At 47.7% G+C, this 121,364-nt stretch overlaps 16 protein-coding genes across 18 annotated transcripts; 10 read left to right on the top strand and 6 right to left on the bottom strand.

The window, feature by feature from the left end:
• The first annotated feature begins 19,858 nt into the window (after positions 1 to 19,858).
• Positions 19,859 to 26,549, top strand: LOC128724645 (radial spoke head protein 3 homolog). The gene is made up of 7 exons (XM_053818368.1): positions 19,859 to 20,314; positions 20,967 to 21,325; positions 23,850 to 23,970; positions 24,490 to 24,564; positions 25,418 to 25,576; positions 25,656 to 26,232; positions 26,305 to 26,549. Exons 1-7 carry the CDS (start codon positions 19,859 to 19,861, stop codon positions 26,547 to 26,549), a joined length of 1,992 nt encoding a protein of 663 aa, XP_053674343.1.
• Positions 26,550 to 27,775: 1,226 nt separating this feature from the next.
• LOC128724644 (uncharacterized) lies at positions 27,776 to 36,125 on the bottom strand. Its single transcript, XM_053818366.1, has 9 exons — positions 35,531 to 36,125; positions 32,142 to 35,437; positions 31,957 to 32,047; positions 30,951 to 31,063; positions 30,658 to 30,865; positions 29,612 to 30,548; positions 29,315 to 29,540; positions 29,053 to 29,221; positions 27,776 to 28,973 (listed from the first exon to the last, which is right to left on the bottom strand). Exons 1-9 carry the CDS (start codon positions 36,123 to 36,125, stop codon positions 28,519 to 28,521), a joined length of 6,090 nt encoding a protein of 2,029 aa, XP_053674341.1. The 3' UTR covers positions 27,776 to 28,518.
• A 2,085-nt stretch (positions 36,126 to 38,210) lies between these two features.
• On the bottom strand, positions 38,211 to 39,833 carry LOC128723682 (IST1 homolog). The gene is made up of 3 exons (XM_053817444.1): positions 39,039 to 39,833; positions 38,776 to 38,973; positions 38,211 to 38,596 (listed from the first exon to the last, which is right to left on the bottom strand). Exons 1-3 carry the CDS (start codon positions 39,831 to 39,833, stop codon positions 38,411 to 38,413), a joined length of 1,179 nt encoding a protein of 392 aa, XP_053673419.1. The 3' UTR covers positions 38,211 to 38,410.
• Positions 39,834 to 40,424: 591 nt separating this feature from the next.
• On the top strand, positions 40,425 to 43,399 carry LOC128723604 (coiled-coil domain-containing protein 6). Its single transcript, XM_053817362.1, has 5 exons — positions 40,425 to 40,813; positions 41,692 to 41,816; positions 41,932 to 42,022; positions 42,228 to 42,661; positions 42,742 to 43,399. The coding sequence occupies exons 2-5, from the start codon at positions 41,701 to 41,703 to the stop codon at positions 43,397 to 43,399; spliced, it is 1,299 nt and encodes a 432-aa protein (XP_053673337.1). The 5' UTR covers positions 40,425 to 40,813; positions 41,692 to 41,700.
• A 6,255-nt stretch (positions 43,400 to 49,654) lies between these two features.
• On the top strand, positions 49,655 to 55,910 carry LOC128725326 (ceramide phosphoethanolamine synthase-like). Its single transcript, XM_053819059.1, has 6 exons — positions 49,655 to 50,300; positions 54,135 to 54,339; positions 54,459 to 54,599; positions 54,741 to 54,898; positions 54,992 to 55,158; positions 55,227 to 55,910. Exons 1-6 carry the CDS (start codon positions 49,655 to 49,657, stop codon positions 55,854 to 55,856), a joined length of 1,947 nt encoding a protein of 648 aa, XP_053675034.1. The 3' UTR covers positions 55,857 to 55,910.
• A 3,737-nt stretch (positions 55,911 to 59,647) lies between these two features.
• On the top strand, positions 59,648 to 70,306 carry LOC128725143 (uncharacterized). Its single transcript, XM_053818865.1, has 6 exons — positions 59,648 to 59,724; positions 65,887 to 66,106; positions 66,182 to 67,276; positions 67,359 to 67,552; positions 67,627 to 69,949; positions 70,100 to 70,306. Exons 1-6 carry the CDS (start codon positions 59,648 to 59,650, stop codon positions 70,304 to 70,306), a joined length of 4,116 nt encoding a protein of 1,371 aa, XP_053674840.1.
• An 879-nt stretch (positions 70,307 to 71,185) lies between these two features.
• Positions 71,186 to 71,865, bottom strand: LOC128724643 (uncharacterized). The gene is made up of 2 exons (XM_053818365.1): positions 71,369 to 71,865; positions 71,186 to 71,297 (listed from the first exon to the last, which is right to left on the bottom strand). Exons 1-2 carry the CDS (start codon positions 71,863 to 71,865, stop codon positions 71,186 to 71,188), a joined length of 609 nt encoding a protein of 202 aa, XP_053674340.1.
• A 784-nt stretch (positions 71,866 to 72,649) lies between these two features.
• LOC128724642 (uncharacterized) lies at positions 72,650 to 75,043 on the top strand. Its single transcript, XM_053818364.1, has 2 exons — positions 72,650 to 72,667; positions 74,363 to 75,043. The coding sequence occupies exons 1-2, from the start codon at positions 72,650 to 72,652 to the stop codon at positions 74,915 to 74,917; spliced, it is 573 nt and encodes a 190-aa protein (XP_053674339.1). The 3' UTR covers positions 74,918 to 75,043.
• Positions 75,044 to 75,864: 821 nt separating this feature from the next.
• Positions 75,865 to 76,652, top strand: LOC128726132 (probable zinc transporter protein DDB_G0282067). The gene is made up of 3 exons (XM_053819921.1): positions 75,865 to 75,956; positions 76,075 to 76,126; positions 76,210 to 76,652. The coding sequence occupies exons 1-3, from the start codon at positions 75,942 to 75,944 to the stop codon at positions 76,548 to 76,550; spliced, it is 408 nt and encodes a 135-aa protein (XP_053675896.1). The 5' UTR covers positions 75,865 to 75,941; the 3' UTR covers positions 76,551 to 76,652.
• Positions 76,653 to 77,634: 982 nt separating this feature from the next.
• Positions 77,635 to 78,484, top strand: LOC128726639 (uncharacterized). The gene is made up of 3 exons (XM_053820456.1): positions 77,635 to 77,738; positions 77,818 to 77,872; positions 78,204 to 78,484. Exons 1-3 carry the CDS (start codon positions 77,724 to 77,726, stop codon positions 78,443 to 78,445), a joined length of 312 nt encoding a protein of 103 aa, XP_053676431.1. The 5' UTR covers positions 77,635 to 77,723; the 3' UTR covers positions 78,446 to 78,484.
• Positions 78,485 to 79,785: 1,301 nt separating this feature from the next.
• LOC128726506 (spidroin-2-like) lies at positions 79,786 to 80,559 on the top strand. Its single transcript, XM_053820320.1, has 2 exons — positions 79,786 to 79,887; positions 80,034 to 80,559. Exons 1-2 carry the CDS (start codon positions 79,873 to 79,875, stop codon positions 80,508 to 80,510), a joined length of 492 nt encoding a protein of 163 aa, XP_053676295.1. The 5' UTR covers positions 79,786 to 79,872; the 3' UTR covers positions 80,511 to 80,559.
• Positions 80,560 to 81,117: 558 nt separating this feature from the next.
• Positions 81,118 to 81,816, bottom strand: LOC128725276 (bifunctional endo-1,4-beta-xylanase XylA-like). 2 transcript variants are annotated; one of them, XM_053819006.1, is made up of 2 exons: positions 81,472 to 81,816; positions 81,118 to 81,408 (listed from the first exon to the last, which is right to left on the bottom strand). In XM_053819006.1, exons 1-2 carry the CDS (start codon positions 81,746 to 81,748, stop codon positions 81,254 to 81,256), a joined length of 432 nt encoding a protein of 143 aa, XP_053674981.1. In that variant the 5' UTR covers positions 81,749 to 81,816; the 3' UTR covers positions 81,118 to 81,253. The 2 variants fall into 2 exon arrangements, with proteins under 2 accessions (XP_053674981.1, XP_053674982.1); XM_053819007.1 differs by having other exon boundaries at positions 81,499 to 81,816.
• Positions 81,817 to 91,360: 9,544 nt separating this feature from the next.
• Positions 91,361 to 98,346, top strand: LOC128727747 (coronin-1C-A). Its single transcript, XM_053821685.1, has 5 exons — positions 91,361 to 91,558; positions 94,779 to 94,901; positions 95,273 to 96,124; positions 96,387 to 96,650; positions 96,728 to 98,346. The coding sequence occupies exons 1-5, from the start codon at positions 91,361 to 91,363 to the stop codon at positions 97,037 to 97,039; spliced, it is 1,749 nt and encodes a 582-aa protein (XP_053677660.1). The 3' UTR covers positions 97,040 to 98,346.
• A 6,453-nt stretch (positions 98,347 to 104,799) lies between these two features.
• Positions 104,800 to 108,760, bottom strand: LOC128722547 (transportin-1). Of its 2 annotated transcripts, none has more exons than XM_053816217.1 (7): positions 108,662 to 108,760; positions 106,585 to 108,573; positions 106,339 to 106,510; positions 106,172 to 106,267; positions 105,441 to 105,516; positions 104,972 to 105,146; positions 104,800 to 104,907 (listed from the first exon to the last, which is right to left on the bottom strand). In XM_053816217.1, the coding sequence occupies exons 1-7, from the start codon at positions 108,758 to 108,760 to the stop codon at positions 104,800 to 104,802; spliced, it is 2,715 nt and encodes a 904-aa protein (XP_053672192.1). The 2 variants fall into 2 exon arrangements, with proteins under 2 accessions (XP_053672192.1, XP_053672193.1); XM_053816218.1 differs by having other exon boundaries at positions 106,585 to 108,510.
• Positions 108,761 to 109,855: 1,095 nt separating this feature from the next.
• Positions 109,856 to 110,929, top strand: LOC128726009 (vesicle transport protein USE1). The gene is made up of 5 exons (XM_053819788.1): positions 109,856 to 109,998; positions 110,066 to 110,390; positions 110,463 to 110,525; positions 110,593 to 110,734; positions 110,809 to 110,929. Exons 1-5 carry the CDS (start codon positions 109,856 to 109,858, stop codon positions 110,850 to 110,852), a joined length of 717 nt encoding a protein of 238 aa, XP_053675763.1. The 3' UTR covers positions 110,853 to 110,929.
• A 68-nt stretch (positions 110,930 to 110,997) lies between these two features.
• LOC128722639 (electron transfer flavoprotein-ubiquinone oxidoreductase, mitochondrial) lies at positions 110,998 to 113,693 on the bottom strand. The gene is made up of 5 exons (XM_053816315.1): positions 113,556 to 113,693; positions 113,345 to 113,501; positions 113,072 to 113,191; positions 111,868 to 113,002; positions 110,998 to 111,792 (listed from the first exon to the last, which is right to left on the bottom strand). The coding sequence occupies exons 2-5, from the start codon at positions 113,373 to 113,375 to the stop codon at positions 111,255 to 111,257; spliced, it is 1,824 nt and encodes a 607-aa protein (XP_053672290.1). The 5' UTR covers positions 113,376 to 113,501; positions 113,556 to 113,693; the 3' UTR covers positions 110,998 to 111,254.
• Positions 113,694 to 121,364: the final 7,671 nt, after the last annotated feature.

Below are 121,364 nucleotides of genomic sequence, written 5' to 3'. Positions count from 1 at the left end.
CATCATCTCGGACGGGGTGTTTTTGCCCTTCATTCGCCCTTCTAACGGTAGCATTCTCTTCCATCGGTCGGTTTACTAATTCCCGAATTTCCCAAACCTGCTTGGAAAAATCCCAAACCCTTCGCGTTGCGCGTTTGGAGATTGGCACATTGTTTCCTAATAAACTCGAACCCCAAAAAGGGTCCCCCTGCAGGCATTGTGCGGCAATTCCGGTTCCTCTCCGACGGTCCATTTGATTGACAGCCCTCAAGCGAGGACGACGGGCCCTTTTTTTCTCCAGACGGTGACGACGATGACGAGCGGAAGCTTCGATAAATCCGCATACGAAACAATACGAAATTACTGATCCCTTACCAGCGTCGGTGCACACTCCGGTGGTGGATGTATGAAAATACAAAAAAAAAAACGCCAATAAAACAATCTCCCCCCCAAAAAAAAAAAAAAAACGATCGGAATTTCAATTTACATCCCGCGAACACGCGATCCACAGTGGAAACCCGGGGTTCCTGAACATGTTCATTCAGCCACACACGCGCACAATTACCGCACCAATTGGAATTGGGATTCACCCGTTCCGATTCCGATTCCGTTCTTTTTTTTCCAGCTCTCGTGCAAGCTCCGTGCTCGCTTCCAAAACTCGGGACGCATTTCGGCGAAAGAGTTAATTAGTGATTACGGTAGACACACTTTAAGCGCAGTGACCAGCCTTCGAATCCTTGAATGCAACCCGCTAGCAGTGGTGTGGTGGGGTGGAACGGATGCTCGAGGATCCCCACCCCCCCCTCCTTCTCCACCACCCCCACAGCACCCTCGTGCACCGGCTGCACGTGCGATTCCTTGCCAACACGGCATGACAACGGCGACGGAGACGACATCACGACTCTTCGACTTGACGGGCCTGACACGATCTTCTTCCGCAACGGGGTTGCTGCTCGATCGTCGATCCGCCAGGGACCCCAAGGGACGGTGAAGCTTTCGGACCATCGCTGACAGCTCGCCAAATGATCCGGCATTTCGGTGGATACTCGCAAGGTATCGCGAGGACGCGCTCTACCGCACGCAGGAATCCGCTTCGCGATCGCATAACAAAAGAATTTTTTATCGAGCATCTTCAATTGTTTCAATATCCTTCGCGTTGCCCCCTTTTTTTTCCGAGCCCAGTCCATGTGTTGTGTGCTGTGTGTGTGTGTTTTTTTTTTGTTTGTTTATTTCTTCCTCACTCTCTTATATTTGTTTGTTCGTTCTGGTGGTTCTCGTTTGCTGCGGTTTTTTTTGCTTGCTTGCTTGCTTGTTTGTTTGCTCTCCGCTGTTCCGCTTCGAGCTCGCCTTCGGCCAAACCCAACGGGCGATGCAACACGTCCCACTCCCTCCTCACAGACTCCCGATCAGAAGCGGAGCTGGCTGGCAAAATCCGAAAAGGCCACTCTCCACTCGAGCCCGGGCAGCCGGGTATTTTGGGGGACCCGCGCGCCGGATCCGGAATTCGTCAACGTCTCGTCAATCGGTGCGATCCTTGCCAAGGCTCCCGGAGCCACGATCAGGGGGCTCATCAATCTTAGTTTTGATTTTTGCCAATTTTTGCTTTCCGCTCCGATCCCGAGAGCGACCGTCCGTCAGTGTCAGCGATCCGTTTCGGCAGCGTCGGGGCAACGGCGAAACAAGCGAACGAAACAAACTAAAACAAAAAAAAAGACGAGCCACACTCGCCCCAAAATGTCACCAAAAGCGACCAAAGCGATCCTGGGGCTGAAGGATTTAGTCGAGGTTTGGGGGGAGGGAGAATAAAAATGAAAGAAATGTGCTTGTTTTGTCAACAGCGCTCGATAACGAATAAACATGTTACGGAACCCGGATGGGGTAGCCCCGTAACTCCCGTTAGGCTGTCCCTTTTGGTTGCACCGGCGACACCGGCTGACCATTGTAAGGGTGGCGAACCTTCTGCCCGAAAATCCTCTTGTGCGCGGAAACTGCGGAAACTGTCAATCAAGCTGACCTGAAGCGGCTCGCTGATTGCAGCCAACGAAACCGGTGGAGGCCCTCTCGAACACGGGTGAGATGCATCCTGTTTTACACCGTCTTTCACCGTCCGTAAGCGCAGGACTCGACTGGCGACAGCCGACCGGACCTTCGATTAGATTAAGCGTCCCTTTTTGTTTTTCTTTCTCTCGCCTCTTGATCGGATCTGTTTGGCTAAACGACGGTGGCTTTCGTTCGGTGTTCGAAGAAGGTCCGGAAAATAGATTTATTTAGACATGCTTCTCAGGATGCTTTCGGTAGGCACTGTCAATGTGAAATGAGCCACCTTGGAGGGGACAATTTCGATCGATTGCTGGTAAGTGAAAACTTCCTCACTTGAGTTTTCCCGAACAGTAAATTGCGTTCATGTTCCTTCCTTCCTTCCCCACACGAAGACTATTGAAATCAGATAAGCGTGAGCGTTACAGGACCCATTCCAGCTCACCGACGGCACAGGACCTCCTCTAGAATCCGCAGCGCATCCGAGCGGAGTGAATAAATAAAATCCTTATCAAAAGCTCCGCTCGACGGTAAATCCTTTCGCCGGGCTCGCAAAACCCAAGCCCCGGAAGAACTCCGAGCCGGAGTCGGAGTTGATTTAGGATATGCTGCGAAACATGAAATATGAGCGCATCTCTCCCCCACGCCCACGACAGAACAATCATCGGGCCGAAACAAAACCCAACTGTCTCGCATTGTGACAAACTCATTGGCTCGGATTAATTGCTTCGGCTTGCTGTCAGAAGCGGGCTTGCCGTGGCTTCGTGGCTCCGGAGTCATCCCTTTTCCGCTTTGGCCATTTGCATGCATGCGTGCGTGCTCATGTGTGTGTGTGGGTGTATGCCGGGGTGGGCTTTATGGTCGTCTTGAAGAAGCCACCCACAAGCAAGAAGCGACCGCCCGAGTGTTATGCAAACGAATCGGAATCGGAAAATCTTCGCCCACCTGAGAAGGCAAGCGACTCGACGGTCGACGGAGACACGGTTTGCATAAGCCCAGAAGAAAATCCGAAAACTAACTGCTCCATCCTGCTGGGTCCCGGGAAATGGTTGTGCGAGTCGTTAGATGACTCCCGCGTGCCCCAAAAACCCATCCACCCGACGCCGAATGCGAAAGTTCGCCCTTCGCCAAACAAAGTTAGCAAACGGCTGGATGCGGCGGAATTTCGTGCTCCAGCGGAACACAATATCCTCACCCGGGTGGAATAGTGGCGAACTAAGCCTTCCGAACGGTGGCACACGTGCGCCGGAGCCGAGCGAGCCGGGAATCATTGTGCGGGAATCGTATTATATGTCATAATTGTATTAATTAATTCCATCGCAAACCGAGGCGCACCGTCTTGAAAATATATCTATAAATTCGGCTGGTGCACCAACCATCGCTGGCAGCCCTCCCGGCTGGGAAATCTTCTCGAGTCAACGCCTGCTTTGGTGAGCCACTGGAATGGGGTGAACGTGTAACCTAGCGACGGTGTTGCACGATGGATGAATAGAACGTGAGGTGATGTTGATTGAAATTTTGCTCAAATCTGTTCTCAAGCATTGAGCTTTGAGTTGATCGTTGGAGGCGTGCTTAAGGAGCTTTTGAGCACAATAATTTCTTGTAACATGTCTATTTTATGTTTAGAGAAACACCCCATGCTGGATATTCTCCCAATATCCAGCTAATACAGCATTCACCACCGAGCATTGTCCTACCGAGCTTAATCGCACAAGATGACGCTCGCTGACGCTGGGCGGCAGTATTTGCATCTTGCCGTGGCAGGAAGTACCGTTACTGACTTCCGACCGTAGCTCGAAGCCACCCGGATGCACCCCGGGGCGGGGGTGGATTTGTAATCTGCGGATGTACGAATCGTACTCGGGGGCGCACCATTGTTATTGCCCCAATGAGGCACTCCTTAAGCAGCACCGGCATCATCTCGATTCCGGGTGGAAATCCGGATTTCTGCTACCGCATTTGCTACACTCGAGTTGCCTCGGTTCAAGGATTTGCGGTGCGTTTTTGGGGTGGTGTGGGTGGTCTGCAAATGGGCTGCTTTTCTGAAGCGTTCTGGGAAGGGTTTTGGTGCGTAGATGCATCCCGGACGTCAACGTCAAGTCGTAATCCTTCGCAGTAAGCATGTTGATCGATTTCTGTTTACACTCGTACGTGGTTTTAATCCTTGCTACCTTCTCGGAAGTCCGTACCGCCGGTTGGGCTGCGTGCTGATATCGATTACTCATCGATTTAAGGGTCCTGTTGGACACGTGTCCTAGCTCATCGAACATCACCACACTTTGGGGATCTGATCGATAGGAGCTGCGAGCATCACACCAACCATTAATGCTCAATCAGCTCCTTAATCAATCGCCCGTGTTCGGTTGGGCACAAGAGAAGAGTTAAGCAGCAAAGTTCGGTCCCCCGAAAGCTCGTCCAGTGTCTCTGGCGTCTACTGCGGGAAAGGTGGTACTTCCTGGCGCTTCCGAGAAGTACCCCCGGTATCCGCAATTAACATTCGACAGTTAATAAAACAGCTACGGAGGGCAAATGTGACAAACCGAGCAAGGGTCATAAAAACTGTACCCACCACCTGAGCCGATAACGATCTTCCAAAGGGAAGATGTCCCGTGGCGTATGGGCTGTGACGATCAGAACCCGGTCCGGGCATGAATGAATCCGTGGCCTATTCAAACAGCCGGACGAGAGCGCATAAAACTATTGCCGTGCGAGCGGGATTGTGTTGTTCGGTGAATTTATGGCTTGTTGACGTGCCTTACGCTCGAGCGGAAACCACACGTGATGGAAGATAAGAACATTGAACGCTGGGCCCTTGGCCAGGTAGGCAACCGAAAATGCTCAGCAAAAGAACTCCATCTCATTGCAGCTCGATTTATGAATGAACAAATCGTAATGAAATTGAAAAGGCTCAGAAAAAGTGCAGACGAATTTGACGCAATTTTTCTTCCATTTGCATCCTCCTGCTTGGGGTTGTTTTATTTTGTAAATGAAAAAAAATGCACCTTCCCCTTTGTCCGAAGTTTTTCTCCATCTCCCACCCACTCCGCCCTGAACGCTTGGATATTAAAAAAGTGTTCAGGCTCAATTTCAAACCTTGAACCCGGCACTCGCACTCACACCACATCTCCACCGACCGGCGGACCATAATAATCGTCATAAGCATCACGTTTATCAACATTTATCATCTCCAGACGGGGGTCCTTTGGGCCGTCTGCGGTCCGTCGGCCGATTTCTTTTTGATCGATTTTCATTTCCCCGTCCCCGTCCCCCCTCCTGGACCCACTCCCCGGAGCCAGTGAGATGGGATCGCGGTTGTTTTTACTTTTTCTCTGTGTTCGTCGTCGATCATGTTTTGCGTATCGCCAGAAGCCAGAACATAATTATCGACCGATCATTTCATACGATCGGCCGGGGCGTCGGGATGTTGGCGAATCCAGCGAACCACCATGCACCGTTCTTGGCCAACGCGTTGGTTGAAGGATGGGGAGAGCATCATAAAGCATCGGTCGCCCGTTTCCGATCGATCGATTTTAATTAAAACATGTCTCGCGGTGATTGGGGTAGGTGTTCCGAAGGGTCTCCCAGCGAACGATCGCCTTCGAAGGCCGGTGGTATAGCCGTTCCCGCAGGGTCCCCTTACGCAGGATGGTGCCCGTCATTATGTTACACCTATGCTCCGTTTGATGATGGCAATAAGTGGCGCGGATATCGGGACGCATTCTTGCACGTTTCCTCGCTTGATACCAGCATCGAACGCGCGCGCTCGCGCCTAATGCGGGAATGGATCGAACAAACGAAAGCGATCCGGGTTGCGCAAGGTGCGCGATGCAGAAGTACATTTTATTTGGAAAAATGAGGGTTGAAGGGAAACATAACCTCCCGTCACGGAACTAAATTGGCAATTTTTATTGAGCTTGGGCGCGAAATGAAATCGATCACTTCGCAGAAGGAATGTTAAACTGGCCCAATCGATCGCAGAGTGCCGCGATCTGCCGTCACCATTGGAGACGGGTAATGGCGTAGCATATGCATTGCGCGATTAGCATAAACATGGTGTTCTTCGTGCACGTGTGTGTGTGCGTGCGTGTGTGCTTTCGTCTCGTTTGAATTTCATCACCCTCTCTCGGGTCTAGGGTGATGTGGAGCAACAATCAATCAACTCGAAGGAGATTTGTAGGATGAGTGTCTTTCTCTTTATCTGTCCTCCACCTCTCTCTCTCTCTCTCTCTCTCTCTCTCTCTCTCTCTCTCTCTCTCTCGCTTCCCTGTGTCCTGCGACAAATATTTAAATCAGTACCGCACCGGCGAGAAGACAGTTCGTCCCGTCGGATGCGTTATTCATCTGCACCCGTCCGGAAGATGAATATTTAAGGCGACCGCCTGCCCGCCTGCTAATCGCTCCCGATCGCGATCGATCATGCCCCGGAAAAGGCGCACAGAGAGCTGAGACGAGGGTTGGGGTCGCATTAAGGAAACGGCTCGGGATCGGTTAATTTGCGCCCACCGTTTCTGCGCCCGATTGATGCTGTACGGGTCGCTTTTGTTTCGCTTTTTTTTTTTGTTTGGTTGCTGTTGTTGTTTTGCTTCTTGTCTTCTTTTGTCTACCCTCGACGTAGGCCTCGACGTTTGAACAAATTTATTGATTAACCCCTTTCGCGCCACGTCCCGGGGCTCAATTATTCCGATCCCGCGGTGCCGGCGGCGCTCGATCCGAATAATCGAATCATATAAAAGTATGTTAATCACTTTATGCATAATGTATCCAGTGGAGAAGCGAGAGAGAGAGAGAGAGAAAGGAGGTGGAGAAAAGCAAGAGACCTCAGAGATCTGTTTGGTGGATGAGACACCGAGGTGATCATTCACCGGACGAAGGGAACGAAAATACGGTAGCAAATATTTTAAACGATTTTTTATGCCACTGTTTAAAAGATGGTTTTTTTTTCGGCTCCTTTTTCTCTCTCTCTCTCTCTCTCTCTCTACCCAAACCCGCCCAATAGAACTTGGGCGATAGTTCTATTGAACTCGAGCTCTTTCCCAATTTGTGTTCTTTATTTCGTCTTCTCAGCTGGCGTGCATCCGTTTCCAGCACCGTTTCGGCTCATTTTATGCATGAATGTTCCATATTTATACGCCACCGTCGGTTTTTCCCCGGAACGTATTATTTAAAATTTTTATTAGCCACCCATCGCTTTGGCTGCGAACGGGCTCGCTTTGGGAGGGAGCTTTCGTGTGTGTGTGCTTTTTTTTGTTGCTTTTATTTCATCTGCCTCTCAAAGGACATTGTTTTGTCGCCATTTGGGACCGTTTTATCTATTGTTTATGGGGTATGTTTTAACGCCCCAATCGCCACTGCGCGTTTAGTCTAGCTCTCACGCATGCCTAATGGGCAACGGATCGATTCGATTGAAGCTGCCTAATGGTGTGTCAACACTTCACACAATCGGTGGGTCTTTTTTATTTATGTGCGAACGCAGGATATTCTTCTGGCAGGCATACATTTGCGCAGCGAACGAGCATATGCTGATCCTGGGCATGAGATGGAGTTCTTTGGCGTTGGCATTTGGGTTCCAATGAATTTGATTACACTCCGCGGTTGGTTTGTCATTGGAAAGGAGAAAAGCAAGTTGCCGTAGCGGGTTCCTTAGCCTTTGCTAATGATGTTGTTTTAGAGTTTATTTAGTAGCCCATGTCGACGTTTGGTTTGAGAGTAACTCGAGCATAACCAGGGCCGTCTGTGGAGTAAGTGGAATAAAAACCCCCAAAACACAAATACCCAGGATGGCTCATCCTTCAACAGCGTTCGGAGATGGATCCGAGAACCTTTCGTGTTGCGCCATCCATCCGATGCGCCCCCAGCAGGATACACGTGGCTTACATTAACCGAACGGATGCATTTTTTTTTCAAGAATTTCGTCCCTACCTTCCCAGAAGGAGCCACGTTCGAGCCACGGTTTGGAAGCCTGTGCGACAAGCTGTGCGCTGGCTTCACGTTTTCCACCTTCCCAGCACGGGCCGCCTGGAATGTTAACACGGCAGCGGAATAAAACATCGGCGCGCGGTTTAAGTGAAACATTAATCAGCATTCATTTTCCCAATTTGAATTACCGATACCAGGCCGCCTGCCGGAAAGGATGCCTGAGCCTGGACGGATCGCGTCATATGTCACTCAACTCGGGAGCTCTCGCATCGATTACGAAACCATTTATCGGTGCACGATCCGAGCGATACGCATTAGCGAGAAAAGGGATTTTATTTGTCGAGGAACGCGCTGCATTAGAAAAAAATGTAAATAAGCTGGCTCCCCCTGACTGGCTCCCGAGCGGAACCGAAAAGGACACTGGCACCGGCTAGGTGACCCACGCTTGGAAGGACAATTTATGCCACCGAGATGCTTGTTTTGCTTACAAAATATTGCCACTCATCCCGTCGGAAGGGCTGCCTTTTTTCGTTTCAGGGAACCGGTGGTGCTTACGCATGTTTTTTTTTTTTGATAATTTTTTCATCCTCCCCACGAGCTTCTTCGGAAGCGGGGCTCAGCGTCCAAGAAAAAAACCGTACGTACGGAGGATTTACAAAACACCCCCGATAAGATGAAATGTGACAAAACGGTAGCAGCCTGGCGAGCCTGGCCACCCTCCACGTAAGAAACGCGACCTCAAAGGGTCCTATCAGCCGGCACCATCTTCCGCAATCCTCGGCTATGCGCGTACCAGCTCTCGGCACAATTAAGGCAAACAACCGACGTGCAAGCGCACCCGATGCGGTGGTGAGATTTAACCGCAAACCGCAGCTCGGCTCAAAACGGACGCACCCAGGACGGTGGAATCTCCGGAAAGGCTGCGAAACGCACAAGACCGCGGAGAGAGAACCCAACGCCAAGAATGTAGCTAAATATGTAGATAAATGTCACCGGCAGAAAGAAGCGTTTAATCAAAATTCATAATCTCCGAGGGCGACGGCTCGCGACGGAGTTCGTCCCTTTTCGCGCGACCTCCCTCCTTCCAGCACCGAGCCTTTCTGGTCGTGGCAGGAGAAGGGCCCCTGGGTACGTGGTACACCGGTTATTTCGCTTTATCCACGGTGCGCATCATTATTGCATCCGCGATGACGACAACGACGACGGAAAACCCTGCGGACGGAGTTGATCTCTCTCTCGCTCTCGCTCTGTTTCGCTGTCACGTCGCGTAAGGACATCGCCTGGGGCGCCGAGGGTGGACATTGCGAAGAGCCGCGACCCGGGTGAGCCTGTTTTCGACCACTCCACGGACCGGCAGGGCTGCCCTCGTTATGGGGAGTGCAATTGGCAAGTGCCCCCCCTATCGGGCTGAAGCAGCTCGAGAGCGATGATAGGCCGAACGCGATATGCTAATGCTCGCTGCTACTGTTTGCGGTCGCAATCTGGTGGCGCAAAAAAACAGGAAAAAAAGGCACGAAAGAAAAGCAAGAAAGCTGGCGGTTTTTTTTTTTCTCCACACACCTTGAGGCTCACGCTGGACGGGAGAACAGAAGGAAAGAAAGCCTCGTCCGGGCGTCATTTATCATCCGGTTCTCGCAGGCTGGAAAGATTCTGGAGCGGATAGTCTGCGTGTCTCGGGTTCGTTCGGTCGTCGAATCTGCTGCCGCTGAGATTGATGCAGTCTGCGGGACACCTGACGTGTGGGGAGAGTGAGGAGAGCTTCCGTGGGGTCGCCACCTCGTGGGGGTTTTGCAATCGATGCACAACCAGGGCGTCCGATGATCAGCGGCGTGAGATCAGATACGAGATACGGGTGCGATAAGCGATGTGGCTGGGGAGGTCCTTTTGTACAATGGTTTAGTTTAATATGAAAGCTTATTTTTGATTACTTTTTCTTTCAAACTCAAACACCTTTAGGTACTTGTCATCCATGCGAGCGTTGAAGGCTAGATGTAGCTCCAAACTCACTTCGTCCTCGAAAGCAGCCTACTATGCAGGTTAGATCCTGCCCTTCGCTTGCTGAGATAACCGTAAAGCTGGCTCCTGTTCCGGAACCCAGCGAACGATTAATGCTATCATGCCCTTCACGGTTGGTTTGCACTTTCGCATTCGTGCCATCGCCGGTACCGCATCAGCAACAAAAAAAAGGGCAGCCACCACCGTGACCCTGTTTGCGGTGGGACAACATAATTAAAATCAAAAAATCGTGTTAATTACCCGCTATCACACGCCCGCGATCCAACCGAACCACCACGGAGACACGGCACCGTCACGAGCCCTAGGGAGTCCAGGGAAACAAAAAAAAAGCACCGATCGGAGCCTCCCGATACCACAAATCTAACGTGAACGTGTGTTTCGAAACACACGGGGGCGAACGTTCCACCATAGAACACGCGCGCGCGGCTAATGGCAGCGACAACCGAAATCACGCTTCCCGTCCACGACCTTGGCGCGCAAAATGGCGGCGATCCTTGGTGAGTGCGAAACCGTGCCGCGCCGGTGCTGAAATCTGATAAATTACTTGGGTACCCGTTCCCGGAGCGGCGGCCCGGTTCACGAAATGCGCCCGCAAATCATCGGGCAACATCTTAATTTCCGACTGGACCGAATGCGGTTGACCGTTTTTGGAACGATACCCCCACGGGTGCCGGCCAGCGAAACCGTCTTCGTCCTGGTGGCGTGTTGTTGCGGCAAGCTTTCAGCACGGTCAGCGCGCGATCAGCGCGAGATGATCAGCGGAACGTTGGAGCGCACGCGCGAGATCGCGCTTTTAAGCTTACGAAGCGCCTTTACGATGATCATCCCGTGGCTTTTGGGGTTTTGTCGTTTGGTCGTTTCGATTTGCGCGGCGTGCAGCCACCGTAATGAATCGGGACAGTTTCGTGTAATTAGTACTACTTACGGGTTTCGTTTGCGCTGCTCGTGGGACGGGCATTTTCGCCTTCCGAGCGTGGAGCTGGTCGGGTGGAAACATTTCTGTAACGTGGCAGTGTCGTTTTTTTTTTTCATTACCTTTAAGCATAACACGAACGTCCTGCCGTTTGCAGGCGACTGGGAAATTAGTGTGGCTTTGTTATTCGCGATTGTTGCAGCTTGTTTTTTTTCTTAATGTGACTTGCAAAAAGCTAAACGAGCTGAGTGAAAGCGCCATTTTTTTATTATGGGCATCTACTCCCATCAGCCATACGGATTGCACCTTATCCCGGGTGTTCTCGGTTAATTTATCTATGATATTTCTCTCTCCTTCAGAGGATCCTTTCGAATTGCTGGTCTTGTTGTTTAACATTAGCGCCATTTAACAACTTTAGAAATTGTTAAATCATATGATCATGAAAACTGGTTTAGTGAACTGATTTGACTCTATTGGAGGAGATAATTAAAAGATTAGGAAATTTAATGATTTCATGATGAATCTCAGAATAAAGCTTACAAAACAAGGATCTTAACGAAATAAAAAATGCAACGAGGACCTTCAAGTGGTCCCGACTAATCCTTGCAGCAGTGAATGTTCTCCACCAAACCCAAACCGGGATTCGAACTCGCAACCCATTGTTAACACATTCGAACTTTTTCCTTAAACCTCCTCCCCCCCCCTCCCCACCCTCTCCCTTCCCTCCCCCAGGCATCCCAAAAGCTTGGTCACTCGCAAATACCACCTCCGCGTTGCTCTACTTCCAGCGATTCGCTACCACCTTTACGCCACCTGGACGCCACGCTCCTACGGGACCTCTCTTCGTGGACCTCGGCGCGGCACAAACCATGCAAAGTCGTGACCGAAAAATCCCTCCCGTAAACCCTTCCCATTGACATAACTCTCTTCCCTCGATTTCGTCCTTCCGCGGCCGAAAGCGAGCAAACTGCGGCTCGCAAGCATTTAAAACCGATCCACTTCGCTCCATCATTACACCCAAAGGGGAGGTCGGAATCGTCCGCCCATGTGGGCCGTACGGGTTTTGACCCGCGGACACGAAACGCCCGCCACAGACGGCGACAATCGTATTCATATTTGGATACTTGTCGACTATTATAAATGTGCTACCGGTATTTTTTGCGGCCCGGTGTTCTTGCGATAATGTTTCACGAAATAGCACTGCGTGACCTGGGCACCCGGTCCGAATGTCGTCGTCGACGTCGTCGTCGTGCCGGGACGTGGAGGACGAGCTGCTACACATTATTGTTGCTGACCACCAACGGTACGGTGGACTCGGACCCTACGGTCCTAAACCGCGAGGCCAACCGTCATCCGGATGCTCGGTGCGTTTTCTCTTTGCTCTGCGCGCGTTGCGTTGCGTTTTTTTTTGCGCTGTCCGGCATTCTGAACGTGGGCTATTGATAATGGCAACTGGACACACGGGAGCTGAGCCATTGAGCCGCTATCAACAGTGTGTGCCAGAGGTTTCGCAGGTGATCCTTCTTTGGAATAGCCATGAATGCTTTTATGGGGTAATTTCATTACGTCTTATTATTTGAGGGATTGGCTCCCAATTCTCTCGAATGCAATTTGCCACCAAGGAATCATTTTGACGCATTTTGAGGCCTTTTTTGTGCAACACTATTCCACTCCCATGCAGGCTCATCACACACATATGACTCACCCCACGGGCACACAATAGAACCGGACCCTTTATGGAAGGTCAGCCGTGGTGCTGCGCCACGATCGACACCAGTTCCTTTTCGCTACCACCCTGCGAAATGGCCGAAAACAATCAATTCTTCGTACGGGCCCTTTCCGACCCGAGATCGCGGAGAGGTGGCCCTCTCTTGCGGTGGCAGGGGAAAATAATCGTAGCAATTGTTTCTTGCTACCGAATTACAATATCATGTGTTTTATGTCGTTCGTGGCGTGGCGTTCGTTCCGTTTTCATCCTCTGCCAGGCTCCACGAGCCACTAAGCCCGCTGTTCCTAATGTTGCCAGCTCGATCGGTTCCTTCGGCTGCACGCAGGCGACGGACGGACAATGTTTAATTCTTATTTGGATTTCGTGCCCGTGTAGCATGTTTTGCGCCAAACGAACGGCTTACGGTGGCGGTTGAAGCAACAACAACAACAAAAAAAGCACGAAAAATCTTCCCGCTCTCGGTGGCGCACGCTGAATATGATATTTTCGAGAGGAACCGCTTTCCAAAGCGCCCTCAGCGATGGCGTGCAGTGGAAAGTCATGATTCCTTGTGGCCAGGGTGGCCGGGACCGAGCGGAACGCCGAGTTCACGATTGATCTAAAAAGTCACACGTCGTTAAGGCGACATTGGGGCTCTGGTTTCGGTTGCGGATGCTAACCCTTGTGGGTCTAAGGTGCGGAGGTTAATGGGGAAAAGGTCATCCGGCAGGCGGAGATTTGATTTGGTGCCTTGTGAATCGGCATGGCGTGCTAAGTGGCTAAACAACATCGTCACCTTAAATGCGAACAGCAGTCCTGTTGCTATGGCGGGAAAGGATGCCAGAGCGATCCCATCACGATCGAAATAGATCATATTGATCATCGTTAACATCTACCGATTGCTATATTGTTTGCATTGATGCGAGGAAATTCATTATGAATATGGAAGATGAAAGTCATGAGAGCTGCATGGAAAGCATTTGTTATACCCATTTTAGCTGTATGCAAATGTATAGTCCTTATAAATCGAAAGTCCTTATTAACCGAAAAGAAATAGTTTTCCCTTTGTTGGGGATAAACATTTAAAGTTCAGTGATTTTTAACATATATGAATTGGAGATATTTCTTTGAAATGACTGACCTTTAAAAAATAAATCAAACTAGCGCCTGATAATTTTTTAAATGTTGGCATGCTAGAAAAAAGAACAGCATACAATTTATATGACGATGTAAATATAAATCATAATTGAATAATTTTAAAAATACTGAATATTCAAAATTAAAACAATCAGTACTAGCTCATTTTTGTCAATTTGTTTTATTAAAATTAACATATGTAATATTAATTATATTATATTACGTAAGCATATTCATTTCATTCTTTTCGCCCAGTGTTCTTATGTGCTGTTTCTTTCTCTCCATCATATTGTTTGTGTTTCTTTCTTGCTTTAATTAAGCGTTTCTAAAATGAACTCACAAGTGCTTGAAGGGCCTCTGAAGCGTTTTTCCCTTCAATGAGCAAGAAAGCGCGAGCTATCTAACAAAACAGGAGAACGCGAGATGACAGTATATGTCTCAGCTTTGGCTTGCACAGTGGGAACTACACGTGGACAACTGAAAAACGCTTCAAATTTGAATTAAATTCATTCATAGTAAGCCAGCCAAGCTTTGAATTCTATTACAATTTATGTAGACCTAACTATAATTAAAAATAACAGGTTTTGTATCGTGCAAATTCATATGAAAACAATACAATATTCTTTATATAGCTGACCTAATAAACCACACAAACAACGCTTTTTTTTTCGCTATACCATTATCAAATGTTGTACGGTGTATTCTGCTTCTAACGATAAGTAAACGATTGATAAAATATTCGACCTTATCATATCTGCTTACGAAACACTTCAAATTAATTCCATAGCGTGCCCCACGTTGATATTTTCGCGGTAATTCTATCACATTAGCGCATCGGTGAATTCCAAAGGTGAACTCATTATGCGATGCCTCCAAACCATTCCTTGGGAATTGGGTGTATCAAGATAAAGGAACCCGTCTATTCCCACTACCGGTACAGCCGAGGGTTTTGTTGAAAAAAGGCGCGAACACTAAACAAGCTCCCTTCGCGGCACCCCACGGACGAACCCAATCCTGACCACGCACCATGCCGCCGTCTCGTTACCATGGCGGCCGGTCAAAGGAAGCATAAACAGTTTACAAACAAAATCGCTGAAAAGAGCTGAAAATCGCACACCGAAAACGACGCATTGGCAGAACAGTAGTGTGTTCGCAGTTTACGAATTTGGCGCGGAAAATTTTTCTCAAATGTGCAGTTAAAGTGCCTCCCGTTGTGTGTGTATCTCTGCGATTGCTCGAACACATTCGTGGCACGTTCGAAAGTTGTTGCAAAATTAAGTGAAATCCCTCCGGTTTGTGACCGATTCTCAGGTATGACAGTGGTGTCGGAGTGAAAATTGCACGCCACCGCGAATGGCATTCTTTTGTGCCTCGCAAAAAAGGGACGAAAGGCCCCGTAAATGTGCTGTGTTTGTTCAGGCATTCGCCCTAACCCGGGCCCTTTACTGCGATAAGTAATTTGCATGTGCCCCACGCGACGTCCCGCATAGTTTTCAAGTGTAACAATTATTTATGGTGCCCCCCAAATGCCCCACCGGGAAAACGTTACTCCCTGGCCGTGGAGGGTAGAAAATGGCGAGGTCCTCGGTGCAGTGTTCACTCCTCGGTCAGCGAGTGTGTTTGCGAACGCAGCCTACTAGACGGGTGTACTTTGTTCGACGATGAGTCGCAACTTTTGCAGTAATGTCACCGTTTCCTTCGAGGACGCCCAGCCGCGTTTGACCCTGGCCAAACACACAGAAACCAGGGGGAACCTTTGGGAAAACTTCCGGACTGTGCCACTGTTGTATGTTCCCGTGTATTCTTCGTTCCCATCCACAGACGTTTGAACTCGAAGCTAGTGAAGTAGCTGTGCGCCAGTTTTTTGTCGTAGTTTTCCCGTAGTCCTTTTCCTGCGCCCCACGTACCGGGCGAAAAACCGAAGTGAAAACCGAACACAAACACCCTCGCTGTGGGTCTCGAGGGCTCCGTGACCATGCCAACGTGTAACGCGTCGCTGGTGGCGCAGAAAAAGGGCAGCTGCCCACCGAACGGAATCGGGAAGCAGGAAGTCACCCAGCTGCTTGAGCCAAACTTTCCCGATCACCAGCAGCGTGGGGTGGCCAACGCACCGAAGCAGGACGCTAAATGGGGTAAAAGCTCGCGTCCTTTGCCGCACGAACAGCACCAGCAGCAGGGGCGCAACATCTACACGTGGATCAGCGCGCCACGTGCCATCTACAACAACAAAAGACTGATGCGAATGGGCACTGACCGTCGGGGGTGAGTTTTTTTTTAATTATCATACATTTTTTAGTGGGTGGAAAAGCCCTTTTATCTACTCAACGATTCATTTTGGATGGTCACAAATTCAAACGGAATTACGATCACCATCTGTTGCGTGTTGGAATATGTTAAATCAGGTCCTTCCAGCTCCGTGAGCTAAAATAACATATATCTCGTGATCGTAAGCTACTTCGATATTCTGAGGTGCTGTTTTTTTAACATCTCTACTCACGCGTTTCTAACGAAATGATGCCCTAATAGCCATAACAAAACGAACCCGGACCATAATAATCGCGGTCAATAATTCATCCGGTGCGGGAGCGAAAAGAACGAAAGCCTCCCAAACTAATTGCGGAACGCCATAAAGGCGGCATAAATTACGGGCTTCGTACATTGACCCACCGAATCCTGTGTATAGGCTTCGCGCACATCTTCGATCTAGAATCAATATCTCGAGCTTTCATTTCACCCACGCGTGGTCACATCCAGGGGTGCCCTTTAGCCCTAACACCATAGTGGTTTGCGTCCTTATTTTCCTTCCTTCGCGCTCTCTCTCCAATTGAAAGCGAGGTAGATAACTTTCCAATGTCGACGTAAGTGAAAGCACGCGTCCTTAAATAACCCAAGCCCAACAATAGAAAGCGGCACACGCAGGAAATAAACCTGGCCCGTGGAAAGCGAAAATGTCACGCGGCGACTCAGAAGCCAGAAGCTCCATTCCAGAACGGCAGCATGGACATTAGAATTTAACCTTTCGCGGTTAAAAATTGCACCGATTTCAAGAACTTGGTCCTTTCTATCGAGCCACCCGCGCGAGTCGGAAATGTTTATGTATGCGCCTATTTCTAGTGCTTGAGAAATGTCACCCCGTGCGCCGGAAGGGCAACATTTGTAAAGCGGACACGCGGTTTTTCGTGCTTTACAGGGATGCCCCTGAAAACCTGCCCCGTTGGGTTGCAAATTTCCCTCGCTCGAGGTGACCCACTGGGGTGTGCTCGTTGAAATGGCCACCTTCCGGGTGCTTTCGATCACGAGGCAAGGAAAGAGTTGCCAGCAGACCTTCACCAAGCAGTGGCCTGGAAGAAAAAGTTTGTTTGGGACATGTTTTTATCTTCATTGTCTGTTTCATTTTTTTGTTTGCGTGAAGAACGACATTGTAGCAACATTCTTGCTAATTGCACATTTCGCATGTCGGCTATAAAGCCGTTCACGCCAACACTCGTAATGAATTTGCACTAACGCCGGACGGGCGTTATGGCGCCCATTATTCATCGCTTTGCACACGCGGCGAAAGTCCTACCAAAGGACCTCAGACCAAGGTGTTGGAAACCGATGGAAGATATAAATAACTAACGGAGCGAAATGAATTACATGACAACCCAGCAACATTCCACCCAGCCTGGCGGAAGCCAAGAATCCACGCGGACGCCCATTTCACAGCGTGTCCTTTGAAGGTCAAGGGTTTATTCCACCAAAAGGCAGATTTGACCAGCACTTGCCCAAGAAGGCACGTCCCTTTTTCTGTTTTGAGAACCCCCTTTTCGATCATGGCGCGAGTTCAAAGGACTTTCCGGTTGCGCAGGAAAAGCCCGTCGTCCACCGGCAACGTTATCGGTAGGCGGGCCAGGTCCATTTCCATTTTCGTGGCGCCGGATGAATCATCCACTCCCACTTTCAGCTCGCCGGTTAAGTGGTTGCCGACCCAGCGGTCATTTGCGGTCATCCATCCGTGCCACGAGGCGCCATTTCAGACGCCAGACCGGGCCAGGTTAAACGACCCATGCGACCCGTGTCGTGGCTAACCTTGAAATTAATGATATCCTGCCGTGAGATAGCCGGCTTCTCGCGCGAAAACAAAAAAGAAAACAACAAACCGGCGCACGAAAATCGTGAACGAAAAGCGATTCTCACACTCCGCGAGACGGATTTATCGGATTTGCCGAATCCATTACGACCGTGGGGTGGCGTTTTTTTTTCGAAAACAGGGTGGCTTTCCGGTTTTTCCCCCCATACTCCCGGGTGCACCCGGCGGTGGTCTTGAACTTGAAAGTTACTCGCGATCCTGGCATGTCCTCACCGACGATCTTCACACGCACCGTGGTCAAACGAGTTGTGGCAATTAAAATCCTTCCGTCCGGCAAAGCGTCCTGCGGATCTCCAGGGGACCGTCACCAGGAACGAACGTTGCGTGTCCATCCGCAACTGCACGCATGCTGACGCGACGAATTTATAATGCTCCCCCTTTTCGGTGGCCAACTTGCCGGCGAAACGGTCTTACGACTCATTTCCGTTTCCCTTGTCCCGGCGTGTCCGGTGGCGGAGAATTGATGCGGATCCGGAGTGTCGTCGACGTCCTCGCCAGAAATGAAGAGCGACGTTGTTTAATCAGCGAGTGGGGCTCCGATATATTTCGTGTAGGTGCACCATTAGATCCGGTGAATTGGCTTTATACGTGTCCAGTAATTAACCGCACATAGAGACACGAGTCTTGTTACATCGTCGGCAGTAAGACGATACAAAGCGTGATGTAATAAGGGCACATTTTTAGGTGTGATGGAATTCATCGAAACGCCTGACTTTAAACCATACCGCACCAATTACCGGACCGGGGTGATGATATTAATAACTTTTATATGACACCACCCAAGCACTTCCCATCCTGTAGAGGACGAGTGACAATGGATAGCGTGAGTTCGTGAAAAAGGAAACTAACCACGGGACATAAACATTCGTTTGCCGCTAGAAAACGCCGGTCCCCATGCCAGCCAACGCTCACGTCCGGTCTGAGGACCTGAGGACCTGAGGAGATGAAGTGAGAGAGAGAGAGCGAGAGAACGTCCACTGGGGGTCCAACGTTGGTCTGTCAAATACGTCACGCGAACTTGCCATCGGAGAGGAGCGACGTCGGTTTTTCATCGCCCTCCCGAATGCTTCCCCCCTATCACACACTAATACACGCGAGCCACGAGTCCTAATGGACCCACGTCGTGTTTTCCACCATCCACGAGGGTAACGTAGCCTGCGCCTGGCTCGCCAAGGAGCCGCACGTTACTTTCCCCTACACACTCTCACAAGCTGCTCTTCTTTCCCGGCGTGCCGATGAAAAGCGAAAGCTAGTGGAGTGGAGAGCAGAAAAACCTGCCCAGCTCGTGGAAAACTCACGCAATGGGGGAACCGGAAGCCGCGGATGGGTGGGAGAGTTTTTCCAGAAGGTTGTTATGTACGTTGACCACATAACGGCCAGGGCCCAGGCCGCGGGTTCGAGCGCTGGTCATTCGTACTCGAATCGTTGGCCAGTGTGGTTGCATTCAGTGGCGGGAAATGTAGAGCCCGCTGGAAAAGTGGCCAGTGCCAGGTGTGCCAGTGAATGCAGTGGTGTTACCTTGTGTATCCTTGTCGATGTGGCAATGGTGGATAGTGACGTACTTTAGGTTTGCCCTCGAGCCGCGTGGCGCGAGTCCTTGCGGTTGCAGTGGTTTAGGTGTTTAGTTTTTCTCAGTGATCAATTATTTAAACCGCGCGAGGACTCGCCCCATCGAGCTGGCGGAAGGAACTGAATTTGGGTCACTGTCGCTACGCCGCCGCGAGTCCTTGCCGTTCCTGTGTGCGGGATTGGAATAATTGGCCGGCAGAGTTAATCCACGATTCGTCGAACGACCGCGCTGTTTACGTACCTAAGTACGACGTACTCAAATTTCGCGCGCTTGCTGAATAATAAAATACGCCCGTGGGCCGTGAGGGCGTAACCTCCAGCGTCGAGGGTTGTTGAAATATTCACCGGTGAGCCAATAAATCATGGAGCTAGTGCGAGGTGAAACGGGACGCTAATTGGCCACACTCCAGCTACGAATTTTCCCCACAATCGAGCACCAACGGTCGGCCTCAAAATGCCCACACTTTCGGCACGCCAGCAGCCCGAACAGCAGGAGCTGCTAGAGCTGGAAAGTCCGGCTTTCGCGATCATCCCCAGCGAGCAGACGTACCGATCGAGCAGCCTGGGCAAACCGAACGCGATCGTACGCCCGCTACGGCACGCTCGCGAACACCGCGAAGTGATCGAGGGCCAACACATCGTGAACCTGCATCCGGACTACAAACTGCTGCACGAAATCGAGACCCAGCTCGTGCGCGGTACCATCCGCGTGAAGGACGATCGAAGGGATCGCGGTGAGCAGCCGACCAACGCGGATCAACTGCTGCAGCGCTTGAGCTACGGGTCAGATACGCAAACCTTGGGACCGGGTGAAAAGCCACCCAATACCCGACAGCACGAGTTCAGCCGCGAGCTGGACGCTAAACTGCGAAAGCTGCAGAGTGACTCCTCCAAGCGGTCGTCTAAAAATGTAGGTTACCCACCAGGGCTTTTGGAGGCTTGAGCCTCTCAAAAGGAGAGTGAATTGATCATCGACACCAGCACGGGGCCGAGGACACGCGTGTGGCGTTTGAGTTGATGTCTTTTGTGACAACAAAAAAACCCCCAACCTGGGCAACCTGGGCATTAGGACGTAGCGAATCTACGAGCCTGTTGTTGGTGTTTCAAGGACTCCCGTCGCTTCGGGTAAGCGCCCATTAGTCATGGGTGCCATTTCAAGGACTGCTGGCGGTTGAGCGCAGATAGTGGTGCGACTTATCACCGCGCCCATCGCGGGCTAATGGTTAGGGGGCGTTTTGTTGTTACGCAAACAGGAAGTCGATATTTTGTTGGGGGCACCTACGGGGGGCGCTTAGCTTTCCACGAAAGCTCCCGTAAATGCTTCGCGAGCGCTTGCAGTTGCTGTGACCCACTGACCGAAAGGGGCACTTGGGAAATGGCTTGCATGCCGCTAATTGCAGAGACGCGGATTTTTAATAGCCCTGTTTTTTTTTAACAACGGGTTACGATAGACCGCCTCACTTGTCACCTGAGTCTTGTGGCCCGTGTACCGTGCACTCCATTGCACCCGTGGGGAGAGATCTCGTGGGCAGCTTCCTGAACGATCGCTTACCCATTCACAGGGCAGCACGCAGGAGGTGAACGTCAGAAAGCGTCCTCTTTTCATCACGACCGTGCCGAAGGGTGTTTTTCTGCAACCGACCAAGGAGCTGCCTGTGGGCACCAGTCAACGCCGGTTGTATGCGTTCGAGAGCCGTCCAAGGATCCTGACAGCGCCCAGCCTCAGCAACAACAACAACAACAACAACAACAATGACATCAACCATCCGAATCACAACCACCCGGGCGAGTACGTCTGCAAGCATGGCAGCCATCATTACGGGAAACCGTCTGCTCCAAGGATACAGGCCGAGGAGGTCGTGCGGAAGGCCGTACCAGTGACGGAACTGCAATCGATCGCCCATCGGACCCGCCCGGCAAGGTAAACCTGCTGCCAACTGACCCTAGAGGGTGTAGGTGCGTGCGTGTGTGTACGCCTCAAGGTTAACCGACCCCCGGAGGAGAGCCGTTAATGATTTAAGCAACGGAATTTTTTTTGTGATATATTTCCTCGAGAAAACTTTTCATCCTCGTCCTTTGGCGTGTCACTCGTGATTCGCCCATTCACGTCGAATGGCGTGCTGCAGTTGGGGTTTAAAATTTGCATACATTTTAATACACGCTGCAAAGTAACGCTGGACATCATTGGCGGTGGAGATGGCGTGACGTTTGACCAGCGAGCCTTCGACGCACTACGTCCTGTTGGCGTACGATTGGGCGGCCATTTTATGAGCCGTGTACTATTTTCGAACCGTGTACTCATACATAATGTATCACCCGTTGCTTTTGCGCCACCAGCTGGGAGGTTTTGCCGAGGTGTTGTAGAGAGATTTGTGCCGAGAGACACACACCTTGCTGGGAGTCCTGTTCTTTGTGGTGGGCAGCCTTGGATTCCCAAAGTAAAATATTCAAATCCAGAGCATCGATTACCGCATCCCGAATAACTACAGCGCTTAGCTAACCTTGGGTAGGCCTTGTTCGAGTGGAGAGGGAGAACATTCTTGAGAGCATTCTTGCTCAAGGAGGCTTGAGGAATGCGCCCAAAATAGGTCAGCTATCCTGGTGCGACTGTGCCGCGTGCGGACGAGTATTAACCGATCGCGTTTCCGGTCGATAGTTGATTAGATGTCAATAATTAATCTCCCGTTCGGTGGCTAATGCGGCCCCACGGTGTCTGGATCGATTTATTGCCTGTCGATGTTTTGTTTTTTGTTTTTTTGCTAGATTCTCGAAAGCTCAGAGATAAAAATGGACCGTGTAAGCTTTTAGACCACGTTAAGCGAACCTCCACCGGCTAATGGAGGCGCCTGGTTGCTGGTACCGTAGCGATCGTGAGTGAAACTTTACGTTCGCTTTTCTGCTCGCGAGATTGCCAACGGAAGATACAGTAATGACAACGATAAACCTTCGAACGCGCGTTTTGAACTCCCATTCACAGGAAACCAGCTTTTCTCAGGCCGTTTGGAGCGTTCGATTGGAAGTTTGAGCGTGAGCGCGACTTTCTAGGTCACGAGTACGATGAAGCAGGCTCATTTACCCGAATATCGGGCCTTTTTTTCTGTAAAACCCGGGTTGCTGCATGCAAACGAGGTCCCGCACCGTAATGGAACCGGGATTCCGTGTCCAACAGCGAACACAATTCGAATGCGGCAACTCTTCCGTGCGGCACTGCAATGCTCCTGCTGGATGAAAGATAGCTCGTTGACGATGGTCCTTCCGCGGTGTCTGGGGTGTCGATTGTTACTGGGTCAGCTGGCTACGAGTGGTCTGTACCCGGTCTGTACGAAATCCAGGCCACCTGGCAGCTAATGGCCGTTGAATGTTACGTACGCTTGTACACGCTCCTAACCATGCCCTAATCGGAATGATACGCATTAACGGAAAATTGTGAGGCTCGAAAAAACACACATAGGCTTTCATGCCGAACGTTACTCACCCCCATTGGGTGGATGGGCCCACGCATCAAATCAATGCGTTATGAGGTGTTGCAATTAAAAAGGAATTTACCGTCGTTGCCAACAAACGGAGGACTTCCACGTTTGGCGTCTAATTGACGTAACAAAACGACCGCTTTCCATGGAAATTGAAGAATGAAGTAGAGGGGGTCGGTTTTGTTTGGACGTAATTGTACATCCGCCGTTTGTAACTGGCTTTTGATGCAAAATAGTACACCCGCTAATTGCCAGCTGCTCGAGGGCTGTTTGCCAGTAAGCACGCGTGCTTTGTATTCTAAGGACTCTCGTTTAACCCGAGCCCCCGTGCGGGTGTAGTTCTTTCTCCGTTAATCACCATCATTTTCTAATTCAATTCAACTTTGTGTGATATTTGTTCGGAAAAAGGCTCCACAAAGCTCGAAACTCCACCGCATCTCGGGCTCCTCGTATCGATCCACGACGACTTGGGAAGGCAAATTAAAGAAACTAATCGAGACCCGTCAACACCGGGACAATCGCGTGTCCGTGTGGGGTGTGCGCGCACAAACACACTCACACACGTGTCAGAAAACTCCCCAAATGGCGAAAAGCTCCACCATCGGTGGCCAGTATTGCGTTATATGCTAATGAAAACGGACGCTGGCACGCTCCTTCTCGTCCGTTTTCGGGAGGGCGCAAACAAGGATGGGCCGGTTGTGATTGTGACCCCAGCTCTTTTTCTCTACCTGGCTCTCTCTCTCTCTCTCTCTCCCCCCGAGTGGTCAGGATAATTGACCGGTACATAAGAGGGCCTGGGTTTGAGATCGTTCACCTTTCTGTTATGGTTTGCGTAGGCGCGCGCTAACGTGATGCGTAATCGTTTGCGTAATCGGTGAAGGCAAAGGACCCACCGGTGGTCAGTATGTAAAGAAACGATTTTGATTACCTTCTTCCATCTTTTTTTCCGCCCCCGTGCTTCTTCGTCTTCTTCAGAGACCAACAGCAGCAGCAGCAACTCCAGCAGCAGAGTGGAGGTATAACTTACCAGAATGTGATGCACGATCGGCGAGTCGTCCGGGGCAGTAATTATACCTCAACGAGCAACCTCCAAGTGGTAAGTCTTGTGTCCGAGGAGTGAAGCTTTATTTTCTTGCTGCGGAAAAGCGCCGTGCCTTTTTATTTGCCCCCACTTCCTCGAAACGAACCGCAAGTTATGGAATTTTGTGTTATTCTTTCGTTTTTTTTCGTTCAGCGAGCTTTTCCGTTCGTTGGATTGCGTTTATGTTTCGCTTTTCTCATAAGTTTTCCGCCCCCCCTTGGAAGCTAAAGGACGCTTCTTATTCCTTGGGAAATAGTTGAACATTTGGATTCCTGCCAAATTCACTTCTCTTTCCTTCTTTCTCTCACGCTCTGTCCGAATCGTTCTCGCTCTTTTTCTCCACCACGTGTCGTTATGTTTTTGTATCGCTGATCCTTCGTCTTCTTCGTCCATCCTAGCGAAAACGGTTGTTTGTTCCTTTTCTATTCGATCCCAAATTAACCCCGTGATTCGATCTGAAATATGCGCAATAATTCACGCTTTCCTCCCTTCCCGATCGCTCCCAATCAAATCTTCTAATCCAACCAAATCCAGGGCCATGTTAGCGACACCCCTAACATGCCCCGGTGGAACCCGTACTTCGGTTACGCTGGTCTTCTATCAGGAAAGGTGAGTGTTGATCGCGATCGCCACCATCATCCTGGCGAACCGCGAAATCAATCGCCCGGGCTTTCTTTTCGCTCTCTTCTTCTTCTTTCTCTCACATTCGCCCCAAGCAAGCAAGCAAGCAAGCAAGACAAAGCCGGAGCCACGTTTGCTCGAGTTTTTTTCGCTTTTTTCCCCTACATGTCTAGCTCATGTCGCATTAGCTCCATTGTCATCCTTGCTTTGTTTGATCGTACCGCCCACGATTGCCAGCCTGCTGCCTGATACAAGCGTTAGCCGCTGCTTGTTTTGTTGTGTTGATCGTTTTGCGCTCATCTGTCTGCCTTTGTCATGCCCTTGCAATGTACATACTGTACAGCATCGTGTTCCTTTGAAGCGCCTCGAAGATCCTTCCCACACCAGTTGCGTCATTTCCTGATCTAATTCTTGTTTTTTTTTGTTTGGTTTTACGTTATGTCAACCAGCGCCAGCGAGTTTAAGAAGCGCTAGTGTACCGAGTGCTTTTGTAAATAGGCATTTCATAACTCATTATGCCGGTACGTTTTCGTTGCTCATGCATCCTGGAACAGCTTCGATCCGCCATCGATCTTTTTCCTCTTTCAACTGTATGATATCCTAGCTTTACTACACGCTCTTCATCTTCAGCTACTGCCATCGCCATCGTTCATTTGCGATCACATTCGATGTATCCTATATCCTTTATCTAATGCTTCACTTCTGCCTTATCCAAACATCTTATCCGCCTCATACGTCACGTGTCTATTCACACTAAATCGAGTCGTGTGTATATGTGTTTTGTGTGCACGTCTGTGGTACCCCTCTAATGGTGCAATTGCATTACAATTCCCATTTGCAGGGCGATGGTGACGGTGCACAGAAAGAGGCGGAAGCCCGGCGACGTCAGATGCTGCGCAAGAAGTACGTCTCACGAAACCAACGTGGCATCATCGGAACACCGCCTCCTGTTCGAGGACGGCGCCACGAGACGGTACAGACGGAGAAATACCTGGAAGAGGTGAGTCCTTGCCGTGGGAGTACTCGCGCAATGTCCTTTAACCTATGCCCTCTCGGTGTTTCTTTCTTTCGCTTTCTAGCTTTTCCTACACCCTCCAGAGCTGGATGCCGGCTGTCAGACAGATTTGTTCCTACACCGGCCACCCTCGCCACCGTACGTCCCGGCCAAAACCGGCTGTGACGCGGCCACAGAGATCCTGGACGGTGAGCTGTTCGATTTCGACACCGAGGTGCAGCCAATCATCGAGGTGCTCGTTAGTCGCACGCTCGAGCAAGCCCTGGTCGAGGTGCTGCACGAGGAAGAGATCGCCGAGATGAAGCAACAGCAGCAGAAGATCCTGGCCCTGCGTGAAGCCGAACTTGTGGAGTTGCATCGGTTGGAGCAGGAGGAGCGAAAGCGGCAGGCCGAACGGGAGCGACGCTTCCTGCAGGATAAGATCGCGCGTGATCTCGATCTAGAGATGCAGAAGCGGATTACAGCGGCGAAACTGCTGCAGGGTCGGCTAGACGAGATCGTCCCCGAGGTCCTGGCGACTGTTGACAAGATCGAAACGGAAAAGGACCGGGCTGAGTTCGAGCGACAGATCACACCCTGGCTGGCTAAGGAGGTGGCCCAGGAAATTGGCCAGTGGATCGATTCGAACGAACTGCTGGAAGGTGCGTCGTCTGCGGTGGATCTCGACCCAGCGACTGTTTCGATAAACGATTTCCTTTTTTACGTCTTCGTAGATATCATACGCGAGATTTTGGTGCATAAAAAGAAAATGCTGGAAGCGCAAGCGGACGACACTGCCGAGGACGCCGAGGACCAGTACGACGAAATCGATCCGGACGAAACCGAGGAGGAACGTGAGGCAGCTGACGAGGTGGCTTTGGAGGAGACGCAGCAACAGGAACCAGCGCAGGATCCGGTGGCTTCTGAAGCTGACGCGCCCGAGGCACCGGCCACTGAAGCCGCCCCAAACGGCGAGTGATTCCGAGAAAGCATGATGTGATATGTTACGACGAGTGACGACGAGGGTCCAGGGCAAGGGGGACCGAAGGGACCGCTCACGGTGGGGACGAACATATGGTTGCGTAAACATTTTACTGTAAAATAGTGTGTCCACGGGTTGCATGTATTAAAATACGATTTGAGCCATCTATGAAACTGTGGATTTTGCTTTTTCTCTGGCTTTGTTTTTAATCACACCCCTAATGATGAGCATATAAAATCCTCAGCTCGCGCCATGTATTTCGATGTTTTATGCTCGAAAACGCCGCCTGCCAAATGTCACTTCGTTTGGCTTTCTCTTCCCTCTGTCGTTCGTTCGTCCATTCCCTATCTTGACAGCCATAGGCTTTGGTAGGCCTTTTACGTGATCCATGACGTCACCAGCCGCTTACATGCCATGTATGAACACGGAACGGAACAGTGGTGAACCGCTTGGTCGGAGGGGTGCTGAGGGCTAAGGGTCGCTGCCATGACACAAATCTTCCATGTATGAAGAATTCCGTGCATGCATGGATGAAGTTCGGAGGAGTTAGCGTGGAAAAAAAATATACATATTTTTTATTCTAAAACAAGGTTAGAGAGTGAAATATGTTTGGGTTTGCATGGTGTTCTATTGCATGCTTCAGAACATGATTCATGATAATTGTGTTGTTTATTTTAGAACAAAAAAATATTTAAATCATTACATTCAATGTGTACGAAATTACGTCTTTTATTTGTTTTGTTTTGAAAACAGATAAGTTCCGTTTGATGTAAGTAACAATAACATCGCAACAGCATCAACCTGTTGATCATACTTCACTCAACACAACGAAGCTTTCGAACATGCCATGTATAACATTGCGTTTCCACACGTTGCCCGTGCCATGTATGATGCTTAATTGGAGAATCTACCTATGTTACATGCTTGAGGAACCGGTTTTGATTCATACATGGCTCGTAACGGGTTTGATGCTATAACGGAATGCAACTTAAACCCAGCAAAACCGTAAGACGTTCAGCCGTCTGTCGGGGAATGTTTTATGTTCAACATATAACTCCGTATTTTCAATCTGCGGCACGCACGTGGCATTTTTTCTCAATGTTTCAAGAAACCGGGTACACGGAAAAGCTAGGTTATGCTTCCCAATACCATGTATTGAGACGGATCGGATTTCAAGGACAAATTTGTTTACACCATTTGCTTCAATGTAGTAGTGAGTTTATTATCAACAAAATAGGCTTAATTCTTCCGCAGATCTAGAATTATAAGTCGATGGAAAGTTTAATGAAAAGGCTAAAGAAAATTCATATTGTAATAATGTAATATCGCATAAAACAGTCTAACTAAATGGTAGTAGGAAACACATGCAGGATGTTCCGGCGTGAGAGCGGGTTGAAGTACGCCCGGCTAAATCTAAGGTTACGCACATGTATGACGCCTAAACGGATTTCATCCTATTCCATGTATCGCGCGCCGCAGCCTCTTAACCTCAATGAAGTGCTAGCTAACCTGACATCTGCCAGAAACTACCGCAACTAAAACCCCTACGCAGTGTGAACGAAGCGATCACAACAAATGCCAAAATATCATCATATATGGCAAGGTCAATCCTTCCATCAACAGCTGATTGCTGGGTGCTAATGTCAGGCAGTTTATCAATCGTATCCTTGAAGGATCTGTCGAAAGCCAACCATGCTTTCGGTAACACGAAACGTGCGCGTTAGAAGCACAACCACTTGCAATCGGTCAACAATATACTCAGTAATCAATCGAACGTATTATGCGTGGCTTCGAAGCCAGCAGAAAACCTGCATTCCAGCCCCATGTTGGGTTTTAACGAGACGGAAGCCTTTCCAAAATGCCGTCCGCCCTTCGGCAGTGGAATGGATGAAAGGAATTGGCAAAACATACTGCGCTTCCGTCCAAGCGGTATTAAAATTTATTCCATCATCCAACGTGGTGCGTGTTATATTTGCGTCGTTACCACCTTGCTATTTTGGCAATCGCCGCTGAGGCGCGCCACCTTCACTCGCACGCAATCTTGCTGCGGGCTCGATTTGCCTGTACCGGCGATGCTCCCATCGAGAGCCCGCTTGCTGGAAGGGTTGCTGCTGGGCGTGCTTTCGGACGCTGACGAGTTATCGAGCAGGTTTCCGCTGCTAGACGATTGATTGAATAAGGAGTTCCCCCCTACGCGTTTGATTTTGAACGTTCTTTTCGAGCCGATCGGTTTGATTAGGCTGCTACCACTGAGGGGCGTGGTTTCAAGCATCGACTCGGTGCCAGCACTGGACGAGGACTGCCGTTCCTCGCTGTCGGGCGTCAGCTCGTACCGACTCACATAATCTTCATCACCCATGTCGTCTTCTTCTTCGAATTCGGCGTCGTTCAGACTGTCATCTGGATCGATTATTAATTTACCTGCAATAAACGGTAAAACGGTGAAAGTTCAAGCAATGCTTCATACACGCTCGAGCCGACAATCGAACGCAGCTCTTACCGTTCAATGTAGGTAATTCGATAGCTGGCAGAGGTAGCACACTGTCATCGTGCTTTTCGATCAGCTCCTTAATTAAATTCGAAATGTCTTCTCGCTTCTTCGTCACCGTGATTGTTTCAAACCAATGCTGTAGCTGCTTTATCGGTAAATGATAATCTATGATCGGTTCCTGTGAGGGGCAATTTCAACAAAAAAAAACCATCGCTTGAATCCTTCCCATTGCTTCGCCGTTCCGTTTCATTGGAGATAAAATTACACTTACCAGGAAAAAGTGCTCGACATACTGCAACAGATACAGCCCGCAGTCGGTGTAGTTATTCTGTTGCGGCACCTTCACGCAGTGACCGGGCATGTTGAGCTTGTTGAATACTTTGGGCGGCTTACTCGGCACCTTCACCCGGTACTCGCATGTCAGGTAGTCGCGCAACGTTGCGACCACGCGGCTCCGGGACGCGCCCGTCAGCGAATCGAAAATTAAGATGCAAGGTCTGAAAAGAGGATGAAACCCATTAGCCAAATCTTCACTAATAGGACAATGGCAAGTGCAGCCGCGACTTACTGCTTGATCGGTTGCCGATCGTCTTCCGTTGGTTCATCGTCGGTTTCTTCAGTCTCACTCGCCAGTTCACTTTCGTCACCCTCGGCTTCGTCGCGCTCGCACAACTCATCCTCGCCGAGGTTGATCGACTCTATCTCCCGCTTGGAGACGGGCGTGATTGTAGTGCTTCCAATCTGCATCGATAGGTTTGGCTTCGACCGGGACGATCCTTTTGCTTTCGACTTGGTAACGGACACATTCGAAGTGGGCGTGTTGTTGCTCATCGTCACCGGTACGTCCAGACCCGGGAAGCAAATGATTGCAAGGAACCAGTGCGACTGCTCATTGATTGGAATGACGATAAACTTTTTCTCGAATATGTTCTCCTTCTTCGTCCAACTGGCTACGCGTGCGTGTCGCTTCTGGGCTGCCGTCTGCTTCATGTCCTTATCACTGCCCGATGCTCCGCTGCCACGTTGCTGCCGCGTCGACAACTTCGTAAGCCGGTTGTAAAAGAATGTGCTGAAGATGTGAACGCTTTGTCGTTCCTCCTCTTCCAGCATCTCCAGTTTCAAATAGTTTAGATAAAAGTCAATAATTATGTCGTTTAAATATTGATCCTTCGCCAGACACATGTAGTCTTCGGTGTTGATGGAGATGCCACCTTTGCCCGGTGGGTAAATCAATAACTTGCGAATTTCTGTCGCATCCAGGCCATCACTCGAGCCGGAACCATTGCCATCGGCAGCGCAGGATGCAGAGGAAGACGCATTCAGCGAGCGGCTTGGAGAGGAACGCATGAGCAGCTCGTTAGCGTCACGGATGCAAATCTCCTCCATGCACCCATGCCGGAATATGTTTTTGATGATCGCCTTCGCCTCTTCACTGACGCGATCCATAACTAGCGTGATCCGCCGCAGCGAATCATTTGCGAGGCTCTCCGGGCGGAAACAGGGAACTAACATGACAAGCAAACAAAACCACCCTCATATCCGATTAGTTTCGTTTAGTTTTTCACCTCAGAACCGCGTTGACGGTCAGCAAGCAAATGACGTTGAGCAACTTACGTTTCTCCGAGCTAAGGTCCATCTCGAGGTGTTTCCGGACGTAGGCCCCGCAGGACGCCGTCGTGTATACAAATATAACATTGATTCCTTTTGAAAAATTCACCAAAACCTTAGATATCTCGAGCATTTGCAGATCCAGGCTCACAAATTCCGCCGGACGCTTCACATTCGGTGCCACGATCCGGAGCCCTTTCGTTGATATTGTCACCTGATGATGGGGACGGAAACCGGCACAGTTAGCACAACACCGACGAGCAGACAAAGCAAAACTATACCGAAATGTAAGTTCTTACCTTTTCATTAGCTTCATACTTCAGTGAACCCACGCGTATGGTTATGCAGTCGAGCTGTGTAATTTGTCCGTCCGGAAGGTTCTTCACATCCGTAATATCTAAACGTGGCCTATCTGCAAATGCAACCGTAGAAGGATAAAAGCAATACCAAATCAATGCAGCTCTTTTTGCCAGAACCAATCACAATCAAACTACGCGAGAGGGTACGGCGTTCTTGAACACGATAGGGAAAAGGAAACAAAAAAAAAGCTACTTATAACGCTCAAGCTTACATCGGTCAACCATTGCGATCCAGTGTGATGTGTCTTAACGATTTAATCGAGCAACAGCAGTACTGGATGGATTCCACTGCTACCAGGTAGTTTTACCAGGCGTGTTTGGCTGCCTATAGAAGTATACGCCTTGGCGTGCGTGCCAACACGCTACTACTTTGTGCAAACGATCACTGCACGAACAATGATAACCGTTCAAGATAGAAACTGACCCAATTGCTTGCGTTTCATGGGTGCGTTGGGATTACACACGATACTTTTAGTAAATTTCCTCTTCAATGATGTCTGTCTCGATGCGAAATGTCATCGGTGGATACGCCATTACGGCTTTCTTTTGGCACGTTCTGTCATTTTGAGGACCACACTTGACAGCCCCGAGCGAAGCGAAATGTGATTCGCTTGAGTGTGTGTGCCCAAGCATGCTGGATGTACTGTTTCGCACACTCTCCGCCAGAGGGCCGAACCATCTTTTGCTCAACCCTTTGCTTGCGATAAAAATGTAAAAATATTCTTCCAAATCCTTCCCACCAGTCCACAATAATTACGTTTCAAAAGTTACATCTTCGCACGTGTTCTGTACTGTGAAATGAGGAATACTAATCTTCCAACAAAACGTTCTTGAACGAGCGCGTGCTCATGCAACAATCAGAACCCTTGACGAAACGTGGCAGATGCACGTTTTCAAATGTAGCGCATTTTAAAGTACAAAATTGATTGCATTTGGCTGAACTTACCGTTTGTGACAACACTAGTGTCCATTTCGCTGATAATCGGTTCGCAAGGAAGCGGCTCGCGCTTAATGGGCTGCGTAGAAGACACATTAGTCTGCCGAAGACAAAGATGAGTATTTTTAAAATTTTTAAAATTAAACCGTTAATTTGGATTTGGGTTTTCGTCTGCTGTCACTCGTCCAACTCACCTTGGAGGAATTATTCGCGGATGATTTATTGGTGGTCTTTGTGCCATCGTTGGTGGATGTGTCCTCGTCGTCACTGCTGAGCGTAAATACCACCGGTTCGATGTCCTGATATTTCGTGACCACGTTCGCGCGTCCCCTGCCGCGTCCTGAACGCACCGAGCAGCCTCGGCCCCCTCGCAAGGCCATCATAGCAGTCATCGCTTGCTTCTTGCCGTAGATATCGAACTTGCGCACCGCTCCTATCATCGGGGTCGAGGTCGCTGTTGGCACGAGTGGTGGAGGGTTCGATGACAACGATTGCGGCGACGAGGTAAGCGACTTGTCCGGCTCGGGAATGCGCCGCGGCGGTTCCGTGAATACCCTCCGACAACGCTGGCATTTGGCGTGATCGAGCCCAGTATAACCACAGGACGCGCAGACGGCAAGGTACCCTTTCACCAGCTTGGTACCCCGTTTCGGGTCCGATGCATCCTGTGGTATCTGCAGATAGGTCTCCATCACTGTCGCCGGCGCGATCGATACAGGCGTTCCGTCCAGCGAAATTGTCTGCCGAAACGTGTCGGAAAATCGGGTTATCACATTTTGCAGCTGCTGTGGATGTTGCTGCACAGTAAGCGTCATCGCATGTGGCGGTTGCATCACGCACGTCTGCTGTATCATGTTTGTCTGGGACTGCAGTATTTGCGGTTGCAGCTGGTGGTGCTGCAGCTGTATCGACTGGCCACGGAGCGTGAGCTCCGCCTGGCGGATGATTTCGGACGTTTCGGCCGTACCGATGCCCACCGTTACGATGTAGTCCACGTCCCCACCCGGGTTCGAGATGCACTGGATGTTGCTGTCCGGTGAGTACCGCACGTGCACCTGCTCGAGCAGGTCCTGCACGGTGCAGCTTTCCTTGGGTAGCGTGAACGTAATCAATCGCTGTTCACCACTCTGCAGGATCACCAGCATGCGAGCGCTTTCGCGAAACTCCAAATCACCTGAGTGGGGTCCGATCGCCGAAACCTGCTTTAGCGTTGTAGTTGGCGTGATTTGCTGTATCGTCCCTTGTAAGTGCAGCTGCGTAACGGGTTGTGTTATCTGCTGCTGCTGTAGGATTTGGTGCGTCGAGATTTGGATATTTCCTTGTTGGAGAGTCGTTATCTGAGGTAGGACTATCTGTTGCTGATTTTGCTGCGATTGCATCGTAACCATTTGCCGATTTAGCGGTCCCCGTTGGCGTATGATCATGCCACGTGTCGCAATCCTCCCTCGGATCTGTTGATTGAATCCACCCCGGAATGCTTCCTGCTGGCGAAGCTGTTGCTTCTCCTGGAACGTGCGGAACTGCGCCGAAGTCATCGTCTGACCGTTACCTAGCTGGATCAAACCACCCGATTGATCGTTGCTGCCCGTCGTGAACGACTGATCGGACACGCTTCCAGCCGTCGCCTGGGTTTGGATGGAAAAAATCGACCCGGAAGAAGTCATAGCTCCCGACACCGGCACCGTCGTGGAGACCGGTGTGCTGCCGGAAATACCCTCTTCGTTGCCACGACGTGGTAGCACAGCTGCCTTAATGCTATCCTCTAGGTCTTCCAGCTCGTTCGTCAATGAACGGTTCGCATTACCCGTTCCTGTAGAAATCTTGATCTGCGGTGTCGTCCTGCTCATTACAAGAGGTACTAGCGTAGCGGTAGTCGTTGTCGCTGAAGTCGTTACAGTCGGCATCGTTGTGTTCTGTGAAGTCACGTTCAGCTGCAACGTACTCGAACCCAGGCTGACCTGAATCACTTGCGGAGCTGGCTGCGATTGTATCGGCTGCTGTGGCTGCGATTGTTGTTGCGATTGCTGCGGCGTTTGCGATTGCTGCGGCTGTTGCTGTGGCTGCGATGGTTGCTGAAGCTCCGATTGTTGTTGGGACTGCGATTGTTGTTGCGGCTGCGACGGCGATTGCTGCTGAGAAATAGGAGTTATTGTTTGAGCTGCAGACTGCGTTACGTTTGACCGATGCATGATGGCTAATCGCGGTGGTTGACTGCCCGCTATAGTTCCAGAACCTCCTGCCAGCTGGGGCCGATTGATGGTGAAAATCTTGGCCCGCGGATTCGTAATGATGAAATTAGCCTTTCCCATTATTTGCACCGTCTGTGGTGTCGTTGGTGTGGTGGTGGTGTTCGCCGTGGACGTAACAACCATGGGGGAGCGCAGAGTGGGAGTGAGAGTGGGAGTGAGAGTGGGAGTGAGAGTGGGAGTAGGAGTAGGGGTGGTGGTGGTGGTGGTGATAATTTTTGTCTCCACCGGTGGCCGAGGACCACGCAGCTGCATAGTGCTGACGGCGGCTACCGCGGAGCGGGGTTGTCGGGGGTTGGTCGCTTTGGAAGCACGCGTCCGAGGCGCTCGCGCACGTGGGCTTCCATCTACCTTCACGGCTGGTTCCGTCTCAACTACAAGATTCGTCGATGGCTGGCCAGAGCCTTGGGATTGATCCGTTTCCTGCTTGAGTTGCGGTTGCTGCTGCTCCTGACCAGTGCCGGTCGGAGCGGGCGACGATTGTGATACGATCGGGTTCGATTGCACCTGAACGGTGGGTTGCTGGTTGGAGACAATCGGCGAGGAATTAACTTGCGCTGCCGGTGTCTGTTGCTGCGAGGGTTTCGTTATAATCAAACAGTGTCGCGCGCCACCCTGATGCAAAACTTGCGTGCTAGTTGTTGCCTGTTGCTGCAGATGCATGGTAGTTGTTTGCGTTTGGTTTTGGCGCTGCGATTGCTGTTGCAACAGCTGCTGGGTCGTGATCGTTATAGCACCACCCTTGCCTATTTGGAATCGCGTCTGCTGCGCTTGCTGCGATTGCTGAAGCTGCAACGGTGGAAGCTGCAGTGGTGTTGATTTCACCTGAAGTTGCGGCACCGCGGTCGTGGTCACGTTGGCCGTCTGGTGGATCGCTTGCGATAACGAGATGTTTGGCTGTTGCTGCTGAGCAGCCGGCTCGAAGACGATTTGTGGCGTAGTCGCCGGAATTTGCTGATCTGACTGTTGTGTCGACTGCGGTTGTTGCGCCGGCACTGTTTGCTGATGGATAAGCTGCGGTACTCCCTGCGATTGGAGTATCACCTGCGTCGATTGTTGTTGAGTCATTAGCTGCTGTTGCGTTTGCTGCGTTTGCTTCGTCGGATCGTTGTGACGAAGAATTATTTGCTGGCGTTGTAGTCCTTGTACAACTTGTACGACCTGATGCTGTTGCGATGTTGGCTGCTGCGCAAGTTGTTGCGGCGATGACTGAAGTTGGGGCTGCTGTTGTTGTTTTTGCGGCGATGCTTGAAGTTGCTGCTGCTGCTGCTGTTGCTGCTGTTGCGGTTGTGGCGAAGACTGTTGTTGCTGTTGCACGGGCTGTGTCTGCGATGATTGCGCTATTTGTTGTTGCAAAATCTGTTGTTGTTGCTGCTGCTGCTGCTGCTGCTGCTGTTGCTGCAATTGCTGTTGTTGTATCTGCTGCTCTGCAGCAGTCTGCATCGTGTGCAGTGTCGGTTGTTGCTGGGATTCATGCATAGAATCGTGGGACTGTAAAATATTAGCAGCCTGGACGAGTTGTCCGGTGCTTTCGTCAGTGTAAAAAATTTGCTGTTGCTGTTGTTGCGGCAGTTGCACTTGCGGCATATGCATCGTTGGCTGCATGAACGTATCCGTCGACATCAAAGAGGTACTGTCCGTCTGTCCAAGGAAGGTCGCTTCCGGGATGTGCGATTGCGACGTCGTCAGCTGCAGCTGGGGCGGTTGCGAAATCGACGGAGCGGTAGTCTGATACACGATCTGCGGTAAATGTTGATTATTATCACCACCGATCAACTGCATGTCTGTAGATTGATCCTGCGAGAGAATTACTTGTTGCGAGCCGAACTGAATATCATCGCCCATAACCAGCTGGATGCTGTTATCGATGTTTAACTGAGGATATACATTTTTCAGCTCATCTTGCTGTACAATCTCATAAAATTGAGCCATTTTCTAGCCCGGAACAAGCAACCAAGTTTAATTACTGTTCGTAGATGTGCTCCACAATCGCAGCAACGGCTTATCAGATAACGTAGTTACAGAATTATTATTGTATATTGAAACGTTGCTAGCATCGCTACTTGAGAGCGTAGTTAAAAACCACTTTCACTAGATCCGGGTTTGCTAAAACACTAACTGTTCCGAGCACTAAGGTCATCTATCTTTCACGTCTCCCACTGCTTGGCTGCTTAGATTGAGTTTGCGTTCTTCTATCACAGTTTGGGAATGAACTACTCTATGGGTGTTGCATTTGCTACGGAACGGAATCTCCACTACCTGAAAAAAATGCACAACAACATTGATATTACCATAAACTTAAATTTAATTGCGATGATTTTTCTTCTAACATTTTTGGTAGAGTTTCACTACATTTTTAAGCAAGCAGCAAGAGTTTTCTTCTTCGCTTACGGCCCACCTCTTGGCCCGCAGCAGGCTTGGCTGCGATGAATGCAAGGCAAAAAACGCACCCTGACGTTGGCACCACGCCGCTACCTGGTGGATTGTTTTGAAACTACACTCGCTTGATGGAGTGGAATGGAATCCCACTCATACTAGCAAGACACAAAGAGAACTGGAAGAAAACTGTCGCAATTTCACAAGCAATTGTGAGAATGCTTCACTTCTTTACGGTTTTACTACATCGTTTCTTCGTACCTTTTCATTTCAACCCGTTCGAAAACATTTATTCTAAGAATTACTATGTACAAATGTGTCCACAAAACGCCCACTAGTTTATGCACGATCGATACACATTACGCACTTCACTCGATGAATGCAATGAGGTTTGGGGTGGGCCAGCTAGCCTCTTTTTTCATACACACGTTTCATGCATATGCGTTCTTATAAAACGCAATAATAGCATAATTTTGTATCAGCTTTACTCGCATATGTATGTACAATTTTCGTTGCTTGACGTCACACGAAGTAGACGTGGGAAGGGGAATGAGGGAGGGTCTCAGTGGGACCACTAACAATGTAGGGACCACTAGGTAAAACACGGGACCACTAGCAGTTCACTTTATACTGACATGCTCACAATGCCGTTCGTAAGCAACGGATTAATTTTTATTTTTAAAAGCTTTATTAATCACTGCTAATTATTAGAAACGAGCCGTTTTTAGCGCTATTCTGCAACCAAGCTTCTTTTCTCTACGATTGCAAACGCATCAATGGAACGAGTTTGTGTATGTGTGAACGAGGCAGTCCTTTGTCAAGCTTCCATGTCATTTTTCCGCCCTATGAAAAAGTGAAATAAACTGAAATTTGTCGCTTATATTATAATTTAATATTAAAATTCGTTAATTGCATGATACACATATCCTTTGAAACATGATTATAAAAAAGCTGATATGGCATTACATTTTCCATATTTGCTGCAGTTGCTATTAGTAATTTGATTGTAAAATATGCTTTCACTAACGCTCCTGCTTACATTGTAATTAGTCGATTTGAAAATATTTCTACCACATAATGAAAATTAGGCTCAGATTATACAAATTATTTAACATGGTTTAAGTACTTACTTACGCCTCTGAGACATGGGTTAGATTAGAGGGTGAACCCCTTTTAGCCGCAGTTGAGAGGAAGATGCTCAGAACGATTTTTCGTCTCTTATGTTCAAAATGATAATTATGAAGAAGCCGTTAAAATGAAGAACTTATAAAGCACATTAATGAAATGAGCACTCCTGTGGTCATTTCATTAGAATGCGTCCAGCCTATTGAGTCCTTATAGGCTACCCACGTGGACACGTCCACGTGCAATCGCCAAAAAAGATTGGGATGTTATTGATTGGCGCTCCGATCACGTCAGCAGGCCAAGAACGCTAAACGGTTGTAGCGCATGACTCTTTCTAACTGGATAAATATCTTCCTAAGATCTTCGGCTTTGTTTAATTCAAACATATTGCGCGAACTGAAACACAATAGGCGACTTAGCCATTTAAGAATAAGATAACATAATATTGATATTTCAATCATCTTTCTTATAATCATTATATTTATCTTTGAAATAGGTTATGTTTTTATCATTTATTTGAATTTAATCATAGTTACACAATTTACTTTATCTCCTCATCTAAACGATAAACATAAAACAATATTAACATAAATATACATATGTTAACATCAACGATATAATATCTCCGACAAAGCGCCGCCCGAAAAACATATGTTGCCTTTCCAATTCTATCGAACGGTAAAGCTATAAGATGCTAGTACGTTAGTACAGAGGATTCATTTTTTTCTCTTGAGCTCTTCAAATCTGCGAGATAGATCATCGAAGTCGATTTCATCATTGTCGGTCTTGTTTTCGTTAGCATCCGGTACATCAGGTAAATCCATCGGCACATTTGGCAGTGGTGGAAAGTTCATCTCTGGTGAGAATTTGGACCTTGGCTGAGGTTTTGGTTTAGATGAATTCTGATAACATAAGAAAAACGCTTCGTTAACGATTGATTCTATCAATAAATAGATGGAAATATATCTTTCATGCACCATAAGAAATAGTTCTATATAAAAAAAAAATCACTTGAGCATTCTTAAAAAAAGTACAAGCTTTTCGGGGTCCTGGTTTGACTGTAGATAATAGTTCAAATTACCTGCATATTATCATCAGGACTAAGGGAGGAATAAGACGGTGGCGGACCGGTAGGGTTACTTGGTCCCTTTTCCTCGTTAATAAAGATCGAGTTTATGTTCAAATCTTTCACCTCTTCCTTCTCAGATGAGTTTGGTGGTATGTTGTAATTGAATGGTGGAGCTGATGCTCCACCAAAGTTTTGTCCGCTTGGTCCAGCCTTGAAAAAATACAAACGATCAATCAGCTTCATGGCACTTACCCTTAACGATCTCCTATGCTTACCGGGTATTGGAACGGAATGATCGGTGGAAGTACTGGAATCTGGGGAGCTGCAGGAGGATATGCGACAAATCCTACACTTGCAGGCGCAACTGCCGTACCACCTCCACCACTACCACCGCTACCACTTGATCCACCACCACTCGCTCCTGCTCCACCTGACGAACCATCTAAATTGTTCTTATCCGCCAGATCAATCAGTGTATCCATCCCGCCATCCATTATGCTTGATCGATCGTCCTTCATCACGAGCGGATCGGGCTCATAATCCACATTGAATATTCTGGCAATCTCTATCAGATACTTCTCAACCAGTAGCTTCGGTGGAGCCTGAATGGCCAGCTTATGCATCAGCTTGTCAGATACCTTGTGTGGGGGAATTGCAGCCCGCACCTGCTCCGCGTACTGTTTTCCGTACTTAATGGTGAAAATGTCGGAGCACAGCTTCAGTTCCAGCACATCCGCCTGCAAACGCGGGGCAACCCAGATGATGCTGCTGACTGCTTCCTCGATGCCTTCGTCTAGCTCCTTCATCTGCGTCACGAGACCGAAACGAGCCAGGATCAGATCGCAGTACATTTCCACGATCTCCATCGCCTCCACTAGGTAGTCCTCGCGAATGATGTGCTCCACCCGGATCTTGGCACGTTCGGGTTTCCCGGCCACCAGATAGTCTGCGATTTCCTTGCGAGCCTTCTGCGCTAGCTCGGTTTTTTTCTTCTCCAGCAACTTAAGCCGATTCACGGCCAGGCGAAGATTCGTCTTTAGCTTCGTATAATTTGGAGCACTGGAAAACATGGTCTAAAGAAATAAGCTGGGAATGAACACTGATAACACTAATTCCGTCTGCGCAGAATTTGTTTTCTCTTGAGAAATGAGTCACTAATTTTGTTTTTGTTGCTTTGTTTTTGACAACAGCTGCGACATCCCTTTTTGTTGCATATTTTGTGTAGGAGGCCGGCCAGGTTAGCCATCAATTAAATTTTCAAAAATGACCAGTTGTTGATTGTATGAGGACCTGAAATGGATGAGAATTTTGTGGGATGAGTAAAGAATATATATCAAAATAATTAAGCTATCTTAAGAGAAGAATAAATTTGTTTCTTGCTATTGAATTTCCTTATTGATAGCTATCACCAATTCCCAAACGATATGAGTTTAATTTTGATAGAAATAATGCAACATAGCGACTAGGAAAAAATACAATAACTCATAGTGAATGTATATTTTCCAGTTCTAGTTTAAATAAATATAGTCTAACATACATTTGCTATAATGTAAATAAAATAAATACATTCTTGTCTAACCCGAGGATAGAAAACCGTCAAATGCAATTCCAAAATGGCTACACTTGCATTTGATTGTCAAAATATGGCTGTAAACCAAAGCGCTAGCTTGCACGTCGTGTAGTTAATACTGAAATTAATTCGCAAATAGTTTCGACGTAGACCAGCTCAGGAAAATAACGAAACAAGGACAGCTGGACCTTTCTCGCAGGTACCAATAAGTGTTCTAGAGATTGAGATTGAGGGCGCCGGAAGCCCGTAAGCTCCTGAGCTGTACGGTGTAGTTGGACGTCGCTGAAAAAGAAAAAGAAAAGAAGATAACGTACGGTTCCGAAAATATCGGCAAAATATCAAGAGCAGAAAGGAAAAGCGAAACTTGTGGCTTCTCTGTGAACCGAAGCTACGTTGGAGCAGTAAAAACTGTGGTGAAAATCGGTGGATCAAGGTTGTTCCGGAAGTTTGCACGGGTACAGTTCCTCAGCCAAATTGGATGTAAGTAGCAAGTAGAAGGGAAGTGTGTTTCGAAATACTTCATCACTTCACAGGTTCCGTATCATTGGTCAGCGTACCCTTCGGGTTTGGTTTGCATTTCCGCTTCCAGAATTCTAGGAACCAATCATACTAATTACTAACGATAGTTTTTGTGGTCGAATCTCAGTACTTTTCGCATAGTGACTTTTCGTGTCACCAGCAAGGCAGCACACGCGACCGTATTGACGAAGTTGGCGAAGGTTCAGTGTTGTCGGACTAAGCAGTGGTAAAGATAGATAGGATAAAGCAGCAGGCGGACGCAGGAGGGTGTGGCGGGTATGTGCGTGTGTGCAATTGTACGAGTGCATTAGACAAGGCAGGCACGGAGATCACAAACACTGCCTGAAACAATCGTACGGATCAAAAGCCGAACGATTCGGCTGTGATTGCGTTTTCTTCCCCGTAAGGGAAAGGGTCCAAGTTCGGCTGCTCATGGTCATTTGTTGCTGTGATTTCGACCAGCAGTTGGGGTAGTCGGTTCATCGGTTCGACTGTCAAGCCTCTTCATTTCTATGCTACTTTCCCATGTACTGCTGCATCACAAAAGTATGCCATGCCTTTGACTGCTGTCGTGTAAAAATTGAGCAAGAACAAGTGTACAATTGCTTAACAACTTATTTGGAAGTATACAACTTAAGCTGTTTATATTTATTAAAATTTGTCTGTCGTTTCGAGGCATCGTTATTTTTTTTAACCATCTGGTCCAGTTTTTTTGCAAGCCAAGGGTTATAGATAAAAATACAGAAGACAAATTCTTTTGACAATAATACCTCATTCTTGTTTTTTATGAAATGAATAGTACAAAGAATTTATCCTTGAAATCTTCTGTTCCGTTTTAGCCCAACAAAATGGATAGTCCGTGTGAGTCGGAGAGCTCACTAGACGGGGGAGCCATGCTGCCCCCGAGCCCCGTGTCACGGGAACAACTGCAAAAACGGATCGAAAGTCTCACGCAACAAAACAAGTAAGCACACTTTACGGAGCCTTTCTGTCTGTGGGTGGCCATATGTTTTAGTTGCCGGCGCCTGTTGGTCATCTGTTTGTTTCTATAACACGTTTTCGTCTTCAAATCTCTACAGGGTGCTTAAAGTAGAGCTAGAAACGTATAAAATTCGAGTTAAAGTCATCCAAGAGGAGAACCGTTCGCTACGCCAAGCATCAGTTATCATTGTAAGTAAACAAACCACCATGGCGTACGCAATATACTACGTCATAGTTAGAAAAAATAATACGGTAAATGGATGCGCAACGCTTTCGTTCGGGCCTTTGCATTGATTACTGCATCGCCCTGAGCATTGGTGTCAGTCCAGGGAAGGGGATGGTTTGTTATTTGTTGTTTGCATTCGCTTATCATACTTCTGCTCACCATCCACAGCAAGCGAAAGCTGAGCAGGAAGAGGAATACATCTCAAACACGCTGCTCAAGAAAATACAAGCTCTGAAGAAGGAGAAGGAAACGCTCGCGCACCACTACGAGCGCGAGGAAGAATGCCTCACCAATGATCTGTCGCGCAAGCTCGATCAGCTGCGACAGGAGAAGTGCAAACTCGAGCAAACCCTGGAGCAGGAACAAGAGTGTTTAGTTAACAAGCTGATGCGCAAAATTGAGAAACTAGAAGCGGAAACGTCTGCGAAGCAGAATCACCTCGAGCAGCTACGTCGCGAGATGGTAGAGCTGGAAAATACGCTCGAACAGGAGCAAGAAGCGCTGGTGAACAAGCTTTGGAAGCGTATGGATAAGCTGGAGGCGGAAAAGCGCTCCCTACAGATCAAGTTGGATCAACCGGTGTCCGATCCTACCAGTCCGAAGTAAGTTTTTATTGGTCATTCAATTGGTTTACCCAAAAACACCTGCCTCTCATCGTGCCTGATTGCTTTTCTGCTTCCAGAGAGATCAGCCACCATCGTAACGAAAATGGCAATGATACGGCATCGCAGCTGACGGCTCACATAACGAATCTACGCTCGGAAGTCGATCAACTGCGGAGCAATCTGGCGGCGGCCGAGAAGGAGAGCAAAGAAAAAACGCAACAGTTTGCGCACGAGGAAAAGTGCATACGTGAAGAAAATAAGCGGCTGCAGCGTAAACTACAGCAGGAAGTCGAACGGCGCGAAGCGCTGTCACGGCATCTGTCCGAGTCGGAGTCTTCGCTGGAGTTCGAAGACGAGCGACTGTTCAACGAGAACGTGTCCGTACTGGCAAGTCAACGTCCGATCAGCCCGGGAGGGTTGACCCGCTGTATAGCGTGTGGTCAGCTGGTGAGTCGGCGTGCAAGCGAGCGATTCATCAAACCTGCCATCCCAATCGGACTGAACACATCTGCACCGAACGTGCTGTCCTCGCACTCTTCCTCCGCCGGTGGGGGTGGCAGTTTGTTCCCGCTGCTTGGCGGGGGTGGCAGCACTGGTGGTGTTGGAACCGGATCGCTCAACAGTAGCATTGGCTCGTCCAACTCGAACAACACTAGTAGTAATATTTCGTTCACCGGTAATTCGTCCTTCGTTCAGCCGGCCAGTCCAATGGATACCTCGATGTGCAAGGATTAAGTGCGATTCGCTCACAGCGGTCGTTCTCCTCCTTGAGCGAATCCCAGGGAGCATGTGGTAAATACCGGAATAAGCTTGGCTTTTATTATGAAACAGCAGTTGCATTAACGTTGTCTATGATTCGAAAAATCACGCAGTGAGTCCTGTATTCCTTACAATATATTTGGGCAGTTAAAATCGCCAGGTCCTTGATATAAAAGCGAAACATAAGCTGCCTACACACTTAGAAGTTTTCCAAAGCGGATAAAGATCATTTAGCGTTACGGTTCCTCGTAGCAGTCGAAATAACGTTATGCAACGTAAATGCATAATCACGTTGCTTCGCTGTTTTGTGTCCATTTTTTTCCTTTTTTCTCCTTAGCTGCAGGTGGTAACTCTCCGGTATGATGGCAAGGAGAAACAATAGAAGTACTGAAACAAGATTTTGGATACTATTAGTAAATATTAAAACAAAACATTCGTCCCGCAGACGCTCGCAGCATAAAAGTGTTCCTCGTCGGCTTCTAAATTGCTTAAAGGTACCATTTTTTAGTCGGAGTATGGAGCGACCGATTCAGTTCTGACATTGGTTTTACGCATACTAGCAATGGAGAGCACGTAAGGTGATCCCGAATGCCGTGCGGAGTGATGCAGGATATTTGCAACTAGGTATAGTGTACCAAGTGTGAAGAGAGGGTGGTTTATCTTATGAACGACCAGAAGGGAACTGAGAACGGACAGTTTGGTTGTTTAGGTGATGATACAAGAAATATACTGCCCGAAGAGAGCGAGCTGCACCGGTTTCTTCCAAACCGATGCTTCTTTTTGACGTGATAGTAGTGGAATTGTGTTAAGAAAATCGTTCTGTTATAAGATGTCATAATACGATAATGGATAATCGGATGTTTCGCCTAAGGTGTAGTTTGCACATGTTCGAGTAGGGCGCAGTCGAATTATGCGAGAAGAAACATTAACGAATTTGAAAGTTCGAAACATGTGTTGTGTAGTATTTGGGGAAAAACTACAAAAAAGAATTATCGTAACGTAACGCAAAAGTACTTACACTAGTGAAAAGAAAGAAGAAATGATGCAGAGTCACGTTTGCAAAACATAGAACAGCTACATTTCATGTCACATCCTATACATCTTTTCGATTCGTTTTTTTTTGTTTCAATATTTTCGATTTCCGTAGAAGATTTCGCTTTATTTCGGCGAAAAAAATAATTTCGAAGAACCATAGGTTTTGGTTTTTTGCTACTATAAATTCTGAAAGCGGTGTTTAAGATTGATGAAGAAAGCGCCTGATTTCAGAGTTGAAATTTCAAGCATCGACCATGCCAATTCAAAACGATGCTTGAAACATCTAACATCTTTGAATCTATCATTGCTAGCACGAAATTGCTATCAAAAAGCGTTACATGTGCTGCCTATATTCACAGATTGGCATATTTTGTTCCCTGACAGTCACAATTGCTCGTATCCATTGCATATTATTTTTTTACCTTTTCAATATCTTATCGGAAATGTTATATTCTACACACAAACGTGAGATAAGAAACGTGGAAAGACGTTTAAAATTAATCATCGAAATGCACATAGTCCAGCAGAACAAACTAGAAACGTGTGAAATAGAAGTACTTGGTTCAAAGTGATCACAACCATTCAGAGCTAGATGTTTAATGCAAAATAACTCTCAAACTACTCATAACTCAAAGCCAGATTTCATTCAGGACACGCGAAATAGATGCAAAAAGATCCGTTCATAACTGATAACATAAAATATTACTTAATAATGATACGAGAAAAAAATCAAACGCCCGATATAAAAACATGTCTGCAAATTAACGATTCTATCGAACATCCTGTGTAGTTTGAGGAATTATGCTTAACTTAAATGAAAGAGAAGCATTAAAACACGGCATCTATTATGCACAAGAAAAGCTCATCCCATCTTCTTCTCTCATCAAATGTTGTTGCAGCTGTTACGTTAGTGTTTTGTAGTATAGATAATCCTAACGGAAAAGAAAATACAGACATTTTTCTTAATGTAAATCTATGATGACTGCAAAATTTATGCAAGGAAGTGTATTTGACATAACATAGAAGGCAAAGAAAAAAAAGGCACTTAAGAAGCATATGCCGAGGGCAAAAAGAAAAGTTTAATAGAACATGAATCGTGGGTGTAGCGAAATGCAAATGATGGCAAAGTGACGTGTTTAAATGAAAAGACCTATTACGAATACTAGAATAACATACAACACTATTTACAAATAACTATGAGCAAATCATGTTTAGTAATTCGTTTCAACTGATTTTTTGTTATCTTGAGCGCAACCCTCTCGGATACCAAGGGTGCTCTCTTCGTACGTTGCTCAAGCAAACGATAAATATGTTTTTTTTTGCATCATTATTAGTTTGACTTGCTTAGAAAACGAGTATGCCTATGTTAGTCATTTGTACTAATCGTTGTTGAATCTATTTCCATTGCCTTATTAAAGTAAAGTTATTTTGCTTATCACGTGTGCAGCTGCTTGCATCCAAATCGCCGAAACACGTGAGGAATGCAGCTGCTAGAAGCGAGAATACACCTGGAACTGGACAAAGTCATGTGTAGTTCAAATGAAGCAAATCCATTTTCATCGTAATTTAGTATATCCTGAGGGAGCGTACACTGTGTTCGGCATTCTTTTGGCCATAAATGTGATTCTTGTATGAAAAATTACTAAATTTAATATTAAAATTATTTGTACTAAGGAAACATGAAGCATGCACGCACTGAAGGGGGTGCTCTTTGTTCGGAAACATTATTTAAACAGAAGGCAAGCGAAATGAATTAAATTGATAAAGTCCATATGAAGTGAAACGTCAGGTAGGTTGCATTCTTTCGATGCTTCCTACTGAGCAAACGTGATAGATGATGGTACGGAACGCGTTTCGATGCTCGATGGTTTTATGCACGTCGGACTTATGGTGTTAGCCTTTATGCGAATGTACGATCCGATCTGGTAGCTGGCAGGATTTGTGTTTGATTTCGTAACACGACAACTTTATATGCAGCGCAGGGAATGTAATGGAAGAATTTCTACAATATCTTAGATAACAGCTTACTGTGTAATCATTCTTATCTTTATTCTATTTTATCATTATTACATTATTATATGTATTGCTTTATTATTTTCCAAAATGCAAGACGAAGAAAAATAAATAATGGTCATAAACGAAGTGCTAAGTGGAGAATGTGTTTATTGCTACTTGTACTCACGAGCGTGATAGTGAGTGAAACTCGTCCCCTTCTTTTGGTGCCTTGTTACAGGTGGGATGCATCTCCTGTAATCAATGCCCATTTCTGGCAGGCTATCTTCCTCATGATCCAGTTGCATCGGGCATACTACGCCTCATGCTGCATAAATTTTTCCTGATTATCCGTTCGGTTAAGAGTATTTGGTCCACCTGTAAATCGATCCGCAATAATACCGATCTTTCATCCGTCGACGGTCATGATCGGGTCCTAGTAGCGAAAGTCGTTTACGTTATGTATATCTTCCCTCTTTTATAGACTCTGCTAATCAGGAGGGCGCCTCTATCTCGATAAGATCATCCGTCAAACGGATACCCACGGTTCGTATCACACCTTCTAGGGCTATGATGAACAATAAACAGAATTGTTGCCGGAGTTCTTGAATCAATTTCTGGGAGTCCTAGATTCCTTGTGTCCCTCAACAACCATGTGTGGTTCGGAATCGATGTCTGCTGCAGTTTTCGGAACAGAATCTTGTAGCCGGAACTTGTTGTTATGAACTGTGTTGACTCGGAAGTAAGCACAACTTAATACAAACGAAACGAAGAAAAATAGATTTACCGAACTGAAACTAACATGCCAGGCCTCTGCAACGAGGTGGTCTATTGCTATGCACTAGTATTTATGAAGATATACCAAGTTTATCAACCAAAATGTGTGGTAAAACTCGCAAATTACCATCGCAGAAGACACCAAAAATGACGTTTTAACCGGGATCTGTAAGGTGCATTTATGGTCCCGGTATTTACATATGCCTTTGTCCAATGTTAACGAAACCCTTCCTCGTGATCGAAAGGATAATTTTCAATAGGACTCTTGGCCTCGCAAGCATACAAGGATAATGGAGGACCTATTATAATGACCTCATTGTTACGCATCGTATTAGCATTGCAAGACTCTAGTAAACAACATTGCATTGCATTAATCTATTTGTAGAACAACATCGTATGATCCAGTCCGTAAAACTCTTTTAGATCGTTCACAGGAACAGAAAAGGCTTGGTAGAACCAAATTGAATCCGGCAAAAGGTAGGAAATGATGATTAGAAGATGAGGAAGCTACAAAAAGGCAAAATTCATCATGGAAGCACTGGGGGTTCGGATAACAACTGAAAATGATCTTCGCAAGAGTTTTGTACTATGTAATTGTAAAGGGTATTTGTCCTTTTGTAATCATCCAAAACATCTCCTATTTTGAGCCAGCCCTGATTATGGTACTGGCAGCCAACTGGTTATGCTACATCCTGTGAAAACCCAAACAACATGTTGTCGCGATTACCATGACTAAAGCTATACAAAGCATGTATATTTCTAGGAGCTGTTTAAACATTTACAGCAATATGTTATCCGCTGAGACACTCAGCAATATATTAGCCGCTGACTATTCAGTGTTGGCCAAATTCTCTTCAAATACGGCAATTCTTAAATAAATAACAATAACAAATTCTCTTGAATGCGATCGAAAGAAGGATATTTGGCTTTGCATGTACGGAAGGATAGTAAAGACGACGAGCTCTTAGAGTTAATTGTTGTACGGTAAGTTAGCCTTGCCAGATTTTGATGGACAATTCATTTCATTGAAATAGCACCAGAAAAGCTAGCACATTTGGTCCTTGGACAGAACATAATAAAACGGTCGAAAATGAGATGGGGAAACGGTGTTAATATACCCGCCAAAAACTCGGATTAGTGGGAGTTTAAGGGGTCTCCTGCAGCAGGATAAGGCCGTTAAATGGTGGTTTCACCAGCAAAGGAAGTAAATGAAACGTAAAGAAGTAAAAGGACATCGTGCTGTGTTTTCATAACGGCCACGTGTTTAATGATTCATGTTTTTCATTAAGCTCTGAAGTGGCGAACTGTTAGTCATATATCGTTTGACGTTTCGATTTGTTATGACATTTCACCAGTTGTGTTGCGTCTCAATGATGTTCGCTGATACAGTTATGCACAAAGCTCTCGCAGTTGACTGCTGGGCTGAAAGATCCTATAACAAATGATATATGCCAATTAATTTAAATGATGATGAAGATGAAAGCTATTAATACGACAAAGAATAAGCTGTGAATGTGTTTCAGATAAGGTGAATTGCTTCCATACAAAGAGAAAGAAAATTTGACATTCAAAAATGAATGTTATTGTGCTATGCGCTATGTGCTGTTTTTGTGTCTGCTACTGTATTTGGGTAAAGTATGTTGGAAATTGCACTGTAAAGCGCATTATACTTGAGTTTTCTGCACGGTATGGATTGCCATTGTCTTAAGCTACTAATAAACGCGATGTAGCAGGCAATACAATAGTCCTCGTTTTTCTGTGAAGTGAAATAGCGTTACGTTACTTCCCTTAAGCCATCTTGCTGCAACTGTGTTGTGTTGTGATTGTACTGAATAGGACGTATTTGCATTTGATAAAACTCTTCCACCGATTACTATCCCGCTGGCATTCCTGGCCTATTTTGCATATGCGCCTTGCTGTGTGTGTGTATTGTTATTTCCGTCACCGTCCTCGTCCACCGCTGTCCTTGAGCCGTAGCTGTACTAGAAAACATTAGCCGATTGTGGTCCTGATAGCGTGCGAGAGTGTAGGCCCGTTTTCCTGCAGATGCACAACGTGATTGCGGAGATTCCGCAGCCAGGAGGGCACATTCGCGGATGGATGCTGCACGCGTAAGAGCACGGCATTAGGCGAAGAAAATTGTGCAACGTCGAAAACTGTGCCGTGGCGCTCGATTGCTTTGATGAGTTCCGTTTTCAAGGCAAGTGGTACGATCGTGGTAGCGCTTCCAATAGGGATTTTCGGGCATCCCCCCCCCCCCCCCTTCTCCTCAATCACTACAACCCCTGCCCGGATACGCACCGTGAATGAGCCGTGTGTAGAAAAGTGAAATTAACCTACTTCCCCCCTACTCGCGTTTGCTCGAAAGGTTTACGAAGCATAAAAGCGCGTGAGTGTGTGAACGGTGAGTCGCGTGCGGTCGCTTCGATGTCATCGCAAAAATATGCGTACGAGCTCGGGCATCTACTGAAGAATATTAATGCAAGCAGCATACCACCGGCCACCAGCAGCGGCATGCCGGAACAACATAACCACCCCAGCGTGCTGGGCTGGACGTGCGAAACCGTGAGCGATTGGGCGCGCAAGGAAGGCCTATCGCGGCGCATCATCGAGTGGATTGCCCGCGAGGACATCGACGGACGGTGTCTCCTTGCGATTACGGAGCAGGATGTGCACGATCTACCGCAGCACTGCGCCTCGAAGCTGCGCTTCGGCGATATCAAGCGGTTCTGGTTCGCCACGCGGCTTTTGCAGCGTCAGCACCATCTCGCCACGTCCGGTTCGTTTGGATTGCCTGGCCTGTGGAACGGCGAGTATGGATTGAGTGCCAGCGATATCCTACCACCTGCACATCAAGCGGCGGGTGTTGGGGCAGCACATCATCCTGGGCCAGGCAATCTGCATCATCATCACCACCACCATCACAATGCATCGCTCTTGTCGAGCATGGGAACGAGCTACGGATCGGTCGGTTACAGCTACAGCGACCTCGAGCGCATCTCTCCGCCAATGTCCATCGACGGGTGTGCCACGTGCATACAACCTGAGTTTTTTAAAACGATGATAAGTTTGGGTAAGTAAGCGGTGAAGCGGTCCGAAAACTGCTACCGGGAAAACAGGGAAATTATTTCTCCCCACCCACATGTGCGGCAACGCCCGACCGGTTCACGGTTGGTCGATATTAAATCCAATTGAACCCGTTTGCAATGCATATGGTGCAATGCGTGCAGTTCCCTTGGCAGAAGAAAACACGCAAGAACAAGCTTAATTGGAAGTGCAGTAGTACGCCCTTCTCCGACTTCCTTTTTGTTGCTCAATTTCACGCCCTCACGGTATCGAACGGCTTTATTCAATTTGACTTGTTAATGTTTGTTCTCCGGCACATCACGCGTGTACCGGGTGTGATGGAAAAGCAATATGCTCTACATGAAACGCCTGCATTTGTGGCTTCGTGGGGAGCAATGATTCTAACTGCAACCTGCAAAAGCAGCCCCCCCGTCTAAATCGAGCTCCCAGCTATACGCCACGAGCCAGAAGAGTCCATTGTCGGTGGATCAATTGGAGTTTTAATTTAATATCCTCCCTGGAAATTGAGCGATAATCTCGCCCGAACGGTTGTGTCTATTTATTCTTCCGCTTGGGGATTTCCTGTTTCCCTAGACCTGCAGCGAAAATAGACCGATGCCTATGAAACACACCACCAATCGTGGTGCCCTGCCCTTCAAGGGAATTTAAGGGTGGTTTTTGGTATTTTTGTCCGCTTGTTCTATTTCGAGAACAGAATATCGATGTAAAATGGCTAATCGCATCATTTGTCAAAAAACGGGCTTTCAAGGTTTAACACCGATGTTGGGTGAAGCGACTTGAGATTTCGATTTAGCTAATGGGCTAGAGGGCGTGTTGGTACAGGCATATGGGCGATAAGGGAAGCCTATCGGTTGGAAAGTGAGTCTCCTATGATATCCTGGTTGTCCCTAATTGGCGCTGAAATCCGTATCAGAAAGCTTATCTTCAAACACCTGCCACCAAGCTCGGCTGGTAAGTGTTCCCATGGAAATGGATTTCGGTTTGTTTAAAAAACCGCACACAAATATTCACCGACACACACGCTCACCCGCAGTTTATAAAGTCTGCTGGTAGCGGAAGGTAATAAAAAAGAAGAAGCTTGAAGCAAAAATGGCCTTCTTGGACGTTATTTGATCGAAATGCAATCGATACCACCGAGCGCACAAAAGCAAGCACGTTGACCTGGCTGGGTGCTGAAATGGTTGATTTTTTGTTCGCCTCGGTGTTGCTGAGTTGATAAAAAATGTACATTTTATTGATTTTTGATTGCACGCGTAAGTGGAGGGTCGCCTTTATTAAGTCGTCTTTGATACGGTGAAAATCGCATTAAAAACTGGCCAACTTATTAAGCATGTATCATTTGATTAGCCGTGTTTTAGAATTGCTTAAAAAAGCCATACTTCTCGGTGAGAATCGATCGGTTGATGAGACTTAGCCAGCCGTGCATTGACGTCAACCGAAATCGGTGCTGTCTCAAATTTAAACACCCCAGGAATGCTGATAGTGCTTCTAATTACAGGCGGGATTACTTGCATTCAATTAGATTAGCTACGCGTGAGGCAATAATCGAGAGGAGCAGATAATTACCTTGGGTTTGTGACGCAAAAATAGCTTAGCGTGCGCCGGGATGTAATTAATTATCCTGGCACAAAAAAAAATGCTGTCCATTGCCATTTCGTGGATCTTTTCTTTTTGCACAACCATTGTATGGAAAGGATGTCGCCACTCCTCGCAGTCACCTGACGTTACCTTGAACATTACTTTCATTGTTTGGTAGCATTAAAAAAGCCCGTCTGGACAACAAGGGTCGCGCTACTGACGTATCACCCTCCTACTGGCTGCATGAATGCGCTTTTACTAATCGATGCACGTATTCTATGATGGCCATAATGTGTCGCCTTCTATCGACAGTAGATCGCGCCAGACATGTATGTGTGAAACGAAATATGCGGCATAATCCGATCATCCTCACATCGCGCGATCGTGACGACCTTAATTCGATTTTCAAAGGTCCTCGCGCGCCCATCTTGGTGGTGCTGCGTGAGTGAGTTAATTTTATTTACTTTTCGATACCATCCAAACTGCAAGCCCAGCCCAATCCACTGCGTGAAGCCGTTGGTAAACGTTTTTCCTGCCCTTGCATTGTCATATTTCTGCTGCTTCTTGTGTTTTTTTTTCTGTTACAAACAAAACACCAAAACAATCTTTATTGCGGCGGTGCTGACGCCACAGCCAATCGATGTTTATCAGGCAGATTGTGTCGGACGAACGCGCGCTATACGGGGCAGATTTCGCGGCACCAGAACCGAATGACGATTGTTGACAAACTCGGCCGAGGGCGAGGAAACTTTTCTTGTAAACAAACACCACCCAATCCTTATCCGTTGGGGGTATCGGGAGCAGACGGGCTTGCCTGTGGCGCATTACATCCGTCGGGCTTCATGCGAGGACTTCGTGAACACAGATTCAGCAGGAATCAGGTTTTAGAACACTCAAAGAAGAGCGTCACTTCACCGGCTACTAATACGTCAGTGGTGTGAGTTCTCGGCGATCTCGCCTGGGGTTTTTCTAACACACGATCAAAGTCCACGAGAGAATGCATGAATGCGCTGCTCTGTGCTTTGTTCGTGCTTGCCGTTTGTCCCCTGGCCGTTTGTTGCCAGCCGCCGGGATGACTAAGAGCCTTAAGTGGATGGCGGAAGAAAGCATGGTTGACGATAAGATAGAGATTGGGGTTCGTTAGCAAGCATGCACGAATGAAACGCGGCGGTCTCTTGTCACTTGGAACTTGTGCCGGTTGGCGCGAAACACCTCGCTGAACATGTGCGTTTCCGATTATTCACGCGTCAGCATTGGTCGTCGTGGTCATGGTTTCGTCGGGAGATTCCTATCGCGATGAAGGTACTGGATGAAGATTAGTTTGCCTTTGTGGGCATGAACCTACCATTGACTAACACACGGTCACCAGCTTTTTATCTCCGTGCTGATAATGTATTGTAGATAACTTTTTATGAGGGAAATGAGTAAATGTGTAATAGATTTTACATGTGCGAATGGCAGCATAATTTGGATTTTATTTTGCAAATGACAGAAAAGATGCAGACGGTGAAATAAATTGCTTCACTTTATGGGTAAAGTTGTTTGTCATTGTATATCCTTGATTCTAGGAAGGCCAATTTAATGGTATTTTCAGTCTTATAAAAGTTATAATTTCCCAGAATGCGCATCATTTAAAGTTCCGCTGTCTGGCATCAAAAAATAAACTCCATAAAGGCATAAGCGATTAAGCAAATGCATCATGCATTCTCGGAAGAACAAACAAGTGTAATCCCTTCGAAGATAAATGCCCCAGATGAAGTGCTAATAGCTAGCAAAAGTAAGATGATGTTTTTCATCCATGTACGTGGGCTCCATTTCAAAGCTAAGCATTCAGGCTTATTTTTATTGTGGAAGACTTTGCACATTGCATAAGCTTCGTAAGGAGATTGGAGCCGGTATAACCATATACGTTGTGTAAAGCGCGACTTCACAGCAATCTCTCGCACGTACGATGTAAGCAAGAGAAGAAAAACATGCCCCGGCGAACATATTGCCGGGCCCCTTGGTGCGATGATTCAACCGAGCCTCGACCGCACCAACATACTCGTGCAATAATTACTCTTACCCAGGCGCTTGTCTTTGGGCCACTTTCACCTGCACCGGACACGGGCAGGGCGAGATCCATCCGTCTCTTGAGTGCTGCGCACATTTTGCGGAGGTTGTGACCCACTTTAGTCCTGTTGCTAATGTCTCGCGTTAATTCGTTTTTCCTACGTCCATCATTCCCCATTGCTCCCTGTAGGATACGCCTTTCTGGTCACCTGGATCACCGCGTTTGTGATGGTGGTGGTACACGAACGCGTGCCGGACATGAAGAAGTACCCACCCTTACCGGATATCTTCCTGGACAACGTACCCCACATACCGTGGGCTTTCCACATGTGCGAGGTTACCGGTACCATTTTGTTCTGCATATGGGTGTGCGTCCTGGTGGTACACAAGCACCGGTAGGTTGAGCTTTTTGAAAAGTTTCCCGTGGACCCACGAGGTCCTCCCGTTTTTCCATCCTTAGACAAACAGCCAGTGTATTGACATGGGACGTGTTCATTCTTTTCCTCCCACCCAGGATGGTGTTGCTGCGACGGTTCTTTGCACTGGCTGGAACCGTGTTCTTGCTGCGCTGTGTAACGATGCTGATTACGTCCCTGAGCGTTCCGGGAACCCATCTGGAATGTACACCGCATGATCACAAGTTTGACGATAGCAAGTGAGTAGCGTGATGATGATGATTAGGACATAGAATATGCTTTTGCTAAGTGACGTATTTTATTTCGAAAAAGAATACATCTTCGCCTTGAATCAGGGAAAAGTTGTACATGATCAATGAATTTCTTTTTATTTTACACAGCGTACGCTTATCGGAAATGATCTACCTTCGAATCAGTCGTGCCTATACAATTTGGAGTGGGCTTGGCATGTCCATACAGGGCGTCCGGACGTGCGGGGATTACATGTTTAGTGGCCACACGGTCGCGTTGACATTGCTCAACTTCTTCATTACCGAATGTACGTATGAGTTGACGTCATCGACCTGCTAGACTGGGTTTCATGCTGAGGGTGCGTTCTAATTCTCGTTTTTGTTTTTTCCCCCGCCAACAGATACGCCTCGGAATCTATACTTCCTGCATACGCTTACCTGGCTGTTGAATATGTTCGGTATATTTTTCATTCTGGCCGCCCACGAGCATTACTCAATCGATGTGTTCGTTGCTTTCTACATAACTTCGAGATTATTTTTATACTACCATACGTTAGCTAACAACCAGGTACGGAGGAAGAAAATGCTTTCCAGCTTGGACGTTTTTGTTTTAACATATATCGTTTGTCCTTTCAGGCACTGATGTCGCACGATTCCAACCGCACACGCATATGGTTTCCCATGTTTAGCTACTTCGAAAGCTCGGTCGATGGCATCATTCCAAACGAATACGACACGGTGTATGGCGTGCTGTACAAGGCGTTCGGTTTTGTGCTCTACGTAAAGGATGTATGCATGCTGACGGCACGCCGCTTCTGGATTACCAATATCGATGGGCCAGCAGGTGTGTTGAAGACAAAGTCGCTACTGCAACATCTGCAGACCAAACAATGCCAAGAGCAACAGGCCACCGGTAACAAGGAGGACACCACCTCAACCAAAGCGAAAAATGGCATCGAGGAAGATTCAGACGAGCAGCAGCAATCAAACACCCGAAAGCTTTTGCTTTCGAGCAACATCGAACATAACCCGATCCCCTTTGCTAGTCCCGCCAGCAATATCAACGCTAATTACGACGTCGCTAGTCTGAAGCGAAAGTCCTTTGGCAACAATAACGGCAACGCGGGTTCCCTTCCAAAAAGCGCCAATGATTCTCCAAAGATGAATATTATTAACAACAACAACAACAACAACCATCTTCCTCCCGGCAGTGTTGGGAACGACGAAGTGAGTGGACCAAAGGATAATGCCAAGAAGGAACTGTAATAAGGTGCTTCTGCTACGAGAACTGAACGCTGTTGTTTTAATGAGTGCAGCTGGAACGACTTTTTCTACAAACTAGCGTAGATGAAGGTTCAGGAATAGAGGCTCGGAGAACCTAGAAGTGGAACTGTGTACTTCTCCAGTTGCAATTAATTTAATTTAATTTAGTTTTATTACTCTTATCATTTGCGGCGAAAAGTCCAGCGTCACTCAGTGTTGTGTAAATCTTTATTCACTAGTATATCTGCAAGAATGTGGTTAATGTATCGTGAGGCAAAGGCAGGCACAATTTTTGTGATGTGTCCTTGGAATGGTTGCAGAACTTTGTGATATTGTTTTAGAAGTAAAACTCTCAGTCGTTGCCGTTGAGTGGAAATTTCATCCGTTTGTTCCATGGAAAACGTTTTTACTCATCATTTATTGTTCACCGGCGTTCGTTATAACCTCATGTTAGTTATCCTCATTTTGAATGTCGATTTATTTATTGTCATTCCTCAGCGTCCTGACGCGTGTTGGTTTAAGTATCAGTGGTTTATTGCAAAAGTATTACTACGAGTTTGCGTTACTCGGGTAGTGTACACAACAGCAACAGAAAGGCATAAACTGCATGTAAACTGCAAATACACAAATATACGTTAACAATTGTTACAGTCAAAAGTTTCCAAGTTCAACATAAGGATGCTGAACGATAGTTGGGAGATAAACCGTGGTAACACTAGTCGAGAAAGACTTACGACACGAATAGACGTATTATGTTACGAAGAATAGGGAATAATATTGCTTTACTTAGCGTCCCACAGTACTATGACAAGAAACATTTCCGTCTTCAACTTTTCTCTTGGCCTGTGCACAATAGATCGAGCGTCGAAACTCGCTCTAGGACAGCATTGCAGACGCTAACGTAAACTTATACGAAAAATGCTCTCATGCTCTCGAAAGTCGCGTAAAGAATTCACATACGAGGCCAAAAGTTTAGCAAGGATGTAACATCCGTTACGGCTTTGCATAGTAGAGTGATCATACTTTTCTTCTTTCCCAATAACAAGACTTGCACCTCTCTCCGTCTTCGTAAGTTTGTTTACTTACATTTGAAAATATTAATTAAAACGCACACAACAATTCAAAAGCAATAGGAGCTTGTAATGGCACTTGAATCAGGAATAGTATACATTTTATAAATACTCTGTCTTCTCTGGTACGATGTTGCGGGAGTCGATAAACAAGTTGGAGAAAGTTATTTGGATCAAAGCGAAGTGAGAATAAATAAATGCTTCAAGTATTTGATTAACCGAAGCAAATCATATCATTTGTGAGTTGTTTTTTGTTTTGTGTTTCAAATTATTAAGTTCTAAAATGTTTGATAGATGAATGAATCGATTAAAGGCAGATGACTTGACTTCTCTATCTAGCGCTACAACGCTTAACCAATCATGTTAGCTGGAGCATTTATGAGTCTATCACGTTCGTTCTGATCATCTGGTTAGTATACGAAAAAAAACACGTGATCTGCGCACATGGCGGGCTACCAGAGTTTGGCGTTTCTTCTTTCGCAAATTATTTCAAAGCTTGTCAATTAAACGACAGTGGCTTTAACGTTAATATTCTAAGCAGTGTCACGCTCGATAATTTATTGCATAAAATGGTTTACTAAAAGCCATTGATTAACTCCAAATTTGAATCAACGCAGCAAGCCCACGCGAATGCATCCCCCATAGTACTCTCAACCATAAGCTGTAAACGCTGCTGCGCGGCAGATGACAGTGGAGCCGACCGTGTGTATGTGCGCTTGTTGCGAAGACAAAGCAATAGACTGAAGAAAGAGGGTCTCGCATTTCGTTTATTTGTTTTTGCTTTCGTTTGTTTCACTTTCGTTTCGTCCGAGAAGCATCCGGTAAAAAGGATGTGCGTTAAAAGGACCCATCTGTGGTGCCCGTTGCGTAAAGGTTAGAGTGCACTGTGCAGTGGAATTTGAACGGCTGCACCATCGGGCTGCAGCGCTTCCCAGCAACAAGTGAGTTTTCTTCCGTGGACATGCGCCAATTCGTCGAATTGGTTGCGAGACGATATTAAATCTAATTAACGCCGGAAGACGCGACAAACGTTGGCCACGATCGTTCAGTGAAGTTCATTTCCCCGGCCGGTTTGAGCAGCTAAATGGGAAAATATTCAAATTGCGCCCGCCTAACATAGCCAAAGAAATTCGCACGAAGAAAAGCGTGCGACGGAGCGGGAATGCGTAAGCGGATTGCCGAAGTGTGCGGACGGTAATCATATGACTGGCGTGCGAGCACTACGTAAGCAAGCATCGGGGATTGTTTTTGTTTGTCATACACCCTTCCCACCCACCCACCCACCCACCGTCAGTGCATATCTTAGCCCGATCACCCACCCACCCCCACGGTCACGATGGTCTAGGAATGTGAGACGCTTTTCGGCGTATTTCCCCACTGTCGCAGAAACAAATTCCAGCCCATCATCCGCGCGGACACAATCATGGAAACAGATGCCGGCACCCCTTTATCGTGCAGGTGTTGCAGGGGTGGAATTTGTTGAATGAATGACACCCTGCCTGCGCCCAACCCCACCCAGCTTCATTCAGCATCCAATTGGTTCGCCGTTTGCTCCAGCACCAGACGATAAGCACCGGAGCCGACGTGAAGATGTGAACCAATCGCGCGACGTACGACCGACCGGGTGAAAAAGAAAAACAAAACCCAATTCCCCCCGCACCGGTGCCGTTTGGGGTGCGATAGATTAAATCCGTACTAATTGGAGCAAACTAAGCGGCACTTTACCCACCACACCCCCGAATTCACGCGAAGGGCCCGGGCTAGGGCGAGGGAGAAACCCCGCAAAACAACCCTTAAATCGAGCCAGCCTCGTGACGCGGTGTGCGCGTGCGCCAGCGCAAACCGAATCGCAAGGACGAGCGGCCACGCGGCGGAACCGCGCGGGATCCGGTGGTACTGTGGCAGGCAAGGCGCAACCCGTTTATAATTTTACTTGCAACGTAAAACAACACACGAGCGCACGGGGCGAACCCAGACGGTGGTCGCCAACGCCAAGCTCTGACAGTTGCGTGCGATCGAGCAACATCGACGGGTCCCGGGGGTGTTAAGTTTGTTCCCGCGCGCGTAGGACCACGGACGTACGTTGGGACGCGTGTGTGCTGTAGGTCGTCACCAAAATAACGCAAAACGCCACGCGAAAAAAAAAACATATCTGCAACGCGGACGTCAATCGGCGGAAATCGTTGGATAATGAATTACCTGTGGACTCGCACGGCGCGAACCGGAAAACAGGACGAATCGCGACCGTTGGACGGTCGTGTGCGGTGGTAAGCGGGAACTATGTGTGTGTGTGATGGAAAATCTGTCGCCTGAAAGGCGTGACTTGTGGATTGTGTTTTCGGTGCATCAAGTGCGCTGTGAAAGGCTGCTCGAAGTAGGCTGTGCATTATCGTAAAACGTAAATTACCTAAGGGGTATTGAAACCCTTTCCCCCGGAGTGTGCGCAAAGATCCGTGAAGGATTGTGACTGTGTTTTAAGAAGCAACCAGAAGTGCCTCAACGGTGCCTTCATCACCGAGCGTGTAATTGTGCAATAAATATAGCGTGTTAGTGGTGTTCCGGCGGCGGTTCCGGAAGCGCCGAAGAGGGAACACGGGACTCTGGTGGAATGCAACCGGCGCAATAGAACCCTCGGTTGGCTTCCCTGGTTTATTCCCCGCACGATTTCTTGCGGCACTGTTGCAAGCAATCGTATCGATCGAGTCGCGTTTGGACTATAAATATATGATGGCCCTGTTCAATAAGCTGCTGTTCAATAAGAAACGAAATACTAGCTCATCGTCACAGAAAACGAACCCCGGGTAAGTTGGCGATCTTTACGAAAGGAATCGCATATTTAAGGTCCGCGTAAGGTCATGCAAAAGCATTTCTTTGCTTCTAAAGGTACCTAATTCATTTGCAGCGAGAGATTTTCTTCATATTAAAAAGCAAGGGCTGCAATTTCTATTCCTGAATTGTTCCGGTTCCAGGTTCTTTCAATTGAAAAAGGGTACATGCAAATTAATTAGCTTTATGTTTGCGGTTCATTCCGTCTTCATTGGGGCACACACATGCGTACGTCAAGTGTTTTTCACCGACTTAATTTACAAATTGCTTCCTTATGTCCCCCAGGTCATTGTGGGTAGTGACAGCGAAAGTTATCATCGCGATAAGAAACGATGTAACAGGTGATCAAGTTGGGGGTGCGTAGCTCAACTAAAATGACGCACGCACTTGGGCCACTTTACGCAGCCCTAGAGCACGTTATGGGTGCCATTTTGGTACTGAAAAAGCTCTTGATTTTATCATCCCTTTGTCCTGCAACTCAAGGGAGGGAGAGCTCGACAAACGGATGTATTTTTTAAAAAACGCTCGCCGCTGAAAAGCCTTAAGCAAACAAGGCGGAATAAAAAAAAAAACTTTCCCCGTCCATTGTCCTCACTGGTCCATTTTCTTCCATCAACCAGAATGCACTTGTCTGCCGTTACTCACGCGCGAAAAGGATCCCGCGATAAGCCGCGAAATGATCGCATCGGGCGTTATTTATCTCCCGCGATCGTACACGCTTCCGCGAGCAGATCGGCGGTTTTTTTCGCTGTTGTTGTGGGGCGGTTTTTTTTTCGAGTCCGCATTCACGCGCCCCATTGAGCCCCCTTGACCGAGTTGGGTGCAGGGGTGGGGCAACCACCCAACCACCTTAGGGTGGCACACCGGTGAGGGTGTGTGTTGTTCGTCGGGTTGATGACGATACGCGAGTCACGAGAATCTAGCCGTTCTTGTCTAGCGCTCGTCGACGGATCGCTGCCACCGTCTCTTTCTCCGGTCCCGTACTCAGGTGACGGCGCTGCTCTTTGAACCCCTTCCCCCATCGGCGGCTGCGCCTAGGGGGTTTTCCCTCGGTTCCGATGGGGGTTGAAGGATATCGGTCTACTCGGTCGGCGGTTAAAGTGATGCGTTTCCTGAATCATGGAAGCATCCCTCTGCTGTGTCTTTGTGGTGAGGTTAAACAGGCCAACAGCAATGACATTGGCAATGTATTTTTTTTGTAATATTTTCAAGCTATTAAGGACTTAACAAGGAGCCAAGGAGTTAACGATACGCTTCCTTTCCAACTCAAAGCTAGATAAGTTCCCTTTTCATTGATTTATTTTGATTTATTGCTGCTTACTTATTTCTTTCGTCAAAAATCTCAATGACGATAGAAGTAAAAATATACAGATAAATCACAAAAGAAATTTTTAAATTCATTCTTAAATCATTGAACAAAAAACACAAACACGCACCGGTTCACAAGCCACACCGGATGCAACGCCAGAGAGACAGAACGAGCAAGATTTACGTTTTCTTTCCCCCACCAGCGACGGTCTTCTTCCGCGTCTCGCAAACATGGTTGCGGAAACCGAAAAATCACGTGCTTTTTCAGCCACCCCCACCCCACCCACCCACACACACCCACCCACTCGCCTCTCGTATAGGGGTTGCTGTTGATCAGTCACTGATCGCCGACGTCTCTTGCTTATGTTGTGTACAATAATCATCCCCACCAGCATACATCCTCGACGCCCCACCCACACCACCCCTTGCACCCAAGGGGTGGGCCCATTTATTTCGGGTTCCGTGCTACTTGCTTTTTTTTTATGTGTGTTTTTGTCCTCCTCCTTTCGCTCGTCGCCGGTCGAGGTCCGAACCGTGATGTTTCGCGATGTTTACCAGGCGCGCGCGGTTGCTGTTTCTTTTTCTTCGTGGGGATAGTATTTTTAGAGGAACGAAACCGAAAACCTTCTTCCCCCGTGCACGGTCCGCGGTGGCGTCAACGGCCGGCGTAAAACAGGGGGCTCGGGTGGTTTGGTTTTGATTGGCGAAATCCTCTGCGTCCGCTCGATCGATCGTGTGCGAACCGTGGCTGGTCGATCAATTGGTTAAGCTTTTTTTTTTTATTAAACTTCACGCAATCTCATGCTCTCAGGTTTCGCTTTTTCTCAAATTGAGTTGGATTGTTTTTTCTCTACTCGCTACCCGTTCGCCTACGCTCGATTGAAGGAGTATTCGAACCGCGAAGTAAAATGCATTCCCCATCGCCACGTGGGAAGAACAGCATGTTCTTAAACGGTCACTTCACGTGCACCGCCACTGAACGTTCAATTTGATCGCCTCCCACCCACATGCAAGGATGCACTTTAATCTTCTCGGTGTCGATCGAGGTGGTGCCTTTGGTTGAATGATTCGATCGCGTATGCGTCATTAGGCACGAGCAAGCATACCGATCGGTGGCATGTTAAACTGTTGCATTTCAGTGAATGAAGACGGCAATTTACGTGCGATCACGATCGTCTGTTGTCGTCACCGTCGACCTACGATCTGTTTCCCGCGCGCCACAAAGCGATCGATAAATAGTATTCCTATACATTGGCAAGGGAAATGCGTCCCTTTTAATTCCTTCTGTTTGAAAAGTAATGCTCAAATGGTTTCAAAGATGGGTTCAAAGCTGAAAACCGTTCGCCACTCGAAGCTGTGTACAGTAACCACGAAGGTGCGATTGTTTGCCGAGTAATCACAAAAGAAGAGTGACGATAAATGAAAGGGAAATATGGCGGTTTCGTAAGATGTGCTTTTTTGCACGCGCGGCACCAGGCATATGCTGCTGTTTGATGTTTCCATTTGCAACCCAGCCAGCCGCTCCCAAACGCGGTATCAATTGTGTGTTTTTTTTTGCGGGGAATTTGTTCGTCCGCAAATGTTTAAGGTATTGCCAATCCTTGCCGTGACCCCCCTAAACCCAGAGAGACAACGGCGGGTCCAACGGCGGGGTTGGGAAAATGTATGTCGTGTCCGTGTCTTAAGCGTTAGTGTTAATTATTTCTTTCGCCAACCGATCGTCACACGCCGGTCACAAGACCACTTTCTGCATCACACGACACGGGCGCGTGGTCTTTGATGGCGTATGTACTTGCGTAATGGGACACGGGGCGAAGGAAAATGGGACACGCGCGGTGTTCGGGAAGGAATTTTGAAACCTCGCAAGGATCAGAACCCTGTAGCGGTGGGCGAGAGGAGGGTTGGGAAGCGAGGTGTATCGAAAATGAAATTTAAAAAATCCTCCCATAACACACCGGTTGTTTTGTTTTATTTTCATGCGTTTTGAGAGGCGCGTGATATTTGTTAAATGGCGTTAAAAAAAACACATTTTGTCCGAACCTCCGCCGCGTTGTTGATTGAGAAGTTACAGCTCCGTTTTAAAAATAAAGTATTATTGAAGGCACAAGAAAAAAAAATAAAAAGCGTCACAAATTCCCCACAAGAAGTGCATGCTTTTCGCGGTGCATCATGCCGTCAATCAACCATCGCACGAAGGCCGCTGATGATCGGGGGACGCTCGATCGATCGACAGGTTCAATTCCGTCACTCGGGCGGCTTTCCAGTCGCATGATCATGTTCGAAGGCACGTTAGTCGGTTCGCGATCAAAAATAGGACCCCTCGGGGTGGGAAAACAGGACGTCGTGGGTGGTGCATTCAGGCCGGTCCCTTTAGGTGCTGCTGCTGTTGTGCTTCATTCATCTACATTCATTCATTAAAACGTGGGTGGATGCGCTTTGTGTATCCTGACGTGCCTTGAAATAGGTGCCTTACCGTCAGCGTCTGAGAGGAGTCTTTGTTGCAGGTGGAAATTTCCGCGTGTACGTGTTGTGTACAGCGAGCCGTGAATGAGGGAAGATGTCCATCAGCGCGTGTCATGTGGCCTCAGCACTGCCGTCATTTGTTGGTTGACCATTTTGAGAACGTCCCCAGCATGTTTCGAGGGCACGAAGTACGCTGCATATGCGCCGTTGGGCATATGATTGTTGTTATGGCCTCATCATAGCCATAAAACCCTCCGGGTGGAGGATCACTTGCCGTGTGCGGAAAACATAAACACCGCGAAATGGTCCGAAAAAGCGAAAGCGTGTCGGTTGGGGCGAGATTGGTTATCCAAACAGCGCGATATCTTATCAGGGCAACGCACTTTGAAGATGCGAAACGGCGACAAGTTATTGTTATCATCATCATCAACATCATCATCATCATCATCACCATCCTCATCACGATGATCCTGCCGTATTCGTAACTCATGTGAGCAAAAATATTCACCATCCCCCAGCCCACCTCCCACCGAAAAGGCTATTTATTGTAAGCTCGCTTTTTATAGCTGCAATAGAGCGCTCCTGCTGCTATGGTAGCTGAAGCTGGCGCTTTGGGGGTTGTGTTTCAGATTTAGCGACCTCCCACTCCCCCTAACCGTTTAAGGGTTGGTAGGAGTGATCGCGAGGGTTGGTAAGTGGGACGCGAGGGTCGTAAAATAAAGAAAAAAAACTTCATGCTTCTATCTCTGTGGCACAAAATTGCATGCCCCCCCACGCGTTATGGCTTTTGCGCGACCGAGAGTAAGACGTTTTGGGGCAGGTGCGGGCAGCGGTTTAAGAAACAATTAACAAAAGTAAAGCCACATCGTGTCATTAAGTTATTATATCATAAAGAAGTGCGTCATCGAGAGGCTTGTTTTACGAGGCGTCTCGGTTACAGCATAAAGAGCGGGTAATTGATCGTCACACGGTAAGACGTTTACGTACGCGCCGTCCACGTGCGAGTTTTAAGTGAATTTTAACGGCCCTGCTTAAGCACGCGGATTTTTTTTTCTTGCTACAGATAACAACGCCTTCACGTTCCGTTCAGAGCATGGTTCCGCTTCCCATCGCGATCGGCTCAGGCATCGATAGAGTCAAACTGTCTGCAGAGGAAAATGAGTTTGTCACGCGTTCGTATTTTCGTCTTTTTTTTTTGGTTACTGCTGCACAGATTAGCACAGGCTGCTATTACTCAGCCCAGATAAGGCGATAACCGTTGCATTGCGGACTTTGGTGAAGATGTGCAAGAACGTTTCGATCCGCTGCTTGTTTCCGTGCGCCCACTCGGCTCGAGCACTAATGCAATGTTGGCGGGTACTTTGCACACGTTTAGTTTATGTAAACAGTTTTCCTGCCCTGCACTTTGTACGCTCTCAGCGCTTTATCTTTCGTCATAAAACGGTCTGATCGATTGCAGGCGCTCTTATCGTCCTTTTGTTGCCGATCCGTGGGATTAATCAAGCAAACCCATTTATCGCCCCGATGACGGTGGGAGATTATCGTAATTTTTAAACTATTTATGTCACACTCGCCCGCCAACCACGCTCACAATCAAATCCTTTCTTCTTTGGCTTTGGAGTTCCGTTTTCCACCCCCTGTTGATGGGGAACTAAGCCTTGAGTAGTGGGGGGCGGTGCGAACGTTGAAAAAAAAAAGGAGTCATGTGACTGATGGAATTCCGCGTGACTGTGGAACGTAAACATAACAAACGGTCACGATTTGGATAAGGCGATCGGGAATGGGAGCTTAACGCACGGCACTAGGCGGAGTTCGCGCCTATTGATAGCCTGGACTGGCGCGCGTGCGAACTTAAGCCAATCGTCCATTCGCGTGATAAGGGAACAATATCCTTTGCAGGGGTGTTTTGCTGGTGGGTGATATATTTTAAGTAATTGCCCACCATCGCCTACTGTCGCGGAGTTTGATGGATTAGCGGAGCGTTGCAAAACTATTCGTTATGCGATCATCTAAAGCTCGTTGTCATCGGGAAATCGACTAAATCCTGGTGTACTGATAGTGTCTGTACAACCCTCAACGGTTGCTATACCCAATAGTGTCACGGTATTCATGGTATCAGATGTTCACACTCTGGAACATGCAGACTCGAGTACGTGGGTATATAAATCGATTCCACTTGTTTTCTTCTTCGTTTGCCGAAGCAATTTGCTTTGTCTTATCACCGCGTAATTGCTCAGGTTTCACAGATTTTTATGCGACGCTATAAAGCAATATCTTCTGCGCGGAATGAGCTGTTGATGAAGAGTGAGCCCCTACTAACTGGTGTTGCATGCATCCATTTTGTATTTTTTTTTACTCCTCTGCAGTCAGTTCCCGTTCAACGCCGATCAGGTACGAATTTTGGTATTCAAGGAGTGCGACATTCTAGGCAGGAAGTTACTGTTCGACTCCAACACGCTTGAGAAAGTCTCGTCCGATTGCAACAGTGCAGCTGCTGCGGCGGCGTTTGCCAGTGATCTTCATCCTCCATCGGTGCCACAAGTCCAGAAATGTGAGCACTGTAACGTGGTGTATCGCGTACGGAAGGTAGGTGATCCTCAGTACCGAGAAGTACCTGTAAACGTGACGGGTTAACTGGATTAATTTTCCCCGTCTATACAGCCCAACGATCCTCGCAATGACGCGATCGTTAAGACCGAGATCAAGCAGTTCGAAGAGATGGTCTTCGGATCGGCTCCGATCGCGTTCCGTGGCAGCAGCTTCAAGGTGCACTGGATGAAAGCTCCAAAGACGTTGATGTGCTCGCTCGTTTTCCCCACACCGGTGTACAGTGGCACTAAGAAGTCATCCGTCTCCACGTATCCTGGATCGGATGTAGTCATCAATGGCGGTAGTTCAGGCATTGGAGGTGTTGGAAGTGGTATTGGTGGCATCGATTATAACCCCTCTGTGAGCGATCTCAGCTCGATCGGGACGGGATCGCTGCACTCCTTTACGGTGACGTCGTCCACAGCCACACAGCATGATCCATCGATGTTACACCGGTTACGACCGGTGCTTCCGCCCGAGTTCTGCAACTTCGATCGGTTTGCTGATCTTCGGCATTCCTCTAACAGTGGCGTTGATTCCGGGTACGGTGGTACGGATCCGTGGGGTCTTTCCGGTTCGGGTTCGTCCCGACATCCAGCTTCGTCCTCGCACCGCAGCAGCCTGTCCTCGATCTACAGTGACTTCGATTGCATCAGGCGGCTAAGCGCGGATAACTTCAGCATGGACATTCCACCATCACCGATCTGCATTAGCCTTGAAGATTGCCATTCGTACGGGAGCTTCCATCGTCGTGTGTCGAAAAACATGTTGACTTCTTTCGAAAACCCGCACTCGATCGCGGATCACGTCGGTCATCTGGATGAGCTGGGACCAATGATGTCGGCCAGTGTGGGGCAACACCCGACGAATGTGGCCGCCAGCGATGGTTGCGTAACGTCCCGAAACAGGCGTAACAGCGAAACGATGGAACTGAACCGGCGGAAAGCCTTCAGCGGAGAGTTGCTGTCGACTGCGACAAACTACCAGGGAAAGGCACCGAGTAAACGGCAACGACTGGGTTTGGCCGTTTGCATCAAACTAAACGATGCCATGCTGCAGGATACGGATACCTTTTGTTCGGAGCATATGACGGTGTTCGAGTCAATCCTGTGCCGTGTGCGGGTAGCTGTTGAGAAGGCGTTTATCAAATGGCGGTTCTTCTTGCAGGTATGTTGGAAGAAACGATCAGACCGGCTTGGTTGGATGTCGATTTAACGAGCTTTTTTCTACTCTCTTATCCTTGTTGCAGATTATGCTAGGAGCCTGGCATTCGACGCAGCAGTGGCTAGGTGATCTCTTTATGGCACCACGGTTGAACAATCCCGTATGGTTGACGCTTAGCAGCAGTTCGTTGACTGATCGGAATTTAGCTTCACTTGCAAGCTCGTTTATGAATGATCTCTCCTCCTTGCTGTCGTTGGCCGACACGAAAGACACCAACTTGTAAGTAGCCCGGAAAAATCACCCCCTTCCGACGGGTGAATGCTTACGATTGATCGCATTTCCTTGCATTTCAGTTTCATCAGCACCATGATAACGGCTGTTCTTACGCACCATCTCGGATGGGTGGGAACGATCGCTGCCATGACGGCTAGCGATGATTCGTCGCCCAGCAGCAAGCTGGATCTTATACGGCGGGAAAAGGTGCGCATGAACGAAATCACCGCCAACCACCCGTACAGTGTGCTCTGGGCGCAGCTTGGTGATCTCTACGGAGCGGTTGGATACCCAACGAAGCTCTCGAAAACGATCATCTGCGGTAGCTCGCAGCTAAGCAACATGTTGGAGAAAATTCTGAACGTGCTGTCGTACTTTATACGCTGCTCGGAGATCAAGCGCACCGTGTACGTGGAATCGTTCGATGAGGCAAACGTGCGGACTGCTTTCATTTCGCAGCGCTGTGTGCCCGGAACTTCCGGTCAGATTCCGGAGTCGGGTGTCGTCTCGACGGGAGTCTCCGAGCTGCCGACTAAAAACACCAAGCTGTCAGTTGTTGCCTCTGCGATGGAATTTGTCGAACCGCAGAGTCAGCTTCCCCGTTCGGCATCCTCGGGAATGATACGGTCGGCAACGAGAATGAAGGATCTCGCTTCGTTAGCACAGGGCAGTGCGGGTGAGCTTTCCCAGCCGCAAGCCTCCGGTGAAGCGGTAGCCATCCAGAGCAGTGAAGAGGTACAGAGGGCGATGAAGAAAAACGTAATGAACGACATTCCAAATGTGCTGGTGTACCGGGACTCGCGTTTCGTGCGCCAGGAGCTCCGGATAGGCAACAAAAGCATGGACACGGGCATCGTGATGAACGCACGGGAGAAGCAATACCTGGAAGCACGATATCAGATAGGTAAGGTGGCAATTCTGCAGCAACCGACCGCCACGGATCTGGAGCTTGCACAGGAAGCACTGGTGTTCGAAGCGAACGAGCATCGCACAGGGAATAACGCGGATGATCGAGAGTCCATACGGTTGTCCTATCTCATCACAGAGAATAGCCTGGGACAGGTGGGATCGTCGGAGGTAACCGAACCGCAACAGGTAACCGAACCGCGACTGATATGGGGTGTGGAGAAAATGAAGGAAGGCATGACTTTCGAGCAGCTGAAGTACATCAGTCTTCTTCGGGGTGATTATGCCGCGAAGGACACCACCAGCGATATGATGGCCGACGAGTCGAAGAGCAGCAACAACGAGGTCGTGTTTGTGCTCGGTGAGGACGAGATGCTGAAGGACATTCATCGTAAAACGGGCCAGGAAGCTGGTTTGAAACCATTTGGAATCGTGCAACCGTTGAAACACTGTTGTCGGCAAAAGTTTAACAGCTTCGACAAGTACAGACAGATCGCTGCCAAGTTTCTGAAGAGTCGCAACCTGCCCGATTACCATCTGCTCGAAAGATCGAAAGCGCACATGCTCGAGGACGCTAGAACCCCGCTGGCGACTATTTCCGTCGGTGTTGTGGACCAAACCGCAACTGGTGGTTCGTCCGAGTGTGCAATGTGTCATCAAATACCGACGGTTTTCCACTTGCAAACTCCAACCAACGCCTCGGAGATGGAATTTGCGGGTGAAGTTGCCGATGCCATACATGGTTATGCCGATCAGATGTCCGGAGATGACGATAGAGTGGCTGTATCAGACAATGGTGGCACTGGCAACATGGTTGCCCAAACATCAGGGTTACTGAGGCGCGAACACATTCCTCTTATTGTACTTCCCGCACACCCGATGGCGACGCTGGATGAGAACGATGAACTTCGGGCGAAACATCCGGGCAGTATTTTGAAGCTGATCGACATCCCATTTCCCCGGGGGATGCGAACAGCGAACGCTGGTCATGGTAGTGACGAGAATAACAACACAAACGGAGCAGGTTCCGGTTGTTCCGGTGGCGGGAGTGGCATCAACAACACCAGTGGAGGTACGAGCAGTAGCAGCTGTAGCGGAGCAAGTGGAATAGGCCACCACCATCAGTCGATGGACACTGGCGCGACCGGTGGAGATAAGACTGATAAGCGATGCTTTCGGACAGGCTTCATGCCGTCATTGTTCAGCCGTATTACCGACCACTACATGCCGGATATGGTCCTGCAAGCGACGACTGCTCCACCCGGCACGTGGGAGACGACTCTGAAGCGGGATCTCAGCTTTGCCGCACGGTACACGCTGTACGAGCAACATCTCACGGAGAACAACGCCATCATTGCGAATCTGGATACGCACGAGGTACGGTTGCTGTCATCGCAATCGCTCGTAGACGGCGATATCATCGGAATGTCGCAGCTGGTCGCATCCATGCTGGAAGCGGTCAATGCGATGTGGTCGGCTGGAATTTCGGCGTATCAGGTAAGGATGACGTGCGCTTGGCATCATCCCGATGGCGGGACAGTTTTGCGATTTGCTGATACGCATATCGTGGCGCTGTCAGCGTGCAATGAGCGATGGATCGACAGTTGGGATTTACGTTAACATTCACGTTGTTGGTCTCGTTTACAGTGCATGGCGTTTATTGAGTCGAAGCTGCGCGAGCTGTACCTGCAGTCGGAAACGATCGCCAGCATTATGCTGGCGACGGACTTCTGCTCCATGAACTCGATCACCACCGCCATGGATATCACTGCCAACGATATGGAGCTGCTGCTGTCGGTTGCATCGGTGCATACGCCGGAAGCCACCAAGCGGTACCGGGTGCTGCAGCGCTAAATGGCTCCGTCCTAAATGAAACAGTAACACCACTCAACCCCCAACAAGAGCTTGAGATTTTCAATAATGGAATTGTGATATTAGGTTTTATGGTTAGTTGGAGCATACGCACCGGATCAGGTCATTAGAGAACGGCTCGTTTTTTTGTAGCGTGTCGTTGAGGCCATAAAAGGGAGCTGAGCAGTTAGGGGACAGGTCCTGGTGAATTTGCTGCTCACAGCAGGAAAGTAAGATTACAGCCCATCGTGGATGTAATCGTTCGTCTCGAAATCTGTACCGTGTGTAGGGGTTGTTAGGTTGCATTACTTCAAACCGCATCCCACAAATCCCCGGGGGGCATAGCCGAGCTAATATGATATTTGATAAGCGCTCTCTCAATGTTCTATGTTATCCGTTCTCCTTTTCATATCGTTGTGGCACATAGGGTAAGGTACGGAGGCTTCAGTCTCCGATGTGATGTAGGCCAGTTGAAGAGTAAAGATCGTATTGAAAATTGCAGAGCAATAATTCCACCTCATGCGAATCGCAGCAATGTCGCGTGAGCGTGGCCCACTTGAGGTTGTGATGCGTGTGCGTATTTGTCGCGAGTAGGTTTACTTAGAACGCGCACTACGCACCAGAGGACGCGTAGGGCGTAGGTAAGATTTAGACTAGGACCCATCGACGGTTGTCGTTAACAGTGTTAAACCGTTAGGCGTTTAGTGCGTAAGTGGCCAGTGAGGTAAGATATTTATTGATCATGTATTTGCAATAAAATCTTTGTAATGAAACGAGTTTACATCATGAATTTGTTTATTTGCGTGTGATGTTGTATAAAACAAAATGGAATGCAGCTTACAATCGATTAAATATCGCCTTAAAATTAGTCTTAGCTCACACTCAAATTACAATCACTTCCTTCGGTTGTTCCTTGTCGAACTCAACGACCGGCTGGTCGGGAGTAATTTCTGCCGCAGGACTCGCTTTGATCTCAATGATCTCGATAAGAGGGCTGCAAATGAAAAATGCAACAAATGATTCGGATACTCGGACACAATCGCACCTTTTAACGCTCTGACTTACCTCGGTTTGGGAAGGTTGCTGGTCGGTTCGGTTGTGTCCTGATTGAAGAGCAACCGCAAACCGGACATCAGCTGCGGTAGCATCTCGTTTGCACCATCCGACTCCTGGGGAACGGTCTCATCGCCCAGCACCACCGGAGCGGACGTCGTCTCATCTCCGGAGTTTAGGAACGGTGCCTTCGAGAGCATGTACCTCGCGTAGAGTTTCGGTTTCTCGAGCGCCTCGTTGGCAACGCGCAACGGATACATCACGGCGTACCGGAGCTGCTCGGCCACGTTCGACACGGCACCACGGGATGCGTCCAGGGCGTTCTGTGCCGTCCGGTACATCTGATCTTTCGCCTCCTGGAGTGCTTGCTCTTCGCGCTCGACCAGCGACTTCTGGGCTTCGATGGCACGCGTTAGGATGGCGGCACGGGCGTGCTGCCTGCCGACGATCGCACCGATCACGATCATCACCAGCAGCGTGTGGAACCGGAATCGAGTTGACGTTGACATTTTGAATGCGTACTGCGGGTGTGGCTGAGCTCCGGTGGATGGCCTCGAGTGTAATGCGAGCAGAGTCCGACGGTCATATGGATATTTATAGGCTCATTACGGTGAAGAACTCGCCAGACACCGGTGGCGTTAGGGTGGGGTAAAGTGAACCGGGCTTGATGAGAAGGAAAAACGAAATGGCAGAACCGGAAGTTGCCAAACGCCTTCCGGTCGGGGTGAGCGTAACCCGCAAGGAAAGTGTGGGTTGTGTTCTTCGGTAGTAAAATCAATCACTCGCAAACCGGGTTGGGGTGAGAAAAGTTCAACGATTGTAGTAGCATGGAACTCCATGGAAGGTCAGGTAGACACGCATCAGTAGTAGCGGTGGTAGTAGTTGTTGTCCACGCTCGATGCCGGATGGTGGAGAGCTTTCAGTCATCACGTCATCGATACGATCGTGCTTCGATGATCGGTCGAACATCTTCGCCCCCACCGGAGTGCCAGATGACGACCGGTAGCGATCGGTTTGGAAGGTGCGAAAAAACACCACAAACATGCTGGGATGATTTGATCTTTGCATAAAATTTATCACCTTATCGGTGACAATCGTCAGTCTGCTTTCAATCCTCGACGCTACCGGAGCTGTCTGCTCAAGATCGCAAGTGCTACGCCTGTTTTGTGTGCGAACGAGCTCGTGTGGAGAAGAACCGGGTGTTTGAGATCCAACTTTGACCGAGTCCTAGCAGGAGCTATTTCATCTGTGGTGTTTTTTTGTGAAACACGATTCCCCGGAGATCCGTTAACGATGAACGGAACATTGAAAGTGAGTTTACTTCGCCATTTGAATTTTGACCATTTTCTTTTGTGTTTAAAAGTTTGTCGATAGCTTTTTTTCGCGTTTTTCTCCTTGCGGTTAATGCTGCTCAAGAAACGCACGTTATCATACACTTTAGCATATTCGATTTCCTGAATCTTAATCATTTGCCTCAGGTGGGATTTGGGCGTACGATCGTCATTGTAGGAAACCTGATCGCGTTTGATCGCGCTAGAATTAAGTTTGCAATTTGTAGGATGATGATGGTCGTTAACTTCCAGCCTAAACCTGAACAATTCGGTCCGAACCCGAACCGGCAAGCGTACCCTGCCCTAATCGCGGACGGATGCCATCCCAACCAAACCTGCCCGACAGCTTGTTGGAATGTGAACGAGCGTGTGAGTAATTTCGGTTAGCATTCTGCCGATAATTGCTGACGGTTTTACCGGCATTGCTTAACCACGGCGCTGGCCCATATTGCAGCAGTGGAACTGTCCGTAAATGGACAACCGTGCTAACAACTTGACAAACTCTTTCAAGGTCGTTTTCTAAGCACTGTAATGCTAGACATAAATACGAGATACCCCTTGAATCAGGCCACTTTGCAATGGGTTTCTGCCAGTGGAAGTGAAAGTGCACCCGTTACGTTATGAAACGGCATCGAGTCAATTAGCCTTTTGCAAAAAGGCTTCCTACCGGAGGGAAAGCCAATGGCATGCAAAAGAGCATCGCTTAATGAGAGTGCCATTTTTTGCCGCTTCTTCCCGATACCTGCGTAGTTTTGGGAGCCTTTTGTTAGCCTTTAGCTGAAAAACTTTCTCGGTGACAAACGCATCGTCTAGATGGGTGTAAATGAGCTTTTCGTAGTTTATTCGCGCGAGAAAATTCATTGGCACGATTCGCTTAGATCGAAATGATTATTGTTCAATGTCTAATTTACAAAACGGAGCTACCAACGGCTAATTAGCTTCGTTTCTCTTGCACTCTCACTAAACCTCCTCTTCATTTTTGTTTAAACATGGTGCTAGCGAACTCGTAGATCTTTTTGCCAAGTGGCCTGCCAAATGTCCCAAATTTCACATTTGGCATCTGTAAGTTATGCGAAATGCGTCTTTACGGTGTGCGAATTTTGGAGACATAGAAAACATATCACGCTACGTTGGATAATATTTGCTAAAAGCGTTTCACTCCGATCGCAAGCGATCGTGTACGCACACGCTGGACGGCGATGATGCTTCTAAAATTCAAGCTCGAAGAAACACCCAACGAATCAGTCATGCAAATGCAAAAAAGCGATCGTGCGCATCGGTACAGTGATCGCTTGCATTAGCACCCGTTGCTGCATTTGGAGCTAGTGTTTGCGGGAAGCTTTTGAAGATCATGAAAGTTGGCCATGTCGGTGGTCTAAGCACCGATTAGATGGCTTTACGCAACCAGTGCTAATATGCTGAGCTGAAGATTAGTGAAGATTGTTTTAAAATGATGACTAATGGCTTTTACATGCTCTTCAGCTGTACAAGGATGGAAAGCATTTTTTCTTATTCTTCTGATTTCGTTCTGGTTACTTATCAGCTTATAGATTTAAAATGAATTAAATGTGATAACATTATTCAAATGCGATGAAATATGAGTTCCTATCCGACAATTGAACATATAATTTTGTACGACATCTTGCTTACGCTTTGTTCACACATTTTTTTTCAGGTTTTCGCGATCGCGCTCGTGTTGCTGGTCGGTGAAAGTGTTTCTGCGCCGCAGGGAGACATCCATTCGGAGTATCCGAACGGTGCGTTCGACGACCGGGTGCCCAACAATGACAATAACCAGAAGTTTAAGGAGTACGCCGAATATCTGACGCGCTTCGACGAGTGGGTCACGGGCAAAAAGGTACCGATCCCTGCTGATCCAACTACCGATGCCCTTCATCAGGACCTGCCGCCCAATGCACCGAGCTTCGGGTCGACCAGAATCGCCCGCAATCCGATCGGTTTCGATGGCCACGCCACGGCCGATGAGCATCCCGTGTTCAAACGCGAGGACAAGCCGTCCGCGGATGCGCTGATCAGCCAGGACAAGGACTTTGGGGGCCATATCGAAGACAAGGTGCCGGAAACGTCGACCAGTTCGGATCCGGCGTATGGCGATTTCATTAAGGAGCTGAAACGCTTCGACGCATGGATTGTCGGGCATGAAGTAACGATTCCGCAGAACACTACGGCCGACCAGGTCTGGAATAGCAACGAAGCCAAGGATCACTGAGGAACCCGGTCACCGTTAGCTCAGTGATCGGTTGCGATCTTTGATGAGTAATTCGTGTATATATATAAAATAATTTGCTCCATCCCGAACTACTGGCTGTCTCGGAGGGTTTCATGATAGCTATCTGATAAAAAAGAGTCCTTCTCATTTTTTCGAATAAACGCGTGTCAGATTTTTGATGCTGTAACTAAGCTTTAACAGACTCCATCATTATTTAGATCACTATAAGAAAGAATGTTTTATGCATCGAGTGATTATGATTTCGCTGTAAACAACATAACACAAGATAGAGTAAGAGAGTGAATCGTTATGTGTGTCCTGGTCCACGAAGTGTGACCTGTTCGCTGCGAAACTCCATTAGTCATTACTCGCTATCAGGATTAAACGTGAAGTCATGTTAAAGGAATCGCGAATGATTAAGTGTAGTTACCCAATGACCCAATGCAACCCACGAGCCGGTTGATAACAGTGACCTCCACCTTGGCGTGCTTTGATAATTTACCAACCAATGCGATTCAAAACCACTTGCAACATCTTCATTCAATATACATGTTCTGTTTTCATTGAAAACCCGAAATCTAAGGAAACATTATTGCACTTGCACACCATAAAATCTAGGATGTTTTTGTCCTCGCTTCTTTGGTGTCAATGTAATTTCCGCAAGCATAATCAGTTTGAACCCTCTCTATAAACATAATTTCAGCTCAAGTGCTTGTAACCGCTGCCTATCTCGGGGATTCCAGCACTTGTTGTTATTCCGGGTGAAGCGATTTAAATATCATAATGTTGTTATTCAAGATGGTGGCATCCTTTACGAAAACTAAACAATTTGATGCACTACCGCTGTGCCGTGTTGATATTGATAGTGCACGAATCAGCAGTTAAACTAGCGGCTGATAACTATATAAGACCTGCGGTGTGCAGCTGAACGGGAATCAATCAGTGTACAAGTCTATCCACCGCATCACCGACCGTACTGTGAGCCTTTGGAGCTAAACAGAAGCAATCAAATCATTATTTAAAAATGGCCAAATTTTGGGTAAGTGCAAAGTGAAGTTTTTGAGTGCAGCTATCCCGATTCGCAATGAATGTTGATTAAAGTGCCTTTACCGTACTTAACAAGGAGCGAGTAACATCTATTTGCTTCCTTTTTTCAGGGAGCTATTCTGCTGATGGTTTTCGTCATCGTAGCCATCGCTTCCGTTCATGGTAGGTCATGCTAGTACACGGTTTTTCCGTTCTAAAGAAATGCCTTTTTGGGATTGCGTCCTAATGTTCTGTTTCTCTCGTAGGTGATCATGATGGTGATGAACATAACCACGGAGGATCGGAAGGACACCACGGAGGATCGGAAGGACACCACGGAGGATCGGAAGGAAACCACGGATCGGATTCACACGGTCATGACCACAAGAAAGATGGAAAGGGTTGCGATCATGGGCATGATCATGGGTCCCGCCATGGAAGATTCCGAGAGGGAGGTCATGATCATGCAAGGACAAGCCACTACAATCCCCACGATCGTAACCATGGCAATCAAGGCGACGAAGGCAACCACGGCAACCACGGCAACCACGGCAACCACGGCAACCATGGCAACCACGGTGGAAGCCGCGGTCATGATGGACATTAAATTCAACTGCTTTAGGCGTTGTTTGCGTCATAAAGACAAATGCATTATTATGGATAAAGAAGAGTGGCTTTCGAAAATGTGAATAAATCAGTACGTGTAAAAAACAACAATCCTTGAACTATGCCAAATTAATATGAATTAATATGAACATGTTTGAAAGCGTTAAAACTAAGAAGAGATGACCGAGGGCGGTAAAATCAGCTGCACACTGATAAATCCTTGAACTAACAGACAACCTTCAGTTTTATTCCGTTTTCGAAACTCTGCTACTATAAAACACCTACGCTTTATGTCGTGATTTTTATGATTTGATTAATTCTTGTGAAGATTAAAAATACATCAGTAAATTACCGCTCAGTAGCAAGCCACAAAAAAAGCTTTACAGCGAAGTTCAAATGCCCTCGAAGACACCGGCACACGACACAGCGCAGGCACAATTCCACCCAACGGATTTACGAGTTTTGTAAACATCACAACCCTCCGCTAACCCGTAGCCACAACATGAAAACATTCTAATCACCCCCAGGACACGACGGTGGTGGCCCCGACGATAGTGTGCGTGTGCGTGTGATGATGTTCGATAAGGATTTTGCATCCATTCCACTGCATTGTTTCGGTACATTCTTGTTTGCTCGGTAGGTTGTTGTTTTGTTTTATTTTGGTTTATTTGCTCCCTTGGACCGGTTTCTGATGGCCATTATTTTTTGTGTGCCGGGTTGGAATAACCCGAGGAACTAGAAACCCGGCGTGTTGTTTGCACTGGCGTCTCTTCATCTCTTCCATCATCTCCACTGTCCGCGCGCGCGCGCGAACAGCCTGGTACGCCTGGTTCTGATTGCGTGTAATCGTAAAGCTGTGCCGCAGAACGATGAACTGGTTGATCTTCCCTTTGCCGCACTGCCTCCAGGATGCCTTCTGCGGTCGAAGGAAGTGGCACACAAAAACAGACACCAAAACACATGTAGACCCCGGCCAGATACCCGGCTCTGCCCCAAAATGAAGTCACTGGAATCACGCCGAATCGCGGCCGAGGACTATATAAGAACGGTTCATCCTCCCGAGGGGTTGAATAGTAGCGAGCAAGAACGCGCCAAGAACATTTCGGTTTCCTTTTCTCGATCGTTTGCGTCAGTATCGTGCTTTAGAAGCGAAGCGGAAAACGTGTCTGCAGAGATGGCAAAGTTTGTGGTACGTGCGCGTAGGAAGACGCCGCGTTGTCCCGAGGCGTTTGTGCTAAACGAGGTGTCTTCTTGGATCTCCGTTTCAGATTGCTGCCCTGTTTTTGGTGCTGTCCGTCGTTGTCGTGTTGGCTAGCCCGCAAGGTAATTATGGGCTACCGAGTGCTCGAAAGTGTTTAAGCAAGGGAGATTAGATGAGCAAAGGAAGAAAAAAAATAGCATGGAAGCCTTAAATTCGAGTGTCCAATTTAGAGTGGTACCAAAAAATTCGCCTTTGAGCGCTTAGCGTTGATTATAGATAAAACTCAAGCTATTAGACAAAACCAGTTTTTAAGTGCTCTAGCAAGAAAGATTCCTTTAGCAGGTTCATGTTGTACTATCTAAAAAAGTGATGAATTCTTGAAACATGAATCGCAGCCATGTGCGTACAGTGACCCTTTTATCATGCTCTTGTACGATTGAATTCCGTTTCCAGGAGGCTTCGGAGGTCAGCATGGACCCCAGGGAGGCTTCGGAGGTGAGCACGGAGGATTCCAGGGTGGTCATGGTGGACATGGCGGACATGGAGCCGGTTTCGATGGACATGGCGGACATGGAGGTAAATTCGATGGACATGGTGGACACGGAGGTCATGGAGCGCACGGAGGCTCCCACGGAGGACAAGGATTCGGACACGGCCAGGGTCATGGTCAAGGCTACAAGAAGCACGGCTACTAAAGCAGTAGAAATTAAGAACGTTAAGGATAATAAATGTGATCGGACTATCTAACGATTTTTTGACAAGGAATCCATTGTGTGTTATTATTTTTTTCATTTAAACCATAGAGTTAAATAATATCGGAAGATAACGCACCGGTACATGAAGGTCAGAGCAGTGATATGTCATAATTGTACATTCATACGAGAATTGAGGAATATCGCTACATGAGACATAGCGACATGGCTTGTTTGTAAATGCTTTTATACTCCTAACACGAAACGATCTTCAGTTACGCAAACATCAGAGAAGTTGATGCGTGCTCGCAGCTTGGCAGCTTACGTGTAATCGATGCAAATATTCCTTACAACAAACCAATCGTTCTTAACGACCAGCTCGACCATCTAACAGCAAAATCGTTTTGTTCGCTTTGAGCTGGATTGGCTCCTTTTTAATGACGTAGTTAATTAATCACAATATTATTACAACATTTTTTGACCTCCAAACGCGCACATTTGAATCAAACATAGGACTTATCCGCATTGTTGCGTTTATGATGATTTATTCCAAAAAGTCAAAAGCATCAAAAACGATCGATGGACGAGTGGTAGCGATGTTGGCGCCGTATTTGCCTAATTACAAACCCGCACGTTTCGGTGGAAAAATACTCAGACAGGCTTGACTCTCCAAACTCATGATGAGAACGAAAAGGACATATCGAGTGGGAAAAGCATGAAATGGAGGCCCACAAAAAAAGTGCGTGTGTGAGCAAGAACGCGCGCTAGAAGAGATTCCAAAAATCAGCGTTAGCATCAGTCAGGAGGCCAACGGTAAGCGGCCGAAACCGGTCAAACCAGTTTGCTTTTATTGTGCTCCTTTCCAAAACTAATTCTGGATCGCACCAGCGCCAGAATTATCGCTCGTTTGCTCTTTCACTCGCGTTATCTATTATTTTAAACCCTCGTTCAAAACATAACAACGTAGATTTTCGCAATGCAGCTTAAGCCAACAACCAAGAACGCTTGAGAATAAAAGTGCTGGACCGTCGCTCCAGGCATCCTGCTTGAGACTGGCAGGCTTTTCGTTTCGTTTCTTATCAATCTGGACGCAATCACAGCTATTGGCGCGCAATGAGGGAGTGTTGCAATTCCAACACCAATACAGGGCTTTCCCCAGAAGGACGAAAAACCTGTTGGTTGGGTTATAAATTTATTATAATTTTTAAACTTGCATGATAACGGCTTAGAAACGCTCAATACGTTGTTTATGACAACATTTGACTTGGGGGGAATTCTAATCCCCACCAGTTTGTTTGATATATAATAGAGCCGGTTCGAGGCAAGATGATCACATTCGAATCGAATCTGCCACTGACCAGTTGTAGTGCAGTTTGAAGATTGCATAGATAGTGAACTTGCTTTAGAGGTGCTATTTGAAAAATACCAAAATGTACAGAGCTACGGTAGGTAAAAATATATAGTTAGCAGGATGTTGTGTTCTTCAAGAATAAAAAGGATCATCTAATACTTTGGTTTTATTTAAACCCACAATCACTAAAAAAAACTGTATCCAGATATAATTCAATTGTAACGTTATTATTTCTTGCAGTTATTACTGGCAGTCCTGGTTGTAGCAGTAAGTGCAGGACCTTACGGCCACTACAACAAACAATCCGGCGGATCCCACTCAGAACAAGGAGATCACCATTCGCATAAAGAGCCAGCTGAACAACCCAAGGGTGTGCTGGTTACAGAGCAACATGCACCAGTAGAACAATCACACGGCGAGAGCACTGCACAAAGTTCATCTCAAGCTTTCGCTAAAAGCTCCGCCACACAAGAACACGCCGATCATTCTCAAAAATCTGCCCATGGGGTTGAAGGACACCATAAAGGACATAGCTTCGGTGGGTACGGCCACGGTAGACATGGTCCCGGTGGATATGGCCCCGGTGGACACGGTCCCGCTGGACACGGTCCCGATGGACATGGATACGCTGGACATGGTGTGGGGGGACATGGTGTTGGGGGGCACGGCTTTGGTGGACATGATCATGGAGGTCACGGATACCCCGGACGATACTAAAAAGAGAAATAAAAATGATTAGCTTGTGATTGCAAGCAAAGCACTAGAATATGTGACAAATCAATTGTTTTTTTTTTCAATTAATAGGCTTTTATGAAAACATGAGCTGTTTAAAAGATGTCCTTTTTGGAATTAATGATCCAGAGTGTTTCAACTAACAAATGATCTTTAATGCACGGTTAATATGCAAGCAAATCAATTGACTTTAACTAATCATCAGTGCCAACGTTTAAAAAGCATAGATGTATGCAATTGTAAGATCAGCTGGAATCATCCCCCAGTTAAAATAAAACCCTTATCGCAATGAAATAATCGAATAGGGGATGAAAATTCAAAACAGCGATCCTAACTGCTGCGATCGTGTTGCCTAACTTTAGGCGTATTTCTGATTCGTTAAAGGCTACGAAGATGATTGATTTGATTTGATTTGTTGGTTTGATTTTAAATAATTGTCTGCACAAATATTAGACAGGATCAGTAGGTGTACAAATTTAAAAGGTTTACAAGCGGCTTGTATTTCCCATTTCGTTTCTAAGCCAGGGAAATATGCTCTTTGTCATCGGCAGGACGAGCAAGTGACAAATCAATTCAAAGCATCAAATCTTGTGGTGCTGATAAAATCTTTATTTTACTTGGGAGTACAAAAGTTGGTTATATGGTAATCAAGAACAAATCCGCGCACATGCAAACAGCTCGTGGTGTCGGGTGTCTGACTCGGTCATTGCATTGCCAGCCGTTTCCGTCTACCAAGCGTTCCAGCGGTTAGCGACAGCGCCGGCACCAGCCTGCCATCCTCCAGCCGCTCCACGTCCTCCCCAGTTGTTCCAGCCGGCACCAGCAGCACCGTAGCGGTTCCACTGGTCAGCTCCGGCACCCCAACGGTTAGCCGTGTCGAATCCTAGAAGAAAGATGTTGGCATACGAAACAACACGCTTCAGTCATCCATCACGTCTATAGGAACCTGCTCGAGCGGTGGCCATGTCATTACGGTTGTTGTAGCCGCGGATCCAGGCATTCGGGTGGTTCCAGGAGTTTGCATGGTTCCAGGAGTTCGGGTGGTTCCAGGAGTTCGGATCCCGGGCCCAGGTGTTCGGTGCATTCCACGCGTTCGGGTTGTTCCAGGTTGATTCGGCCTGGTCCAGACCATCGGTACGGCCCTGCTGGCCCGGCTTGTTATCGGCCGGAGCTGCACAGATTGTGGCCACCAACGCGGCACTGATCAGGACAAACTTCAACATGTTGCTGGGTGGGTGGGCACAGTTGACACTAGAGCGCTAGATGCTAGTACTTGTTACTGCTGAACTGTTTGTTCGACACTGGATAAAAATTACGCTAATTGGTGAGCTTTATATAGTTGGAAGCGTAGTATGCGTACGAGTAGTCCGCCGGTACTACCACCCAACCGGACTGGCCATTCGCCCATTGGAAGGGATGCACTTGGCGGCATTCGATTCCATCCACTAGCTCATCCGACGTGACGTTTCCGTAGGCTATTGGATGAGTGAAATATTCAATGCCACGGAGAAGGAGGAGAACTTTATTCTAATACACCTCTGTGCCCGATCGAGCACCAGAGCCCTTGGGCCGCCCGTTCTGCGATCTAGCGAGCCCACAGGAAAAGGTTAAAGTGAACTCTCGGCCCTCGAAGTCTCCTCCCGCGGCTTAACTGCAGCGGGCGAGTTTTCCGAAAGACCAGCGCCATTGCCAGGACCGCACCGGGTGCCATGACGAACGCTCAATGTTAACCAGGGGTAGGAAGATAATTTAAACTAATGCTTTGCTTTATTTACATTATGCACCTCGCCTTCGTGAGGCAGGGAGCCACTTACAGCAATCCAATCGGGTTGACTTTTCGCACTCACCGCCGATCGTGGTCCATTTATCATCCGACCGGCAGATGGTAATGTTCGTTCGATTAATAGTTCACCAAATAATTAGCCACACATTATCGGCGGTGGCGTGTGGCTGGTACGCGAGTACATTTGATGATGATTATGCTGTGTGTCCCTTCCGGGCTCTGCCGGATCTGTGTGGGCGCAATGTTAACTCGCTCCAGTACCGATGCAGCAGATGATTGATGATGATAGGTTGGCCTCTGCGCCCTGATTGGGGTGCTATTATTTTGCATTGGAATTGGAATTATTTCACTACCCAAGCAAGTGTCATAAATAAAGATCTAGCTTTTAAGGTGGTGTATTTCTCGATCGTGAACCATTACCACGAACTAAAACTCTTAGTAAGTTGCTTTGGTTAGATCATAATCGGAGTACATGATCGTAACAATAACCATCTCAGATAATGAAAGACACGCTGGCATCAAAGGCGAGGTTTGCACATGTAAATAGTTAAGATAGTTCCGGGCGAGCTACTGTTTCTAACATTTTGTAGACATCGCGCTGTGATTCATAGTAGCACTTTGATCAAAATGTTAACGACCATGCAATTTGTCTATTAGCATCAAATGCCAAACGGCTACCTACTCTAGTTGCCAGCGTTCGCACGAGCAACGTTTTAAAAGTTATGGCGACGCCTTCGCCTTTGCGTACTTAGTTCGCATGTAGCCCATGCGAATCCCATGCACTCGCGGATGATCCTCCATAGGTCAATGAAGTGTGATCCTGATCAGAGCCATTTAATTAGCACATACTCCCTGCTAGTGCGAATGCACTTTTGCTAGCGCGGCATCGTAGGTTCAAATGCATGCGGCACGTAACTGTGCGTCTTTGGTTGCAAGGTTTGTTGTTGGAAGTTTGCAGAAAACGCCGTCATCATATGAGCATATGAGCGCAAACAAATAATAATAATCGCTTGATTAGCATAAATGATGAACGGGCTAATAAAAAATAATATCAAACAAAATATGAACCATCTTTGGCATTTTCACTAATCGCTGTACGGGCCGGGACCGCTGTGGGCGGTAATTAATGGGAAGCCGCTTGGTGACGGCGATTAGAGTATCGGCCGCAATCGAAAGAGCGAATCGTGCCCTTCGTATCCAAGGTACAGGTGCGTTTTTGTACTGTGTATCCGGGGAGTAAAAAGTGTTGAAAAGTTTAGTGGAAGTGGTGATCGGTGCCTGTATAGACAATTTGCTACTATTGTTACAGATCATTTAAGTGACGTTTTCAGGAAAAAGATCCAAGACTTTTGGCAATCCTGGAGTTCATTGAATATTGCATATAAATTACTGGCATCAGTATGTTTTTTTATATTAACGTCTTTATAGTTAGCAATAATTGTTCAATGCTTTGCATAGCACGAATCAGAACGAATCACGATCCTCAGAAAGAAGATCGCAGAATGTATCCATGAATATTACTAAGTAGATTGCAGAATGTATCTATGAATATTACTATTATTTAGATTATGAATTGATATCGCTTACATCACATTCAGAAAATGTGTGTTTTGGTAACCAGTTTTGAATACGTCAAACACGTGCTCGTGCCACGTGCGCAACAGATTTCCAGTAATGAACTTTTTCATATATTTATGATAGAAAATATCATTATGGTAATTCTTGCAAAATAGTCTTTTTTAAACCGACAATAGCTGTTAAAAAGGCTTGAACATTAATTTGTAATAGGCGTTTTAAATAAAACGATAAAACGGTTGGATTCAAAAGGGAGCCTAATGCAAAACTGTATGAATCTTGGTTATGACGGTTATGGATAGATTGGGTCAGATGCTAACATTTTTCATAATAACTTAGTCAAATTAACTGGTATTACGGTTGTAATAATATATAACAAATAAATAAGATTGGCTAAGTAACGAAACAACACATAGCAAAGCGCTATGCTAAGTTTTATTTAATACTGTTCCTTGGTAGTTTCATTGATTATGTTACGCGAATAGTGTTCAAATAGGCGTAGTTCATTGCATGTTATACTTATTCAAAACCATGTAATAGTAAGTACAGGAGAGAGAGGAAATATTTATGTTCATTGTTTCAATGACTGGGGCTTTTATATTACGTTTATGCGTCTTTTACGGTATTAAAAAAGCTAGCATCTTTTTAACAGCTCCACATTTGACACCACCCAAATTTTGAAAAAGTTTAAACGTGTCACATCTGACGTTTGTGATGTCAAGTGCAGTTTGTGTGCGTGCGCGCGATAGTTTAGGTCAGTATTTTTTGTTCAATTTTGAGTTATTTTGCGGTTTTTAAGTGTAAAATTGACCGGAAACTCTTCCCACAAGTTACTGCAAGGCACAGTAACTGAAGTAGTGCAATAATCAAAGCCCCGGGGCGCTCAATTCCCGTGCCATTCCGCAGTGCAATCTCGCGGGGTCGAAGAAGAAAACGAAGAAGACCGTTAGCTGGGATCGTATTGCCTTTTTTGGGTTGATCGTGAAACATTAAAAATTATATATATCCAGTTTTCGAGTCTCGCTGCAAAATTTCGGTCGCTCGCACATTCGCGTTGCATTCGGTGACGGTGGCGTTGCGTGGAAAGCGAACAGCATCGGCATTGGGTACGGCGTATGGTTATCGCGCTTTAAATGTGGTGCCATTGATAAACATGCAGTGAAGCATCATTTCTTTTGTGTTCCGGCTTATCGGTGTGTTTTTTTTATGTCGGGCCACAGCCCCAACTCGGTGCGGTGTTGTGTGCAGGATCTCCGTCGAAACGGGCGTCTAGTTTAGGCCTGCTGCCGTTCGCGAGAAGCTCGCCTTGATCGATCGGTGTTGTTTCTGGCGGCTGGTGTACCGAAGGGCTGGCCGGGGAAGTCGCGTTCCGTGGCCTGTGTGTGTGTGTGCTTGTGTGTGACGAGTTCTCGTTCTGGTGAATTGTTGTACTGCTGTAGCAGCTGAGCATAAGCGAAGCATAAAGGAAGCATCTTGCGTATAAATACGCCCAACTGCACAGTGGTAAAAGGAACCCCCCCCAGAGCTAGGTATCGGTGAATGAATTGGCCAAGAATTCGCCACCACCGTGTTCAAGATCCTGCATGTGAATGCCGTGAACCATAAATAATCCCTGTGCGGGCGCAATCACGTAACCACAGGTTCACACGCAGCCCCAGGATCGCTCCGTTCGACGGGTTTGGGAGTAAAGAGATCGCTTTTGAGGTTATGTCGAACGTTCCTTGGGGCTACCGCGGCCACGGGCGGAGGCCTGTGTGTGGCGAGGGCTTCGGCGAGTGGACCAGATCTAGATTGCCGCACCGAGGGATGCGGTGCTGCCGCGGAACGATCATCTCATTCGTATTTTTGGTAGCGAAGCAGATACACACAAAAAAAAACGCACAGAAATCAAGTGGTAGAAAATAGGTACGGCCGCGCACGAGATGATGTTGGGCGAGCGGAGGCTGGAACGTGGCCACGGTTGCTGGCGAACGCGCGTGAGTGGGCGGTTATGGATGGAAGTTGTTGCCTTTTTTTCTCTTGCTTCTTCATCTTTTTCTTCTTCTCACGTTCCGACCAACCAGTGCCATTAACATGGCAGACCAGTTGTCGCTGAACGGGGCCGCCAGCGCGAGTCCGAGAGTGAATATTTCCGAGGCCCGTACGTGCTGAAAATATTTGACCAAGGTCTGCTGAAAACCGGCAGCAAGTGAGAGGTGCCCGAGAGCCGCCCGTGACTGGTCTGGTCTGGCCGCGGTCGACTTGTCTGGTGCGTACGACATCGGGCAAGAATGGGGGTCTGGTTTATGACACCACCGACACCGCTCGCCGGCGGTGGAAAACTACTTTACTAATGAGTTCTGTGCTGCGTGTGTGTGTGTGTGTGTGTGAGGTTTAATTTTCCTCGTGCCCGCCCTAAAACAGCACCACCCACTTTGGTGGGCCACGCGGGCGTTTTGAAGGAATCTTTTACCCCGCCCGGGGTTTTTCGCATTCCGTGAGTGTGGTCAGTCAACGGCTACCACTTGGAAGAGAAAAAATGGGGTCATCCACGGGCGACTCATCCATCACCTGGTCGCGTGTGGCTGATATCGGGTGTGTGGAGCTGCTTTTTGTTACCGTTCGACAATGCGCTCGGTTGAAGAGCAGCTTTTCCGCGCAACCCCCATACTATGCGTCACGGTTTTGTTTGTCTTCTTCGGAGAAAGCCCTGCGTTAGGTTCTACCCTGGCCGCTGGTGTTGTGACCCCTCAGACACCGCAAAGCGAGACAAAAATGGGTCGCGCAAGTAAGCAAAACAAACCAACCCGGCAAACGAACTAAAAACATCCAGCCTGCATTATGGCAAAAAAAACCACCCAGCTTCGAAAAGGGGGGTGACATTAGTCAACAGAACCGTACGGTGGATGCGGCACCTTCTTCTGCTTGTCTCCGATCGACATGCATCCCTGTTTCTTCCGTTGGCCCCGATTTAACCGCACTCCCATCCCGAGAAAGAGAGAGCGTGTGCGAGCAAGTGTTCCTTGGCGCACCTGCAAAGACGTTGTGGCCCCAGGTTGGCCAAACGGTTGGGTACAACCCCTCCTTAAACACCTGCAAATGTCATGGATTCGCTTGAACAGGCGCGCCGAAGCGCATCGGTAGGTGTTTTTATTGCTCCCGAATGCGAAACACCCGCCGAACGAATTTTCGGCAATAAATTATAGCCTACTATGGTGCGGCACACACATACACACACTTTCCTCCTTCAAAATTCGGCCAACAAAATCGAGCCATCATCATCCGGTGCAACAACGGCGGTATTGGGGGCCTGCATTTCCAATGGTCACTTATCAGCCCGTCCACAGACCGCGGCTCTTGGTAGGCGGCGAAAAATGTACGCTACTGTGCGTGCTGCGATGGTGTGTGGTCAGATTTGTGGGCCACAGCCCAGCCAACTCACGCAGCTGAGGAGGGTCCCTCGGATGGTGATGGTTTTGGCATGACAGCGATTGAAGTACAAAAGCAAAAAAAAAAAACCAAGTAACCCAGCGTCAGAGAAGCCAGCTCATCAATCCTGTGGCGGGAACGCATTTCGGGCGTCGGTTCCGTTTCGCGTACTGATTGCATTTGTAGGAAAATGGGAGCACTTGGCACAGACCGCGCGTGTGCCGCGTGCGGAACGGAAAGAAAATTCAGAAAACCCGGTGATGTGTGATGAAGCTGGAGCAGTAGAAGCAGAAGCAGAAGCAGGAGCAGGATCTGGTGTTGCGGGGGCCGAGCCACACGGGCGTGCGTGTGTGTGTGCGTAATGCAGATGAGGCGCCGGTAAGCCGGTGGAAATGCATGGAACACGATCGGGCACCAGACCAGAGAGCACTTTCGCTCGGAATCGATTTCCATCCGCGGTGTTTTTCCTTCTTCATCCCTCTCTCTCTGGGTCTTGTGCCGCATCGAACCGCAGTGGCGATAACGACGTCAGCTATTCTCCCCGAAAACCCAAAAGAGGAAAATGAGGGAAGGGAGGGCATAAAAGAAAAAAGGAAAACGAACGACCGCTTCGAAACGCTTCGGGGAGGCCTCACGACCAGGGTTAAGGCTAGATTTGTCCAAGAAACGACGTGCCCTCACAACGAACGGGGTGGTACTACTACGACGACGATGCCGCCGCCAGGGTGATGATATCATCCTACATCCGGTTTTTGTGAATAATTCATCGATCTTTCTCTCCCGCGTGTATGGGTGTGTGTTGTGAGACCACCGAACGAAGAAGAGGCACGCAAAAGCTCGTGCTCAGAATTGTGGCCGGATTCTGTGGCGATTTTTTGGCCGTTTTTTTTTTCTTTATTTGCCTCGACTGCCCATCTTTCGTGGGGCATTGTTTCTGCTCTTATTGGATGGCATTGCTATTTTTTTCCGTCTCCTCTTCGTAGCTGCTGCGAAACGGAACGCTCTGGAGCAATAATTAGTCCGCCACGATGTGCTTGCTCTCTCAGGGATGTGACATGCAAGAACGATGGCTGCCGTTCGCCGTAAATGAATGCCTCTGTTTGTCCGTGATGTACGAACCCCGCAGAAAGGGTTCGATTGAAAACACTGGCTCCCGAAGAACGCAAACCAAGCCGGTCGGCATGATGACTGACTGACTGGTTGCTGGTGCATGGTCTCAACGTCGTCGTCCTTCTCGACAGCTCGTGCTGCTGCTGCTGCTGCGAAATGCCAACGTGAAGGTCAGGATTTTTGCCGCCGACGTCAGCGCGATGAGGCACAAACGCTTTAAATAGGCACCCAGTTTTTTGGAGCCGATGGAAGCCGGACGGCCGGCAGGGACTGGTGGTGGTGTGCCCGCTTGCCCCACGCTCTTCCCCGTGAGGATCTCGGCTCCTTTCCCAGCTGCACGTTGACGGTTGTCTTGAACCCTTGCCGATCGCTTCACTCAGATTGCTTGCGCTCAGTGAAGATGCAACAGCGGTTTCCAATCGGATGGAACGTCTCAAAAAAAGAGAAAAAAAAAAGGTTGTTGTTCCTGCTCCTAACGGCTCGAAGTGTGACGCATCGTAAATGAACTACCCTACCGGCAATCGAACGCTGCACAAACTGACCCGCTTTCTAGCGGCAGCGGCAGCAGCAACAGTAGCTTCTTTTTGTTTAAATGTCTGCACGCTTCCACCGGCGTGAGCAAAAAAAAAGTAGATCAAACAAAATCCCATCCATGGTCGATCGGCGAAGAAGCGATCATGCTTTTTTCTTTTCATCTTGCCCACCCCCACGTTTCTCTGGCGCATCCCCCAACCCAGGTTATCGTTTTACGGTGTTTCACGAAGCACAATCATCAATTGGTGCTCTGACGTAATGTGGCGCTTTCCGAACCACGGCGGCTTGCGGTGAATATAATTCCCGTGGCTCCGTAACGCCGGTGATGGGAAGTGATAAAAAGGGGGGGGGGGGGGGAACTAAAGGCGGCGACGGCAGCCCCCCTTTTTGGAGTCACTTGTTTGTCACAGGTTATTGAACGTGCGAATATTTAACGGGCTGATTTTAAATCATACGAACCCATTCTGCGCAACGAGAGTGAAAGATAGCAGGGTAAGATGACAACCCTCAACCCCCTAACGTAAGCCACCCCCGCCACGGAATGGGGGGGGGGGGGGGGTTGTGTTTAACGAAACACACTCGATTGCGACTCGCGCCCCCGCGGAGTGTAGGCATTTATTTAGCTTTTTCTGTTTTTCTCTTCACGGATCGGTTGGTTCGAATCGAGTGGGGCTTTCTTCTTTCCTGTCCGGCGTGCTTTTCGCACCTGCCTTTTTTTTTTCGCCATTCGCAAACGGTCCGCGAATTAAGAGCGCGCGGCACAACAAGAAGATAGAAGAAGGGGAGCAGGAAAAGTCGCGTCTGACCGATTCCGTCTTCATCCTGGCCTGGTCACGGTTGTTGCGTTGGTTTAGGTGAAGAGGAAGAATAAAAAAAAACAAAAAGGACGCGATAAAGCCTCACCCCTCGCGTGCTCTAGACAAGTGGGGGGGAGGGGGGGGGGGGCACACGGTGAGGTCCCATTGGGCTCGGTTATGGAATGGAGTGATTAAAAATACATAAACCCCCCGGACGATAAAGACGTTACCGCGCGGTTTCGGGGTTGGCTTTTGCTTCGATTCACCCTCGCCGGTTTGAATCTGCCGACGAGAAAAGGCGTGAAGAAAGCCGGTATCGTTCGATAAATGATGTGGGTCTTGTTTTTTTCTTTCTTTCTCCACCCCGATAGCATCTTCTGCTGTGTGCCTATCATCAAACGGTGCAGTCAAGTGAGATAGGTGACATATCGCTTCTAGCGGAGCAAGTGTTATCACACGCAAGTGGTTGTGTGTTCACAATGATGGCGGCCGATTTACTTCCTTGCTCGATGAATTCTCGGCCTCTCGGATGAATTGTCGGCCAACGGTGGCCCTTAACAGAGGAGGTTCCCCACATTGTTGTACAAAACACGGCTTTATTGAATGATGTCAATTGAATTTGCAATGGCGCCTGTAACAGCTTGATGACCTTGGCCGGCAATGGTGGCCTGGAATCAGCGCAAAAGCGTGTTAAATAAAAAAACATGACTCATCGATGGGTACAAATAGTCGTTTGATTTTATCTGGTTGCACCACTCCTTGTTTGGTTGGAGGGTTTTTTTTTTTGGGTATTTTTCTCCTCCTGCGAGTGATAAGTAATTGTAGCTAACTGAAGTAAATCGTGAATTTGGAAAAAAAACTCGCACATACACACACAAACGTTCACGCCCGCCCACCCATCGACGGATATGTCGGCTCAGGACTTATCGGTTGGGGCAATAAAAAAAACACACACACGCACACAATTCGTAAGATAAGCCATGGCACTAGAGGCAGTCTGGGCAATCAGCAAAAAAAAAAAACATCCCCCAACTAACGCTAAGGCGACAATCACACACGCACGCACACATCACCCACTGATTAGTGTTTCGAAACGTTGGTGCGATCTCGCAGTCAACCGGTGACGTGTTCGCGTTGCCTCACCAGGAGAGTGTTTTGTGCGCGTTATTTACCCATAAAAGGAGTGTTGCTGCTACCGAATCCGGCCTGGCATGTATATATATATTTTTATCGCAATTTTCACGCCCTTTCCAGCAGGCTTTAGTGTTGGCGGTAGTGTACCCTGAAGGGTTGTGCATCACCACCCACATCCCGTTTTCCCCGAAGAGGTCCTTTTTGACCCTTCTGTGTGTGTGTGTGCGCGTGAGTGTGTGACGATCAGTGATATCGGTTTTTTTGTTGTTGTGTGTGAGGGAAGGACGAAAAACGCACGCGAGCTCCACATCACTTTCCTTCAACACTGCTCGATTGCCTGCTCGTGTTGTCGGGTTGTTGCAACGAGAAAAAAAAGGGCCATAAAGGGGGCAAGCGGGGTGTGACCGGAAGTGGAATCGTAGTGGTGTGAAAATTCCCCTCCACCCAAAACCCGGACCAGGTGATCGAAAGGTGGATAAGCAACCAGTGTGAAGATGTCGTTTCGCGTGGTGAGAAGCTCCAAGTTCCGGCACGTGTTCGGGCAGGCGTTGAAGCGCGAACAGTGCTACGATAATATCCGCGTGTCCAAGAGCAGCTGGGATTCGACGTTCTGCGCGGTCAACCCAAAGTTTCTGGCCATCATCGTCGAGTCGGCCGGTGGCGGTGCCTTCATCGTGTTACCTCACAACAAGGTAAGCTACTTGGGTTTTTTGGGGTGCATGGGGTTTTTTTTTTAGGGGTTTCTCTGCGTCCAGTGGTGCCTTTGATGTTGGGTTGCTTTGATGTCGAATTACTTCAGGATGTTCCTGTATGCGTTGGGTGCATCGAGCGATCGAGCGATTTGCTGGAGATGTGCGCACACTTAGAGAAAAAAAAATAAAATGTTGCGCATTCTTTGGGAAATGATCATTTCCATGGAATTTGAACGCCACTTTTCGGCGAATTTTCCCGACTTGTCTCATGCTCTACGCACGTATGGGAAGGAAAAACGAACCAACGCAACACAGCCCCGCATATGAATGCCGCGCACGCACGCTATAACCGGCCGTTGTAGCGTGTGAGAAGGACTCACGCCGACAAACCCCACCGTGTTGGGGTTGGTTTGATGCGCGCGGAAAACGGGTCCGAAACCGCCGCTGGTGGGCTTACATTTGTACCGAAAATAGCTTCCCACGGCGGTGCTAAATTTAATTTAATTTAATTTTTATTTAATTTGCATTCTTCTGAATTTAACTTCGACTTTTCCACACCACCCGAGAAGGGCCGGTGAGCGTAGAAGCGGTCGGGCGGGCAAGCTGAGGGACAGGGCTCGAGGACGACGGAGACGGACGAACGTGTGTCGGATGTTGAGGAAGGGCAGGAGCGCAAATCATCCCCCACACCACCATTGAGTCATCGCCGGCCACTCGCGGTTGGTTTCAGTGTTGCTACTCGAATTGGGAATGGGGATGTCTTTTCTACGTTGGTTTTTCTATTCCACCCCTCCTTAGGGATGGGTGGCTTCTCAAGGGATCAGAGGGAGGCGGAAAATCTGCTGCTGCGTGCGTGCGTGCGTCGTTGATGCGCAAAGCATTCGGCGCACACGCGAGAAAATTGCAAGGCAGCACACTGAAGAAAAAGGGATCCTCCCGTTGAGGTCACACCCCGTTGGATTCTGGCCGAGTATGTATGGATACCGATGTTATGTTTTTCGCTCTCGCTCTCGCACCCGCTTTTTCCTATGACTTGCAGGCGAATGGCCTCAGTTTTCCATCGGGGCGCGTTTTTATGGCGTTTCTTAGCCTGTTTTGCCGCCCCTCGGTTGGAGGTTAGCGCCTTAGAATTTGATCCGAAATTGATTTTGCATGCCGCGAGAAGATGGTTTATTTACTTTGGCGCTCGTGTTTTATGGTCTGCCAGATGAAAGGATACATCGTTGGGTTTATCGTGTGCTGTATGTTTTGCGTTTAAAATATCCTTCAAATTCTTGGATTTATTATGTTTCATTTTCATGCATAAAAGTTGAAACAAAAACCCTCCCTTGGCTAGGAATTTGCATGTTTTTTTTTGCTGTTCAATTCGGGCACTGATATTTGTCAACCAGCACCGTGGTTTACCGATTTTGTGCCAAAAACGTGTACATAATCAATCACCGACGGGCATTTCGTTGCTGGCCTTTATAAATTGCGCACAATTTGTTTTCCAAATAACAATATTTGCGTGCTTGTGTTGAAATTTGCCTTTAAATTGCCCCCTTTTAAAATCGCGCACCTTACGACGGAATGGCGCCGCAATTGGAGATGTTAAACACCTATATCGCTGGTGAGTGATTGTCACAACACGCGAATGTAATGCAAAATTTTCCCCCCCAACATGTGCCACGGTGTTTATTCGCCACAATAAACCACCAACACCACCCCGCACGGTTTATTGTTTATTTATCGCCTTCCGGTTCTGCTCTTACACCAACCCTCTGCGTTCTGCGTTGCCAACCCAATCCGACCATTTAATCTGTCGATCCATATGGCAAAATGGGGCACACTTTGCACGAGGAAAAGTGTGTAAAAGGTTTCCCTGGCCGTGGTCCAAATGTTTGAAATGCTTTGTGTTTTGCTCGCATCACCCTTCGGTTGAGGCTAGGCTTGCAGCTTTGCAGCAGTACGAGATCTCGCGGTATGTGCGCACCCCAGAACGCGTGGTTTAATTATGGAAACACGCGACAACCGCCATCCGGGGGGGGGGGGGGGGTTGGGTGCGTTTCGATATTTTCCTCACCCACCCATCAACCCCCTTTCTCTCCTCCAAGAAGGCGATGCACAAAGATGCACGATGCAGGAAGATGCCACGTGAGCGATCGCGAACGAATTAGCAACCGAGCTCGAATAATATTCCCTCAGCGCTACCCGAATGTCCTTATAAGGCGCTGGGAAATCTCTTGGACGAGAGCGCACTTTCGACGCGGGTGTGTGTGTGTGTGTGTGTGTGCTGTATTAATAATGCGGTTGCCCTCATTAGCCCCCGCTCCTCGGGCTTCGTTCGTGGCGTTTTTCCTCCCGTGAGATTTCCGTTCAAGGAAAACTCGCGCGTGGGGGTTGGCGCATTTTCTTTTTGGGGGGCTATTTTTGGCACACTGGCCCCTGTAACGGCAGCTGCACCTCCTCCCCGGGTCTGGAGAAGGCCGGGTGGTCCTTCACTGGAAAAAAGGGTCGTTATTGCGAGCGAAAAGTAAACATCCTGCCCCGTGGTTGGTTGGTTGCGCCTTTTCGATCGTTCGTGCTTTGCTGGGGGTTTTCAATTTCACATGCTCACACGTGTCGATCTTTCGAACGTCTTTTGACGGACTTTTCGTGGTTTGCGTCTTGGCTGTTTTTTTTTCTTTTCCTTCTTCCTGTTGCCCTGCCTGCCTGCCCGTGGGCGCGCTTACCACCCGTCGATTTGACCCCTGCGGGTGAGTTTAGGAGCAAACCCACAACGGCTATCCTCGGCGTGATCGTGTGCCGATCGTATCATTCGTGTGCAAAACTATTTTTAAGACGTGTCTGTATTGCCTCCCCCACTTCGCTCCCGTGCGCGCCACCTATGTGGGTCGTGTGTTTTGGTCAACGGTTTTATCTTTTTTTTCCTTTTTTTAGAAAGTGGGAAGTGGCCACTGAGCGGGTGATTACGTGTGTTGAATGATCGGTTTCGGTCTTACGGTTTAAAATGGTCAAACCACCAGCCTTTGATGGGTCATGATGTTGTTAGGTGGGTGGGTGAAATGATGGGTGAATTTTTGGGAAAATTTTCTTACACACTACGGAACGCTGAAAGAGACACCTTTTTTAAAAAAAAGAACTTCGCCTCATGGGGTCAGAAATGGGAAAATAGGGCCAGCTATTTCATGGTCGATCGGTGTTTAACTTCGGTACGTTTGATTTATTCTTTCACCATCAGGTTGGGCGGATTGCGGCGGATCATGCGTTGGTCGGAGGACACAAGGGCCCCGTGCTGGATATTGCCTGGTGTCCGCACAACGACAATGTCATCGCATCTGGGTCGGAGGATTGCGTGGTAAAGGTAAGTTCCCGCTGGGGTCGTATTTTAAAGGGAAGGTTAGACAAGCACATTAGAGCGAATGGCGGCGAAGGTCTGTTATTCATCTCTCCGAGCGTGGCAGGATTTATTCAACGCACAAGGAGGAGACGATCGCCAGTCGTCGACAAGGCCAAAGCAACAGTATGAGATCAAGGGCGAAGGGTTTAGACGAATACAGATGCTACCGGAATGATCGATGGGTTTAGCTTAAATAACTGCGATATTTGTGAGAAATGTGCTTGCCCTCTTCCATTGCTGAAGGTTTATGGAACCTCGCAGGGGAACTATCTTCCGATGTTTCGAAGAGGTCCATTAATCTGTGCTCTCAATTCAATTCATTTCCCGCACAAAAGGTATGGCAAATTCCAGACGGTGGCCTATCCCGAACGCTCACGGAACCAGTGGTGGATTTGGTGTACCACCAGCGGCGTGTCGGGCTCGTCCTGTGGCATCCTTCGGCACTGAACGTGCTACTGACGGCCGGTTCCGACAACCTGATCGTGATCTGGAACGTCGGCACAGGTGAAGTGCTGGTACGCATCGATTGCCACCCGGACACGATCTACAGTGCGTGCTGGAACTGGGACGGTTCGCAGCTCGTGACGACCTGCAAGGACAAGAAGATCCGTATCCTGAACCCGCGCAACGGTGAGGTGTTAAACGAGGCACTTGCCCACGAGGGTTCGAAAGCGACGAGGGCCATCTTCCTCCGACACGGGTTGATCTTCACAACTGGCTTCAATCGATCGTCCGAGCGGCAGTATTCGTTGCGAGCTCCTGATGCGCTCGGGGATCCGATCGTGATGGTTGATCTGGACACGTCGAACGGCGTCATGTTTCCGTTGTACGATCCGGACACTAACCTGATCTACCTGTGCGGCAAGGGTGACTCCGTCATCCGGTACTTTGAGGTGACGCCTGAGCAACCGTTTGTCCACTACATCAATCAGTTCCAGACGCCTGATTCGCAGCGAGCTATCGGTATGATTCCGAAGCGTGGTTGTGACGTGAGCACCTGTGAGGTGGCCCGGTTCTATCGGCTTAACAACAGCGGCCTGTGTCAGGTGATCTCGATGACGGTGCCGCGAAAGAGTGAGTTGTTCCAGGAGGATCTCTACCCGGACACGCTCGCTGATGAAGCCTCCATCTCGGCGGAGGACTGGATCAGCGGAGTCGACGCTGATCCGCAGCTCATCTCGCTGAAGGTAAGTACATCATCCAGAGAACCACACTCTGCTCCAAGACGAAACAACCATATCAGACTGCAGGCATATCAGCTTACATTTGTTCCGGCGATGGGGGTGGATTGTCGAAAGGACACACAACCCCCACAACCCGTCTCACGTACTCTCTGGGGGCGTCCTTTTTGTTTTCCCCCCGCACGCGCACACTAAACACGGCCTAGTTTGTAAGCTCCGTGTACCGATTGTAAGCGTTAGGGCATCTCTCTTAACCCCGCTGAATTAGGATCGTGTCTTTCTCGTGCAGGGTGGCTACGTGTCGCAGGCCCAAAGTACCACGCTGACGGTGACGAAGAAGTCGAATGTCCTGGACAAGATGGCACCGAAGAGTGGCAGTACCGGTGGGAAGACGCTATCGGCGGGTTCGGCCGGTGGTGCCTCGACCAATGGATCGCCGGTGACGGTCAACAATGGAACCGGTGGCAGTGCTGGTGGTACTAGCTCACCTGCTAACAACGGCACCCAGCAGATCACGATCGGTGGCGTATCGGTAAGTGGCTGCTTGTCCCAACGGGAAAGGAGTCCTACTAATAACTCATACCTTGCTTGCTTGCTTTTCCATCACAGGAGCAACAGTTCGGTGAGCTGAGGACAAAGTTCGAGGAGGAGTTCCGCAAACTGAAGGCAATCATTGTGAAGCACGAAAACCGAATCCGCTCGCTGGAAGCCACCGTTAAGGCGATGTCCGATCGGGGGCTTTCCGAGGTGGATGGAGCGCTTGTCGCACCTGCCGCCGCCTCGACCGGCACGTCGCCCTCCCCTGCGCCACCTTCCTCGCTGCCACCCGCGTCCGACGATGGTACGCAGCAGCCGCACATGGTAGGAGACGGAAGTGGTCACTATCGCAACTCCTCCACGCTCGAGCCGGATGAAGTCTAGAGGTGGCGTGACGTGGCGCCAAGCATCGGACGGAAGGACGCAACAGGACGCGCCGTGTAGCGTTGGGCTTCCTTCTTTCTCTTTTTTTTCCCTGGCGCGGTTGGCCGCCTCTCCCCCGCGCGGTACGCACGGATTTGTGAGCTCGGGAAAGTAGAACAGAAACGCGCAACAAGATTCGCATCCTCCTAACCATGTGTGGGCCTACGGGGAACGCTTCCTTTTTAGGGCTGTTCGATAGGGCGAGGGGATTACACTAAACACCAACTAACGATCGCGGGGTGCGAGCAGGCGAGCAAAAGCATGCAAAAACAAAAAAAAAAGAAAAATCACAAATGCCTTAACCGTTGGAAGAGAAATCCTGCCCTCCACATATTTGCTTAAAGCGCCGCGATTAGATTCGAGATTCGTATTCGTAAATGTACGTTTTTTATGCATTCATATTATTGTATACTAACCCCTCTCTGCCCGTGTTGCTGTGGCCTTTAATCCCCACCCACCCTCCCTCCCAGCCAAGCCTTTTCTTCCCTCGCCGCCGCTAACCTTTTTTCCTGCCTTTCTGCAACGCTCGGCGGAGGTGTGCTGGGTGTGTGGGAAAGGTTTACGGCTTTTCCTGCGACTTCTCGCGAGGTATTCGTTGAGGGGAGAGAAAATTTACCTCTACTCGGTGATACAGTTCGCGCGACTCCAAATTAGCCCGCAGTGTAGAAAAACAGCAACGCAACACAAAGCCAGCAAAATACAAACAACGTCTAAATAACACATAAGAGCGCGCCAAAACGCGCGCTAGCTTCCGCTGTGCCACAGCGATGAGAAGGACCCGCGCTAGGATAGGACACACTACCTTGTTTGCGCATACATTTATGCAACGCAGAAAGCTAGAGACGAAGCAAGAGAGAGAGAGAGAGAGTGTGTGTGTGTGTGCGCTTTCGAACTGATTAAAGAAACAAATGAACAAAACAAAACACAACGTAAATATATAAACTACTAAAGTGGATGCTAGGGCAAAATACGAAAGCCGGTGGGTTTGCGCGCAAATGATAGGAAGATTAGCCCGCGACATCGAGATATGGTGTGTGGACGCGTGGAACACAGGACATTTACGCAGGATGGCCGACGAGCGGGACAGCAAAGGACAGCCGATAGCGATACCGAGCTGTGTTTCGAGGACGATGACGCGATGGTGGCGCGAAGCGATTAATACTTATTATTAAATTAATTCTTATTACTTGTTTTTATGATTAGATAAATCAAAACAAAACAAAGAGCGAGAGATCGAGAAACAAGAGCAAACACAGAAACAAAGGAATATTAAGTATTTTAAGACGAGCCTTTGGTTTTCATTATTTTCTTTTTTCTTTTGTTGTTGTTGTGTCTGTCGGTTTGGGGGGATGTTGGGTTAGAAAATTTCGGTTCATACGGGTAAGTAAAACATCTGCTGGCACACGTTGTGTTTGGTAATTTTAGATGTATAATGTTTATTCAATTGGTAGCGCACTTCCTTTGTTTTCCAGCCACCGTAAAATGTTCCTGCATCGTTTTGTATGCTACATCCATCGAAACGTCACAACCACGACGACCACTGATGGAGCCATCACCCAAAAACTGCCGCCCGGGTTTGTTTGCGCTTGTGTCCGAAATTAGAAGCAACATATCCGCATAACTATCTAACCCATCGTCCTCGCGCAGTAGCTATCACCTCCATCATCTCTGCAAGCCTCTCCGTCACACTTTTTCCACCGCTCGTGGTCGATGGGAGGTTGCGCTGAACAGAAGAAGTTCGCGAGCAAACGTAAAAAAGAGCTACCCTCTTTACGCGCTTGCGTGGCTATTTCAACTAGACTACTTGCACTTCTGTGTGCCTACGCGTTCGGTCAAGTTTTATGCTACCTTAGGTGGTGTTTCGGCTACTATTATGCCAATCCTTAAAGCGGCTTTGTGACTACTTCTGTACGATGGAGTTTAAGTATCTCTGCTCACAGATATGCAGCGCATGCGTCCATGCGCTGCTGCTTTGAAGTAAACCGAAGCTTTCTTGACCGAGGCGCGATCTACAATGCACTACGTATGACGATTCGTATCTTATGTAGCTTTTGTTGGCGTTGATTGCTCGGTAGACATATCTCCTGCCTCCGATAAAAGAACTGTACATGTAAATTTATGTTTCTTGTTTTGTTTTTGGGAATATAATTCGCATCGTTACTTTGTGCTGGTGGTTTTCATATGCGTAAAATCAACTTGTGTACAGGCGACTCTTGATTGTCTGTGCATCTATAGATTTCTAGCGTTACGTGGGGGTTTGAAAAACAAATTGTTAGAAGGTTATTCTTTCCTTTGATCATCAAATTTGAGGCTTTAGACGATTGGGGAAAACCCGACGGTTCTTTTATAGCTCTAGCACAAATAACCAAAAGTCACCTGTATTTATGAGAACGCAAACCATGAAGCAGATACTTGGATGCACGCGTTTAAACGAAACTTAAATTGGTAAGACTTTCTTACACTCTATGTACGAGTGTTGCCACTGATTGGTGAAGCTTGGCGATGGCCTATTCGTGACGAGCAAATTAAATATGAAAACGCTACTGCTACGCGTTACCGGAATCGGATCAGGACACGTTGCGGGAAGAAGGATGGACATTTGGGACGAGGAACAGAGGGATATGAGACTTCTGCTGGTACATTTCTGCGAGTGTGCGGCTGCTTTCAGCGCCACTCTTTCTTGTTTTCCCTAACTCCTTGAGCTCCTAATCTGACCCTAAATCTTATTGTTAGATTCCCTTAGCTGCTTTTGGTTCGCACATACTTACAACAGCCTACCTACCTCTCTCTCTCTTTCTCTTTCTCTCATTCACACATACACACGGTTGCTTGTTTTGTTCACTGTTTGTCTAATAACATAATACCTTGCTAAATTATTCTAAACGCCTCTTGAACGATTTTAGTTGTGTTTTTCAAAGTTACATATTCACCACAGATTGTTACTAGTATGCAAGATAGCGATAAAGCTTGTTTCTACAGGTAGTACAACAAACAGAACGAAGGTTAATGGTAAACTAATTAAAACCAAACAGATTGAAGATTATTAAAAAAAAAACTACGAACGAAGCTCGTTTGACTATTTCACTTATAGCACCTTGCTGAATAATGAATTTTAAAATGAAATTTAATTTCATATTTAGCTTAGCTTAATATCTTTGCAGTGAATTTTGTACGTGGCTTAAACCACTATTGTAATTGATTAAAAAAGGACCTACATCTGAACACAATTCAAAAGGGGGGGCTAACTACACTCTACCAACAAACACACATACATACATTCATGCATACACACGAACAATCATGCACATTCGCACTGATTTTAAAACTAAGTAGTGAGTACAGTTTGTGTTTGCATTCCGAATAGGGCTCACAAACGAGAAGAGGAAACCGAAAATTTGCTATCACCCTGCCAGACACAGGTTTGGTTTTGGCCCTTAACTCGCAAGAAGCATCCCTCACAAGTCTAGCTGTGTTTGTGTGTATGTTCCCTATTCCCTAGCACTTTGTGTTGTTCTTCTCGCTGGCCCTAACGTTTAACTTTCTGCTTATTAATTATCCTATTTTTATTTCCCTACTATCACCCTAGCACCTAGCCTTCGATACGAACGACGATAACCGCGACGATCACGAGATAATACGATATACGAACGCGACGACGGAGAAACGATCACGAGACGATGAATCACGGCGAGATTTACGCGAGTTTGACCCGATACAGTAACGACAATATACGCGACGCGACGACGACGAAGGTGAGAGATTAATACACTTTAGTTTGAGGAACGACGACCCGATCAATATTCGTTTAGTTTTCCTTGGTTTCTGGTTTCTACGGTCTTCGCTTACTTGCAAGCGAATTTTCTTCTCCAGCTCCATCATTGCCTCTTCGTTTCATTTATCTGCCCTAAAGTCCCGTGTGCAATTCCTGCAGTGTTCGGCTTTTCCTGAAAGCTCGAAAGAACCTAAACACTTCCATCGAAAGACGCGCGACACATCGATAACAGCCTAGCGAGAAAATAAAATACTATAAAAGATGATTCTAAGCAAACGAGTATTGTGAAAATTGAAAACTAATCATTTCCTTTACGATGGGGTTTTATCACAACTATAACTGTGGCGCGCGTGTTGCGCACATGCTTTATGTTTGTTATCCGTTTAGTTAGTTATTTTTTGTTCCTTCCTGTTGTTAAAGACTCTTTTTTACAATTTTTCACTCTACATTCAACCTACACAGCCCTCTTTTGCATTTTTAAATGATTTCCATTGGCTTCTTCTGTGTTAATACTCGGTCACCTCTGGTACTCGCTAAGTTAAACTACTACTTTTAGATCTTAAGCTTGGATTGGTTTGGCTTGGTTTTTCGTTTGATTTGTAATGATACTTATGCTGAGATTGGTTTACAAAGAAAACGGCGACTCGTGCAGCACGATCACGCACATGTTTTCACTATAATAACAAGCTGTAACTATCATGAGCAAGGAACATTTTGAGATGAAAACAAACAAAAAAGGATCAACATACGTACACGAATTCTATGGAACCGAATCAGTTATGGAGCATAGCGTTACTGTTATTAACAAAACAACATCTAAACACGATCTTTGCAGACATGGGATTCCGTGAAAGTTTTATGGAATACAATGAGTGTGAGGGAAACTGGGGCTACGATGTTTGGGAGCAAGAGCAAGCACGTCAATTTTAAGTGCTTTAATTCCTAACTGAGATCCCTAAGTATATCTTTCCCCATTCAGATTGTGTGTTTGGCTATATGTATGAATGCGTTTTCGTTACTTGTTTTCAGTTCTTTTTGTTTATACAGGGATCACGGATGAGCGTATCGGAAATATGTTCTGGATTGCTGTTCAGTCTTTGAGTTTTGTTAACCACCTGCGGGCCATTGCGAAACCGGCCACACAGGCGCTAGTGCGTATGGGGTGATTTTTTGATAGCATTCACAAATAAGAGTCCCTACTAATTGATAGCAAGAACAACATAGTTTCTAGGTAGTTTTATGTTTCATCTCTTCGGCCTAAGGCTCCCATATCTCCTGTTTGTTCTTTTGGTATGTCAGCAATTAATAAACCAGCTCCAGTTTTCGTCTATCAATTTGATTTGCTAAATTGTAAAGTTCCTGTTTTTCAGAATGGTATCAGTTTGTTGCTTTAGAATACTTATTATCGTAATTCAGACGTATTTGTCTTGTTGTTCTTTGTGTTTCTTGTTCCGATAGAATCATTCAGTAAGTGGTATTACAGAGTTAACATACATTTTTTAATCAGTGCGCTCCAATCAAGCCTCCTATTTAGTCTCGTTTCATTGTCTGAGCATGCTGATGGAGCAATAAATAATATCTCACTATACTAATGGCACACGGTACTAACAGTCGCCCCTATATATACCATCTGCATGTGTAGCCTTGAGTTTAGGTCCGCCAAGACAGCCGAACGGATTGATTGTTTGCAAACCAGTAACGTAAAACCAGTCAAAGTTTATTTCTTGTAAAAAATGATTCAGACTTACATACTGCCAATCAGCAACTTGCTTCCTACCATACAGCACAGCTGCTGGCTTCGAGCGGTTTGATTTGATAAAAGTTTTCCTATTACAGCTAATTACGCAGACGTTTCATTAAAGCCACTCGATAAATAAAGTACTTTTCCACACTATTCAACAAATGGAAATCTCAATAGCGCGAAATCATTCAGAATTGTACACCTTTGTTTCGTTCCTTAACTTGCCATTCGAACGCTAGCAAAACTCCAAGAAATGAAGGTAAAAACCCGTTTGCAAGGACTAATACAACATTTTCTTCCTCTCACACTTCCTAATTCCGACGATACGACTATGAACCTAGTACGGAAATGACGCGACCCGGAACAATCTTCCAAACACCGATTATTACGCGACGCGAATCGACGACCCGACGCGATGACGAAGACGACCCGACATTTTAACGAACGCGAACGCGAAATTTATGCTTAATTATGCTGCCTTCAAGTCCCTACTTACGTATTTGACCTATTTAACTATAATATCACCGCTTCTTGTTGCCCTGTTTGTTCGCCATAGTGCCAAAGTAAAAAAAAAGAACATCTACATCTGGATTTCCGATCTCGAGATGCAAAGATGGGAATTTGTTCATTGTATAGCCGTCAGATTCACATTTATTGCCCTTCTCTCTATTGCTCACGTGGTAGCTAAGAACAATCAGAGTTTGTAGTGGCTTTGAATTCATCAGTAGAACCCAAAACTGCATTGAGATAATAATCACCACCCTCAGAACTACAAAAATTAAGCATTCTTCGCTGTCCCATGCATTCAATATCATTCATTCATTCTGCTCTCTATCACACTTGTTCCCTATGGTATAGTTCCTAATCTTCCCTAGCTTGATTAACCTAATCTGTCTTAAGTTTGTTTAACTTTTTTCCCTAACTTTAACCCTCCCTCAATCTTGGCAATGTTGGATCTGTTCATTTTGGTATGTTTACGTTTCTTTTCATTTGCTTTCCCTCTCTTTCTCTAATGCTACTGAGTACTCGCACAGCCCTATCTTCTAGATAAACGATTTCTCTCTGTGTTTGATCAACGATTCCCTAGGTTATTAACTCGGCCCTATTCTAGTTATACCCTAGCACCTACTCCAACACGTCAGAAGCCTCCAAAAGGAGAGTATTAATTTGTTTTACTTATTCGAATTTGGATACTTCACGATTAAGTTCTCTCTGTTATATATTACTTTCTTCATTTCCTTTTGAGGGAGAAACAGGAGGATTTAGATGGGATGTTGATGAATAGGGAAGATTCACGCACTTTTTTGTCGTACTTGTTGCAAAACGATTGGCAAAATAAATTCTTAGCGTAAACCGAACGCCAAATCAGTTCACACCTGTTAACTACTTAAAGATGGTATAGTATTTGTTTTAAATTCAATGTTATAAAATTCATAAACTACTCTCAAAGCATTTGCATGCCATTTCATTTGCTACCCTCTAAACACATTGTTCCAAAACATTTAAAACGTATGAATATGTACAAAATAATTCTTATACAATGTGATAGGATTTAGCAGCGGCATAAATTGAAAGCCGTTGCGCGTTATGGGTACAAAAACCTACCAAAGACATGCGAGGATTTGTCTTTCCAAAGCACAACCAATTTAAAAGAGAAGCACAGCAATATCGACGGTATTACGGGATTGAAAATTTCCAACGAAACAAAACAAAGAAAACGATAGCCTCTATATTCCTCAGCTTGGGAGGAAACGCATCTACATGATTGTAAGAGTAAAATTTCGTATTTAGAAAGTTCTTTAGCTTGCTGTACATGTGCTTCGTTCACATTTGAAAACCTTTCTTCTTTTCAACCTGCCTCAAACTTTTTTCAAAAATCATTATCGGAAAATAAATCTATTAAGAATTCTTCAGTACGTTGATTCGAGATTGCCAATTTCTCGGCTAGAACATTTTCGAACGCATGCTCTAGTTTAAAAAAAACGCTGTTAAAATCAAAAAGCTCAGGACTAATTGCAAAAGTCCAAAGTCAAGTTAAAGATGAATGCATGTAATAACTCATTTCCCAGTTGAAAGATAATCGATCTGCTTTCCATTCTAAAACCACATATCCTTGCATGATGGTAGCAGGTAAAACAAAATATAACGTTCTTGCTTCGTAGACACTCACCGTCCGCCGATAAACATGCGATTCAGTGGTCTTTCAGTTTAGATGCTGTACATTACAGCCAACCGTTCGCTCAACTGCGGCGGGAACTGCTCTACGAAACGGCTCCAATTTTCCTCTCCCACTTGCATCTTGAAACCATGAAGAATCTAGGGTGAAAGAATGAAACTTTAATTTACATTCCCGGGGTAATGTCTTTATAACAATGTCTACCTTGTGTAGCATATCGTGTAAATCCTTCTTCGGAGTCATCCACGAGGCGGCGGCGTCGCAGAAAAATATGAAATCGGGCACTACGCCGACCGGATTGACCGTGATCATTTGACACATCCCACGGAAGGCGGAATCCTTTTCCTCATTATCGCGAATGTTACGCAATGACGAACACCTAATAGTTTGTGAGTACCATTGCGAGAAAAAAAATGAAGATAAAAAGATAACACAAATTAAAAAGGGTCCTTGAGAATACAATTGATCATTGCAACTGCAAACGGTAACAGTTAATTTAAATAGGAACATAGTCGGTCATGGTAGATGACTTTTTTTCATTCTTCGACAAAAGAGCACAAACATACGACATAACATAATAGTAGCATATTGAAATGTAAACTCTAACACCCTGTACAGAAATTATTTGAAAAAATGATACAGTGAACGGTCGAAATATTATTTAGTTACACACCACTGCCGCACAAACTGTTGCAATGAGGGGGCCACCTCTACGGGACACACGAGACCTAGACGCCCAATTGTTATCGCTGTACAGGAAAAAAGGAAAAGAGAAAGAAAACAAAACAAATAGTAAACAATTTGGAAATGACACGGAAATTAGTAGGCAATAAGTCTTGAATTGACGATATAAGTCAGTTTCGCCTACATACAAAAAAAGGATTGAATAGGCTTGAAATTTTTTTAAAAGGTTGATAATTAAATAGATGTTCATATGCTTCAAAAAACTCTTTTTTCAAGTTGTTTATTTTAGGAGAATACACATTAGACACCATGTGTTTTATTCTGCGAAAACCTCTGCCATTGCGAATCCAAAACATTACGAATATACCGTTCAAAGCACGTACAATATAAAAAAACATCTTTCAACAAAAAAGGACGTCTTAACATTTAGTATTCCGGCCATTACACAGAGGATTATTAGTTTAGCATAATATCCTCAACAACGAATGTTCCAAAGTGAACACATTATAACATAAAACAACTATTGATAACAAAAAGATCACACAAGGGCCAACATAGATAAAAATGCAATTTATGCACTATTGATTATTGGCTGGATGTATATTACCATAATGAATTTCCCTCAAAACGAAAACAATATATGATGCTGTTAAACGAATACTAAGCTCAAAGTATGCTTATTCTTTTGCAGCCTTAAACGACGCGGACGCGATCACTTACCGGTATTTTCCAGCAAAGTCTTCGGCGTGTTGGTGTTGTTAATGATTTCAATCAGAGGTGCTAACACCATTGGAATGTACGGTTTAGTGTCTTCCACTGCAAAAAATGAGAAGATTTTAATCGACATTCGTACTTAATTTAGGAGCTATCGAATTATATGTGCTTACTTAGCTTGATGCTGATTTCTCCAATCGCCCATGTTGCATTGTTGCAAACTGAAATATACTCCGGATTCAAATTGTGGCCCAGGATGGGTAAAAAGTCTGCAATGTGTGGATGTACGTGCTGGAAGCAAGCCTTGGTCAAATCCCCGAGCAAGGCGAAAGACGACTGCCGTACCTGAAAAAAGGGTAAATGATCTTTTATTGAACGTTCTTTGAAGAAGTGTCTGCAATGCGGAATGTAGAGTATACCTCTGGCATCGAATCCTGCATGCACTGGTAAAGCAATTGCATGATGTTGCTGCTCGAAACGAGCGATTCGATGTAGCAATCTAAGCCCTCCGCCAATCCAGAGAGTAAATCCAACGCGACGATCATGAAATCCTTGTCCGGCTGCTCGAACTGTCCCGGGCTGGTGGTGCTTGCTAGATCCTGATTCAACGTTTGCTGAACCAGCGAAATACACCGGCGATAGACCGGCTCCGAGTAGGGTAGGAAACCGGAATGGAGTGCCGTTGCAACGCTCGAGAGACACTCTAGCAGCGGGAACAGATCTTTGTCTTCGTCCTTTAGATTGTTCCACTTCTCGATCAACGGTGGCATCAGCATGCTGATGTATTCCGGCTTGTTCAGATGGTGCCCTACAGAATCGGCCAGCGTACCGATTGCGTCGTACAGGATCAGCAGATTCTTATGCTGGTACTTGCGGAAAGCAAAAACAAGTGTGTCTAATATAAAGCCCAGGTAGGGCACCAGTTCTGTACATGCCTCCTCTTCCAGCGTGGCAAAAGCCGAACAGGCCGCCTCTTGGACGCGTTTGTTGGCATCCAGAATGCGCTTCAGCAGTTCCTTCATCAGCGGCTTTAGATACTGATCGTGGGGCTGACTAACGACCCAGTGCGCATAACGCGACAGCGTCCAGCAGGTGATGGAGCGCACGAGAGCCTTCTTGTCCGAGAGACACACGATCAGATACGGTATAAGCTCGGGCAGATGCGTCACCATACCGTTCATGCAACCCTCAGCGATCGCACCTAGCGCCAAAATTCCGCTCTCCTTGATCACCCACTCTTCGTGGAACAGTGTCTCCTTGAGGATAGGCAGCAGGATAGGAAGGAAGTCATCCTTGAAGACGTTGGCCAGCACGTCCAGCGCAGCCGCGCTGCACTTTCGCAGGTTCCAATCGGACAAATTGCTATCGTCATCCATATCGTCATACGGATCGTCAATGTCCTCGTCGTCATCGTTGCCCTCCATCGAGCGTACCGCACCGTCGTTCCCGCTAGCTCCGGTGCCAATCGAAGGTTTTTGCGTATGGGTGCGAGATTTGTGGAACCGAGGCTTGATATCTTCGTCGCGGTCCGGGATCATTTCGTCCTCCTCTACGTCTCCCTTCAAGATGATGATGTCGATGTCGCTGTACTTCATGCCTCGCACCAGCACCGGCACGAGGCGTGGCAAGTGTGGCGTCAGGACCTCCTTGCAAATGGTTTGTTCTGCAAGCGTCAACCAAAATTCACATGCCTCCAGCGACGTTTCGTCCGAGTCTTGTGTACGAATCAGCATGTACTCGATGATACTGTTCATGTGCGGCATTAGTCGATCCATGCGTACGTCCAGCAACATGACCAATCCCCGGCAGACATTTTTCCGCACCTCGCGGTCGTCATCCGATGATAGGTGGAACAGGTTCTCGATGAAGGTATCGATGTGAACCATCAGCGCCTGGTTTCGATTTATGATAAACTGGTTGATGCAGGCTATCGCATTCGACCGGATCTTGGGACTCGAGTGGCGGAAGAACTGCAGAAACTTCGGGATCATGATGTTCAACGGGCGGTTCAGGTCGGTGCTGTCAAGCGTATCGGCCGAGTCCTCGCAGATTTTCTGTAATGCTCCAAACGCTCCCTCGCATACACTGTAGTCCTGCGAATCGAGCATATCACACAGCGTCGGCAAGAGTTCGGGCCAGTTCTGCAGGCCGCCCTTGTTGGCGATGGTCGTAATAAGAATGCCGGCGGTGGCTCGGATCAGCGGCGATGGGTCACCGAGTGCCATGAGACATTCCTGTTTGATGTACTCGATAATCACCGGCTGCAGCTGCGTGCCATGGATGCGGATGTTGTTTTTTAGTATCAATCCCGAAAGTGATCGCGTTGGTTCATCCTCGGAAGTGAGCTTCGTCAGCACGTAAATGAGATAGTTGTTAAAATCCGGGTACTGGTTGAGCTCTTCCAATTTCTGTTAAGAAAAAAGTAAACAGCAACATTGTCATGATGAACGCACTTTTCAAAGGTGCAGTATGGGCCCTGCTTTCGTTTCTATATACCATCTGGACGTTTCGCTGAACCATGTTATCCGTTGATTGTGATTGCTTCAGCAGGGTGATGATTTGGCTCAGGCCATCCGGTTGCGGTTCCCACGTCATTTTGCTGGCTTTGGGCAGGCGAAGCAATGGATGTTAATCACCAACTATGCAGGTGCTCTCTTTAGGTGGCTGTCCTTTGTTCTCTATCTAAAAAAGGCGTATTGCAAAGGATGCCACGGCGTTTAGCACGCCCCGGAGTACACGCGTGAAGCGCTAAAACGTGAATTCAACGTTCCAATTGAAATTGCAGCACGAGGAACGGTAGCGCGAACAATCGAAGCACTCAGAAAAAGATGTCGCCAGAAGAATCGAGCAAGTCTTCGGTGCGTGCGTGTGTACCAGAGTGTGAGTGTACGTGTATGTGCGCCTTTCTACAATCTTCGAACGTACTGGATTTCTCTTCGCCTTTTCGTCCTTTAGAAACGACGATATTCCTCAAGTACTGTGCGTACTTTGACGAAGATGAAGCTATCTATACTTGAATCACAAGGAAAGTGCGCGTGTAAAGTGTTTTTCACTTCTAATCACCGCAACAAAAATTAACCTATGTTTGCGACCCAATACGGATCATAGAGCTAGGTACTGTAAACCCATATGCTCTGTGGTACAGTTGACAGATCATTACGACCTAGAGATGGGCAAAACGAGCGTTATTATGTTAGCCAATATATCTCGTTTGTCTACCTAATTTACGTATTAAGATTAAAATTATAAAATACCAAATATATACTATTATTTGCATTAGACATTACTACTATTTCTTGCCTAAATTGAAGATTAAAAAAAAATGAAAAAGTGACAGTTTTGACCATACTTGTTTGACAACAAATCGACAACATTTCTGACAGTATTCGACAACACTTCAATAATGATGAGAAATTAAATTATGGTAAAAAATACTGCGAAAATTGAAGTCTAAACACACGAATAATCACAGGAACGGATAGCAGAACGTGTTAACAACGATATATTAATGTAAATACTGCTCAAGGAGCTAGCATCAAGTCGTATCGTGAATTATTTGTGATATTATTTCTAAAGAAGAAAAAGAAATAAAATCTATTTACGTGTCGACCCGGTATTTTCCGTTGACTTCCCCGTACCCAGTACGGTACATCAACGTTTAGAAAAGGTGTGTCCTAAACAGAACAGACCATGGGATCCAAATTGGAGATAAATATCCGCAGCTTGATAGCGCAGTGCGAAGAAATAGTTACCGAGAACAAGAACGATTGGCGCCTGAAGAAGTACATTCGCTCGTTAGACGTTATGGTACAGGAGCTGGAAGAACAGTATGAGTAAGTGCCAAATAGGCGTTGCAGTATTTTAGATGGTAGCATAAGCTTCGATTCAAATCCCTTCTAGTGGCACAGAGAATAGTCTTGTCCAAGAGTACCAAAGTCGATGTGCTGAACTAAAACAGAGCGCGAACTACATTGAGCCTGCGTTGGATGAGAAGCTGCGGCTTCGAATGAAACCGAAGGCGACCGATGTGGCCGGAGACGACGTGGTGCGTGAGGTGCGGCAGCTCCATGATCAAAAATTTGAAAAGGAACTCCGCAGTGAACTGTTCAATGGCAATTTCTCGACCATTCGGCGGAGAGCCGGCCAGAAGGTTGCAGAGAACCTAGAGCAGACGGTTAAGCAATATTCGGATGAACAAGAAAAGTTGGCGGAAGATATGCTTAGGGTAATCGCGATACGTTGAAATGACGCAATGTGATAAGGTATATCTAAATCGCTTTCGCACTTCCCATTTCAGTTAACGAGAAACCTGAAGGAGCAGACTGAAACAGCTAACAAAATTCTTAAGAAAGACACTGAGGTACTATCACGCCTTCTTACGTCTTTGGGAAAATTATTAATTTACTTTAATATGCTTTTTGCAACAGGTTGTATCCAAATCCGCCAAGTTGACTGACCAAAACACTTCCTCTCTCATGACGGAATCGACCAAACTACAGGAGAACTCCAAAAAAGCATGCAAATGTTGGATGTGGTTAATGATCGTTCTAGTTATGGTCACGTTTATATGTAAGTATTAAAGATACCGATTTTAGTTCGCTTTTGCCCACCGAATCTCTATTAAAACGTTCGTTTCCTTTCAGTTATGGTGATGTTTATGAAAATAATGAAAAAGAAAGTGTATTGAAGCGTCACCATCCATCGGTTATTACGGGATCCTACATTAATCACTAAAGTAGGCAAGGTGCACGGTTTGTATCCGACTGACTAGACAATTCCTGGAAGTAAGATTAACTACAACGCTTTGTTCGTGTTTTTGTTGATCAGTACGAGCATTTTTTGCTTTGTAAATTATGTCTTTATTGCGCGTATGAGAATATAACAAACATAAACCATTTTCTAAACAGCAGTTTTTTACACGTGTGATATGGGAGGTACTGTTTGCGGAATGTTTCTTCGGAGCGAAACATGCGGAAACGACTTTATTACTTAAATGAATAAATTCGACCTTGCCCGGTATCCAAGCCGAGGATGGGCGGATTGCTACGACAGTTCTGGAAGCACGAGAGGGGAACGGGCGCAAGGCGCTTCACATTCCGTTGTACGCCGGGCCGCCGCCACCCTCCGGAACCACCCAGTTGATGTTCTGTGTAATGTCTTTGATGTCGCACGTCTTGCAGTGGATGCAATTTTGTGCGTTAATCTGTAGCTTCATGTTGCCGCCCTCGTCGTTCGGCACGTATTCGTATACACCGGCAGGGCAGAACCGAGCCTCCGGACCGTCATAGATGGTGAGATTATTCTTCACGGGCACGGTATCGCTTTTCAGGGTGAGATGTGCCGGTTGGTCGCCCTCGTGGTTAGTGCCAGTAAGCGCGACGGACGACAACAGATCGAACGTTAGCTTACCGTCCGGTTTCGGGTATTCGATTGGTTTGCACTCCTTCGCGGGCTTCAGGCGAGTGTGATCTGGCGAACCGTGATGCAACGTCCACGGTTCGCGGCCTCCGACGAGAATGCTGAAGCCACTGTACGCCACCCCACCGAACAGGCCAAGCCCCGTGTGGAAACTGGGTCGTGAGTTACGCACCTTATAGAGATCCTTCCAGACGTATGATTCCTTTATGCTGAAATAAAACCAGTATCGAAAGGTTGCTTAAAGTTACAGTTTGTTTTTTGCATGCCACTACGTTTGTGCTCACCGTTCTGAGTAATCTTTCGGCTCCAGGCCAGTCTTTTCTTGAGTAGCACCGGAAAAGACAGCCTCGCAGGCACTTTCGGCGGCCAGCATGCCACTCTTCATCGCATAATGGCTGCCCTTGACGCGGGGCACGTTCATAAAACCGGCACCACACCCCACGAGACATCCTCCCGGGAAGGTAAGCTTAGGGATGCTCTGGAAACCGCCCTCGTTCAAGGCACGCGCTCCGTACGCAATCCGGCTGCCACCCTCGAACGTGCCACGTACCTTCGGATGCGTTTTGAACCGTTGGAACTCCTGGAACGGACTGAGGTATGGGTTGACGTAATCTAGCCCGATAACGAACCCCACCGCGACCAATGGTGTCGGTTCATTCAAGTGATACAGGAACGATCCACCGTAGGTGTTTTTGTCCAGTGGCCAGCCGATTGTGTGTTCCACCAGGCCAGGCTTGTGGTTTTCGGGTTTAATTTCCCACACCTCCTTCAACCCGATACCATACGTTTGTGGGTCATTCTCTGCGTTTAGGCCGAAGCGTGTCATTAACTGCTTCGACAAGTGTCCCCTGCAACCCTCCGCGAAGATGGTCGTTTTGGCGTGCAACTCCATGCCGCGGGCGAACGTGTCCTTCGGGGCGCCATCCTTACCGATTCCCACGTCTCCCGTGGCGATCCCTTTCACGGAACCATCCTCGTGGAACAGCAATTCGGCAGCAGCCGTTCCGGGGTAGATTTCCACCCCAAGAGCTTCCGCCTGCTGTCCTAGCCAGGCGACGACATGTCCCAATCGTACCACATAGTTCCCCCGGTTGTCCATTGGCCATCCTGGGAAAATTGGAATCGGCAGCTTGCCCGACTCAGTGAGGTAGGAGAATTTGTCATGCGTCACGGGAGTATTGAGGGGAGCTTCCTGCTCTTTCCAGTCCGGGATGAGCTCGTTCAGCGCGACGGGATCGAGACAAGCTCCGGACAAAATGTGTCCTCCGACTTCAGCTGCCTTTTCTACCAAGCAAACGCGCAGCTCTTGTCCCTTTTCGGCTGCTAGCTGCTTCGCACGAATGGCGGCCGATAATCCTGCCGGACCTCCACCCACGATCAAGATATCCGCCTCGTCGACGAAACGTTCCATGTCGACCTCTGGGAATGGAGGGAGCAAAATATGCAACGTGTGGGACGCTAGAAGAAAAGATGCCATTAGACACTTACCTGCCCATCGCGGATCTTTGTCGCGGGAATGTATCGTGTAGTGGGTGGTGATTTTAGGGAATTGTGCCGAGGCTTCCGAATAGCATCGTCTCTGCTGGCGACCGAGTATTGTTCGGGTATCTACAAGCAAACCAACGAACACCCGGCATAGTTAATTGCATTCGATTGCGAAAACCATGGAGCAGCGCGAGCGACATCTCATCAAAACATTCTCGCAACGTTGGTGAGGTCAAAGTCCAACGCACATCTGCCGTAGGTTGCCCCGGCACTTACACTTGGCAATGTTTAGGATGTTCCGCGACATGCTGAAATAGTTTCGTTCCTGATTGCGGTCACGCTGGCGGCACGGTTCGTTATGTAATTCTGCTACCTTCCGGGTTCCAAAACATTAATCCTAGCGCGATATGTACACTAATCGATTGGCTGGAAGCTGGAAACGGGCAGGTCCGTATACGATCACTTCCACAGGTTTCTGTGCACTTACGGGAAGTTTCGAAGCCGCAATCGTTCGAGATGAGCAGATAGCGTGATTCCGCGAGGAAAATCAGCTGTATGAGGATGTGATGATTTTATGTTGATTAAATGTTGATAATCAAAAACAATATCAACAATAACAGGTGTATGATAAGGACTAAACGGTACGAAACCCGAAAAGCCTCGAAACGTCAAAATACGTGATGAATTACAACGTATCCTTTTATGGCCAAAAATATGGAAAATGTGCAAAATTTTCAATAACTCCCAGATTATCATGTATTTTAATAGTTTTTGAATGGTTTAAGGCCATATATATTTGTTGCATAATAGATTAAATTGATAAATATGCGTTTTATATGTTGACAAAAGCACACTGTGCACTGTGTTTTGACATTTTCTGACCATTAGTGATGGAGGACGTAGATGTACATGTACATAATCTAATATAGTGCAAACGCCTGAAAGGTATGCAATAGCAATACACGTCGTATGCATTGCCCTTAGCACCAACTATTCTAGCATTAATCGATTTTATGTTATTCAAGGATTATGTTGCAAAGCGTGGAATTTACATCACTTCTATTTATTTAAGTCATTTCAAATATCTACGTCTTGCAAATCAGGAATTTTCGGATGCTTCCAGAGATTAAAACACAGGATGTGCGACGAAAGCATAAGTCGGAGTCCTTGAAGGAGTCGAAGGATTCCGAACGTTCCCAAAAACCATCAGGCTCTGTATTTCTCACGTTCATTCATAACTTCATAGATGCACTTGGAAACTCTGCTGACCTTCACCGGGAACGGGACGAAACGACTTTCTCAGGGAAACGAGGTCAACGGGGACAATTTTTTTAGGTCAAAACTATGTTCAATTAGCTCTGAACGAGTCGCGATCTACGCACTTGTCGCTCAACCTGACAAGTGCCGACGAGACGCCGACAAACGGGCCGGAGTTCTGCGATTGGTTCTAAATTTGTTTCAAGTGGCGCCGTTCATGCGTGGTTTCCATCGGCATTACACATGTTTTCGGGGGTGTCGTGTGGGATATAAAACCACCGAAAATCATACCCACCGACCGAACGCTGGCGTCGCGATCCGTGCGCAAGTGGATGCTTCCGCCGTGAGGACTGTCAACCGCGAGCGACCACCGATGGCATCCTGGCAGACGTCCTTGGTGTAATTAGTAGCACTTAAAATTCAATTACACCCGGCGCGACGCTCGCGATCGAGTTCAAAGCAAGCGCCCCGAGGATCTGGCGGAGCCTCAGAAATGCCTCTGCCTTTTTCAAGTCGCCATTTTCGAACGGCGTTTGTTTCCCAACCGTGTCGTACCCCATCGAGAAGGAAGTCCTGCCATCTTTGAACCGATCGATTCGACGACCGTACGAAATCCATCCAGCCCGTTGGTAGGGCACCGCCTACCACGCTGTGGGCCACTTCCGATGTGCGGGTCTCTGTTTGTTTTATAGACCACCTTCATCAAACCCACGGAGCGGAGCACAAAGCAGGGAAGGAAGTAGGACCATCGTTAGGACCCATTAATCACCTTTGCCCGAGTAGCGCCGTATCCTGAGGGCTCGTAAATGTGTTGTTAGTTTTTCGATCCACCAAACCGTTATTAGTTTCGGCCATCTCCGGGCGGGGCTCGGATATGATGGGTCGCCGGTGTCTCTCCCTGTTCCCTTCGTTTTCTCCCTTTCGGTCCAAAAAGGCCCACTTTGTTGGGCCCGACACGGTGGACTTTTCTCGCTCTCTCTCTCGCTCTCTATCACGGGCTCGGTGTCTCATTTCGTGCCGTTTCTGGCAAGTCATAATTATAATATTTCACCGGGTGTGCCCTAAAGTTCTGCAGCCTGTGGTGGAAAGTTGCCCCGTTTGCCGCCTGACCTGCCCGGCCAGCACTGACCGGAACCGTAACCGGCGGTTTGGCACAACGTGAGCTGACGATTAAGCTGACGGAAGAGCAATCCTCATTATCGGGGCAGGACTGACAGAGTGACTTCCTGTTTCGTGCCGCTGATCGTCGTCGTTGGTGTAGCGCGTTTACTGGGTCACCAGGACAGCCGTCTATTCCGCGGCCATAACATCCTTCCGTAAAACCGTTATAATTTATTCCCGGGGAGTAACAGCTCAAGAGCTCTAATAAGACACACGGGGGATGTTTTTTTTATTCTCGTACGGAAAAGAGTGTCCTGAATTCTACGCTTTCATTAGCAGAACTAGAACGAATTGTTGTCCGGTGATCAAAAGTAATCGAAGAGTTAAAGCATGTCCATTTCAGAGATCTTAAACGAAGTCCTTCCCCCGGGGGATGACGAAAAAGTACGACGGAAATGAGAAAGAAGGAAGGTTTATTTTTTATTTTTCTCCATCCCCCTGCACACCGTCTGGTGAGACGGACTTCATTTTTCACGGCTCCACCCCGCGCGACTTCAACCCATCGCCCTTCATTCTACCCGACCGCTTCCCAGACCCAAGGGACGGACCCGCGAGCAGAAGAGAGAAATTTAACAATTATTCCATCACTGCGGTAATTTTCAGTTGTGAACGATAACTTCCCAAATTGTGAGACCCCCCAACGATTGACCGTTGGCGAAATGAAATATTCTCGGCATGTTCATTTTTTCTTGCTTCTTTCTATCTCTTTCGTTCTCTCTCGCTCTCTCTTGCTTGCACTCTTTATCCTTTCTGTGGCCCTTTCTTGGCTTTGTTCGCGCTCAGCAAAAGCAGACAGCGGTCGTCGCCCGTGGCAAGATTGGCTTATCCTGGCACGCTGACGATGTCCTGCTGTGAGTGAGAGGGGATGATTATCTTGCGCTATCTGCGATCCGTGCGGCCCACCCCAAAACCACACGCACGGTTCGATAGTCGATCGAGCTGGGCGATCACAATAGAGTTGAGTTTCTTACGATAGTTGGCGTAACGTTCGCGATGGCCGTTTTAGGGCTTTGGTTTCGGGACGCTAGCTTCGCGGTGGCGATAGAACGGCAATGATAAGCCGGCATGCTAATTTGCCCGTCCGCGAACGGGATAGGAAACTGCAGCATATTAAGATTAAAGTTTATTAGCAATAATTAGAGACGACTACGAAAGAAAATAAAAAACAAAATCCTCAATGGCGAAAAGGGGCGGCCATTAAACGCATCATTTGTAGAGTATTTTATGGTTTGGATAGCATTTCAACAAATTAATAGAAAGTATTGGAGGCACGCTTAATCTGGTTTTGATAGTTCTCGAGCATTTTATTTGGTGTATATAAAAAAAAGAATATTCAATTTTTTGTGATGGACTAAGCAAACAATCCACCATAGTTGGCTTTGAAACGTTATATGCAGCTTATCGAAGTTGCCATGGTATTTCGGTAGCATTCTTCGCATTCCATCGTTTGCGGAAATGGATGGCACGCTGATAAGTTCGTCATCCGGCCGGCCTACCTGGGGATGTGTTTATGACCGTTTCGGGGCTAGATTTTTCCTTATCATTTGTTTGCTCACTTTTACGATTTTCGCTCCCATTTATATCGCATTCGTCCCACATCCGATGATGCTTCCGGTTTCCGCCGGTAAGTGCCATATGCCACTGCGATAGTCCCACTATCGCTATCCAGTGGCGTTTCCGGTCATTGCTAGTCAATTGTGGCAAAAAAAGTCGGCTCTCCGACGGCCCTGACCAAGTTGCTGCACGGCGAAGGAAGACGTCTACACATTTTCGTATCCGACAACCGGAAGAATGAACAGCGACGGTGCAGGACACCAAACAACAAAAAAAAAACAAACAAACGCTCAGAAACACAAATGGACGGTGGAAGACGAGCCGAAGCCGGCCATGGGACCTGCAAAAACAAACAGCAAAAAGGCCCTTGTCCGAGTCGGGGACCCAGCCGTCCGGGACCTGGCGCCATGAAGTGCAATTTTCAAATTTGAGAAAACTAATACCTCTCAAGTGGGTTTGTTCACATATTTTCAGGCTGACTTTTAACACTCGATTTCTCGACTGGGCCGGTTGGGGGTGTGTTTTGGATTTAGCAATCATTTCTCTCCGTTTCCCGTTCCGGCCTGCCGGTTTTGGGATGGTTTTCCATGTTATATATAAGTTTTTTTTTCGTGGACGGCTGCCTCGGCACTCGGTTGCTGCCGGTGGAATTATGGGTTTGGAATTTCCCATCGCCACATTCGAAACCGGACGCCACCGAGGGCGACCGCTGAAAGGTTTGTTATTTATTTGGTGCTGCCCGAATGCGACCGGACCAGAGGGTGCTGGTCGGTAACCTTCGTCGAGAAAATAAAAGGTCCTAATTTTAGCAACACAACAACACCCAAAACACCAGGCGCAAGTGTTGAAAATCCTAACGCCGGATGTTATGCTTGTGATCTGCATATTGTTGTGTGGGTGCGCATCAGGTGCCCAGGGTTGCCGGAAATGCAATCGGTGAAAGCCTCTCCATAACATCGCCGTTCTTTGTTAATCCCGGTGCCAACGCCAGGACACACCGGAAGAAGGTGCTTTAACCTTGAAGGATGATAAGATTCCAGGCAAACCTTGAGTGTACTACGACAGGTCTGAAACCAGGAAATGACCAGTAAAGGCTACTATCAATCCTTGTTAAATGTGAGTATCTCTGTTTCTTCCTGGGCGCCCCTGCTTGTTTACACAATAAGAGCATTTCATTCCACACGCCTTCTCGCGTCGCCGGCCAAATCACGCACCATAAAACAGAGCGCAAAAGGCACACCGCGCGAATCGAAAATTTATATCCACCATCCGCACGGTTTGTGCGCCGCTAATCGCGCAGCTTCCGTGCTCTGCCGCGTGGAAAAACTCCTCGCCGGCGTCGTGTCAGTGCCCGTGGAACGTCATCAATTGTCCACCCAACACACATGTCCGACACGATGGTTATCTTAAACGATCGTCAGCCGACCGGCGACGGCAAAAAAGCCAGCAAAACACAAAGAAGCCAACAAGGGAAAACAGGCAGAAGCGATGCAAAACTCCGATCGTCGGTTCCCAAGCCGTGATCTGACGATCTCTTTGCCGAATGGACGCGCGCACTTTGGCTAGCCAAAAATCCTGCTCGAGGATGAAACGGGCGAAGGAAAAAAAAAGAAGCACCGATCGCCGATGTCGCCGGCACTGGAGTTTTTTTTTGCTCTCTGGCGACAGTCCTTTTCCCGACGATCGTCCGTGGGTCGTGATTTTGCGCAGAGAACCGTCGCATGTTTGTGTGCTTGCTGTTTGTCTCGTCTTCAGGCAGCCATCGAGCAGCAAGTGGCAAGGATCTTGCAACCGATTTCCAACCCATGAATGAGTCCCCGTCACGGTTTCCGATACGTCACGCGTTTGTCGGTTCAAACGGCGGCGTCCGGTTGCGGACACCCGATGACACCCGCACAAAAACTCCGAAAAGCGAGCCTCCGGTTGGCGCAGCTGGAAACTGGCGACAGGGACCGGCGGCGGCGGCTAGCCAGGGTCCTTAGATTGACCCCCCGCCAAGGGTTGGGCGGCACACGCACGTCACCATGAATGGAACTTTCCGCTTCGATGTCGCATTTGCATAATTTCGGAACTAATTTTCGAAAACAGCGGGTGACGGACGAAACCATCGTACGGAGAAATGGCCGCCGATGGCAGGGAAAACGAATACGCCTGAGTGTGGAAAGCGAATCCGGTCGACTAGTTTCACTTCCAGGGAGGCTTTTGGGATTCCCCATCGCAGTAGAAATGGAATGGATTGTCTGTTCGATTGTCACCTGGCACTAAATCGCTTCCTTCCTCGGTTCCACGCGGGCTGAAAATGGGTGTAATTTCCATTCCGGCGTGAGCGCATCTGCTTTCTACGCTCATTTCGATCCGGTGAAGCCCTCAAAGGTGGCTCCAATCAACGCAAAATTGTGCCAAATTCGAGCCACAACTCGAAGGGCACCGACGGACCCCAAAAACAGGCTCGCCCCGTGGTACACCTTGTGTCTGGAGACCACCTAGCGTTGACCCAGAAGGGGTCTTTAGCACCCACGGATGAGAAGGGGGACTGGTTCCGAAGGCGTGACGCCACCAGAAGACCCTGCCCCCCCCCCTACATACCCCCTTAAAGGTCCCAGACTGTCGTCTTGCGACCGAAGCAGCCCCACTCAATTGAGGCTCATTTTAATACCTCGGCCCCGGACTGTTTTGACCGAAATTAGAGAAAATTAGCTTAACGATGGCGACCGTAACGAGCCCACCCGGCCGCACACCGGGAAACCGAGTGGTCCCCAAATCGCGCAACCTCCTGTCCCGCGGGTTCCGCGCGTAAGTAAGTCATTATTTTCTCTCCCCTTTTTCGCTGGGGCTTGAGCGCGTAGAGTCGGGTTAATGGGACCGGGCCTAGTGTGATGTTGATGATCTATCCAAGCCCGGGAAACCCGTGTGCGTGTGTGTGTGTGTGTTTTGTGGGTCTCTGGCCATGCCACTTAATGTGATTCTCTTTGTGCCTGGCTGCGCGTGTGGCCCTTTCCCCGGGGTGCGAGAGATACGCTTGCGGTCAGGCGCCTCCATCAATGGCTCCTTTGACAATGGCCGCATGGTCGGATGGAGCCGCTTGATTGGGCCACGTATCCTTTCGCTGGCTCAACGAATCTCGACTCTCGCTCTCTCTCTCTCTCTCTCTCTCTCTCTTTCGCCCTGCGCCCTAATCAACCCGGAATGACGGAGGCGGTTTTCCAGCGTTTCATGCCGCGCGCGGTGTAATCGATTTCGGTTTGGAAGTTATCTCGCTGGTTGCGTCCCCGAACGGGAACGGGACGGGTCGGGCAACGGAATCAAACACACACACGCACGCACGCACGCACGAAAATAGCAACGTCATAATCAAAATGTGATAATTACCGACGTCGAACGGGCGAGAGGAAGCGAATGGAGTCTGCTGTGGTGCCCGTTCCCACTCCGTTCCCGTGGGTGGAAAAGAAGGAAAATGGTAATTGAAAATTAGAAAATTGGAAATGGATACAACGGTGCGCCCCGCGTGATGGGCGGCTTTAGTCCTTTCGCTGCCGCTTCGCTTGCATTTTGCCGCTGATCGAGCACTCGACCCGGCCGTAAAAACATCCGGTCCGCGCCATCACCATCGGGATCGGCTGTCACACAGGCAAAGGAAAAGCCCCATGGAGCCATCGCAGCAGCCGGGTTCGTCGCTATGGCAACCCATACCGGGACGGTTTCGATTCGCGTTGCTTTAGCACGCTAATCATTCCGTTTCCTGCGCCTAGAACACATTCCGTGGCACGAAATTGGATGTGTCCGGCGCGATCGATAAAATGTTGCGCGCCTCATTTTGTCCGCAGGGAGGCTTGACGAGCTGTCCGGTCCTTAGCGATGGTATCGAGCGCGATTGGGGTGCTGGCCCGGAGGATGGTGCTGTAAAAATCAACCCCCCTCCTGGAGGCGCGATTTGGGAAGCCCCAAACCAACCATCGTTAGGAGTGGGGGAGATGAACATGCGCGTTTTTATGGTCCGAAATAGGGTGGAGGCTGACGCTAGACGCAAGTGTTAAGCGGTGGTTGCGTGGCATGCAAGTGTGAGAAGGGAGAGGGGGGGAAAAGCGCACACCAAGGTTTATCGCTTTCGGTATGGCCGCCAACCTGGGTGGTGGAAATTGGACGTAAAATGGCACGTGCTACGTGAGACGGAGACTGGCCGCGCGGTCGTGGGGGTTTTGCTTTTTATTGACGCGTGAAGTTTTTGATTCGCGCACGCTCCAACCGCAGCCTGGTGAGATTTTTATCACAAAACAAACAAATCAATACAGCCTTGTTTGGCGCACAATCGTAGTGTGCCATCGTC

The sequence above is a fragment of the Anopheles nili genome, chromosome 3, assembly GCF_943737925.1.
Source record: "Anopheles nili chromosome 3, idAnoNiliSN_F5_01, whole genome shotgun sequence".
NCBI lineage: Eukaryota > Metazoa > Arthropoda > Insecta > Diptera > Culicidae > Anopheles > Anopheles nili.
This window is presented reverse-complemented; position numbering and strand designations above follow the sequence as displayed.

Excerpts from the sequence above, each read along its gene's own strand:
- LOC128726132 (XM_053819921.1), top strand. Across the intron at positions 76,127-76,209 it reads AGCCATCGCTTCCGTTCATG|GTGATCATGATGGTGATGAA; the intron begins GTAGGTCATGCT and ends TTTCTCTCGTAG.
- LOC128723682 (XM_053817444.1), bottom strand. The coding sequence starts at position 39,833 with ATGTTTTCCAGTGCTCCAAATTATACGAAGCTAAAGACGAATCTTCGC. Across the intron at positions 38,974-39,038 it reads TCATTCCGTTCCAATACCCG|GCTGGACCAAGCGGACAAAA; the intron begins GTAAGCATAGGA and ends TATTTTTTCAAG. Across the intron at positions 38,597-38,775 it reads GTCCTGATGATAATATGCAG|AATTCATCTAAACCAAAACC; the intron begins GTAATTTGAACT and ends TTATGTTATCAG.
- LOC128725143 (XM_053818865.1), top strand. The coding sequence starts at position 59,648 with ATGATGGCCCTGTTCAATAAGCTGCTGTTCAATAAGAAACGAAATACT. Across the intron at positions 59,725-65,886 it reads TCACAGAAAACGAACCCCGG|TCAGTTCCCGTTCAACGCCG; the intron begins GTAAGTTGGCGA and ends ACTCCTCTGCAG. Across the intron at positions 69,950-70,099 it reads CTGGAATTTCGGCGTATCAG|TGCATGGCGTTTATTGAGTC; the intron begins GTAAGGATGACG and ends TCTCGTTTACAG.
- LOC128725276 (XM_053819006.1), bottom strand. The coding sequence starts at position 81,748 with ATGTTGAAGTTTGTCCTGATCAGTGCCGCGTTGGTGGCCACAATCTGT. Across the intron at positions 81,409-81,471 it reads CATGGCCACCGCTCGAGCAG|GATTCGACACGGCTAACCGT; the intron begins GTTCCTATAGAC and ends TCTTTCTTCTAG.
- LOC128724644 (XM_053818366.1), bottom strand. The coding sequence starts at position 36,125 with ATGGCTCAATTTTATGAGATTGTACAGCAAGATGAGCTGAAAAATGTA. Across the intron at positions 31,064-31,956 it reads CACTAGTGTTGTCACAAACG|ATAGGCCACGTTTAGATATT; the intron begins GTAAGTTCAGCC and ends TTGCATTTGCAG. Across the intron at positions 29,222-29,314 it reads ATGTCGAGCACTTTTTCCTG|GAACCGATCATAGATTATCA; the intron begins GTAAGTGTAATT and ends TGCCCCTCACAG.
- LOC128726639 (XM_053820456.1), top strand. Across the intron at positions 77,873-78,203 it reads CGTGTTGGCTAGCCCGCAAG|GAGGCTTCGGAGGTCAGCAT; the intron begins GTAATTATGGGC and ends TTCCGTTTCCAG.
- LOC128727747 (XM_053821685.1), top strand. The coding sequence starts at position 91,361 with ATGTCGTTTCGCGTGGTGAGAAGCTCCAAGTTCCGGCACGTGTTCGGG. Across the intron at positions 94,902-95,272 it reads CGGAGGATTGCGTGGTAAAG|GTATGGCAAATTCCAGACGG; the intron begins GTAAGTTCCCGC and ends CCCGCACAAAAG. Across the intron at positions 96,125-96,386 it reads CGCAGCTCATCTCGCTGAAG|GATCGTGTCTTTCTCGTGCA; the intron begins GTAAGTACATCA and ends CCGCTGAATTAG.
- LOC128724643 (XM_053818365.1), bottom strand. The coding sequence starts at position 71,865 with ATGTCAACGTCAACTCGATTCCGGTTCCACACGCTGCTGGTGATGATC. Across the intron at positions 71,298-71,368 it reads AGCAACCTTCCCAAACCGAG|CCCTCTTATCGAGATCATTG; the intron begins GTAAGTCAGAGC and ends TTTCATTTGCAG.
- LOC128722639 (XM_053816315.1), bottom strand. The coding sequence starts at position 113,375 with ATGTCGCGGAACATCCTAAACATTGCCAAGT. Across the intron at positions 113,003-113,071 it reads CAAAGATCCGCGATGGGCAG|AGGTCGACATGGAACGTTTC; the intron begins GTAAGTGTCTAA and ends CTCCATTCCCAG. Across the intron at positions 111,793-111,867 it reads CCGAAAGATTACTCAGAACG|CATAAAGGAATCATACGTCT; the intron begins GTGAGCACAAAC and ends GTTTTATTTCAG.
- LOC128724645 (XM_053818368.1), top strand. The coding sequence starts at position 19,859 with ATGCCCACACTTTCGGCACGCCAGCAGCCCGAACAGCAGGAGCTGCTA. Across the intron at positions 24,565-25,417 it reads CTGGTCTTCTATCAGGAAAG|GGCGATGGTGACGGTGCACA; the intron begins GTGAGTGTTGAT and ends TCCCATTTGCAG. Across the intron at positions 25,577-25,655 it reads CGGAGAAATACCTGGAAGAG|CTTTTCCTACACCCTCCAGA; the intron begins GTGAGTCCTTGC and ends TTCGCTTTCTAG.
- LOC128725326 (XM_053819059.1), top strand. The coding sequence starts at position 49,655 with ATGTCATCGCAAAAATATGCGTACGAGCTCGGGCATCTACTGAAGAAT. Across the intron at positions 54,899-54,991 it reads CAACTTCTTCATTACCGAAT|ATACGCCTCGGAATCTATAC; the intron begins GTACGTATGAGT and ends CCCCGCCAACAG. Across the intron at positions 55,159-55,226 it reads ATACGTTAGCTAACAACCAG|GCACTGATGTCGCACGATTC; the intron begins GTACGGAGGAAG and ends TTGTCCTTTCAG.
- LOC128722547 (XM_053816217.1), bottom strand. The coding sequence starts at position 108,760 with ATGACGTGGGAACCGCAACCGGATGGCCTGAGCCAAATCATCACCCTG. Across the intron at positions 106,511-106,584 it reads TGCAGGATTCGATGCCAGAG|GTACGGCAGTCGTCTTTCGC; the intron begins GTATACTCTACA and ends CCCTTTTTTCAG. Across the intron at positions 105,517-106,171 it reads GACTTTGCTGGAAAATACCG|CGATAACAATTGGGCGTCTA; the intron begins GTAAGTGATCGC and ends TTTCCTGTACAG.
- LOC128723604 (XM_053817362.1), top strand. The coding sequence starts at position 41,701 with ATGGATAGTCCGTGTGAGTCGGAGAGCTCACTAGACGGGGGAGCCATG. Across the intron at positions 42,023-42,227 it reads GCCAAGCATCAGTTATCATT|CAAGCGAAAGCTGAGCAGGA; the intron begins GTAAGTAAACAA and ends CACCATCCACAG. Across the intron at positions 42,662-42,741 it reads TCCGATCCTACCAGTCCGAA|AGAGATCAGCCACCATCGTA; the intron begins GTAAGTTTTTAT and ends TTCTGCTTCCAG.
- LOC128726009 (XM_053819788.1), top strand. The coding sequence starts at position 109,856 with ATGGGATCCAAATTGGAGATAAATATCCGCAGCTTGATAGCGCAGTGC. Across the intron at positions 110,391-110,462 it reads TGGCGGAAGATATGCTTAGG|TTAACGAGAAACCTGAAGGA; the intron begins GTAATCGCGATA and ends TTCCCATTTCAG. Across the intron at positions 110,526-110,592 it reads TTCTTAAGAAAGACACTGAG|GTTGTATCCAAATCCGCCAA; the intron begins GTACTATCACGC and ends TTTTTGCAACAG.